This window comes from Hermetia illucens, chromosome 2, assembly GCF_905115235.1.
Source record: "Hermetia illucens chromosome 2, iHerIll2.2.curated.20191125, whole genome shotgun sequence".
Lineage (NCBI taxonomy): Eukaryota > Metazoa > Arthropoda > Insecta > Diptera > Stratiomyidae > Hermetia > Hermetia illucens.
In genome coordinates, this window is record NC_051850.1 from 13,184,743 (window position 1) to 13,289,229 (window position 104,487).

At 42.6% G+C, this 104,487-nt stretch overlaps 1 protein-coding gene and 1 non-coding gene across 5 annotated transcripts; one reads left to right on the forward strand and one right to left on the reverse strand.

Moving 5' to 3' along the window:
• Positions 1-541: 541 nt before the first annotated feature.
• LOC119650051 (homeobox protein Meis3-like) lies at positions 542-102,138 on the reverse strand. 4 transcript variants are annotated; one of them, XM_038052538.1, is made up of 13 exons: positions 100,797-102,137; positions 45,105-45,127; positions 14,403-14,621; positions 13,523-13,679; positions 13,368-13,436; positions 13,250-13,300; positions 8,448-8,597; positions 8,291-8,378; positions 7,964-8,221; positions 7,726-7,898; positions 1,924-1,989; positions 1,770-1,854; positions 542-1,672 (listed from the first exon to the last, which is right to left on the reverse strand). In XM_038052538.1, the coding sequence occupies exons 3-13, from the start codon at positions 14,486-14,488 to the stop codon at positions 1,449-1,451; spliced, it is 1,407 nt and encodes a 468-aa protein (XP_037908466.1). In that variant the 5' UTR covers positions 14,489-14,621; positions 45,105-45,127; positions 100,797-102,137; the 3' UTR covers positions 542-1,448. The 4 variants fall into 4 exon arrangements, with proteins under 4 accessions (XP_037908466.1, XP_037908464.1, XP_037908465.1 ...); XM_038052536.1 differs by having other exon boundaries at positions 7,964-8,224; XM_038052537.1 differs by lacking the exon at positions 100,797-102,137 and adding an exon at positions 100,422-100,781 and having other exon boundaries at positions 7,964-8,224.
• Trnam-cau lies at positions 40,726-40,797 on the forward strand. The gene has a single exon. It is a non-coding gene; the product is annotated as a tRNA-Met (tRNA).
• Positions 102,139-104,487: the final 2,349 nt, after the last annotated feature.

Genomic DNA, 104,487 nt, shown 5'->3' on the forward strand with positions numbered 1-104,487 from the left:
GAAAAGTGAATAACGTATGAAAATCTCAAGCGAAAAAGATCGTGGTTGAAGTGCGGCGAGCCGGTCCAAACCATCGCCAAGTCCGGATTGACGGCCAGGAAGGTTTTGCTGTGTGTTTGGTGGGATTGGAGGGGAGTCATCCACTATGAGCTGCTTCACTATAGTCAGACCCTCAATTCGGTCCTCTACTGTGAGCAAGTCGACCGTTTGAAGCAGGCGATTGACCAGAAGCGGCCAGGATTGGTCAATAGGAATGGTATTCTGTTCGACCAGGACAACACTCGGCCTCGCACATGTTTGATGACCCGCCAGAAGCTACGGGAGCTCGGATGGGATGTCCTATCGCACCCACCGTATAGTCCGGACCTGGCACCAAGTGATTACCATCTCTTCCGGTCCATGCAAAACGCTTTTGGTGCTACTAAGTTCGCCTCAAAAGAGGCTTATGAAAACTGGCTGTCTTAGTTTTTTGTAAAAAAGGGGGGAGGGGGGGGGGGGTTTTGGGGTTTATAAGAGGGGGATAATGGATAATGGTCTTCTAAATGGCAACAAGTTTGCGAACAAAACGCGCGCATATTTGACTTAAACCGGATAATTCTAAGTATGTTAAATAAAGCGTTAAAATTCGATCACAAATACGACATTGCTTTTTCCCCAAACCAATATAAGGTGTCTTATCTTTTTTACCTACCTGAAATCCGACTTTTTTTAATTACTGGATTTTTTATACGGGGAAACCCCAGGTAATTACTCAGGCGAATGCAATTACGTCTAGTTATCTAAGATGCATACACAGCTTCTTGAAATTGTTTTATTTTTTTTTAAGATTTCTTGAAAAACATGGGGTGTCTTATCATTTTTACCGCCACTGTACACTTTCGAAAAATACTTTATTGCGAGAAAGTTCATAACACGCACAAGATAAAATCTCTTGGGTACTCGTATATGTAATATATTGTGAATCTTAGCTTTGGGATATATTCTCTTGGAAAACATATTTACAAAGTGATCCATTTTCCAGATTTTTTAAGTAATTTGAATCATTGATTTCATAAAAAATCGCGAATAAAAATCATGATTAAATCATAAAAATCATAAAAAAATCATAAAAATCATCCTCATAATCCTTGAAAAACTGCTGAAAAAAACAATATGCAGCTGACAATGTTTTAGAAAAAAAGAAATGGCAACAAGGCTGACATTGGCCACAAAACAATAATATAAAATTGTAGATACAATATAAATGGCGCCCTTAAATTGCCAGGATTAACCAGGTCCGGTATTCGCCAAGTAAATATGTTTCCCCAAGAATCTTTTCCAAACTCAAAAGCTCCACTGACTGCTTCTTCCTTTTAAAACTATATTTATTCAATAGTTATTTATTGCACCATTTTCATATCTTATTTAAATTACAGGACAACGCTTATCTTTTAATCTTTTGCGATCATTCAACACTCCTGATCGATTACTAAACTGTCATTACTATCTTCCGAACTATAGAAGTTCTCATCCAATTTTTGTGATGGTAATCTTTCGATTTCTGCACGATTTATATTTCCACTCATATTTTCAATATTGGGATCAATCATGGCCGGATTGATATTTTGTGTTGAAAGATTTTCCGGCCAAAAACGTTTTGATGGGCTACTATTGGGCGGTGTTTTCTTGCGAGCTTGATTTCATATAGAAATTTCTAGTTAGTTGAAATTAGATGTTGCTCGGTGAAATTGGTTTGCAACAGATAATTTATTTGAATTGCTAATGCTTACCTTGTTGATTGGATCCGTTGTCACTAGCGTGTTCAAGCATTGGTTGGAGTATCCTTCGACGTGCATTTATGAACCAGTTATTGACCTGTAGAGAAAAATGGATTTTTAGGTAATTAGAGTCTTTCAAGCTGCTACAAAGAGGTTGAGTACTTACTTGTAGAAGTGTTAAATTTGTTTGTGCAGCTATTGCGCGTTTTTCATCTTCCGTTGGGTAAGGGTGCTGGAAATATATGAAAGACATTGTTAGATATAAAGACTTGCGTTTCGCGAGTTGGTAAATAGAACTAAGAATTTTTTGTGCTACTATTGTGTGATTTCCTCGCATTCTACACGAAGTGCCTCAATTAGATCGTTTCTACTGTAGATCATGTATATGAGCAGCGCACACTCAAGATGGTACCGTATATCATCAACGGCGCAACATGACGATGATGATAAACGGCGCAACAATCGGTATCCGGTCTAGGCCTGCCTTAATAAGGAACTCCACACATCCCGGTTTTGCGCCGAGGTCGACATTCCTAAAAGCTGTTTGCCGTCTTGACCTACGCCATCGTTCCATCCAGACAGGGTCTATCTCGTCTTCTTTTTCTACCAAAGATATTGCCCTTATAGACTTTCCGGGCTGGAACATCCTCATCCATACGGATTCAGTGATCCGCCCACCGTAACCTATTGAGCCGGGTTTTATTCACAACCTGACGGTCATGGTATCGCTCATAAATTTCGTCGTTATGTAAGCAACGAAATCGTCCATCCTCATGTAGGGGGTCGAAAATTCTTCGGAGGATCTTCTCTGGAACGCGGCCAAGGGTTCGCAATTTTTCTAGCTAAGAACCCAAGTCTCCGAGGAATACATGAGGACTGGCAAGATCATTGTCTTGTACAGTAAGAACTTTGCCCCTATTGTGAGACGTTTCGAGCGGAACAGTTTTTGGAAGCTGAAATAGACTCTGTTGGCTGCCAACAATCGTGCGCGGATTTCATCATCGTAGCTGTTATCGATTGTGATATCTTTATTCTTTCCGTTCGACCAGTGCGATTTGATGTTATTGGTTGGTTGGTTTTCGGTGCCGGCGTTGCCACCAAATATTTTGTCTTGCTTTCATTGATGTGCAGCCCAAGATCTCGCACCAATTGTCGCCTGGTCGATCTGGATGAAGGCAGTTTGTACGTCTCGGTCTCGGTTCTTCCCATGATGTCAATATCGTCAGCATAGACCAGTAGTTGGGTGGAATTAAAAAGGATCGTATCCCTCGCATTTACTTCAAGATCACGGATAACTTTCTCGAGGGCCAGGTTAAAGAGGACACATGTTAGGGCATCCCCTTGTCTTAGACCGTTGTTGATATCGAATGGTCTTGAGAGTGATCCTGCTGCTTTTATCCGGTCTCGCACATTGGTCAGGGTCACACTAGGCAGTCTTATCAATTTCGTTAGAATACCGAATTCTCTCATGGCCGTGTACAGTTTTACCTTGGCTATGCTATCATAGGCGGCTTTAAAGTCGATGAAGAGATGGTGTAACTAATGTCCATATTCCAACAGTTTTTCCATCGCTTGCCGTAGAAAGAAAATCTGATCTGTTGCTGATTTGCCTGGAGTGAAGCCTCTTTGGTACGGACCAATGATGTTCTGGGCGTATGGGACTATCCGGGCTAGCAAGATAGCGGAGAATATCTTATAGATGGTACTCAGCAACGTGATACCTCTATAATTGCTGCACTGTGTGATATCTATTTTTATGTATGACACAGATAATGCATCTTTGCCAATCGTCAGGCATTGATTCGCTGTCCCATACCTTGAGCACAAGTTGATGAACCACTTGGTGTAATTGGTCGCCTCCATATTTAACAAATTCGGCTGTAATTCCATCGGCTCCTGGCGACTTATGATTTTTAAGCCGATGAATTGCATGGACTGTTTCTCCTGTACTTGGTGGTGGCAGTATTTGTCCGTCGTCTTCAATTGGCGGGACCTCCAACTCGCCGATGTTCTGGTTGTTCAGTAGTTCATTAAAGTACTCAACCCATCGCTCCAATATGCCCATTCTGTCGGAAATCAGATTTCCCTCTTTGTCTCGGCAGCATGAGCATCGAGGTATATAAGGCCTCATCCTGCTGACTTGTTAGTAAAACTTTCGCGCTTGTTGCGGTTGCTCCCTGTACTTTTCGAGTTCACACACTTGCTGGTTCTCCCAGGCTTTCTTTTTTCATCTGTGAAGCCGTTTCTCCGCTCGATGGAGTTCGTGATAAGTTTCTGCGCATGCCGGCGTTCTTTGAGAATGCAACATTACTCAGTATGTAGCATTCTTTCGTTCCGTTGCTAGCTTATATTCATCGTCAAACCAGTCGTTCCGACTCTTTTTGCGGGTGGGGCCAAGTATGTTTGTGGCAGTATTTATGATAACGTTCTTCAGGTGATTTGCGAATATCATTTGTTGATGCTTTATCTCCAGGACTGTTGACTGCAGCTATTGCGGGATCCATTTCTCTCTTATAGGTGTTGTGGATGGTTTCAGTGTTAACTCTCACCTGATTGTCAGAGGGGATTCTGGGTCGTGTTGCTATTCGAGCTCGGAGCACCATGCCAACGAAATAGTGATCCGAGTCTACATTGCCCCCCCTATATGTTCTGACATTCATCAAGGCTGAGAGGTGGCGGCGTTCTATCAGCAAGTGGTCAATTTGGTGGAAAGTGGTCCCGTCTGGAGAGGCACACGTATGTTTGTGGACCGCTTTCCACGCAAACCAGGTACTCCCAACAACCATTTCGTGTGACCCTGCTAATTGCATAATCCGCAGTCCGTTATCATTTGTATTTTGATGTAACCTATGGGAGCCAACGTATCGCCTGAATACGGGCTCCGCCCCTATTTGACTGTTAAAATTCCCAAGTATAATTTTGATATCATATCTGGGACAGGCTTCGAGGGTTCGTTCTACTGCCCCGTAGAACTTACCCTTCTCCGCCTCTGTAGGGGTGTGAACGTTAATGAGGCTTATGTTTCTAAATTTGCCTCGCATGCACAGGGTGCATAGCCATTCGCCTATGTTTCCAAAGCCGATAACAACAGATTTCATTTTTTGGCTGACTAAGAAACCTACTCCGAGCACATGGTTTACTGGATGGCCGCTATAATAAATGGTGTAGCAACTCTTCTCCAGGAAACCGGTCCCTGTCCAACGTATCTCCTGCAATGCTGTTACATCAGCCCTATATTGGGACAGGGTATCGACTTGCTGCTTGGCAGCTCTATCTCTGTACAGGGAGCGCACGTTCCAGGAGAAAATGCGCAAATCGTTATTCTTTTTTCGTTGCCGGGTTTGTCGTTGTAAAATCCATCTAGTCCGAGGCTATTTTTGTGGCTTCGTAACGTTAGTTTTCCGTGTAGGGTTGTCAACCCTACCCAACCCCCAACCTGGAGGACCAGTTGATACAATTTGTCCCGTTTTTAGGCACGGGAGACTGGCTTCCATTCTTTTCCGTCTGCAGCTTTTCGTTAAGAAAGAGCTCTCAGCGGTTACCACGTGGAGGTGGAGATAGGGTTTGGTAGTAGAGCTGTTGATGTCGGTTCAGCAGGCGTTTCATAGGTTTTATGCTCCATCGTGGATACTAATCCCCGTTTCGCCTTGGACCTATACTACCCTTTGACTTGCTGGTATTATAAAGGCGAATTTCCTATTTGAAGGGATTCTGAAAAAACATAGGTTCTTCCTCTCACACCAACTCCAAAGATCGTGACTCCGGTTGAAAGAACAAGGGGAGCAGCATCTAGTTGGTTTCAAACTTCAGAACCTGTTCGTGATACCCATGAAGGATAGCAGCTCCCCCATCCTATAAACAGAGGACTCTTTGGTGGCCAGACAATTGTTTGTCTAGTGTTGGCAGTCTGGGAAACCTAAAGCGGAATCCTGTCCGCTATGATTTCTTATGATCGGGAATCCAGAGGAGGGTGACTTTGAGTGAGTTGTCGCACCGGCCTGAATAATATTGCCACTAACGCAAACTACGTCTGATATCTTTCTTGACCGAAATTTGATCTTTTCGCTTTTCACATTTGACGATTTGTTTTGAATTTTTGGTACTCATTAGAGAATCGTACCAGCCACAAATGCATTTTTGAAGGTGACCCTTTCTCCCCCAAAACGCAATTCCTAGGTTATTGATTTCAATTTGGACGATGTGATTCGATATCTGCTACTAGCAAATTCTTCCAGCGAGTGATATACTAGCCTGAGGCGAATAGTAAGCCTACAACCTACTTTGTACTATCCCCATTAAAACAAAAATAAAATGCTTAGATCAGAAAAAGGGAGAAATAAAATAAAGTTGCAGTTACTGCACTATGCTAAATTCTACCTCTCTCTTGGTGATAGGCCTTTGAATTCAAAGCCGGACCCCCGTCCTGCAGTAAAATTTTAACGCATAACGAACTCTGCCTCGAGCAGCCCTTTAACGGAGCAGAATGGCGAAAGCGCTCGAGACGAGCCGACCCCCCTTCCGAATGTGATCAAAGCTGAAAGGTTGACATGATTTCAATGAAAAAAGAAGACCGAATTTCGAAAGCTGCACCCTTCGGGTATGAAGGTTTTATGTTCATCCTGCGTTTTTCCATATATTTGTTACACAGCTAGAACTTCAAAATATTCCTTGATCTGTCTCCAAATTCCAACTAAGCCTTTCATATTAGTTTACTTTATATAATGACGTCATAAACGTCTCAGAGTGCAATATATTCATGTGAAATACAAAACTTTGACCCTTATAATTTTGTTAATTGGATTGTCTACAAACTTTCCAGAATTATATTTAATATTATCACTTATACTGGTGCCAAATTTTGTTCTTCTAGAATGAACTTAAGAGATGTTTCCGGGCAAACTTCCAAACTATAGGATTATGCTATTATTAACTTTATTTCAGCAGATATCGTAATGGAATGTATTTTGAGGAATAGATTTTGTACAGATTCATCACTGTGATTTTTTCCAAAATTTTCGGTTGGATAGTTTCTGAGAACGAGACACTGAAGCATAAATTTTGAATCACTACTTCTCTGTATTTCACCCAATATCAAAAAAGATCATTTTCGGAAATCGGGCCTTTTTATTTGAACCTATATAACCATATTCTGTGAAAAAAAAAAATTGTTCCTCCTTTTCACATATATGTGGAGCCTCCCTTAAACTCAATACAAAATGATTCTATTCGTTGCATGTGTAGTGGTTCACAGACCACACATTCTCATCAAATTTCGTGACGATAGTCTCAGCTCTTTCGGAGTAATTCTCGTGTGATAGACTGGCAGACAGACATTGAATCGATTTTAATAAGGTGGGCCCATTTTCCACGTTAATTCTTAATAGACAGAAATTTTCGCTGAAAAAGCCCATTTCAACTACCGAGCTCAGGATTGCCCTTAACGGTACAGGCATTCTATATACAGTATTTGTTTCGAAATAACAGTGCGTAATGCTGCTTGATTTCAGAAGTTATTTTTATTTATTTTAAAATTTTATCCTCAATGATACCTCACAAGAATGAAGCTAGGAAGCTACAAGCAATATGGTTGTTCCAACGAAAAGGATAATGCTTCAGATGAGAACGTAATTGTTCAAAATCAAAGCTAATTTCATCAGTTTTTAACTGCGAAATGCGGGTGGGTTGTTATGTTGAATGCAATTATTTTTTCCAAAAACGTGTAGTTTCACGGGGGAAGGGAATAACTAATTCCCGAAATATGGTATCTGTTTAAAGAAAATTGTAGTAAAAAAAAGAATGTCGTTTTTTTTTCTTTCCACTTAAAATTTTGATTTCAATATTTTTTTGTGCCCGTAAAAGATTCATATGGTTTATGCTATTTAAATGAGTGCAAAATTCTATGCTTTAAGGTTTTGGATGAGATAAAAGGAGACTTATCATGACAAAAATGATACCAAATTCAACTCACCACTAAATGCTGAAACAGCCACGCTCGCATCACACTTGTCGCTTGTTTTGGCAATATTCCTCGTTTCTGTCGTTTCGATCCCGAATTAGTTGATAGGTTCGAACTCAAGTCATCATTATTGGAGTCTAATTCGGAGTCCACTTCGTCAGAACTTCCACATGGTGATAGTTGTCCTGAATTCACAAAATAAAATTAACATCTATAAATACGAAAAAGAATGACAATTTTGATCATTTACCTGAAAATTGATCTAAGGACAATGGCGGACATCCGATTTGGCTAAGAGGAGTTGATCCCAGTATTTGAGAAGCATTTATGGGATTGACGGCCGCAGGCGTGACCGATGGCGATTGTTGATGCGGCAACGCAATATTGCTTTGCGTATGTTGTACAGGAAGACTGGCCATAGGAATTGTATTTCCATTGGAACTTAATTCATTGGAATTATTATTAAAACTATTGTCGGTTATGTGGTTTGTTGATGATAGATTATAGGCTGCTGGGATATTGGAAAATTAAGAATTAATTAAATTTCCTTAGATTATTTGAGGATAGCTTGTTTTACCTGGCATACTACTGAATTCACTGGTTTCTGTGCTAGGCATATAATCATTATTGGTATAAAAATTACTAGATTGACTCGTTACTTGCTCCTAGAATAATAAACATTTAAAATATACATGTCGGAAGCAGAACAATCATTTATTAATTCTCCAACTTACTTGTTCGGGGCTATTAATTGGACTGTTGGAATTTGATAGATTATTATTATTTTCAAGAGGATAATCAGACCTAAGTAAGTTTTCAGATTGCATCTTATTTCGAAGGCAAGCAATATAGCGTGTACAAAAGTCTCTGCATAATTCTTGCACCTATAAATGAAACAATATCAAAAAATATGAGATTCTAATTAATATGTATGCAATTTAGAAACTACATAAAATACCCAAAAAAGGATAATAATGGTTGCTTATGAAACGTTCAATTTTGAAGTATTTTGTTTGAGTCTTCTTGCATATTCCTTATTTTTTCGATTGGTATCTTTCTATCAAATGACACCAGCTCTAAACAACCCTCTAGAGAATATTGATGACCACTGGATCTCTATCAAAAGTGCCTATATTTCCAATGTGAATGAAGTTGCCGGCCAAGTACAAAAGCTGGGTGACTGTGAACAAGTGCAGGCGGATCGATGAACGTAAGGAACTGAGAGCTCTGTTGATGGTTATGAATGTGTCAGGTGGAGCTCCGGTTTCGCAAAAAATACGAAAAGTGAAGCACAGGAAAAATGATTCAACCATTGTATTGGTCAGGGAAGCAGAAAGGTTCTGCCACGGTATATCGTATTACGAAAGAGTTTATAAGTGATGGTAAGCCTCTCAATGCACCTTTGAGAAACGTATTCTTCTAATTCAGGTTGATGAGCAACTGAAGAGGTAGGACACGGACTTCACCATGACTTTAAACCGTATAATATCCGTTAAAGTTCCATCATGATATGGCGAGCCATCGTAACAAGCTATTATGGACTGATCCTCTAAACAGAAACGAAATTGCCTTTGCCATCCAGGCGCTCAAGCAGAAAGAGGGCGCAAGCCTTAGCGGTCGCCCTGCGAAACTTTTCCATGTTACTTCTGCAGTCTCTGCCGAGTTATCGCACTCCTCCTTCCTGTTTGCATTAAAGCATTCATGTCCAACCTGTTGAATTTTAATCTGGCATGGGAAGGCCTTAATAAATTGAATATTTTGGCTCACACAATAAGGTTTAAATATTCTGGGTTCCAAATTATATTAGGCCAGCTGGCTGGTAAAGGAGCAGGAAGGGGTTCATGACAATGACACTAAGAAATGAAGAACGGTTGAGAGAACTTATCAGAAACCAAGGTGTTCATGGGGAGTTACAAACCAAAGTGCTCGCATGATTGTTCCAACCCCACCAAGAAAAAGCTTAGGACCATAGTGGGAATACTCATGGGTCATATTGACGAAATTCTTCCTCAACTACATACTTTCCTGGAATGATTGCGTTTCTCGTTGTAGCTGCCCTGCTCCGCTTTGTCGCGCAGGATGGCGGCGGAGTCTCAAGTGGGAGGGAGAGAAGTATTTTCGGAAGTGGTGAGATGATGTACGTGGGATTGTCACTCGAGGAAGAAATCCAGATCTGATACACTTATCTTACGTTTTCGACGTTTATATTTCGTCGTTTCTCGAGTATAATTTTTGTTGAAGAGACGGAATGTCTTCACATCGTCTTTCGTGATTAGCGTGAGGAATCGTGCGAACGAAGAGAAAAACGTTTTTTTTTTTTGTTTTAATTTATGCTCGATTTGCCATGAGGTGTTTCTAGCCATGATCTCAACCAGTAAAATAAGTGCGGACTGAAATTAGGGAGAAATTGAATGTTGTTTGGTGTCGTGCTCACTGACGGAAATCGCAAATAATTTTGAGCTGTGGATGACGCAGCAGCGACAGTGAAAATTACCTAGTTGCAAGCATTTCGCCAATTTGCGAGGCTAATTGTTTTCATATTGCAGCTTGTGTTTGGTGAGGGGACCGCCTGGCGCCTGTCTCAGCACGCTAAAGTCCTTCTGACGGAATCTCAAAAGCGGCCAACTACCGGGCGTTTACTGATCGGAACAGGTCAAAGGAGGGAGTGCCTTGTTTATGATCTCGGCTAGTAAAAGTCGTAATGATTGAGGTTCGATTTACCTCATCCACAGCAAAATGGACCGTTTTCCGTATGCATATGTAGTGGAGAACTATCGTTGATCCCGACCAAGAAATTAGCTAAGGTCGTCTTTCTCGATAATAACATCAATTGTATGCTGTAACCTGCGCAGTTTCCAGAGGTGAGTCCTATTGAGACGATGTTGTGATAGCGAGAAAAACATTTATTGTGAGAGAACTAAATCGTGAGAGTGCTCCATGCCTGGAGAGACCAGCCTTTCCTCACCTCCCTCTCGGTGGGACGGTATATGCATTCTTCTTTAATAAATATTTTCGTCACAACCGACGGGGACTCCTGAACTATTGTTTGCCTGTACCTGGCAAATTTTCAAATTCCATTTATATTATCCTCAAGCTCTCTTGTAATCAATTGAAATATGCAGCACACAACGAGCAGTCAAAAATAGTTAAACCAAGAAGACTACACACAGAAGGTGAAACTTGTCAAAAAAAGCAGGACAAAAAATGAATAAAGATCGCAGTGCTTTCTGCGCAAATGTTAATGTATTGTGTATTGTGTTTCTATAGCACTTCTGTGGGTGAAAATTCATATAACTAAGCAATCAGCTATAAACAACCAATACCTACATACATAAATACAATAGGAAGTTGATAAAAAGTCGTTGCAATATTATTCGGATCACCGCCTTCTACGATTGGTTTTTGGCATCCAGCTGGAAAATTTCTATATCACACGTGGCCAGATGCACTTATCCTACCATACAAATGGGAACCAGTACCAATGATGATGGCGCGAAACGTAACTGCGATCCCGACTGAAAATCCCCGCCCACAGGACACTGTATTTTTTGTCCCGCAAAACTTCAAGGCTTACCTAGGCAGTTTCACCTCCTGTGTGTAGCCTTCTTCGGTTAAACTTACTCGCAAATATTTTGATTTCAGAATCTCTCATTCGGATTTATCTAAAGAATCTTAGAATTTAGGAAGTTCGTGATCCATAGGTTTTCAGTAGCGTTATTATGCTTGGCCTTGGAAAATATCCAGACTTAAAACCCAATTAGATACCTGTGACATGCCATCCAAGATTTGCTTGGCCAACTGATATTTCGTATCTAGAACTTCTTCTTTTTCTTCAGCCTTTGTCCCGTTCACAAGCGGGGTCGGCTTGTCGTGATCGGTTTCGACATTTGGTTCTATCGAATGCCTGATCTGGGTGCAATCTCGAGGCTTTTAAATCTCCATCTAGCGTATCAAGCCACCGTTGTTTCGGCCTGCCTTTTGGTCGTTTACCATCGACTTCGATGTTCAGATCAATCTTGGCAAGTGAATTCTCGTTAGTACGAATTGCGTGACCATACCATTGAAGACGCCTCTCTCGCAATTTTTACACGATCGATGCAACCCTATAACAATCGCGGATATTCTCATTTCAGATGTGATCAAAACGTGTCACACCACTAGTTCAACGCAACATCTTCGTCTCCATTATCGCAAGACGCCGTTCATTGACTTTTATAATCGGCTGACACTCAGAACCATAGAGAGCGAGTGGACGGACGACATTGCGGTAATTTTTCGATTTGACACGTTCGTTGATACGTCGATCACAAAGGACACCAGTTGTGGAACGCTACTTCATCCAGGTTGCGTTAATGCGTAAACCAATTTCATAACGCAGTTCTCCATGGGCTGATAGCGTTGACCCGAGGTATTTAAATCGCTCAGTTCTGGGCAGATCACTGCCGCTGGCTGTGCCTGTTTCATGGAAATCCTCAAAAATTCAGTTTTGTTTAGATTCAATCTGAGACCGTGTTGCATGAGGCGATCATTCCATTTTTGAAAAAGTTGCTCGAAATCATTTTTGCTGTCAAATGCTAGGAAAACATCATCTGCATAAAGCAGTGTGTAGGGCACAGGACGTTGGATATCTCGTGTGACGGTGTCCATAACAAGAACAAAGAGGAGTGGTGAGAAGGCGCTTCCTTGATGAAGGCCAAGAGAGACACGAAGCGGTTTTGATACAACCGCCATACTTTGAACTTTCCTTTTCGGATCGTGGTAAAGCAATTGAACCCAGCGCATGAGTTCTTCTGGCACTAAGTGTTGTTGTAAAGCATATCAGATGAGTTCGTGTGGGCCCGGCCAAATGCTTTCTCTAGGTCCAGAAATGCAATGTAAAAAGGGCGATTCTTCTCACGGGGTTTCTCCATGAGTAACCTTGCAGCGTATATTTCGTCAGTAATAATAATAATCGTTGGCGCAACAATCCATGTTGGATTAGGGCCTTGAAGTGTGTTAGAGCACTTCATTCAAGACCGTAGCGGTACACTAGGAGGCAATGTGGTCAGCATTGCGCCAGTAGTTCCGCAGTTTTTGACAAATCCAGCTTTATTCACGGTTATTTCAACGATTTCGCGAATACGGTTGTCAAAAATGCGTTGAAAAATCTTCATGGTATGGGAAAGTAACAGGATCGGACGATAATTCTGCTGGACTACCTTTCTTTTTCCATATTGGAACTATGGTACTTTCTTGCCAGCCAGATGGTATTCTTCCTTCTTGAATAACCCGATTAAAGAATTCACTGAGCCACAGTGTTGGGTCCCAGCTCTTCGCTCAGATGCGATGTCGTCAGGTCCTGTGGCTTTCTCCGATTTCATTTGTTTTATTGTCTCCTCGACTTCAGTTGCGCTAACAGTCACTCCTAGGGGTTTTACGTGAGCACCTGTCATGGAGACTTAATCCCACGGTCTCCTTAAAAGACGGATTGACCACAATCAATCGAAATAATTTTACGACAATACATAATTAACATGAAAAAACAAAAATATCTTACCTTTTCTAATTCTAATAAATGAATTCGTAGAACCTGCAATGCTTTAATCATCTGAAACCCAAGGAAGATAGGAAAATGAGACCAACACAGTCAGCAATATTAACAATATTAATCTTACCAATCCATCTAATTCAGCATTATTTGTTAACAAGGGACGCTTTTCTTTTTCTAATAACTGTACAAAGGCCTATAATTATGGAAATAAGTTGGTAAATTATCGCTTTTGAACCGCAGCCTTTAGATAAATCATACAAATATATGGAGATGACTTACTTGAATGTCTCTAGAAAAACTATCCCCATCTCCATTACCATTATTAGTTCCATTCGGACTGGATGTGGATGAATTTGACGACGATGAAGGCACATAGCCTTGCGTTGCCTGTTCGCACTTCTCCAACAATAGCGCCAATAGCGAGAACAAAGGATGTCTAAAACAGGAAATGATAATTAAAATACTTGACTCTATATGGAAATAACGCATTAAGAAGAATATTCCTATCACATTTTAATAAATTTATCCAATGGCTCCATATGAGAATATTTGTTATTATGAAAAACGGAAGAATTGGCGTCGGGAAGCTCTTGTGGCTACGGCGTTTGAGTTAGGCAGGGGTACATGATGGATGGATTGAGAATAATAAATTTTGAAATCCACTTGCTTTGCTTTTGGATACGATTGGAGCAATTCGATTGTTTACACGCTTGTTACAGGAAGCCAAATTATTTGTGTTTAAATTTCCATCCAATGTGAATTTGCTGCTCCGAATATCTCAAAATAAAAGAGTTTGTTTATATTTATTCCGTAGCAGGAGTCCCGAACGATGAATGAAAAGATTACAAGCCACTGAACTCTGAGGATGCATTGGGAAAACGAGGATATCTTTCATATAGACAACATTCACGTATAATTCGTTTCTGCTTTGTTTTCAATAGCATACGTTATTGCATCGTTTCATATCTTATAAAAATGCAGTGCATTATATGATATAATAGATGCGTGAAATAGGACGTCGTAAAGACGTAGAGGCTTCCGTTGGTAGCACAATATACCACCCACTCGCATGGAAGCATGAAAGGTTTATATTTGATTCGTGTGAAAGATCATAAAGGGTTATAATATGTAAATTTTCGTGGCATTTGCATTAACTTACTTGTAAACGGCACGTTTATCGGCCTCAAATTGTGCTTGGTCGATACCATTTGGGGCTGGAGGCGTTGATATATTGTTCTCTTGCATTTTGTAGTCCTAAGTGTAGTTTATTGAAGGTTTAATGAAAAGATTAATACTATCAGGATTCAATGGTCAGGAACAAAATTTCTCAGTCAACAATGAATAGTGTGTAGTATGTTTTCTGCATCACAACAGAACCCTGGAAAGATAAAAGAGAGAAATTTAGTTTGTTAATGATTGAAAACTCAAGATGAAATGAGAGAAAATAAAAAAAAATGTTGACCGTCATGAGCGCATATTGTCTTCCCTTCATGCAGATCATCATCATCATCAACGGCCCAACAACCAGTATCCGGTCTAGGCCTGCCTTAATAAGGAACTCCAAACACCCCGATTTTAAACCGAAGTCCACCAATTCGATATCTCTAAAAACTGTTCAGCGTCCTGACCTACGCCATCGCTCCATCTCAGGCAGGGTCTGCCTCGTCTTCTTTTTCTACCATAGATATTGTCCTTATAGACTTTCCGGCAGAATTATCCTCATCCATACGGATTAAGTGACCCGCCCACCGTAACCTATTGAGCCGGATTTTATCCGCAACCTCTCATAAATTTCGTCGTTATGTGGGCTACGGAATCGTCCATCCTCATGTAGGGGGCCAAAAATTATTTGGAGGATTCTTCCCTCAAACGCGGCCAACAGTTCACAAGAACCCAAATCTCCGAGGAATACATGAGAACTGGCAAAATCATTGTCTTGTTTAGTAAGAGCTTTGACCCTATGGTGAGACGTTTCTAGCGGAATAGTTTTTGGAAGCTGAAATAGGCTCTGTTGGCTGACAACAACCGTGCGCGGATTTCATCGTCGTAGCTGTTACCGGTTGTGATTTTCGGCCCTAGATAGGAGAAATTATCAACAGTCTCAAAGTTGCAATCTCGGGCCGTTCTTCTCATGATGTCGATATCTTCAGCATAGGCCAGTAGTTGGTTGGACTTAAAGAGGATCGTACCCCCCGCATTTACCTCAGCATCACGGATCACTTTCTCGAGGGCCAGGTTAAAGAGGACGCATGATAGCGCATCCCTTTGTCGTACACCGTTGTTGATGTCGAATGGTTTTGAGAGTGATCCTGCTGATTTTATCTGGCCTCGCATATTGGTCAGGGTCAGCCTAGTCAGTCTTATCAGTTTCGTCGGGATACCGAATTCTCTCATCGCCGTGTATAGTTTTACCCTGGCTATGCTATCATATGCGGCTTTAAAGCCGATGAATAGATGATGCAATGTTGCCCATATTCCAACAGTTTTTCCATCGCTTGCCACACAGAGAAAATCTCATCTGTTGCTGATTTGCCTGGAGTGAAGCCTCTTTGGTATGGGCCAATGATGTTCTGGGCGTATGGGGCTATCCGGCCTAGCAAGATAGAGGAGAATATCTTATAGATGGTACTCAGCAACGTGATACTTCTATAATTGCTGCATTGTATGATATCACCCTTTTTATGTATGAGACAGATAATGCCTCGTTGTCAATCGTCAAGGAAACAAGTGGTTCCCGAAATATCGGCATTTACATGAATAAATATCAACACCAACGAAAAAGAAACAACACGTTTTTTGTTATTTCAGATACTTAATCTAAGATTACAACTATAAAACTGAAGCTAACACAATATAATTTAATTAATGAAAAACTGCAGACGAAGAAGGGTGAAGACGGGTACTGGTTCTCCAGGTCGATATTTGGGTAGGGCAGACAAATCTAAATGGAAAACCGAAGTTAGGGAGCAACGAAAGAAGCCTCGGACTGGACTGATTTCACAACGACGGACGGAGGGGGCTACACAGTCGGAGAATGATACCTTCTACGAGGCAGAAGAGCGAACACCCGAAACCTGTCCTAGGTATATACCAAAATCATGAAAAGAGGGACGAAGACGACTGCGGTTTCTCATCAGGGCAGAGGAAAATCCTCAGACGCTGCCCCACTCTCCCCTGGGAGCAGCGTGACCGAAGCGGCTCGCAGGTGTTGTACGCTCCCTTTTATAATTCTTAAAATACAACAATGGTATATTCATGAATTATATTCAGCGTAAATCCGCCCATAGGTCGAACCAAAACTTGGCCAGAGCTAGACAATTTCTTTTTAGGGTTTGAGGAGTCCTAATTCCGCATGCATTTAATATCGGACCGGACCAAATAAAGAGTAACTTGTTTCCACTCTTTATGGTCCACGAACTCCCCTTTTTGGGTTAAGAGCCAAAGTTCAAAAATGAAAAGAGTGACGAAGATGACTACGGTTTCTTACCAGGGCAGAGGCAAATGTTGTATTTTACGAATTATAAAAGGGAGCGTACAACACCTGCGAGCCGCTTCGGTCACGCTGCTCCCAATGCAGAGATGAGGCAGCGTCTGATGGTTTGCATCTGCCCTGGTAAGAAACCGTAGCCGCCTTCGTCCCTCTTTTCACTTTTGGACTTTGGGTGTTAACCCAAAAAGAGGAGTCCGTGGATCATAAAGAGTGGGAGCAAGTTGCTCTCCATTTGGTCCGATCCGACATTAGATGGATGCGGACTTAGGACTTCTCAATCCCTAAAAAGAAATTGCTCAAAATCATGCCTGGAAATTTTAACAACCAAATAGCCCGTAGTTAGGCGATTCGTCGGCTGTACTTAGCCTACAGAAGAAAAACGAAAATTTTTGAAAAGTGGCGATTTGTTTTTCAACATTGTTTCCTTTTAGTTCGATACACTTGACCCAGTGATGCTCCAAGTTCTTTAACCCGTCTGAAAAATATGTTTTCTAGAGGTCTGGCAAATAGGACTCCATGGCGGTAAATACCTCTCCATACGACTCAAACTTCTGTCCGGCGAGTAACCTTTTAAAGTTTGGAACCAAAGAGAAATCGCACGAGGTCACATCTCGAAAATACGATGGATGGGGTAGCATTTCGTAGATACATTTCGATCAATTTGGACGTGGCGTCGAATCGGCTAAAGATTTCGGCCTAGTAAAGTTCTGTGACTCTTTTGCCCTTCTACAAGTTGCCGATTCAGATCAGATCTTGTGAATTCCAGAAAACGGTTGCCATCAGTCTTCCAGATAGCTGAGTGGTTAGAGCACTAGGCTACCGTACGGAAGATCGCGATATAAATCTTACTGGTGGCAGTGGGATTTGTATCGTGATTTTACGTCGGATTCCAGTCCACTCAGCTGTGAATGAGTACCTGAGTCAAATCACGGTAATAATTTCGAGCGAGCGCAATACTGACCACATTGTCTCCTACAGGGTACAGTAATCCTGCAGTGTTTCGTTACGGTCTTGAATGGAGTGCTCTAACACACTTCAAGGCCCTCATCCAATTGGATTGTTGCGCCAACGATTAATATTATTATCACTCTTCCTGCCGATAGGGCAGTCTTCGCTTTCTACTGAGTACATTCGTCAGGTAAAGTCCATTGTTTCCACTGTTCCTTGGCCTCTTGTGTACCAGTGGACCCATGTTTCGTTGACGGTCATGAAACGACGCAGAAACTCCTTCGGATTGCTGTTTGAGCGCGTCAAACGCTGCTCTGAAGTGGTTTCACGGTTGCGCTTATTGTCCGGAGTGAGGAAACGCGGCACACATTGCACTGACAGATTTCTCATGCACAAAATTTCATGTAGGGTATGACCCGTGCGGTCCTTTGAGATCGCTACTGTCTCAGCTATCTTGCGCATCTTCAATCGGCAGTGCCTCAATACGAGGTGCTGCACGTTATCCTCCGTGGTAACCGTTTTGGGGACACCTGGGCGTAGCTCATCAAAAGCCGACATGCAAACACGTTGTGACTCGTTAAACCATTTTTTACGGTCGGCATCAGCAGCAGAGTCACCGTACACATAATCCAAGCAATTTTAGCTAGAAACCCCTCTGACAGTCAGGTGAAAGTGAGTACTGAAGCTATCCACAACAGAGCATCCCCGTAACACCTACTGGAGAAAAATGGATGCAGCAATAACCGCAGCTAACAGAGGATCTGGAAATGTAGCAGCGCCAAATGATCTTCACAACAACCGAATACGACCACAAAAATGCTTGGTCCCAGTCGCAAAAAAAGTTGGAACGACTGGTTCGGCGATGAATGTGAGCAAGTATCTGAACGGAAGAATGCTACATACCGGACAATGCTACACCCTCAAAGAACGCGGGCACGCGCAGAGACCTATCAAGAGCTCTATCGAGTGGAAAAGCGACTGCAGAGGCAGAAAAAGGAAACCTGGGAAAACTGACAAGCGCGGAAGTTTTACTAACAAGCCAGCAGGGTAAAGCCTTACACATTTTGATGCCAGGTTGGTTTTCGCTCTGGGTTCTCCTATACAGAGCAGGTTAACCCTATTCTGACGGTTATTGGGCAATGTGTGGAATTTAGATTCACGCTTCATCAGCTTCTCGTCGATTTCGCAATTCAACAATTGATAGCTGTTATCAGAGGGGCGAATGACGGTGCAGAATGCCATCTACTGCAGTAATATAAAATTTTTAAGGAATTTGAAGTCCAACGCGAAGTCTGCCAGAATTGTATCTTGTGAGCGATATTATTTCTCCTTTCCATTGATGATGTGCTCTACGCCAGCTTTGCTAAAGGATGTAGAGAGATTCAATGGGCGATGCTATATTTTCTCAAACATTTTGACTACGGTGATGATATCCACTTGCTCTCTCACTGAGTTAGAGATTTTGGCCAAAAGGCTCTCTATTTCGAGAAAAAGGTAAACAGAGTCAGATAGAAGATGAATACCAACAAATCTAAGATTCTTAAGGCCGTCATCCACGTTCAGTTTGGCCTGCCACTTACGCCAGAAGGCCTTGAGTTGAAAATTTGAAATATTTTTGTGTGTATTTATAAAAAATGTTTACCAGGGGTGAAGATGCCCATAAAATTCTCGCTCACAGCATAAACAAACATGTCTGGCCGAATGGCCGAATCATTTTTCATTCGAGCACCGACCGCCTGAAGGCCTGCCGTATCCCAACTGCGGATTGTTCAGGCATAACCGACAGTCTTTAGTCCGAGACATTATTGCACTGAACACAATGGACAGCACAAGCCCGAATTACCGCTAGACTCGTATGCACTTTTTCTAGGGTGGAATTTCAGAATATCGAAGCATTTGCCACTTTGAACATTATCAGTTAAAATTTGAGCATCAGATCTTGGTCCTGGGTTCAATCATGCATGCTCGTGGCTATCTAAAGAGGGTCACAAAATAGGCTTACTAGGGATATGGGCTTTGAACAAATAAATAAAGGTTCTAAATTTGCGAAGTTTTAGCTCCACCCTCAAGTATGTATATTACAACTTTCTAGTCGAAAAAGATCCTTCTTGATCCTGTGTTCTTTTGAGTTGCCATTTTTGGGATTTTTTTGAAATTAAGTCGTATCCAAATTTTTGCACAAGGATTCCTTTGAAAAAATTTTGATTAAATTAATTAGGAAATAAAACTTACTTGAGATAAGATATGTAATGTAATACCGTTGCGTGGCGATGGTTAAAATCGCGATTCCGAAAAATTATGTATTATGAACTTATTTGCATGCCCTGTATTATTTTGAACAAAGAACAGGCAATAAAATTTATATCAATTAATTCGCCGAATTCATTCCATATTAGAAACTCTGCACTTGAAAGTCATAAACATACTTGCTACTAATCAACCGTTTTTCTTATCCCTCTAAATCCAAATAGCTACCTGTTTGCTAATAATAACAATAAAACAGGAATAAACGACGGAATAATCTAATCTACCAGTGGCTATAAATACCTTCTGCAATGAGGCACTATGGCATTATCACCCCCAAACTGAGCACTCTCACCGTCAGTGGGCTGGAGTCGATTACAGATACAGATAGTTGTTTTGGGTGTGTAAAATTTATGCTATTTGTTCGGACGTTCCGACCTATAACACTAACTCCTCCCCAATCCAAAGACGAGATATTACAGATGCGGCATCTGAAGATTCCTCCTACAGGATGTAGAATTCATCGTATCTCCGGTGATAGTATTTGAGATTTAAGAATGTTGGCCCGTTGTTAATAGACGTCGTTAACTCTTTCATTAAATAGAAGGTGATGACGGTGTCATTAAGTGATAATGATAGACGCATCTCTTTGTCTACTGACTTCAATCAGGTTGCTTATCAGTAAAGCTGTTAAGATTGCCGCCAAGTACAAGACTTGTTTAAAGCAAATACCCAAGAGGTACAGAGGCTGTTTGTTTTTCTAATCTTAGGTAAGTTCCCTGTTGATTTTAGTAGCAATCTTTTAATCTTTTGTGATTTTAACTGCAATTTCTCAATAAAAAATTTGATAGCAAGTACCGAAATGTATTTAAAGTTTATTATATCTATTTTTCCTGGCATTGAATCAATAAAGATATATCTGACTCATATTCATGCATCCATATTCCATAAAGATACACCATAAAAAAATGTTTCATTGTTGAAGAGTTTCCTTATTGCGAGCTGCCTTTCACTTTTGATAGAGTGAATAACGGAGATATATCATTAATCTGCAAAAGGTCACGTTCAATTGCTTCTAATCAATAAAACCATATTGTACGTGAATTGCTTCCTAACAAACGCTATATAATATTCCGAACTTATTACTGTCACATGGCATTATTCCTTGGATAACATCTTTTTTGATGCGCCAACATATATACCTGTTGGGAAGGCATGGGTCAACTTTAAAATGTAGTATTAGCCAATCAATGACCTTTTTGAAGCTTCTTTTTTTTTCAAAAAAGAAATAGCTACGAATGAGCTTAATCAATCAGTCAATTAGTTGTGCATGCGAAGATCTAAGCAATTCCAAAAGGATCACTTTAATCTTGAACAAAAGAAGGAGAAAGATTTAAAGGTAAAGGGAATGGATCTATAGAAATAGAAGAAAAGATACATTAGAGGATAATGGCAAACGTTTTGGTCAGTTTTTTTAGGGTGACCTTTTTCCAAAGTGTTTGCTTTCGATATATACTGTTATGGAGAACTGCTGGTCGCATTACCCAATAGGTCACGGGGACATTCCAAAAAGATAACTCAACTACTGGTGAAATTACGAAATATCAGCGTTGCGAGTGCGAAAACCTTGCAATGTGTACCTCAAAAAGGAAAAAAAAACTCAGAGCTGATAAGAAACCAGGAGAGCTACCATCATTTCACCATATTCGGCTGTTATACATAGTGGGGAAGATTATGGAGGAACTCATCAACCCGCTCTTATCTACCGTAAGATTCCGGACTGTCAATTTCAGTTGGTCTCTTCTGCTCAGTGGGCTACTAAAGTAGGTGTTGCTGAGGACTTGGCTAAAATTATCTTTCGGAGATGACTTTCTAGTAAAAGGCAGGTGATCGGTTCAGAGATTATTGAAAGGTTGGATACTAAGTGCTTTACTGTGGAATATAATATAGCGAGTTTCCCATGCTTTGCGTATAACGTATTGACACCGCAAAATATCCAGAGGATCCGCATGTTCATGCAATAGAAACAGGAAAAAGTTAAAGTCCTAGCTGGAAACAAAACGAATAAAAAAAAAATGCTGCTGAGGCAATATTAGTTAGCAGACGGAGAGATCGACAAAGAACGAAGCATGAACAGAGTCGTGCTACTGCTGGTATTGCAGATGAAACAGGTCTACGAAGGGCTGGTGGACACAAAAACTTATTTCTGATATTAAGGAATAGCTTAATCGAAGCCAGAGAAACGAACTACCGTATTATATTTAGAAAGATACTCAAATTAAAGGAGAAATAGCTAACAATTATTTCGAAAAGTTATCCCAGGAAAGTGAAATGAAATCTGTCATGAAGTACCCTATGCTCAAAAAAAATAGTTACTAAAGAAACATAGGGCGATTTGGTGGAAACGTTAAGACATCACTGCTCTTCCTCATACCACAGTTGCCTATTGGCGCGAAAAATTTAAATTAGATAGATTAGATAGCACAGAAAATGGACACCGTGGATGTCGTTCAACCACATCTTAACATATTCAAAGAACAATCCAAAAAATTGAAGATATGATCGTAGCTCATCGAAGAGTGGCAATGAGATATTTAGAAAGGAATTATCACTAACCAGCTTCACATAAAAAAGGTATCCGCACATTCGGCACTGTGAATACTAGTCAGAGGAGTATTTAACAGCGTTGCGCTGTTAACACATACCTCGCGGTTAAAGCGAGGTATGTGTCTGGTACTATAATTCTGAACTGGGAAATGTACTCAACACCTACGTTAAGAAAAGAAGCAGACGAGAGAGGAGATGAATGGTGAGTCCTCTGTGTCGCCAAACAAAGATGAGCTGAATGGCCCTCAAAGTTAGGGGCTGTGTAATAGGTTGGCAACCTGTTCACAGTATACTATTGGCGCAACAATCCAATTGGACTAGGGCCTTGAAGTGTGTTAGAGCACTTCATTTAAGACCGTAACGGGGCACTATAGGAATTACACTACCCTACAGGAGGCAATGTGTTCAACATTGCGCTCGCCCGAGATTATTACCCTAAGTTGACTGAGTCGTGAGCTCCTTCTTCAAAACTGACCTTCTTAGAGCATTCATTGAACAGATCGAAAAGTACAAAACAGATATTTTGGAAGACCAGGAAATGAAAATATTAGACAAGTGATCACGTCCTTGTTGAGAGAAGAGCTGCATTTATGATAGTATTCTTAAAATACGCGACAGCGACCATTATTTCGTCAGAGCAAAATATCGATCCCGGATAGCAAATAAGAAGTAGCAGGCTCACCCCAGCTATCAGGTTTGATTTTGACTCCACAAAAGAACATCGTTGTTATGTACATGTTATAAAGTGTTGTCAAAAATAATTGAAAGAAGGCTCTACCCTATTCAAAAATATTGTTGGTGAATAACGGGGAGGATTTCAGCGTGAAAAATCAACTATCATTGCTGGGAATATAACGCTGATGTCCACGAAATTTTCATTTAGTTCAAATAGGCATATGAGGATATCGATCGATCGGTACTGTACAAATTATTGTCTTAATTTGAAGTTCCAGCGAAACTGATTATACTAATCTAGTGATCAAGTGAAGATATGAAGAAACGAACTAACAAGATATTTCGACATATTCCGGATTAAAGGAAGGCGATCGGCTGGCCCAACATTGTTTAACATCGCTTTAGAATACAGTGGATTTAAATGATGCGAATTATATAAATATTCTGGTACGATCGAAAGAGAGCACGAAGGAAGTCCTGGTGAATCTCGACGAGGTTCGACGGAGAAAGTTAACCTAAAAATAGACGAGAAGAAGACCAAAATCATGACACAAAACAATCAGACAAAACACGATTAATTGATTACAACAAAGAAGTAGACAGGTTTATATACTTGGACACCACTCTCACAAAAGACGACAACGAAATAGACGAAATTAGCAGCCAGATCAAGCTTGCCAAGAAAACATTCAAAAAGTTCACAAAAGATAAAAGTTTGATTTACTCTGTCCTGTGTTACAAGAGCCAGATATGGACGATGAACCAAACAGAAAAAATCGAAGCTGGACGCTCCGAGTATAGACGTTTTGTCTATCTTGTCTGAGAAATTTCCTACGCCCGTTTTTCCATTCATACATATCAAAATATTCCTTGATATATCCAACTCCACCGTTTATATGAGTTCACTTTATATGCTGAGGTCATATACTTGTATTGCATTAAATTCATGTGAAATACAAGATTTCTGTCAAATTTTCCAAAATTGTGTATTATATTATTCGTTTCGAGAATGATGGGGTTCTAAGTCCGCATCAACTTAATGCTGGACCGGACCAAATGGGGAGCAACTTACTCCCTCTTTCCTGGTCCACGGAACCCTCGTTTAGGAAAGAGGGAGTAAGTTGCTCCCCATTTGGTCCGGTCCAGCATTAAATTGATGCGGACTTAGGACCCCATCATTGTCAAAACGAATATTTCAGCTCTGGCCAAGCTCTGGTCAATAAGGCGGATTTGCGCTCAATATAATTCGTAGGCATATCATGTTCTACTAATTATATAAACGAGCACTCAACATCTGCGAACCGCTACGGTCACGCTGCTCCCAGGGCAGAGGTGAGGCAACGTCTGACGATTTGCCTCTGCCCTGGCAAGAAACCGTAAAGCCGTCGTCGCTTGACTTTTTTGTGTATTATATTGTTACGAAAATCACTTTGGAAAATTATATGTGACGCCAAGGTGAATCGTAATTATGACAATTAACCAAGCCACCAAAATTGTATAACAGTAGGGCGAATATTTAGTTAAGATAATTGTTAACAGGTGACTCTAATGCCGGTAGAAAGATCCTGTCGCAAAGTAGTTTTCTAGTAAAGTGTTTACATGCCTTACTGGAATGTTCCTCGGCGTATAAAAGGGACAGAAATCCGCCCACAAAGGCAGTCAAGTTTCAGAAGCAGATCTAAACGCGTCGGTTATAAATACGCCCCGGATTGTACTAGTTAAAGGAAGTGTTCTATAATTAATTGTGCAGTACGTTGGTGTAATTTAGTGGTTAATAAACGGTTGTATTAAAGTTATAGAACGGGTTTTTGTTTAGTGCTACGCAATCCAGTGATACGAGCCTACGCAAAGCAAGTAACGTAACTAGTGACAGTATGAATAGCTAAGAACGTAACCATTGGTGACAGCGGTGGGATTGCGTAAGCCTGGATGGTCAAATTCAAGAGCTTGAAAGTGGAGGAGCTGAAAAGGGAGCTGTCAGCGTTAGAGCTCCCTTCGACGGGAACTAAAGCAGAACTGCAGAAAAGACTTCGCGAAGCTTTGGAGTCGCGAGGTATTAATGTCGAGGAGCATGAATTTTAGTGCGAGCCTACACCGTCTGTTGAGGGTCGTGAGGAAGCAGCTGGAACGACCGCGATGAACAACGACATAGTAGCTCTAATACAAGAAGAATTTAGAAAGCAACAAGAAAAGTCTAGAAAGCAACTAGAAGAATTTGTAGGACGGCAAGAGGAGAAGGAAGCACGACGAGAGGAGAAGGAAGCACGACAAGAGGAGAAGGAAGTACAACGGGATGAAAAACAAAGTAAATTTATAGAAGAGATGACAAGGCAACAGGAAGAATCTAGAAAGCAACTAGAAGAATTTACAAGACGGCAAGAGAAGAAGGAAACGTGACAAGACGAAAGGCAGACAAAATTTATGGAAAAGTTCAAGAACGGTATAGACATTAAATTCAAAGAAGTGATGGAAAAGTTCGATTCGAAAGATGAGGAATTGAACACTAGATTTCAAAATTTGGAAGTAAGTATGGAATGCGAATCAGGGCGAATAGAGAAACTGGAGCAAAGACTGCAAAAGATAGAGCAATCTGGACACCCCGTTTCAGTAATCAAGGAGAATATAGGACTTAAGTTCAAGGCCCCAACGTATGACGGAACTACCTCATTCTCTATTTTCAAACTACAGTTTGAAACTGCGGCCGGTCAAAATCACTGGAGTGACCCCGATTCTGCTGCTGCGTTAGTAGTGGCACTCAAAGGTGCCGCAGCGGAAGTATTACAGACGGTTCCAGAAGACGAGCGAAATAGCTATACAGCGATCATGGCAGCGCTTCAGCGGAAATACGGAAGCCAACATAGGAAACAAATTTTCCGAATGGAGTTGAAGAATAGGTCGCAAACAGTTGGTGAAGCACTGCAAGACTTTGCAGCAGAAGTCGAAAGATTGGCGCATATGGCTTATGCAGATTGTTCAGCAGACTATATCGAGCGATGCAAAATTGAAACATTTGTAGACGGCATTCGCGATCCTGAAACGAAGCGAATGGCTATCATTTCGCCAAAACAAACTTTCATGGAGACTGTTTCGAATGCATTAGCGTCGGAAGCTGCCTCTGCAGTGTGCCGACCAGCCTACAAGGTGCGGAATCTGAAGTGCGAAGATAGTGAGTTCGTAACAATTGGTGGTAGCGGTGGGATTACGTAAAGGAAATCGTAACAATTGGTGACAGCGGCAAGAGTACGTAAAAGCACATTCGTACATGGGCTCAAGGTGGACAGTTTGCAGGGGACATAGACTGTCCAATATTTGGATAAAATGAGAAACCTACGTCTCCATGATTCGATCAATTCAAATAAGTTGGGAAAAGTATTTTATTCTTCCCTTTGTGGGAGCTGGAGAAATATGATCACTTCCCATGAAAGAGCACTAGTATCTATTTGTGAGATAAATGAGGCAAAAAAGTAACTAATATCCAATATTAGGATACGCTGTTTAGCATATAGTGTGTGACTTCTGTGTAAGACGAAGCTCAGATGGTAAGATGACAAGTACTTTCTGGTTTAAAGAAATCACTGCTCTCATATTATGTCACGCCTCATATCGTTCCTATTCAGACGGTTCTATTATAATTTTTACATTTAAACGCGAATTTACATACACGGAAGTAAATCTGAAAATACTGACTTATTCCCCTCAATCGGAAGCAAAGCTTTTTTAGAAAGTAAGCCCGTACCCTGGCATACCATCCGTCACATTTCATTTCCTTGGGATGTTACCCCTAAGATGATTGTAGAATTTATTCGCCTGCCTTCTTGCATATACATATCAACATCGTAATATTTCCAACCTGATTTCCCTCCAACAACATTTATATTTCATATTCCTTAATATATGCTAAAGCGTTTCTGGCAAGTTCAAATATGTGTTACAATCGAGTAATTCGAATTCAAAAGACATTTTCCGTACAGTTAGTCACGAAATAACATTGAAATCGTCGGAAATAAAAATAAAATATATTTTGAGAGAAAACAAATATATGATGTCAGAATAAATAAAAGTATTAAATCATATTTTTGTGTAAAAATCGTATTAAAACCACATGGCACATGTCGTTGTGGTGTTTCATTGCTACCACACGCTATACGCTATCATCCACTTCTACTGGCTTTAGGCGGTAGATAGGAATTTCGAATCCTCATCGTCTTCGTCATCCTTGCAACCAACAAGAGCACAAAATACTAAAAAGCAACAAAAGCAGTTCCAAAAGAACTTGGAGAAAGGTGGGAGTGCCGCGTGGAATGAGTTAATACTGGAAGACGCGCTGCGACCGTACATGCATAGCGGGGGGAGAAGAGACGCGGGGTTCGCGGTCCTGATGCTACCATCGTTGTCTTCGGCATACCAACCAGCTCCAAGAGCAGCATGGCCATGGCAGAAGCAGTGAGAGAACTTTCACGAAAGATACTTTCATCCGACAGGAGGAAAAGCCAAGAGGAAGAAATTTGCGGTGAAATGAGATGGACGAGTCCCCGTTTCGTATTAGAGACGAGCAATACCCACACAGCATCCAACATCGTCGCGGTATGTAAAAGAAATTGCAATAAAACCCAAATGTTGCTTTAATATAGAGAAAATACGTAGAAGAACAGCTACGAGCATAGATACCTCGCTGTCTCCGAATGTGCCGAGTTGCTTTGTTCATATTACTCTTTGCCGCTTAGTCCTTAGAAACACTGACTCTTGTATTTACGGCCCTCCTGTACTAGTAATACACATATATCCCCGCCCAGTACAGATGAAGTACAGTGCATACATATTTATGATTAAATAAATATTAAATTTTTCGGTAATACGGGAATGCTTTGTAATAAGGTTACTACCAGGCCGGGTAAGACTGCTTCCCAGCCGTATGACACTGAAAAAATCAATTAGGAAACAACCGTAGTCAATGCGCTCTTTTCCTCCTGAATTTTTCATATTTTCCAGAGTTTATTAGAGGAAACACGTTGTCTTCTGTCACATAGATATTTTTCAATTAAATCTTTTTGTATGTAAGGAAAAGTAATTTCCTGTGATATTGGTAACAAGGATAACATAAGGGGTCGTCACTCAGTTCAGTCTGAGCGAATTACGTAAAGAATTTTCTAATGAGAATTATGAGATATTTTGTAAAATGTAAACTTTCAAAAAGTCCGTCTTACAGGAAACTTTTTCAGCTCCGTAATTGTTAGATGCCATGAATACTTGCCATGATGTTTTGGTTGATAATTTGCAAAGTTTTCTTTCGTTCAAAGATAAAGTATTGTAATATCTGCATCCGAGGTGATTCCGCTCGGCGGGGTCAGTAAGCGAATGGAAAAGTTTCTGATAAAGTCATGTACGGAAATAATGAAAATTTCTAAAATAAGTAATTTAAAAGAAGGAAAAAGATAAACTCGAAACATTCAACTATGGAATTCAAATTATGCAGTCGCAGATATGTCAATTTACGCATTTTACGCTTCACTTTTAATGAGAAACACTACCATCTTCGTCGAGACTCATTCCTTCAACCATCTCCATCCATCGATTGAATAGAATCTGATCAGCACTTTCGAGCTTTTACCACCGGTGTTCGTCCTTCTGACTGTTTTAGTTAATAATCCTAAATACACTGCTTCAACATAAACAGTTTGAAGCAATGCTGAGTCCTTGTGGTGTAGAAGTCCATTCTCCCCAAATTTCCCAACGCTGTGGATTCTCTACACCAGCACAACTAAGTCATGCGTCCGTCGCGCTTTCCGCGCTTGTTCCAGTTCCTGCAGCTTTTCCTGTATCGTAGCTACTGTCGCATTTATCGCTCTCCAGTTTGCTACGGACCTCAGCATCTCCTCCATGAAATTATGGGGCCCGATAACTGCGTTGAGGGCGTCATTTAACCTCGCTCTGTCATTCGCGAATCTCGAACAGTAGAACATAATGTGTTCTGGTTCCTCGGATGAAGCGGCGCATTCGAGACTTAGGGACTCATCCAATCCGAAGCGATACAAGTACTTCTTGTATCCACCGTGTTCCGTAAGGGCACGTCCCATGTTTGCGCTCGACTATTGTGTAGGTCCAGCGACCTTTTCCAGAATTACCCCACCGTTGCTGCCATCTCCCATACGGCTTCTCCTCCCTAGTGGCCTTTCGAAAGCCCGCAGTAACTTCAGCCGGATTCACCCTCCTTCTCTGGTAGAGACAGTATGCCTCATTTGCTTGAAGATCCAAGGGAATCATCCCCGCATGACACACATTGCCTCGCCTGATACTGTCCTATATGCACTGGACAACCTCAGCGTGATTGACCGATATGCCAAACTTACTCTACCCCGACTCACTGTGTTAGCCAATGTGCACGCCCAGACAGGAGCCGCGTACAGCAGGACAGATTTCACCACTCCTGCGATAAGCACCCGGTGACTAGATTTTGGCCCTCCAATATTTGGCATTATACTTGCTAGAGATGAGCTAGCTTTTGCTGCCTTTTCGCGCATGTGGTCCAGGTGCGTCTTGAAACTCAACTCGGCATCGATCATTACCCCCAAGTATCTAATGATCAATTTTGAAATGACTTCGTGATCACTAACCTGGATTTTAACAGTATTGCTTTTCCTGCGATTGGTAATAAGGAACCGCCATTTGGAGCCATGCTTTGATGACATGAATGGTTTCACTTCCATACAATTATATGTCCTGGGGGTATCTCGCTACTACTACCACCGACAAGTCGTCTGCAAAGCAAATCAATGTTGCCTCACTTGGCACCCGAAGCCGAGCACTCCGTCATACATTATGCTCCAAAGCAGGGGCCCCCCCTTGAGGAATACCTGCTGTAACAAGATATTCGGCCCATCGTCCTTTTCGTACCAAAGAAGTCTCTCCGAGAGATAACTCTTGAGCTAAGTAAGCAGAGACACTCGGTTTAGCTAGGGTGCTTTTAAACCAACCCCAGTTGGCTGAGTTAGAGACATTCCTGACATCAGGCCGATGCCTCCCGGACCAGATCTACGACCGTGTGAAACCCATACTGCCGCTCCGATAAACCACCCGCTAGCTCTACAAACGGAAGCAGCCTGTTGTATACCACCCCCTCCAACATCTTCCCCATAGTGTCTAAAAGACAGATAGGGCGGTATGAAGAAGGTGCGCCAGGTGGTTTTCGAGGCTTCGGTAGCAGAACCAACCCCTGCCTTTTCCAGTGAGTGGGAAATACTCCTTCGGCCATACAGGATTCAAATGTAGTTATGAACCATGCGGGCCTGATTTTAGCAGCTAATTCCAGGGCTTTTTTTCGGAATCCCGTCCAATCGCGAAGCTTTATTGTCCTCAAATTGTCCACAGATCTCTGGTAGTTCCTCCTCGGTCACCCTGGGGGTTGAAAAAACATCCTGTTGAATCATTGGATGAGTTCCACTTTCTTCCTGTTGTGAGGAAAGGATTGCGATTAGTTTGAGGTCGTGGGGTGATTTTTGCTCACGAATTTTGTTGATTACAATCTTGTAACCAGCGCCCCACGGGTTCGTATTTGCCTCAAGGCACAACTGCTTGTAGCAATTCCCCTTACTTTCCCGTATAGCCCTTTTAAGGTTACTTTGAAGATTGCGGTACTCCTTCTACGATTGCCGATGTTTTGGCTTCTCTCCTTTGGCAAAACCTCCTTGCACGAAGACACGATGCTTTCAAAAGCTAGATCTCTTGGTTCCACCAGTAGTTTGGTCTCATACTGTAATTGAACTTGCGTCGCGGTATTGTAGAGTCGCATGCCTCAGTTACTCGTTGACATAACTGGCTCACTTTTCCCAGTGTCATCCCCTTCGGGTCGTAACCTCCTTCTAAAGCCGCCGGGAATGTCTCTTCCTCGAGAGCGCCAGTGGACCACCCAGCTATCCTAGTTTTCTCCTGTTGTTGCTCATTCGACTATCGCCTTCCCCGTTCCTGATGTCCCCGTAGTTGTAGTGTTCACTCACCTGCCAGATCATCCCTCTCGCCAACAAGGTACTGAAGTAAGTCAGATCGACGATTGAGCCTAGCGCTCTGAATCGGAAGGGGAGCACGCATCCAACGTTGGCTGGCACGATGTCCAGCTCCGCGAAAATTTCAAGCGAGATTTGGCCCCTGGTGTTCGTTACTCGACATCCTCAGTCTAAAGCCCACGCATTGAAATCACCGGCAACGATTTTAGAGCTGTGGCCTCTAGCGTCCAACAGCAAGCTGTCTAGCATCTCCTAATATTGCGGTAATGTTCCACCAGGAGGAGGAGGCATAACAGCTCTAGATATGGACGCCGCTGACTTTCACCCGTAAGCCGGCTACTGGGAATGCCATTGTTTCTTGAATAGCTTGCCATTCCACATGCCCATAGCGCATATATCGTAGATCTTCCGCGCAGTCTTTGATAAGGTGGCCCTCTTCTCTACACTGCAACTTCTCGACCTGCCCTGCTCGCTAGTACATGCTGCTGCAAAGTGACTGAAATGGAGGCATCTGAAGCATCTCTTGAGAGATACTTGCCTTCCTGCACATGCCCGAACCTATTCGTACCCTGCCCGCAGTAATCAATTTAATCCCTGATTCCACCGACAGGCTAATAACAGCGGTCTGAGCACTTCCACATACTTTCTTCATTCTTTTGCTGGCACTTTCTTCTATTTCGCTAAGGTTGAATTGTTCGCTTAGCGCAACACAGACTTCATCTATGTCTTTGCACTCGATTACTATCTGTTGCTTTTGAGCTCCGACGTCTGGCGGAGGATATATCTCCTTTCTTGGAAAGATTGATTATTGGCGGAAGAATCTTCCTTTTCCCTTTCTGTCGGTTTTTTTATGCCCCCTTTGTCCATTGTTCGGGTTGACGAGCTGTAGGTAGGAGCCGTAATCGAAGAACTACCTGGAAATTTCGCTGACTGAGCTTTCTTCGGCGATGAGGTTTTTTCTTTCTGGCCGCTTGTTGGACACCCAGGGATTAAGTTATCCCATCCATAGTCCGTTTCCCCGCGTTCCCACCTACCTTATGTTAATGCTCAGAGGTGGCGGTGAGGAAGACGGGGTGGCAATCCTGTCGACCGAATTAAAACCAAGTGGCCGAAAAGAACCCCGATAGTGGTGGGATCGGGAGACGCTGTATTACATTGGTTTGCCGACCGTGATGCAGTAGGCGAATGCTCCAAAGGCCTAATTAGGACGATCAGACCCGAGTCTGCACGGGGACTCATCTGAAGTGGCAATAGTTCACGAAACCTTACCAGGGGTATACTGGTACCATGGGAACCGGGATAGCCCCTGAATTCATATACTTCAACAGAATTCCTGTTGTATGTGCGTTCAGCTAGATTGTTGCGATTGACCTCTAGTGGGAGCTTCATGGGGTTTGTTGGTTTCATTCAGGCGAACCGAGACCTTGGGGCTTCGACGTGGTGTTGCGTTTCAACACGGGAGCCGTATTCGGTAGAGATTTAGGTAGTTTTTGCATCCACCAGAATGAATATTGAGCCATGCACTCGGTATAGACTGGTACCCTTGTGGCTTGTTGCCAACCGATGAAATTTTAATAAGTCGTGCTGTGACCCATGTTTACCTATGCAGCTTGAGATGGCCAAACTCAGGGTATCTGAAAGCTTTAAAAAAATTCCCTATTCCAAGGACCTATTTGCCTGTGCATTATGAGACAGTTCTAGAAATGGGTAGTGATTTTATGTTGCCAAAGTTTTGCTGTGATTCCAAAGTTGAGAGCTCAATAATTAGGAAGGATAAGATTTCCTGAGGAAAAACTCGTCTGACGGATACTAGCCGTGTATCAGGTTGGATCTGTAACAGAAGATGGAAGTGAAGCAAACAGAGTGAATCTGAAGCAAGATATGTCGGAACCTCGAGATAAATATACTGCGGAAGATAAAAGTGTATGCGATAAACTTGTGCATCAGAGCGAATCTATGGAAAAAGTATATTAGGCTAAAATCCGCATTCTCCCTAGCAACCAGTCAGTCATCAGCAAAAACCAAGTATAAATATAAGGCAAACTCTCCAAAGATGATCGTTTAAATCCATAATAAATTCCTACCTTCAAATTGAACCTATGTGCCTGTTGTTGCCCTGCATAAATGCATATTTTCCATACTATCCTGTATATATCAAAAAGATGCCAAACGCACAAAATGCTACTTGAATGCGCCTTCCTGTTTACATTAGTAATTGATGGCCTACACCAGTAGCCATAAAACCAAATATCATTCATTAAGAAAATGTTTTGTAATGCATAACGACCCCATTCATTGCTGGGGCACCACCCGCAACAGAGAACCACAAAACGGTGTGAAGATTTGTATGAAACTTTAATTAACTCTCGGCAGCCAGTTAAATGCCTAAAACTTTGCTTTCTTCTCGGGGTGTGACTTAATCTTTTTGGTAAATTTAATTAACTACTAATTGCAATCTTGGCAAACTACCTCTAAACACTTTTCATACTTTATGCCTTATTTGGTTGTGCGATGGCATCTTTTAAATGAGCTCCAATGTCTCGTTCTTTACGGAATTTATGAGACTTTGTAGATTATGAAGTGCCACTGTTAATTTATTATTTAAAGGCAGTCAAGCCATTACACGGCGAATGATGTCTCCTCGAGGTATTCGCAAAAATCTTCAAGAATTCATGACAACAAATAAATTAATTAACTACATGAGAAGTGGCTGTCGTTCTGCCATTCTTTTATGAAGTGACAACTTGGCGCGTTGTTGTGTTTCTTATGTTTTGCCTACAATGCTAAACAATGGAGGTTTTCAACCGAGTAGCTAAGAAAATGGAAAATGGAGGAATTTCTTTGTTTAAAAATGGCATTATTTATGTATGATGTCGATCATACGGAATGAGGCTGGGGTGGAAAAAATGATTTCTCCTAGGAAATGGAATGTGGGGCTTAAGGAGGTTTATAAAAAGAGAAACAAAATTTGATTTCATGTGCTGTATCGAATTTTATTTGAATTTCCATGTAAAAAGTTTCTGTTCGTTGTGGAAGTTTTCGAGTCAGACGGGTTGTGAAATCTAGGAGACAATGACTTAAGATAATTTTTGCCGGAAGTTCTACAACCAAAGCATTATTTATTCCTTTTTGCCTGTATGTTTTCTCTTTTCTTAGAAACTAAATCGGAATTCAAATGGCTACCTGGTCCTAGAGTCCTAGGGGACTTATGTTTGCAGGAGCGAAACTAGACCAGACCTTATATTCATCCAAAGTGATTACTTGTCAAACCGGAGTTCAGAGTACTCAATGCATCTAAGTTCCGAGGCTAATCCTAAAAAAATAACTTCAATATTTTAATTTTCGACATGCACTCAGTTAAGATTCCTACAGTCTATGGAAAAGTCAGTTGAATTCCTCCGAAGGAATTTCCTTGAAAATCATCGTTCTTTCAATTTATATATTCAAAAGGCATGGATCCTTCCGAAAAGGTGTTCTGGGATAGTAACAACTCTGCGCTAAAAATTGATTTACTACGACTAAAAAATATAGATATTTCGGTATTGTCCTGTAGCAAGAATCATTTCGAAAATTGCCTATATCTGTGTTCGAATGTCAGGCGGAATTATCAAACTAAAAGTCCAATTTGCGTCTTGTCATCACTAGCGGGTTCAATATTTCGATATTCTACACAAGAAAGGGTCAATCCGAGGGGTTTATTTTATGTATTATTAGAGAAAGAGTCGCTGACGTAATGACCAACCTTTGTGTCTCTCGAAATCTTTCTGGATTCTCACAAAGAATTGATTTTCATAGTTTACTTAAAGTTTATGTCAATGCACGTATTTCGGCCAAGACAAAAAAGGAGGGAGGGGGGGGGGGGGGGCGTTCCATCATGCACTCAACGAAGATCCGCCGGTCAGTTAAAAAACGCGGAAACTTCCGCCAGCGCGTATCCATTTTTGAAAGCTGCTGTAATGTTATTATTCGGCTCCGTCGAGTTCAAAATAATGACATTTGGGCGATATAACGCAGCCAGACAGCTTTTAGGGATATCGAATTGGTGGACCTCGGCGCAAAACCGGGATATCTGGAATTCCTTATTAAGGCAGGCCTAGACCGGAGACCGATTGTTGTGCCGTTGATGATGATAACGCAGCATAGACTTTTCGATGCAGATCTAGATTTTTGCCCCCCAAAATTTTGACTGCTATAAAGCCCTCATAAGAGTGCCAAGAAACCATTAAAACCATTTTAGAGAGATTCTGAAAGTAAGGCTAGAACATCGCATTGCATGCCACTTCGGCAAGATTCAGACACTTTAATGGATGCCAGGCCCTAGGTACGAATCATGAATGCTTGGGGTGAGTGCTGGAGCTAAGGTTTTGCCTTTTACAAATACTTCTTTCTACAATAAGGTGTTGGAACGATTTAACAAGCTTTAAAGCTGCTTGTAAAGGAGTCAAATTTTCGGTGGATTTGATCATATGTGTAAAAAATGTCGAACATTTTCTTCATATCTACTTTTACGAGATGCGTTCTCATAGGCCGCCCACTTTCGGCATCCCTTCACTAGATTGATTGGTCTTTAATTAAACAATCATATCGAAAGCGTCTGTATTTATCACCGCACACTATTTTCATTTATTTTTTCTCAAATACGCCAATATTTACAGAGATATTTTTTATCAGAACGTTTCGAAAAATTCGAGTTGCAACAAATCCATAATGAAATTGCAAGAATTGTGGTAATCTGCGGAAGTCATTACGAATTAGCGTTTTTTTTTGCCGAATTCAGCATATTTACTGAGATATCTGCGCTCTGAATTGGCCATCGGAAAGTCTCAACATTTTCAAATTCTGGGGTCTTTCAGGAATAACCACGGATCAAATATCGTCTACATAAATTTAAGATATCTGCAGATTTCCATAGAAAAATTTTAGTGATTGTTAAGAATGATGGGAAGTAAGCTCTTTTTACTTTGCTCGAATTCGTGGTAATGAAGAACGCATTTTGTTCGGAGTTTTAATACTAAAAAACTTCAAAAATGTTGATCCCTGACTAGTTCATGGATTTCGAATTTTGACCGAATCTAGTCTCTTAGCTAAAGTAATTCTGATATTTTTGACAGGCGTCTTCTTTGAATGTTTCAAGTTTTGTTTAATGCCCAGCCCGAATAACAATGGACTCTGGTTATTCTAGGAGGGCTTTCAGAGATGATAATTAGTAAGCTTCTTTTGCGCAAACTCGATATTTCTGCGGGGACCATTGGTATTAGAAATTTGCTATCCGAATCCTTCTAAACTTGTGAGTTACTTCCAATTTACAGACGCCAACTCGAATTTTGATCATTCCTGAGGATCTAGAAGGGATCAGTGATCGAGTTCCCCTTACTGGAATTTCAGAGGTTTACATAGGAAATTTGTAAGAATGACCTTTTTTTGCCGATTTCAACCTCTATCGACGCTCCGCTGCAAATTATTATGGACGAAGCTTTTCTTTCCTCGAAACCGCCATTTTTACAGAGATAATTACTATTGAAGAACTTGACAAATGTCGTGTGATGTTCATCTTAACGATTTCAGACTTCAAGCATGTGGAGGTTATATCCTCGAGACTCTGGTACTTCCATGCACCCAGTAGCGCTTGGACAATCCAGAATAATGTAACAATAGCACAAGGCTACGCAGGAGTAGTTCACATTCAATTCCCGGATTTCATCATATCTGAATATGGACTCCGTCACACGGGATATCCAACGTCCAGCACCCTACACACTGCTTTATGCAGATGATGTTTTCCTAGCATCTGATAGCAAACATTATCTCGAGCAATTTGTCCAAATATGGAATGATTGCCTCATGCAACACGGTCTCAGATTGCATCTAAACAAAACTGAATTTTTAATGAGCGATCCCCATGAAACAGGCACAATCACTGTCAGCGGCAGTGATCTGCCCAGAACTGAGTGATTTAAATACTTCGTTTCAACGCTATCAGCATATGGAGAACTGCGTTATGAAATTGCTTCACGCATTAACGCAAGCTGGTGTCCTTTGTGCTCGACGTATCAACGAACGTCTCAAATCTAAAATTTACCGCAATGTTGTCCGTCCTGTCGCTCGCTATGGTTCTGAGTGTTGACCAACTATAAAAGACAATGAACGGCGTCTTGCGGTAATGGAGACAAAGATGTTACGTTGGACTAGGAGCGTGACACGTTTTGATCACATCCGAAAAGAGGATATCCGTGATCATTATGGGGTTGCACCGATCGTGGAAAAGTTGAGAGAGAGGCGTCTTCGATGGTATGGTCACGCAATTCGTGCTAACGAGAATTCACTTGCCAAAATTGGTCTAAACATCGAAGTCGATGATAAACGACCAAAAGGCAGGCCTAAACAACGGTGGCTTGATACGCTGGATGGGGATTTAAAAGCCTCGAGATTGCAGCAGTTCGATAATTCAAAGGGCTAGGTCATGAAGTGGGAGAGTTCTCATCAAAAAAACCAGCTGTGAGGCCGATATCAACTACCGATAAGTACGACGAATGATCAAAAGGAATTTAAAACCAAATCTTGCAAATTCCAAAACACTGCACACCATTCACTTTTTACCTTCGCATCTGATTAATTGTGGTTGGTTACGTTACAACTAAGTTATAGGAATATACACTTCGTCAAAAAAGGGCCGCCAACTGATAATTAAGACAAAAATAAATTGAGGTCTTTTAGAGCAAGATGCGTTTCAGACTCATGAGGCATGTTAAGTTCGTTTTTCGATCCCACTTTTGCTCGAGATTGTCAACAGACGTTCAGAATAAGGCAACTCATCGACAATAACTTGACCCTCCTTGAAGGTTATATACTATTCATATGAATCAGGACAGGCTTCAGCAAAATTTTCAACGGAATACGGAATTTTGTCCGCAATATAAAACTTCGAAAAAATTCTTTATGCAATATTTTTACTCATTGCCAAAATTGACACACCTATCCTCGACTGAATTAAGGGGGGACACCACATTTGAAGCTGTTTCCCTCCACGTATTTTTTTGAGATTTTTTAGGCCGAAGAATTATTCGGAATTCAATTAAACTTGAGCATTATATTAGTCATATTTGGAACAACTTTTGAGAATTTGACAGTATTCGGCTGGAGATCGTAACTGGACGTGTAGCGACTCCAATTTTTATCTGAAAACAAAAACCTTTTAACTTTACATCACTAATTTATTTTCTAAGAATATGAGGTTCAATGCAGCTGAAATTACATACATTATGGTCACGACAAATTATTTTCTGCTCTATTTTAATTATAAATTTACACAAAATTAGCTTTCGAACTGAAAATGTAGGCCAATTTTTGGGGATTAAATACGAAGGAATCGCTCTCGCCATCTTGGGACACCCTTGATTTAGTTACTCAGATACTCACAGATGACTTTTTAATGAGGGGTCGACTGTCTCCAATAAAACAAGTCGGGAAACCAGAAGCTGGGCGCTTCAGGTATGAAAGGTTTTGTTTGCTTCTTCTGTCAGTATATTTGAGTGTTCGTAGCCCGTTATGTATATGCATTTAACATATCCGACTACCCACTTTAGTGTGATAATGATATTTAGTTGCAGTAAATTTACATGGTAAAGTCAACTTTGAGCTGCTGTAACTTTGTAACTAATAGTATGATTTTGATCAAACTTGTGGATATATGCTTCATATTATATTTTATAGTACTACCAACTTTTATAACTCTCCGAAAAACTTAAGGGGGGTTTTACTCAATTTCCCCAAAAATATGGTAATCAACTCTTATTAACTTAATTTGAACAGATATGGATATGGAGAGTATTTTGAGGTCTGGGCACCATATAAAGGCAGCTTCATGATTTTTTTTTAGATTTTTCGGTTAGGTAGTTTCTGAGAATTGGTCCGATAAATTAATCATGATTTTCCATCCTTCCCACTCCCCGCCTTTCCAACAAATCTCAAAACTAAGACCGACTTCAAAAAGTGCTAATCGCGACCTTTCATTTGATAACCCACATGACTATATTCGGTGAAAAAAAATTTTACACCCCTCTTTTACATATATGGCGACCCCCCACCCTAAATCTCAACATAAAAGGATATAACTCACTGCATGTCTGGGCGTTTACACTTCCCAACTTTTCACCAAATTTTGTGTCAACCGGTATAGCCGTTTCTGAGAAAAGTGCGTGTGACAGACAGACAGACAGACATTGAACCGATTTTAAAAAGTTAAAATTTGTAATTTATTACAATTAAACCACTTCTCCTGTTTGGAATTTCATTAGACAAACACTAAATATCCATGAGAACATTAGATAAAAAATTAAAAAAATTCAAATCAAAATATGGGATACATTTGGACTTTTTTATATGAGCTATAAAATATGCAATTGATTGTCAGTAAATGCAAATGTCTCTTCCCAACGAACCGCAGTTCCGAAAAAGATGTTGTTTTCTTTTAATCATTTTTTCCGGAAATATTGTTTTGAAATCCACTTTCCTAATTCATAGTTGGGAATCCAGCCAAGAGAAAAATAATTCAATTATATCATCTAACTATCTTTACAAACTATTCAATTTTGATATTACTTTTCCCTAATCAGTTTCTGTTGATACCATTTAGCCAGAGAGAAAAGGAATTAGAAATTTATGCATCGTATTTGGGAAAATAGAATCAGTTTCATTCCACTCAGTGGAAATTCTCAAGTGGCATAACAAAACGTAATTGTTCTCTGAAACAATGCAATAAAGTAGTTATTTTATGTTCCAAATAAGTGTTACAACTGATGATGCCTTGAGAGCAATTATCAAATTTGTACCAAGGTGTGATGTTTTCACCTTACTAGAATCTGCTACTAACATATTAACTCTAGTCTAGTCAACACCTGTAGGCAAAATCGGAAAAATTTATATAGATAAATTAAAAAAAATAGATAAATTGAAATTGAAAAAAATACTGTTTTACTTAATTAAATATATATAAAAATCATAAATCATAAATACAATATAAATCTTCTTCTTGGACTCAAATCATGAGACAAGTCGTGTAAAACTTCGATAATGCGAACGTGTCTTTAGGCAGGAACTACCTCTGGCAAATCCGATACAGTATTTTCCCCAATTTCTAATTCTAAATGTTGTCGACGGAAAAGACATTACTATCAAAACTAGTTTAGCATAAATTTGCTAGACTGGGCGCGTGATGAAGCCTCTAAATCTTCTTGAGATTGATTATCTAAAGGCAGTCGTACTATTTCCACTAACAAGTGCATACCGACAATAGGTAACAAATCACCCCTATAATGAGTATGCGCTGCTTTAATATTCTCACTCATAATTCAGAGTCGCATCTAAATGTTTCGGAGAGCCAAATCTAAATATGTACTTGCTTGACTAACTTGAGATTTTCGTAGTGGCTTAGTCTTATCTCTAGCCTGGGCTATACTCAAGTACGTTGAACGTAAAAATGAAGTAGACCAACAGTAGGTAATTTGGTGGAGTTAACCCGCACAAGCAGAGTGGCGCAGTGGAAGCGTGCTGGGCCCATAACCCAGAGGTCCGTAGATCGAAACTACGCTCTGCTATGAGGATTTTTTTTGCAAAAAATTAAATGTATAGGCAGAAGGCGTTTCGGCCTCTTCATGCCAGAATGTTTCGGATAAACTGTTTAGAGTGCGATGAGGAGAGTTTATTCGACTGTCGTGGAATAGTAATTAGAATGTCTGTGGTTGTTTCAATGATATCAACTCAATTGATGCAGGCGATTTATAATTTTAAAGTCGGTCATATCAAACACATGACGTATAGATGCATCTTTTCAATACTGATTGAAAATAGAGAAAGAGAACGTTTTTGAATGCAAAACTATCTTTACTTTCAGGAATGTTTCTTATATTTATGACAATTTTTTGTCCATTTCAAATCGGTTCAATATCTTTTGGTTTATCTATCTGAATTATATTTTCGCAGTTTGAGATTAAACTATAGATATGACCCTAAGACTACAGAGATGCAAGATATTTTTGTTGAAGGGGCGGACCAAATCGAAATGATTAAGAAACTCCATAGTATGACCAATTTGAACATCGAAGTTAGCCCAAATTTACTGAAACTAGGGAATGAAGTAATGTGAAATGGTAAGTATCTCTCAAATTTCTTATTTGGTATTCATTTATTATTATTGTTCAGCTGTGCTGGGCCAGGAAAAGGTTTATAGAATTTGTAGCTTTCTTGTGAACAGGTGTGTCCGATTTTAGAATTAAAGAGTGTGTTTTTTAACCTGTTCAGTCCTAGAACTCTTCGAGAAGGAAAACAATTTTTTATGGTTTAACTCTACTTTGGTTATGACATGCCACTTATGAGTAATAAAGTGGGTTGTATACAACCCATTGAGACTGGAAGGGTAATGTTCAGGTAACAATTATGACATTTTTGTGGATATCAGAAATCAACACTTTGACTTTTATGATGCAATAAACTTCATAAAATTGAATTCATTGGCTGGTATCTCATTATAATAGAAAGCTAGCACCATTAATTAATTAACTTTATATTTTCAGGGAATATAGGTAAATAGAGTAATGTAAAAAAAAATAATATTATATTATTCCAAACTATTGATTATTCTCTAAAACAATTCCTATTTCTGTTTATACACAAGTGAGCATTACACTTTTTACAGTGGACATGTGATTTGTATGTATTATACATCCTTTTATCATACATCTGGTTGGTTAGCTCTTGATTATCGTGGTCCTCAAGAGACTTTATCCTGAACAATTTCGTTTATTGGTCTAACTTCATTTTTTTTTAAATTTTGAAAATGTTGTTTCCAACTGGCACATTAGCAGTTGGTCTGCAAGTCGCATCCTGAAGACTAGAAGATTTAGTTGATCTTTACGAGGGACTGAAACTTCAGCTGCATATTTCTTACATTCGTTCCAGGCGCATACAGTTGCCAAATCAATGTCATGAAATATCATCCGAAGTGTCAATTTTCTTGAACGATTGTTGATTCGATAAATCCACCCCACCCATTGCATGGTTATATGTTTTTAGTAATTTCTGGTCTTTCGATCTCGACGTATTCGTCCTCCTTTTTTAGGTTTTGTTTGCAAAACAAAATCTTATTAAAATCAGTTCAATGTCTATCTGTCTGTCACAGACACTTTTCTCAGAAACGGCTATACCGATTAGCACGAAATTTGGTGAAAAGGTGGGAACTGTGGACCCCGAATATAGTCATGTGGGGTATCAAATGAAAGGTCTCGATTAGTACTTTTTGAAGCCAGTCTTAGTTTTGAGATTTATTAGAAAGTTGGAGAGTGGAAGGGGTCGAAACTGATGATTTCTTTAACGAACCCATTCTCAAAAACTACCCAACCGAAAAATCTGAAATGATTCATGAAGCTGCCTCTATATGGTGCCCAGGCCTCAAAATACTCTCCATATCGATATCTGTTCAAATTAAGTTAATGATAGTATATTACCGTATTTTTGGGAAAATTTAGTAAAACCCTCCTTAAGTGTATCCCAGAGTTATTGGTTGGTATTATATTGGTAGTAGTATAAAATATAATATGAAGCATATTATCCCCAAGTTTGATCAAAATCACACTATTAGTAACAAAGTTACAGTAGCTCAAACTTGTCTTTACCGTGTAAATTTACTGCAACTGAATAAAGTGCGTAGTCAGACATGCTAGATGCATATAGATAACGGGCTACGTACAATAGGACGTAGGATAGTTCTACACTTAAATATACTCACAGAAGAAGCAAACAAAACCTTTCATACCTAAAGCGCCCAGCTTCCGGTTTCCCGACTTGTTATCCCATCTTTTCGTTTTATCTGGTTCACTGATCCCAATAAAATTGGATGGGAGAATCGCGGGTTTATAATCTTTCTGTCAGTGACACCCTCACTGAATCCCGTTTCCTTCGTGATAAACAACTTATCTTCGGCATCTTTCGATCCGAACGAAATTTGATGGATAGATGGGAACTATGAAACCCCATGCATACAGCGAGTGATATTAATTTAGCTGGAGTTTAAAGGGGGCTTCCCATACATGCGAAGAGGGGATGTAAAAAAAATTTTCACCGGATATAGTCGTGCAGGGTATCAAATGAAAGGCGTTGATTAGTACTTTCTAAAACTAACATTAGTTTTGGTATGAATTGCAAAGTGTGCGAGTAAGGAGTCAAAATGTACGCACTCAAAGTAAGACAGGACTCATTTTTGGAAACTACCCAACTCAAAAATCTGAAAAAACAAATCAGGGTGGTGCGCTTAGATGAAATCTAGGCTTCAAAATGTGTCCCATTCTGATATCTGCTCAAATAAACTTACTAATAGTGCATTACCAACTTTTAGAAATTGAATGAAAAACTCTCCTTGCATGCTGACGTCATAATTAACGAGAATAATTGACATTCGAGTGAGTGTGTCTGTCTGTCCGTCACACGCAGCGATTGACACCAAATTCGGTGGAAAGGTGAGAACTGTAAATGCTCACGCATACAGTGAGTTACATCCTTTTACGTAGAATTTAAGGGAAGGCCCTCATACATGCAAAAGGGGGGTGTTAATTTTTTTTCATCAAATATAGTCATGTCGAATATCAAATGAAAGGTCTCGATTACCACTTTCCAAAGCTGGCCTTAGTTTTGGCGTTTGTTGGAGAGGCAGGGAGTTCGGGGGGTCGAAAGTGATGATTTATTTAACGGGGCCATTCTCAGAAACCGCCCAATTGAAAAATTTTAAAAAAATCAAAAGGCTGTCATTATATGGTGGCAAGGCTCCGAAATACCTTCCATACCGATATACTTTCAAATAAAGTTGATAATAGTATATTACTATAATTTTCAGTAATTGGCTGCAAAGCCCCCTTTAAGTTCATTTTAGCACCACGAAATTTTGCAGCAGGCTATAATATAGAGCTTAATTCTACCAAGTTTGGTGGAAATCGCACTATTATTAACAAAGTTATAATAGGTTAAAGCTGTCACTTCCTTGGAAATTCAAGATTTTGAATGTCAATATCACCCGAAATTGAATATTCTCACATAATATATGCATCCATTCCAGGGAAAGGAACTTTTTGCTCGTCAATGCATAACTGACGTTCTAGTGCTAACCTCAGACATCCTTGCCTTATGGAATCATACAAAGATCTTACTTTATAGAACCTGTCATACTAAGCTGCCATTTCAAAAATGGACTTCTTTCAACAGCGTTTTCAGGTTTGAAACAAGGAGTTTCCTGTTGTACAGCATACAAATTTGTATAATAAGCTGCAGATTCAAAAAACTCAGCTGAAAAATATCGACTAAAATAGTTTAAGGAAGTTTCCAGTGATACATTTCTAAGATCAGCAGTCAGTTCATCTTCAGGTATGCCTTCAGATGCAGGACGGTTTTCTATGTCCTTATCTTTCCAATCTACATTTGTATCTTTTTCTCTCTACTTTCTCTTCCTCTTCGGACGGATTCCAAAATCAAATGTCCACCCTAGTTTTCCTTTTTCCACTGTAATCCATCATTTTATGGATAATCTATTGATCAGAATTGAAAGTATTTATGTCAATTCTAGTTGCATGAATTGTTGTGGTTGTTGGGGAAAGACATATGAACACATACTTCAAGAAATTTATGGACAGGGTCAAGTTCAATTTTGGTAGTCAGTGCTGAGAATGATTTGTACGATTTTGCCTAATTCAATTCGGGAACTTATAGGGGGTAATTGAAGTTGTTATCGATGTTCAGAATTGCAATTATTAAATTGAAATTCCAATAGAAATAGTGGCTTTACTTGAACTCAGAGATCTATACGAAAGTAATAAATTACAAAGTGATATACAATATTCCGAAAAAAATATTTAATACGTACCAGCATTCTTCGATCCATGAGTCCTGCAAGTAAAACAAAAGCATGACATTAATTAAAACTCTCTAAATTGAAACTATCTAGTTTGTTTGAGAAAATGTTAATTTTCACGTACTTAGTTGTGTATACCTATATTGTATTTGGTAGATATATTAGAGAATTCCGTTCATTATACGATATACGATTCCATTAGGTTCAGTTTCGGTCGCTGACGACAATTCAATTCGGTACTTAATTGAAACCATATAGCACGGAATGCTCCCACAACCCGAATATGTTTTATCAGGTTTCAATACGGTTCAAATTCGTGTGGTTCGGTTCGATTGTGACCGAAAACAAACTAAACCGAATGGAAGCATATATGGGAGAAACTAACCTCATGGTGTATTGTCCGCGGCTGGGCGATAAGAGCGCTATTCCTTTCGCCTTTTGCGGCGCCAATTTGATCAAATAATGCATTCAATAGTGTGTAATAGTCTCTTTGTTCTCACATTTTTTCTACTCGTTTAGTTTAACCAATTATCCTTTTTTATTTCACAATTCCCATCGCGTCCATCATTTAAATGCAATACTTAATACTTCAATCAATTAAATTTTCTTATACAGGGTGCTTACGGTATTTGAGGACATGCATATATGTCGGTATAATTTCCCGAATCCATTATTTTTCGTTTTGCTCTTTTTCAGATAAGATCACACCGATTTAGAAATCTCTAAGTGCCCCCGCTCATTCGTTCATAAGGTTCGCCGTGAATTGGAAGCATCAGGCGACGATACAGAATCTGGTACAAAACGCAAAAAAACGCGTGCGAAGCGCTGACACTGTCCGATCTGCAGAATTTATTCAAAAAGTGCAAATGATCATTGACGAGGACCCTTCAAAATAAATAAGGGCTCTTGCGAGGGAGCTTAATGTTTCTGACCGTCTCATCCATTGACTTGTCCAGGAAGATCTCCGGTATAAATCCTACGTTTCGCGCAGACGACAGTTTATGTCGAAGCAAACACGGGAACAGCGAGTTATCCGATAAAAACGCCTTCTAAACAAAATTAAACACTCTGAAGCGCCTGTGGTGTTATGGTTTTGTCTGATGAAAAAAATGTTGACCAAGACCAAAAGGCCAACCCCAGAAATGGCAGATGTACAGAGGTTCCTGTTGTCATGGACACGAAGTTTCCAGCTACTGTTATGGTTTTGGGTGTTGTGAGCAACAAAGAACAGTGAATTTTGCTGCATACATCGAGGTTTTAGAGACAGTAGTGAAACCCTGGATTGATAGTGTTTGCTATGACAGCCCACACAACTTTCAAAAAGACTCTGCTCCTTCAAACAAAGCGATGGCGACACAAGATTGGATGGCTGAAAATTTCTATGACCACATAACACCGAACTTATGGCCGCATAGCTCCCCAGACCTTAATGTTCTGGATTATTACGTATGGGGCGTAGTTAAGCGTGAAACCAAGAAACATCCTCCTAACACTATTTCTTCTCTGAAGGCTGCAATTAATACCGTTATGGTCAATATGAATAAGGAGCATTGTATTGTATTGTATTCTCTTTAAATCTGAATTTATTCTGAATTTTAGTTTCTTTCGCTCTTCTTTTTAAGGTCTTCTGTAAAACCTTACTAAAATCAGCTTACTATCTGTCTGTCTGCCACACGGATTTTTCGCGATTAACACCAAATTTGGTGGTCGAATTTGAGGGACAAACGGGGGTGAACATTTTTTTTCTACCAAATATAATCATGTTGGGTATCAAATCAAAGGTCCCGGGTAGTAAGTTCCGAAGCCGGTCTTAGTTTCGACATTTGTTGGAAAGGTGAGGAGTGCGGGGGGTTGAAAGTGATCATTTCTTTCATGGACCCATTCTCAGAAACTACTCAATCGAAAAATATGAAAAAAAAAATCAGGAGGCTGCCAGTGTATCGTGTCTAGGCTCGGAAATATCCTCCATATCGATATTTCAAACAAAGTTAATAATAGTTAACTTTTAGTAAAAATTCCATAAATATTATTTGCGCAGCAGCAACATCCTAGATGAAATACCTCGGGAAATCTGGGCATCCCCTACGGACTATGTCACACGCAAGCTGAACTTCACGAGAAACTTTGCTGTGGACCTTCCAACCAGGGCAAAGTGGAAGACCGGCGGCGTGTTGCAAGATTATGACACAGTATTCTTTACGCACGGATCAAAGATGCTCCGTGGAGTTGGCGCGGGGGTTTTCTCGAATACACACAGTGTATCCAAGTCGTATGGTCTCCCAAGTTTCGCCAGTGTATTCCAGGCGGAAGTACTGGCGATATTGGAAGTCTATCGATGGCTGGAGCGAGATTCGAGCCCCAAGCGTAACATAGCTATTCTGACCGACAGCCATCTTCCAGGATGGTGGGACAGTGCAGAGACGCGCTGAACCATCTGGCCGGCACGCTCAAGGTCACCCTCATCTGGATTCCCGGGCATAGGAATGAGCGAGCTGACGGATTGGCCAGACAAGGCTCTGCTCTTGGCAGTCCTTCGGCGAATACAGTCGGGGTTCCGCTGGCGGCTGTCGGGGGCCGAGTCTACTCGCACTACCTAGCAGCCGCGGGCATAAGATGGCGAAAGCTTACGAGCTGTGCCAAGTTAAGGAGAATTTGGCCCGCTTATAATATAGCCCGATCATGAGAGGTCCTGTGCCAGACTCGTGCAAATGCATTCAAGATTACGGCAGCCTGCACGGGACACTGGCCCATAGGGGACCATGCCGCTAGGCTCGGCATACTCTACAATTCGCATTGCCGAAGCTGCGGAGAAGGAAGGGAACCCTAATGAACTTTCTGTGCGATTGCCCAGCTCTGGCGAGAGTCAGGTTGCGGACACTGGATAAACCATTCTTTGGGGACCTCAGAGAGATTTCTAGCTGCAGGGTAGGAGAGCTGCTTTCTTTCGTGAATGCTACGGGCTGGCTCTCAAGATCCGAGCCGGCTGGACTCTGCCTCCCTGGTCCCATAACAACAGTCACGGTCTTAGGAGTTTGTAGCATCAAAACGGCGCACCAAAGCGCTAATTGGGCTCCTCGAAGCGGCCACTGACACCTACCTACGTACCATTACTTGCGGTTTTGACGGCTCCTACACTTGAAAGTAACAAAGCCGAATAACAAAATAGCTTTATCTTCATCTTCGTCTTCATCCTCTGCTGATTGATATCTAACAAACAAAGTTGATATTTAATAATGAGCAGAAATAAAGTCCTCAGTGTTTTACTAAATGTATTCAGTGTTGATAAATATAGGAATACTTTTCAATACAACGACAGAAGCAGGAAATTTCTTCCGCCATCAATCAATAAATTAAATAAAGGAAAGGTCGGAAAATGTTTAAAAAGACATGAGATTTGACGCTAAAGACAAAGAGCGGGGAAAATCAACTCAACTCCATACACTCCTCTAGTCAAAACTATCCAAAAAATGTTAAGTAGGAAAACTGCTTCCAATTACGTCTCTTTCAAAAATGTATACCCTTAAAACATGCTACGCATGAGAAGCGATTACCTTTGTTTGCCCAGCATCCCATCTGCAGTTTATACATACATTTAAAATCTTAATCAACCTTAAACCAACAGAAGTCAGTTCATAATGCTTTCCATGCACTTAATGTCAGTATTCATTTGATAGAACCACTCAAAAGTGTTGTACAAATACCCCGGAAAGTATCTTCCTAATAAGGTATAAAGTATCTCGTTAACAACAACATACGTTTAAGATGTTTTCTACAATATACGCTAGCTCGGATGCATTGAATTGCTTCTGTGAGTGGATGGTCACATTTTTAAATTTCAATAAACGCCAAATATAAACTCATCGAAGACTGCTTGCACTACTAATTATTGGGGTCTTATTAAACTATTTTGGATGAGAAGCAAGAAAAAAACATCTTTTTGTTGTCAGATACTCGACATATATTGGGTAAATAGACTGCTAAAAGCTTGGAAAAGTCGCTAACAGTCCATTATAAGGTGGACTTGGAGAAAAATACTAGCCATGATAGGCATTAGGCATATGTGCGACCTTTGATGAGAATAAATAAAGTGTAAACCTGGTCCATATTAGAAATTCAAAATAAGTGGTTCGTGACTTCGAACTGTGCTAAATAGTAACGACTGATGTTGAGGTTGACGAATGGTCATTTTTCTCATGGACTTAATATAGGAAGAAGGTTTGATTCTAGAATAGACAAGTACTGTACGTCAATTTGTTCTTAAAATGCGAAATTCGTCTGGATTTTTATTAACAAAGTAAGGAAATTTTCCATGGGAAGTTTTACAATTGTTTTACTTAATAAGCTTTTTAGGTCCACATAGAATAATTCTATACGATCCTTCACAGGCCAAAAAGTTACTCCTATTAGACCAAAGATATTACTGGACTTCGTGGTCAATAAAATCAAATGAACCATCATCAGTGACCAAAAAGAGTTATTGATCGCAACCATGTTTACACAACAATTCAGAAACAATCCAAAATAATGAGGAAGTTAAGGAAAGCATACAAACAAGAAAACATTTTTTGTTGAGGATGCTGGGAATTTTGAGTCCGCATCCACTTGATGACGGACCGGACCACTGGGGAAGCAACTTGCTTCCTCTCTTGTGGTCCACAGACTCCTCTTTTTTGGATTTAACACCCAAGTTTTCCAAAAAGTTGACTGACGGTTTCGTCCAGGGCTCCCGAGGCAGAGGTGAGGCAGCGTCTAATGAGTTGCCTCTGCCTTGGACGAAACCGTCAGTCAACTTTTTTAAGAAAAAAATATCTTAGAATTTGCAAGAAAAGCCAATGTTTTATATTAAAGAAGACAAAAGCATATTTAGGAAAGACTCCTCGCTAGATTAAAGTAAAATAGTGAAAAAATATTGAGGGAAATTTACCCAACCTGGTACTGCCAAAATTGAAGGATCTAACCAAGTTTCACCAACGTGACAATGAATGAATGAATTCCGAGAAATTATCGCATTCACAAACTTTCCGACGCAAAATATCGACAAGTAGCTGCTGGGTAGGTCCAACGAACAGGGTGGGCTGGACTCTAGAAGATTCATCATGAGTAGAGAAGACTTTTTCATAAAACTAAAGGATGTTGAGTTTACTTCACCTGATATGCTATTGATACTCCTTTACCTGGGGGAATGGCTACTAAGAAAAAAATTCCATATTCTTGTGTGAAATGGGAAACCGATACACTCATGAAACTTGTTGGGTTATCTCAATGCTTATGCATGACAGCAACTTATCTGACAATCAGTAGACAGTAGAATCCTTACAGAGGCACCCAGAGATGTGGTAGTGGGAAGCATCCCGTCAACCTTCTGGGGTGACCTATTTGATGAAAGAACCGGGAGTGATCTACAGTATAGAAGCTTACTTCCAAAAATTTGGATAAAATTCAACAACTGTGTCCAAAAAGTGAGGCCAATTTTTATTTATTTCAAAATGTGTTTATTTACTCTTCCAAACCTATTTCGTCTTCTTCAAAGTTATCCAATACACTTACGACAACATATTTTCCAATCCTCGAAACAAGAATTCAAATGGCCTCCCGGGGTGGCTTTCAGAGCGCACGATGGTAAATAAGGAAAATACGGTGCTGCAATGTAGCAAGGAACATTATCTTGACGGAAAACCCAAAAATTGTCTGCCCTCCATTCAGATCTGTTTTTGCAAATAGCTTCACGCTAACGACCCATGACACTAAAATAATAATCTTTGTTGACGTCTTTGTCGGATGGAAAGAATGGCGAATGGACAACATGACGATAACCGAAGAAAACTGATGCGTTTTTTCGGTTTTATTTCACCTTGTACACGATATTCACTGGATTGATCGTTGGTTTCCTGGTCGTAAGCAAAAACCCAAATTTCATCTCCAGTAATAATCCATTTCATAACCATGTGCTAGGTTTCTCAGTCAGCCAAAAAATGAAACCTGCTGTTATCGGCTTTGAAAATATAAGTGAACGGCTATGCACTCTACGCTTGTGGGGCAAATTTAGAAACATAAGCCTCATTAACGTTCACGCCCCTACAGAGGAGACTCCAGAGTCGGAGAAGGATACCTTCTACGAGGCAGTAGCACGCGCCCTCGAAACCTGTCCAGATATGATATCAAAATCATACAGCCAAGTAGGGACGGAGCCTGTAACAGCCAAGTAGATACGTCGGCTCCCATAGCTTACATAGGGAAACCGATGATAACGGACTCAATTCGCAGTGTCACACGAAACGGTTGTTGGAAGTACCTGGTTTGCGCGGAAAGCGGTCCACTAATAAACGTGAGCCTCTCCAGATGGGACCACTTTCAACCAAATTGACCACGTGCGGATTGAACGCCGCCACCTCACAGCCTTGATGAATGTCAGAACATATAGGGGGGCCAATATAGACTCGGATCACATAGCGGCATAGCGTTCTGGGCTCGAATTACAAAAACGACAACAATCCCCTGTAACAATTAAGTGAGAGTGCACAACATAGCCCTAAGTAACACCTACAAAGCGAAAATGAATGCCGCAATAACCACAGCTAACAGATGTCTTGGAGATGAAGCATTAACGAATGATTTTCACAACCACCTGAAGAACGTTATCACGAGTAATGGGGAAAAAGGCCATATTGCCAAAGCGTGCAATAGGAACCCCAAATGGTTATTGTGCGTAGGAAGTGAGGGACGGGATTCCCGGCACATTGCCGGAAGTGCTCAATGCCCCGAATTTAGGAAGACGCTGACTTCAATGAAAAAATGAGGTTTATTCAAATAAACCTCGATCATTGCAGGATCGTTCAAAATTTACTCGAGCAGACCACCTACGAATCAAAGATGGAAATTGCCATCATTAGCGAGCCCTATAAAAACCGTCATAGTGGCGTATGGGTTACAGATTCGACCGGTGGAGCGGCGATATGGGCATGCGGTTGACAAGCCATACAATGTACTGGGGGTCAGACATACAGGGGCTTTGTGTGGGCGAAACTAAACGGGGTATATGTTTACAGCTGTCACGCGCCACCAAGCCTGACACTGTCCGAATTCCAGGAAAAGCTTGACAGTCTTGTTCGCGACGCAAGGGGTTGTAGTCCAAGTGTGATTGCTGGTGACTTCAATGCTTGGACTCGTGAGTTGGGTAGCAGAGAGACAAATGCAAGGGACCGCAGTCAATTTGAAGGCTTTTGCACAGTTTTATATCATTCTGGCCAACGAAGCATATGAAAACACCTTTCAGAAAGGAAGGTCTGCCTCAATCGTAGACCTAACCATTGTCAGCCCTGCACTGATACGTGGAATGTCCTGGTGCGTCAGCAAGGACTACACCCACAGCGATCACCAGGCAATCTTCTTTGAGCTATGGGTGGAGCCACCGGGCAGAAGACCATCATGCCCGAAACCGAGACTGGACACTGTGGGCAAAATGCTAGAGCGAGTCATCTATAATAGATTACTCCCGGTTGTCGAGAGCCAGGGAGGTCTCTCAGATCGACAGTATGGGTTCCGTAAAGCCAGATCAACCACTGATGCCAAAGCGTAGTATTAGCAAATATTGCGTGGTAATGGATGTGAGAAATGCATTCAATTCGACCAGTTGGAACCTAATACGGGAATCTCTGGCGAAGATTGATATTCCTACTTATCTTGCAACTATTGTCAACAGCTTTGGTATGACTCTGATGACGGACCCCAGGAGTACGTTATTTCTGCGGATGTCCCACAGGGCTCCATACTGAGCCCACTGCTGTGACACATCATGTACAACGATGTACTTAATCTTCCCCTTCCGGAGTAAGCCACGGTCGTTGGTTACGCCGACGATATAGCGCTGGTTGTGGTCGCAAAGCACCTCAGAGATGCTGAGTTATACTAATGCGAAGCGATCAGTGCTGTTAAGGATTGGCTAGAGAGTTATGGTCTGACACGTGCGGAGGAAAAAACGGAAGCGGTCCTCATCACCAAGCACCGTAAAAGAAATTTTTCTCGTATCCAAATTGGGAATCATATTATCACTTCTAAGCCTGCCATCAAATACTTGGAGTGACGATAGCCGGGAAGCTTAGCGATAAGCAACACCTGGAGTATGCTTATGACAAAACATCCACTGCAAGTGTGGCCTTGGCAAGGATGATGCCGAACGTGGGAGGATCACGGCATGCTTTCAGGTTGTTTACAGCTAGGGTAGTGAGTTCGATCCTGCGTTATGTAGTTCCAGTTTGGGAAAAGGCATTGCAGGTTATATTTAACGCTAACAAACTTAGTTCAATCTACAGAAGAACAGCCCTGAGGTTGTGCTCGGCATTCAGGACTGTCTTAGAGGATGCAGCATTAGTCATTTCTGGAATGATACTCATTGACATCTTGGCAAATGAGGTGACGAATATATATAATGCGAAGTCTATCTCTCCTTTATCGCAGACGAAGAACGCCGAAAGCGAGAGATCTCTAAATAGATAGCAACAGCGCTGGGAAGGGTCGGTGGACACACAGGTTCATCCCTTCCATCAAGGAGTGGTTGGAGAGACGGCACGGTGAGATTATCGCGTGGAGGATATCGCCAGTACCTGTTCAGATTTAAACTAGATACCTCACCCGATTGTCCAAACTGCATTGGAGTCCCAGAGGACCCAGAGCATGTATTCTTCCACTGTCCAAGGTTTGTGGAGGAAAGGAAGAACCTAGAGGAGACTCCAGGAGAGGTGCTCGTACCAGAGAATCAAGTGCGAAGAATGTTAAAATAGCATGTTAGGAAGACTGGGATGCGATCAACTCCATGGCTGGACTTATCCAGAACAAATTGTGAAAGGCAGAGGAGACTAGAAAAGCGCGGTTACGTACGCCGCGTAGAGACGAAAAATGAGCTGACTCCGCCCCATGATGTAACACCGTATGGTCATTCCGCGCAGCTTGGGGGGGGGGGGGGGGGGGTCTGCACGTACCCAGTTTATACGAGCAGGGATCCCTCAAGGTAATACACTAGGCCCTGTGCTGTACCTTATTTTGACTTCAGCCCTGCCTGTAGACCGCAGCCTGACAATCTCGAAATTCACTGACCATACCACGAACCAGTGCAGGACTATTCCCTCTTTGGTCAAGTTTCATTTTCCTATGGTATTTACTCTATTCCAGGAACCATTTATTTTTTTCTTTAGTGAAAGCTATTCATATTATGATTGGAAAATAACATTTTTAAGAGGAACAATCCCAATCCCAATATTTCATCCAATCTTACCGGACTTTCTTTTATAACCAGCTCTTTGCATGTGTTGTAATCCACATGATTTAGAATACTTTTTTGTTAGGAAAGTTATTTGCATTTTGTGATTGGAACAAGATTTTTCATTCTAAAATTCATTTATATTAATAATCATGGTTGTTTTGGTGCTTAACAGAAATTTTCTAATGACTAAGGTGAGAATTTATGAGACTTTAATTCTTATTATCAAACTTGGATTCAGTAAATGAAGCGGTATTCTTTTCAAGTAGCCAATGGAGAACCTTCCAGACTTTTAACTCTTACGTTAAATTCTTTCCAAACTAATAATAGTTTCATATATGATAATATCTTGTGACGCTTTGAATTGATTTCGGTTATTTATGCAGTCTATCAAGTAAGGAGGGACATAATTAATAAGATTCAACTGATAATGTTTAGAAAAGATATTTTTGATTTGACTTATTTTTAACATTTCTATAGATAGTTCACGGAACCGTATTTTTATACATTTAGTATCAGATATGTATCTAAGATTCACGGGGAAAGAACAATGCTGAGTAGGGTCGAGGTGCTCTTCAGACATTCATCAGTGGCTTGACTGTAGCTTTCCATTCGTTTTATTAAATTCCAGTGGTCGGCCATTGAATTCCTTTGCACTTTTCCGCATATTAATAACTCACATTTGGCTCGTGTCAATCAACTTGCTAATGGGTAGCGATAATGATGTTTGGCATCGATTAGAACGAGATTGATGAGCACTACGAACTATCAAATGGAGAATAATAAACACAAGTATCAAATCTGGACCTCTCAGTTGTTACGTAAATGAATCTAAAAACACATGTGGAAAGCACTGCATCCATCGGGGAACATGGCTTTAATTTTCATTAAGGAAAATATTATGAAACCAATTTAATCGGACATTTAGCGGATCTTGGGAAAATGTCGGTAGCGGATATTAATTTCATGGCACATCTCCTAACTGCTTTCCACCAAAAACACTTTGTGCTAAGTGAATTCTGTTTGAAGTACATTTATTTTTAAGCCTCGCCGGCATCCTAACAAAATAAAATGATAATCTATGTTTTGAATTTAGCAATAATTTCCCCCATAACTGGCTGTGGATGAAATTTATTCACAGCTGGAATAGATAATAGATCGAATGGCCCCAGCATGATACGATTATAATGTGAAATGTTAATGTAAAGCAGCAAACACAAATATTTCTAGGTGGATGTTTTGACTAGTGGTCAAGTGTGAGAATGAGTGTTGTATGATTTCGATTTTCAATTAGGGAAGCGATAAAATATTGAGCGAAAAGGAAATTAAATGCTTTGTATTTGGGTTAGGAATAAAAAGCTTAAACGCCTCTTGACAATATTGGATACAGAAAATCCTCAATCGAGGAAACGTAGTTATCTATGATCGCAGGGAAACAGAGTGTCAACCATAAAGACGGGGTGGAAATAGGTTTTCTTTCAGCCCCACGCTGGTAGCAAGGTGTATGGAGTATAAATAGCGAAGGCTTCTCCCAAAATTTTGGAATTAACCTAATTGTGGTCAAGCTCCTACTCTCGAGAGGCCCGGTTTCGAGAAAACTGCGAAAACCCAGGAAGAACCAGCACCTTATCTTTCCTTCTTGGCAGGCCTCTTGATAGCCAAAGACAGTATATGGTAGGTATGAATTTTCCCTTTTCTTTGGTATTTTCAGCCCTTTCAGTCAGGTAGTAAGGTCCAGTGTGATGATAATGAAGCTGAAGCACCGTCTCAGTAAGCTCTGAGACTGTGAATGCCTTATAACAAAGAAGTGGGGAGGTGAACTATAAACTGGAGTGGGAACACCTTAATAGCATAGAGTCAATACGCTCACCTCGAACAATAAAGTCTAGATACTCTGGGATCCGGATTGGACAACGAGGCACTGAACTTTTTTGTTGAATCGGCACGGAATTCATGGTTATAACACTAAGGAACAAAGAGGAACGGCTGAGGGAACTGTACTGAACGAACTTGCAAGGAAGGGAGCAGCACCTAGAGAAATGGGCCGATGCGCTCAGAGAATTATTCAAACCTTTCCCGGAAGATCACAGTTGGAATACCCATGGGTCGTTGCAAACTAAAGGAATACCCATGGGTCGTTGCAAACTAAATTATCACTTGGGGGAAGTTAGAGATATCTGCGGACACCCTTTGCAGGTTGTGAGGCGGCTTGTGGTGCGACCGACTGAATTTTAAGGAATAGGCACCCAGGCGGTCCTCGCGTGCGTTACAGGCTCTAGCTGCCGCCGCTGACAAAGTGTACGAGGTGCACGCGCGTCCTACATTATGTCATAGAGCACCTCTTGGCCGCTCTTGTTGCGAGCATGGTCGAATTGAGAGCGACGTGGAACGCTAAGCTTTCGATTGGTAGGTCGCGAGCTTGCTCATGGTCCACCACCCGAAAAGGGCGATCGGGTAGCCGGTCGTCTGGACAACCCACGGACCCAGGCATATGTTGGTACCAACGTAGATTCGGGAATGAAGCTATAAGATGTACACTACCGTGTAACTTCGCGGGGGGTCCTGGCGACGGCCACCCAAAACGAAGCGCCACGTCGCCTCAGGATCCTCTCAGCAAGCGCAGCTACCTTGTGGATACCGGCGCGGAGGTTTCGATTCTTCCCGTGTCCCGACACCACTGATTAATACCACAAAATTTTAAACTCGCAGCAGCGAACTCCTCAAAAATAAATACCTACGGGTACAGGCAAGTGGACGTGAGTCTGGGCCTGTGTGGGACATTTTCGTTGTTGTTCATCCTAGCGGATATCGGCTTCCTCATTTTAGGCGCAGACTTCTTGTGTCAGTATGGGTTGCTAGTGAACCTGCAGAACAGGTCACTTATAGAACCCACAACCAGCCTTGGAGGAAGGTGCCTCCCCTACCACCCCAGAAGTTGGCTATAGCACGGAAAGAATTCGAGCAACTAATTCAACAGGGTATCTGCCGACCTTCAGACAACTGTTGGTCATCACCACTTCATATGGTCCCTAAGCCAAACGGCGAATGGCGCCCCTACGGGGACTACTGAAAACTAAACGCCAAGACCATTCCAGACCGATACCCCATACCACACATCCACGACTTTGCGCACCATTTCGCAAACTGCCGCATCTTTTCGACCTTGGCCAAGGCTTATCACTAAATCCCTGTAGCCCCCGAAGATATACCAAAGACGGCAATATGAACACCCTTTAGACTCTTCGAGTTCACGCGGATGACTTTTGGGCTGTGCAACGCGGCGCAAACCTTTCAAAGGTTTATCCATTCGGTCCTTGATTTCTGTTTCGTATACCTGAATGATGTTCTGGTCGCTTTTTCCTCAGAGTCTGAGCATTTGATCCATCTCGAATGCATTTTCCAACGTCTCCTTGAGGCCTAACTAGTCCTAAATTTGCAATGCAAGTTTCTCTGCCATTCCATTACCCCTGACGGAATCCAACCCAACCCAGGCAATGCGCAAGCAATTTCAAACTTCCCGCAACCTAAGACAGTGAAAGAGCTGCGGAGGTTCTTAGGCATGCTAAGCTTTTATCGTCGTTTCCTGCCCAACGCCGCCCAACACCAGCCTGTTTAAAACGCGTACTTGTCTGACTCCAAAACAAAGGACACACGAGTGATTGTGTGGTTTGAAGAGGTTGTCCAGGCGTTAAAAAACCCCGACAGCAACTAGTTGATGCTTCACTCTTGTCATTCCCTCAACAAGATGCAACCCTAGTCGTATTCGTTGATGCCTCTGATGTCGCAGTAGGCACTGCTCTTCACCAAAAGGTGAATCAAGTCTGGCAACCGTTGAGTTTTTTCTCTAAGCAGCTAAACTCCGCTCAACAGAACTACAGCACTTACTATCGAGAACTGCTTGCCGCGTACTTGAGCATCAAATACTACCGTTTCTCCCTAGAAGGCAGGCCGTTCACAGCGTTCACGGATCACAAGGCTCTAATGTATGCTTTAAAACAAAAGCCGGACAATTCATCCGCCTCGTCAGCTTCGATGCCTGAGCTTCATAAGCCAGTACACTTCTGACATACAGCATGTGTCCAGCAAGGACAACATAGTTGCTGACGCTTTGTCACGTATCTTCGAAGTAGGCATCTCCGCTTCAGTCGACTTCCCGGCTATTGTTAAGGTACAAGAAAATGACGCAGTACTTCACGGCTTCAAGTATAACCCCAAATACAAATTTCGAGAGTTGCCTATTTTCGGCTCAAACCTCACTATTTTCTGCGAAGACTCGGGGAAGGGACCTCGGCCATACATTTTGGCCACTATTCGCAAGGAAGTGTTCCATGCAGTTCACAATTTGGCGCACCCAAGCATCAGGAAAACGAATCGGTTAGTTGCCGGAAAATATATCAGCTCCTGGGCCAGAGAGTGCAACGCGTGCTAAAAGTATAAGGCATGTAAGAAAAGAAGTGAGCTCATTCCCTCGAACGACCAAGCAGTTCCACACGATCTATCTCGACCTCATAGGCCCTTTGCGAGATTCGCACGGCTTGAAGTATTGCCTCGCAATCATCGACAGGTTTGCGCGGTGGCCTGAAGCAATACCTTTGGCTGACATTACAGCACAATCTTGTGCTGAAGCCCTCTGTCGAGAGTGAATCCCGCGCTTTGACGTCCTGGCAGTGATAATCACAGAATCATGGCCCACGACGATCCCTCCTGGATGCAGGTCTTGCCTCTCGTCGTACTTGGCCTACTTTGCTGCCAGCCAAACGGAGCTGTGGTACGGGGAGAGTCTGAGGCTCTCGGGCGACCCGATCTTTGACAGAAGATTGAGTTTCACAGACTCAGTATTGCTGCGTTTGCTGAGAGAAAACTTGAAAAGAATCAAACCGACCCCCCCACCCGCGGTAGCCAGCGCACCCAACGAGCTCGACAAATGTACGCACGTCCTGGTCACGACGGATGCCGTCCGGAAGCCGCTACAGCCGCTCATATCGTGTGTCCGAGCGGGAAAGCATTTTTTCCAGCTATCTAGGCTAAAATCACTCTTTCCATCTGACACAACTCCTGACCAACGGCCTGTACGCTTTAACATTTGATTGAAGCCACATTCCGGGTTGAGTCGCTAAAAGCCCAGGTTTCAGATGGGTGCGGAGTGATGTAGCGCAACAGCCTGAATTTTAATTTTCTATGCGGAAGTGCAGCTACCGCACAACAGATGCCACCACTAGAATTCTTCACACCGCGTGGCCATGCCCGAAAACTGAGTCGACTGGAGAAAAACCCGGACTCGTCCAGTCTTTAGATAGCCACGAGTAAGCACGAAGCTCACACATCCTAAGAACTTAATTGTGTTGCAATAATTTTAAATAGAAATTGAATTGATTTTAAATAGAAAGTTTTTGGAGATTTAATTGATTTTTAAAAAGGAAAGTTAACGAAATTGGCTAATTAGAATAACAAAAAAGAGAATAAAATCACTCCAGCCGAGCTTTGACATCCATAAGGCCGACAAACTAACCGAAGGCGTAGACTTAAAAACACTACAGGTTTATGAAACGTCCCCGGGAAAATGCTCGAAAAGCTCATCAGGATTAGACTTGCTGAAATGATCCGCGCTGCCAGGGACTTACCTCCAATGCAGTCCGGGACCAGAACAGGGAGGATCTCGACGAATAGTGCTCCTTATAACGCTTAATGTCAGAAATACCTACAATTCCATAAGATAGAGAGATATGTTAGGTACATTAAAAAACTCATTTCATGTGCCAAAATATCTCTTGCGGATATTGAGGAATTATCTGAAAGATCGCTTCCAGCTCTATCAAACGCTAGAGGGCCAGAGCATCGAGATCACGTCGGAGGTAGCACAGGGATCCATCCTAGGGGGGACCTCTGGAATATTTCCCACGATAGTCTGCTAAGACTCGACATGCCAGAGGAGTCGCCCCTGGTCTGTTATGCAGACGACGTTGCGGCACTTTTTGTCGGACGCACTGTTGTTCGTGCAAAGTAGACTTGTGCTAGAAAAACCGGAGCAGTTACCTTGACCAGGAAGGAAATCCCGACTCTGGGTCCCATATCGATCAGCGAGTTGACTGTAGGGTTAAAACCAGTTGTTAAATACCTCGGTTGGATGCTCGACTCGAAGATGAGCTTCTTCGAGCAAATAAAAGCAGCATCGGACAGAGCCGCAGTTGGAGTCTCGGCCTTGAATCAGTTAATGGCGGGAGTGATCCCGATTGCCCTCCTTGCTAAGGAACGTAAAGCTATCTACAACCGCAAGGGCGAAGATTTAAGAGAGGTGATTTCATGTGAAGGACGTCGACGCACTTACGTCACTTACGGATTGGCAACTCTCTTGGCAAAATGAGCCATTGAGGTAGATTGGCTGCGCGGCTCATCGACAATTTAGATCCATGGCCATAGCTGGACCGAATGCATGGTGAGATCGATTACTTCCTTACCCAACTTCGAAGTGGGCATGGAGGTTTTCAGTTTTACCTGCACAGGATTGGGAGGATGCGATCTCCTGATTGTGTGTTCTGCAATGGAGTAGTGGACGACGCTGAACACACCTTTTTCTCTTGTGGAAGATGGGATGGTTTCGTCAGCAGCTTTATGCAGACACATGGGAGCTCTTTCCAGACAACATTGTCAGAGAGATGCCGAGGAGCGTTGGCAGATGGAGTTGTGTTGGACATTATGTTCGGGCTCTTTTTATTGCGAAGAAGACTGACTTCGACCGTAGACAGAGGGAGCGGATGGAAGGAGGTTTCCTGAATTAACAACTCCCTACCTTTCCTCTCCTCCCGTTGGTGAAACTAATTCCCTGACTTGAACGCTCCCAAAGCCGGGAGAGTGAACGGGGGGAACAGCCCGAAGTAATGTGTCAAACGGTTCCAGGCTAGTTCTCTGATGACAGGGAGGTGTTTAGTTGGTAGTCCGACGGCGTACTAGTGCGGGAGTTCAATACTCTGTGTGTAAACGCTTTAACTTATCCTACCCCCAGACCCTGCCTCAGATGGTGAAATGGTATTGACCAGAAAACTTTTAGATCCATCGAATTAATGGATCTCAGGACAAAAGCGGGATGGAGTTGGAGTTCCTTGCTAAAGCAGGCCTAAACAGGATACCGGTTGTTGCACCGTTGATGATGATGAGATTTTTTTTTGGTCATAGAGGCTCATTTTTTGCCACTTTGTTCTATTACAACTGTTGAGTTAATGTGCTGTTGCTCATTCAGTCTATTTATAATTAATTTGACTCACTGGAAACAATTTTTACTTATGCTTTTTTGAGTGCGGTGCGCCAAAATTGAGACCTTAAAAGCTTGACAATTGCAAAATCGCCAGTAGTCGAATATCACATCGTGGTTGAATGATGAGAACTGACTTGTCGGAAGTAGTAATTCGCGTTTTCATTATTCATTCTGACTGCATAAAGCATTCTATTTGCATATTTTAAAATGATTATACTCATGAGCATGCATGTAAATCTCAAAACTGCCGTCAGACTGGTCGATGCAAAAAATGAATACTACTCTACCATATAAGGTACAAATCATACCACGTTACTCCAGTAAGGGTTCCCAGTTAAAACTCATTTCAACTTGAGTCTTTACGACCACTTTCCCCTTGCAAGGCAAGAAAAAACCCATTAACTTTATTATCTTTGGTTGTATCTTGAATACTTATCTGGTTGTTTGTGCTGAAGGTTGACAGTGACACTTGCAAGATAACTTAAATCCACTGCAACGAACGTAGAATCCATATCGTAAATAAATCGCTGCTGAGAAGGAAAAAAAATCAATCAAACGTGGCGTTCGCTGAGAGATGTCTTGTTCCATTTATTGTAGCGCACCCACGAATGAAAACAACATCAATGCAAGGCGAATGTCTCGTTAAACAGCACGTCTGGACTGGGAGAATCCACTTTATTGTCATTAAGCACGTAAGAATGGTGTAAAAATGCAGTTACCATCGCACCCCTGCTGCAGAAACAACGACAGATTAGATAAATTTAGAAAAAATCACAATTTTGATTCGTTTTGGTTTTTGCTTCCCTTGTTGTTGTGTATTGATTATTTCAGGAGGGCGTAACGTAATTTGTCGCGTCTGGCTGAAATGTTTGTTTAAGTGATTTGTCGTGATTAATTTTGAACTTGAAGGGAAGTTGCACTATGCAGGGTGCAAAGTGCTTAGAAGTGCTCTCTCAAGTCGATATGGTATGACGAATAAAACCGAACATCCCCCAACCCTTCAACTGGGACCCACTGCTTCCCACTTTTTGGTACAATTATAAAAATCTGATGTGATTAGAAATGGAAATGTCAATATGTCCTTTAGTGCCTTTTGTTGAAGGAACAGTAGCTTTAGTGTACACAGTCCTTCCTCGGCTATCGGTTGCACATTGGCAAATTTATAGGAGGTTGTTATAGCGGAAGGGCTATAATCGAAGAAACAAAGAAGAACTGAATGAGGGGTTCCCACAATACTGTTTCCAGAAGGTACTTAATCCTTTAAGTTTCAATCTTTACATAAAATGCGGTTACATCGGTCAGACTTTGCTTTTTTGCTTACTCGTGTAAAGCACTACTGGTGGGAACCAGATAACCAGCAACAAAACGACAGAAAATAACGTTTCATAAAATAAACTCCTGAGGAAGTCCTAGCAAGACAAATTTCTTTTCCCTGCTGCCTATCTGTTTTCTGGCTGTCCGAAGGCCAGGTAGAATGAGTGGCAGGACCTGCGACCAAAAAGGGTCATCTTGGGCCACTATAGCGACCTTCAGCCTCCTGTGCCACCTTTCGAGCATTCCACTGGACTTCCAGTGATACCCGGTTGTCCGGCGACGTTTGAAGCCGAGGAGTTTGCCCAACTCTGAGAAAAGGGAAGACTCAAATTGCATTTCCTGGGGTTAATTATAATTAGCGGCACATCAAAACGTGCAATCCATTTTCGACAGAAGGCCTCTGCACAATGTTGTACAGTAATGTCTTTCAGAGGTATCGCTTCAGGCCACCGCGTGAACCTATCGATGATTGTGAGGCAACACCTGAAACCGTGCAAGTCTCGCAAAGGGCCAATGATGTCGAGGTGGATTGTGTGGAAACGTTTGGTAGATCGAGGGACCACTCCTACCTCTTTCCTCACATGCTTTGTTATCTTGCACTTCTTACTTGCGATCCACTGTCTGGCCCGAAAATTAATGTCCTTGTTCGTTGTCTGAATGTCTGGGTGCGCCAGATCGTGAGCGGCGTGAAAAACTTTCGGAAATCGGCCGGAATATATGGCCTTGTCTGAGATTTCGTAGTATATATTGGTTGTTGAGCCGAAGAAAGGAACCTCGCAAAATCTGTATTTGGAGTTGGTCCTCAAGCTCTGAAAGACTACGTTGTCCTCCTATGCCTCGGCGATTACCGGAAAATCGACGGTGACCTCTGCAACAAGTGACAAAGCGTCAGCAACCGCATTATTTTGCCAGACACGCGTTAAATTTCGGAAGTGAACTGGCTGATAAAGCTCAAGTGCCGAAGTTGGCGAGGGGAGGCTTTGTCGGACTTTTGTTTCAGAGCAAATATGAATGGCTTACGGTCCGTGAACAATGGGAATAGCCTGCCTTTAAGGGAATATCGGAAGTATTTAATTACTAAGTACGCTGCTAATAGCTCAGGATCATAGGTGCTGCAGTTCCGTCGAGCGGCATTTAGCTATTTGGAAAAGAAGCTCCACGCCTGGCAAATTTGACTCACTTTTTGTTGAAGAGCAGCATCTACGGCAACGTCTGAGACATCGACAGATACGGCTAGATGCATCTTGCTGAGGGAATGCCAGAAGTGTAGCATCCAAAATCTCAAATGCCTGGACAACCTCTGGGAACCACACAATCAGACGGGAGTGATTGGTTTTCGGCCCAGAAGAAACGACGATAGAAGTTTAACATGCCTAAGAACCTTTTCAGATCCTTAATAGTTTCCGGAAGCGGGAAGCTCGAAATCGCTTGCACCTTGACTGGGTCCTTTTAGGGTTAATCAAGTGGCCGAGAAATCCCACCTGCGACTGAAGGAAATTGCATTTTACAACGATGCGCGAATACGTGTATCGGCGATGTCTTCAAAACGGTGGAGAAAGTGCTGGATGAGCAAGATGAGATTTTTCCTGATGACCTAAGGGAAGATATAGGCTCGGTGAGGAATCTGCTATGTAGATCCAATAGCAATCCATAGTGGCACAGGAAATCTGCGCTTAAGATGGATATGCAGATGCCCGCGATAATGAAGCGCCAAAAAAACACTCGTCCAAGTCCTAAACTCAAATCTACCTGACTGTAGCCATAAGTGCCCATTGGCGAAGAATTTGCAGCTGTAAGTTCTTATTTATTTTTTTATTAAATTATGATGCTGGGATATCGGAAGAACCGAGACTTCAGCGCCTGTATCGACCAGGTAGTTGCGCCGGATCAAGGGGTCATAGATTATGAGGTGACGTGATACTGCATTTCGGGTAGCAGTCGCCAGAACTCCAGGCAAGTCTGTCAAGTTTGGTGAGAAATTGCTGGGGCTGGTAGGTTTCTTAGTTTTTTCAGCGAACCTACGATGGTACCAGCATGCCCCGGTACTTGCCGAAGGTCCCAACGACCTACTATCCGATCTCCACTTTCGGGAGGCGGATCTAGACGTTGATCTGTTCCTACTCTCGGAACGCAAAGCACCTACGACCTCTGCCAACTCAAAGTCGGTGGCTGTTAATGTTACCACCATCTGCTGCAGCTGAGCCACTTCGCCTGGGTTGTCGCGAGACACCTCACCAACTATGGGTTGCACGTGGACCTCAAGAATTTTGTACGTGATGTGGGCTAAAATGTCCAGAGATCCCGAACCCGCACGTTAGCACGTGTGGATGGTCTGTGTGCTCTCCGGGAACCTCTGTAGCAACAAAGACTGTAGCAGCTCGGTGTCGACTTTGTCACTACCCATCTGCTTCATTTTACACAGCACCGTTGACTCTGTCAGTAAGTGGTTCAGGTTAACCGTCTAACTTACTGACAGGCGTTCTATGAGCTGCTATTTTAGTTGAATATAAAAGCAGTGCACGAGGACGTCGGAGAGAAGCTCAACCGCCTCTTCGTACAGCTCGACCAGCGCGTAATTGAAACAAACGGCATTCGCTGTGACACCAGTCAAAGTGAATTGGGCCTCGAGCTGGGAAACCATGCTGTCGGGCTCCTACACCAAAACGGTGGCGCCCGTACGACCACAGTAGTTACCGAGGGACCTGACTCTATTCCGAAGGACTTCGTTAGCGGATGTGAACAATCCACAAGAGAAGAGTGGAATGAGTAGAGAAATGAGCACAAAGAGCAGAGAAGGAAAACAGGTTTGCACAATCTCTTGCAGAGCTCTTTTTATATAGTATTTGTTAAAGAAAAAGAAGAAGCGCCGACTCTTGCGGCCTGACGAGTTTTAGTTTAGTATTACCGGAAGGACATACGATGGATGGCACTTCTATGTTTACATGGCATATAAGGGTATCGCCATGATTTTTTGACTAGTTAGTTTCTGAGAATACTCTCTTAATTAGAGAAGAAGAAGTGAGTGAGGATAAAAGAGTCACATTTTCTGACGTTTAGCGTTACATCATTAGTCGAGCACCAACGAACCAGAGTGTCTAGGTTAGATTGAAGGGAAACATAGTTCATCGGCGATGATATAACGGAAAACCGCTTAAGGTCGCCGGCATAGAGCAAACAGGGATAAGTAAGGAGGGGGAAGGTCGTTGATAAAAAATAAAAATAACAAAGGGCTCAGAATAGATCCCTGTGGGACGCAGTGGAGGGGGAGAAGGAGCGAGAAGTGCAGCCATAGAAACAGACGCAGCAGGATCGGTTGGAAAGGTAAGAGGCAAGCCATAAAATGATTCTCTTCGAGGATTCTGTTGAAAATAAGAGATAGGGGAAAGGAGATAAACTTACCAGTTACCAGTTTTGAGTAAAAAAAAGAGTTGGAGGACCATGGTAGCTAGGTCCGACATTGGCATTAAGTTTGCCAATGAGGTACTCGACAAGGAGAGAGGTAGGCGATACGGAGCAGGCTACATCCACCATCCGGAAGGATTCGGAGGAAAGAGGGGGAATATAGACTGAGGAAAAGTAGGGGCAGAGTAAATCACAAGATAGTTGGTGGGAGTTCGCTGAGGAGCCAGAGAATTTAATGGACGGAGGGGATAGCTGGGCAGGTCAGTGAGAGTTGCGAATGTGGGACTAGAAAGGTTTAAGATTTCCGCGCTTTAGTGAGTCTTCAACGCTGGTCAAATATTCGTTTCTGGACTTACGTATTAAGGATTTGACCGATGAACGCAGAAATTTGAAAAAAACTAAGTCAGCGTAGGTTCTAGAAGACAGGAACTTCTTCCTCGCAGTGTATTTTTGATGTAGTTTTTTGTGGACTCCAGTGGTAAATCAGACAGTACAAAGTAAGAGCGTAACAACTTAGGAGAGGAGGGGACATAACAAGGAAGAAAAAGATCAGATAAAATGGTATAGGAGGCGTTGAGTGCTTGGTTACATGTTAATCGAGAGAGGAGGGGAGTTGATTGCCGCTAGGGCTGAGTTCAGACCTTCGAAGTTCGCCTTATGAAAATTGAACTTGGTAGGCTTGCGAGCGACAGGAGAGCAGGGTGACAGGAGAGCAGGGTGACGGGAGTTGGGGGATTGGGAAAGGCAAAACACAGGAAAGTTAGAGAGGACAAAGTCAAGAGTGCGATCTAAGTGGTTTCTAGAAAGGTTAAACTGGAGGGCGCCACAGGTGTACATGAAAGTGGATAGAGGAACGGAAGGGTGGGTGGAGTTATTAGGGAGGGAGGGAAAACCAGGAGAGCATGGGAGGATTAAAATCGCCACAGAGGATGAAAGGAAGCGAAGGAAACAAAACGATTAGGACCTCTGATAATCTGTCAAAGAAATCATCATACAGAGAAGGCGGACTGAGGCAGGGAAAATATACACACGATATGTTTGACAGAATGACTCGTATGGTGACAGAGTCTTAAGTGAAGGAGGAGGAGAAAAAGATGATTTCGTCACGAAGAGGAAACTGAACAGCGATTAGGGCACCTCCGCCGGTTGACTTATCAAGCGCAGCGCAATCTCTGTCACAACGAAAGATAGAGTAACCTTCGACGAGCTCAGAATATAAAATCCTGTCATCCAGCCAGGTTTCAGAAATGCAGATGACGTGATGTTCGAATGCTAAGGCAGACAGTTTGAAATCCGACAACTTGGGCCTTAGACCCCTTACATTTTGATAAAAGAGTGTAAAGTTGTCGGAATCATTTAAGTTCGGCAAGGCAGGTGGGCGGGCCAGAAATTTTCACGAAGCTTAGTCCTCTGATAAGGCTTGACGAAGACCCCCGTGGCCAAAAGGAAGATTGGACGATAGCATCGAAGACATGGGGATATATCACTTTGAAGGAAGCCATCACTCGGTCAGGAGAGCCATCCTTCGTCAGCTTCACACATAAGAGAGGTGACAAAGTTGAGTTGGCAGAAGCAAAGCTAATTCAACTTTGTCACCTCTCTCATATAGGCCAGAATTTCGTCGGACGTGGTGGAATACCCCAGCCTTGACATGAACAGTAGTTTCGGCGGCGAGGCGACGTTCAATTGGGGCCGGATGAGATCGGAAGGGCCTGCGTTTTGCACAGAAGGAAGTTGGGGGTGGTGTTAATGCAGCGACAGTAGTCGTCAGAAGTACGTAGCGCAGCCGATGCTGATTAGGGAAAATGTACCTCGGATGGAGGACGATTTTTCAGTTGGCTAGCGGACGTCGTCGGGCTGATACAATCTTTTATAGACGCAGTGGAACAGGGCGTGGCAGTTAGAGGCAGAGAATTAGTCGAACGGGGCGACTTAGGTATGGCACCAGTATTGTTGGCCGCAGTCGCCGGCAGGGTATAAGCTGAGTCAGTCAGCGGCGTCTCAGGAACTGAGGCTGCGCTGGTGCTCGATGAAGCAGCAGCTTAAGGGAGTATCGTAGCAGGCGTTACAACGATAGATTCAAGAATTCACTACCCGTTCACCGACAGCACCACCGAAGCGAAAGTCACATTTTTACCTCCTTCGTAGCCGTCCGCTTTTCTCTGGGGTGTGAGTAAGGCGTGTTCTATTCAACGGAATTACTCCTAATATTAATATTACGGTACATTTTTCATATATTAGACTATTTTAAACTCCCTTTAATAAGGACTGTATATTTATATTACCTTTCTTCGCCAAAGTTCCCAATTTGCTCTTTCATCTTTAAATGTTCGTTTTCAGGAAGTAGACATGCTAAGAACGATCCAAATCCAATGCTAAATGTATACATAGACCGTCCCCTCCCCTTCCTCTTTCTCAAAACACAATATCCCAGCTGATACCATTAATGAAACTTCTCCCAAAAGTACAATAACTACAAAGTTGCCGAAAATCGCTTCTTAAATTCGTCATGGCAATAAAGTAACCATTTCAACGGCAGTGACAAGCCGAAAACTCGATATTAAATTTGAAATTTTTCATCGTTCTTGATTACGATTTGAAGAGCTTGACGATGACAAGCAAATGGCTACACTAAGAAAATCGCCACAGACTCATGTACAAATCTTTTAACGAACTTGCCTATCTTGTGCACGTCAAAATCCGAATTTAACCCAATGTCGTCGTACGATTTGGCCACAAAAGCATCTTAACTACTCCATTAAGTCGAAGGAAAAAGCAAAAAACACAAATAAGCATTTAAAGGCAGAAATCAAAAGAGTACTATTACTGCCACTCGAGAAATCGAACCGAAAAGCTGATATATGGAGTAATGGGCCGGGTGGATCCGATACTATGGTGTTGTGGATGACAGGGTATCGATGTTTTTCCTTCTACAGAGAGAACTGTATCTTGAAGGATTTAACCAACTGATAATCCCAAACTTTAAGCAGTTTCAGATTGAACCAGAAAACAGCATTTAGTTAAAGTTAAGGAACTCCGTGAGAAGTTAGAACTACTACTGATTACCATAACAGAGCCTGAATATCCTTGAAGAAGGAAGCTGCAATTTGGTATACTTGGTCAGCAAGTTACTTCCTCAGAAAGCAACTACTTACTCTTATGATATAGTTCAGAATGTCACTGAAATATTACATCCCCAGAAGCCCAGAACACACTGGTCAAAGGGAAATTAGGGAGTTCATTATTGACCCATCCACCTCTATCTATGGTGATACCCACAGATTATCGGCTATCCACACTGAGTCTGCTAATAGAGATAAACGAAGGGTTTCAACTGCATCCATTAAAAGGCGATCAATACACTTTCACTGCTCCTCCAACTTGGCAACAATCGAACTTAGTATTCTCCATTCAACCCCAACCCTGCATAACACAAACAGAATATTTGCGGCAAAAGCAGATTGCCAACTGTAGATGGAATGAAGGAATGAATGGTTGGCATTGCGGGAGTTCCATCGGCCTCTATTTTCGGATCGGTCAATGGCAATAATGGTAATTTCTGTTTATTAAAATTAATTGCGCGACCATTGTAAAGAGGTCTAGTTCCCCCCTATCAATGGCGGGAAGCCATCTCAATTTCATTTCGAATACCAGGCGAGATTGTTAGCACCCTTTTTATGGGTTTCTCAGTTGAAAAGTTTGTCTTGTCTTACTGAATTCTGGATAGATGGACGGACGGAATGGCTAATGCAATTCACGAGTTGCGACGTCGACTTATTGTTACATTTAATTTCGAGCTCCTTGTGTTGTCTGCTTTCAATCTCATTTGAATATTTCGTTTTCGTCTCGAATGGAAACTTTAATTTCTAAAGTTCACTATGTGGAGGGATATTTGAGACGTTCCTCTTGCAGATTATATGATGTCAAAGGGAATTAGATTGATCGAAAGAAAAATGGTTTGAATTAATGCGAATATTTATGGACATCTCATGCAAAGTAAAAGAACCATTGAAATTCCAGTTTTTCGTCATGAGAAGCCATTCACCGCATTATTTTCATTCCAAGCTTTCCTTCTTTGGATGTAGGGATCAATGGGAAGTCTGCACAGCAAGTTTAATGTGACAGTCGGATTGCTTGAATTTTTTCATTCAGCGTTCCTACTGACTTACTATACCTTTTTAAAAAAATGGTTACGTGTGCAGTAACATGGTCATAGCAGGAAGCCGGTAGGCGCACAAGTCGCAAGGCTTATTGTTCTAGCTAAATGTATCACTCCAGGAAGAGCAGGTATCCGTAGGTTTCCTGTTGTCCTCTGAAATGTTTGCCTCCATTCATCCTGTTTAATGAGTCCGACCATTTCTTCATAGTTTTCCAGGTGGCGTTCCACTTTAGTTTTGGTTAGGGGTCTAGGAATTGTTCTGTCATTCATCCGCTCTACATGATTGCCCATTGGAACTTACCAATCTTGTTATAGGTGACGACTCCTGGTTCTTTGTATATATAGAGACACACTTCCTAGACAGTCTCTCACTGGACCCAAGATGCTTCTGACAACTCGAGCTTAAAGGCATTGATTGTCGGTTCTCTGTCCTGGTTCATTGTTTATGTCTCCTGGACGTAGCAGAGGGTCGACCAAACCAAAGTTCTGTATTATTAACTTCGTGTGCCTGTGTGAATTTTTTTTGTTTTACATTGGTAGCACTAGGTGGAACGTTTTCTTTGCAAATATGACCATTCTTTTTATTTTGTCCATTACACCGTTGACAGGTATTTGCACCCTCAGGGATAGCCAGGCTCAGGAATGTGGAGTGAAAGGATCCTTTTGGATACTTGATCCCTTCTCACGTCATTGAAAAAATTCACATTTCGCCTAATCTAGTGCGTTGGGAATGGACTCGAATCCAAAACATGTAATTGGGGAATCATGAAAAGCCACAAAAAAGCAGCTAAAATGAAAATCAAAGAAAATAGCAGTTCGATCGAAGAGGGAACATCCACGAGAGGTTATGTCCTTAATCAATCATCAGATTCAGGCGTGAATGAGGCAAGCCTTTTGGGGTCCCCGAGCTACTGGGCAATCTACCGACCATTCCGAAGCAAAACAACTAACGGTGGCGTCACTATCAATCTGTCCTGAGGCTGGCATCCGCATACGAATGGATATAGCGGCTCAACCGATTGGTGATAACATTGAAAAAGTAGGGGCGAAGGTTGCGTATTATTCCTCACCAATGTTGACGCAAGTGAAGTGTAGAGCGGTTTTTTTACTACCCCGATACTGTTGGAGTTTCACGAGCAACAACTTCAGCTTTCTTGAAATTATAGATAGTGGGACCAAATCTGTGTTTGCCATATATGAAGTGTCAAATTGATTAAAAGTGGTAACTTTCGAGGATGCGGTCGAAATATTCACGTAGCTATGTGAAGGAACACCGTGGTAACTGAAACTGAATTAGGTTTGAGTGTGTTCATCATCATCATCAACGGCGCAACAATCGGTATCCAGTCTAGGCCCGCCTTAATAAGGAACTCCAGATATCCCGGTTTTGTGCCGAGCTCCACCAATTCGATATCCCTAAAAGCTGTCTGGCATCCTGACTTACCTCATCGGTCCATCTCAGGCAAGGTCTGACTCGTCTTCTTTTTCTACCATAGATATTGCCTTTATAGACTTTCCGGGCTGGATCATCCTCATCCATACGGATTAAGTGATCCGCCCACCGTAACCTATTGAGCCGGATTTTATCCACAACCTGATTTTTTATGTATAAAACAGATAATGCCTCGTTGCCAATCGTTAGGCATTGATTCGCTGTCCCATACCTTGAGCACAAGTTGATAAACCACTTGGTGTAACTGGCCGCCTCCATATTTAACCAATTCGGCTGTAATTCCAATGGCTCCTGGCGGCTTATGATTTTTAAGCCGATGAATTGCACGGACTGTTTCTTTTATAGTTGGTGGTGGCATTATTTGTCTGTCATCTTCAGTTGGCGGGACCTCCAAATCACCGGTTGTTCAGTAGATCATCAAAGTACTCAACCCATCGCTCTAATATGCCCATTCTGTTGGAAATCAGATTTCCCTCTTTATCTCGGCAGGATGAGCATCGAGGTGTATAAGGTTTCATCCTGCTCACTTGTTGGCAAAACTTGAGCGCCTGGTGCCGTTGCTCCCTGTACTTTTCTAATTCACAGACTTGTTGGTTTTCCCAGGATTCCTTTTTCCGTGTGTGAGGTCGCTTCTCCGCTCGACGGAGTTCGTGATAAGTCTCTGCGCATGTCCGCGCTTTTTGAAAATGCAACATTGCTCAGTATGCAGCATGCTTCAGTTCCGTTGCTGGCTTACATTCATCGTCAAACCAGCCGTTCGACTCCTTTTGCGGCTGGGGCCAAGTATCTTTCTGGCCGTATCAATGTTAACGTTCTTCAAGTGGTTGTGAAGATCATTTATTGATGCTTCATTTCCAGGATCTCTGTTGACTGCGATTATTGCGGGATCCATTTCCCTCTTATAGGTTTCGCGGAGGGGTGTGTTGTGGATGGCTTCAGTATTCACTCTCACCTGATTGTCAGAGGGGATTTTAGGTGGTGTCGTAATTCGAAACCATGCCAACGAGATACGTGGACGTTTATGAGGCTTATATTTCTAAATTTGCCTCGTGAACGCAGAATGCATAGTCTTTCGCTTATATTTTCAAAGCAGCAGATTTCATTGTTTGGCTAACTAAGAAGCCTACTCCGAGCACATGGTTTACTGGATGGCCGCTATAGTACATGATGTAGTGGCTCTTCTCCAGAAAACCGGTCCCTGCCAATCGCATCTCTTGCAGCGCTGTTACATCAGGCTTATATTGGGACAGGGTATCGGCTAGCAGCATTCGGTCTGTACAGGGAGCGCACGTTCCATGAGAAAATGTGCAAATCCTTAATCCGTTGTCGTTGCCGGGTTCGTCACTGTATATACATATATATTTAGACGGAGCTCCCTGACATACCTAGTTCTCTCTTACTTGGCCCAAAGTGCTTCTAACAACTCGAGTTTGAAGGCGAGAGACAGAGTTTGTTCTCTGCCCTGGTTCATTGTTCATGTCTACCCGGCTTAGCACAGGATCGTCCAAACCAAACTTCTATATTATTTGTGTTACTGTATGTATTTTTGTTTTTTCATATTAGCAGTACGAGGTGCAACGTTGCACGCCTTGGTACTGGCTAATGTGGAGATCCTTTTGAACACTTCAACTCCTCTCACATCATTGATAAAAATTTCACGTGCCCTTTAATTTGATGCCTTGGGAACGCACTAGAATCCAAAATATGCAATTGGGAAATCACGAGAAGTCGCGCAAAGTAAGTAAAATGAAAACAAAAAAAACTGTTGACCCGGATGCCTGGATTGATGAGAGGAGATCCACCACGGATAATGTTCTCAACTAATCTCTCTTCAGGCTCACTTGTCAGTGAGGCATACCCTTTTCGGTCCTCCAACTGACTCCGAATCTATCGACCATTTCGACGCCAAACAGCTCCCGGTGGCTTCGGATGGTGAGAACAGCGGAATAATAGAGACAACGATTGCGTAATATTCACCAATATCGATGCAAGCGTACTACCCTTAAGATTCGAATTCTGGCTCCTTGATACTATTGCAATCCCAAGTGCAACCGTCTCAGGACCGAAAGTGACGGCTTTCTCAAAACGATAGGATAGTTACGTGACTCCGAAACAGGAACGTCTTGACGTCAGGAACTGGATTGTGTCTGGGTGTTATGTAGCCTACAACCATAGCAGAAGACTCGACATTCCTTCGAAGAGTCATCCGAAGTATTTCCAATTGCCGAAAATTTCGGAGAACCAAATCAGGTTTAACAACTTCATCCTCAAACTATTTCCTAGGATGCACTGCATGCTCATGCGATTCGTTAGAATGCCTACTTGAGAGAAGCTCATCTAATTCTTCGCGCCGCTATGCTAGCTAACATAGCTTGTGATGCACATATGTTTCCTGTTCGCTCCTTGGTGGAGTATAGGGCATCCACACAATGAGATTGTCTTTAAGTTCCCTATCATCCCATTCAACACTGTGCTTGTGAGCTTATCACTTGCACAGACAACAAGACAAACACAAGACGAACACAAACACCCATGACAATCGGGATTCGAACCCAGAGCAGCGAGATTAGGAGGCTGACGCTCTATCCCTTCAACCATCGCACCGTCACGTTTGAAGCGTACCGGCCGGGAAATGGGGAAGCTGTGTTTATCAGGCAGACCTCAGCCATGTTTCAAATATGCATGCAATTGCCGCCCTCGTCTTAATATGTGACCTATCCACTGCCACTTTTTCCTTCCCATAACATCGCCCACGGGTAAAGGACCTCCGACAATACGACGTAGAGAGATCTGTATGAAGGCTTGGAACTTTTCAGTAACAGTGGGGTTGATTTTCCATGTGCTTCTCCCGTATAGCAACTCAGAAAGAACACTATCACAGAACAGTCTCAACTTGATCTTGATGGTAACTACTTTCCAGATTTTAGACAAGGCAGCGAAAGCGGATCTAGCGTTGTTAATGCGTCAGGCAACATCTAATTCCCTGCCATTGTCGGCAGAAATCACGCTTGCTAAATATACAAAATGATCAATGCCTGCGATGCTTTGCCTATTAATGCAGGTAGAGAGAGTCCCGTCAGATTGAGAACCTTGATTTCGTTGGCGTTTATCTTTAGTCTAACTATACTTCCTTCTTTTCCCAAATTCAGAAATATTTGGACAAGGTCCATGCCTTGGTGAGAAGAACTTAATAAAATTTTGGCAATGATATGGGAACGACTGAAACCTCTGTAGGAAACTAACTTCCCCATGACCCATGACCATTGCATTTATAAATGACCATTTTATCCACAAATCGTCTTTATGAAAATTTTAAATCTTTCAAAAATGATCATTAACCCTTTTTGTTGTTGTTTTCATCATAGACCTGCTAATGACGTATATTATTAAATGCATTTTCCGCATTTGTTCCAGATTAAATGAAATGCTAGGATTTTGTCGTTGGAAAGTCCCCGATTCAAGGAAGGACGGCTCGATGCAAAATACAAAAAAAATCGAAGTAACTTTTGTGGTTGTTCTAGTCGACGATAAATTCTGGGTTCATTGTCGGGGCCGAAAAATTAACGGGACATTGGACAACTGAACGAGGATCAACCGGCAAATCAGTTGATTGGAGGAATTTGTTCGAGTCTGTTGCTGAAGTAACATGGTCTTTGCGATTTGCACGTTTGCAAAAAACTAAAGAAGAAATTTGGTTCGGGTTTGTTGCTGGAGTGGCAGGATTTTTGTGTTTTCTAGGCGTGGAGAATCGGAAATTAAAGTTGACATTGTCGTTAAAGGATATTTTTTGAAATTAGTGCGACTTTAACGATTTTGAGATTTGAATAGTTAGGTGCAATTCTGTGTAAGAAAGTCTGTTCGGCTCAGTTGCTGGTCTAGTCTTGTAATTTGTCAGTCTCAGTTCTCATCTAAAAATAAAGTAATTTCTGTCTGACATTTGCTCTCAACAGATATTGTGATAATCTGAAAATATCCTAGTAGCCTTTCCCGAGCATTTTAAAGAATTCTTTTGGTCTCTGCTAGTCTAGACTAAGGGAGGATGATCTGCTAACTCGTCGCCAAAGGCAATTTTTAGAAGTTAACGATGAATGCTGAATATTAAGCAGTACCTGGCGAGAGCGGGCTGATCTAATTAATCCAATATATCATTACAGTTACTCTCTTGTTATCTTTAACAATTTATTCAAATTTAATCAGAGATTTCATTCTTTCCATAGTATTTGTAATTGTGCGCCCTTCGGACGTTTTATACAGTGGCAAAAATCAAGTGTATGGACCCTATGTTAACGTATACCAATTTTAAGAACTCTAAAGGCAAGGGGCGATCAATTTCACCGACTTTTTAAGTTTTTGGGATAATCCTTTCCTCTAGGTCGCCTCCTAAGAACCAGGGTGATCTTTAGGCCATCGACCTGGATGATTAAAGGATCGAAAGGCAGACGGATCGCGATAGTCAACCTGCATTGAGGACGTTGAGCAATCAGTGTGGTGTAGGGGGAAATGAAATCTCGGATGCTTTAACCAAAGAGGATTGAATTTCCTCCATGTAGACAGCAGGGCCTTAAGTCCGCCATCCACATTCCGTTCAGCCTGCCAGTTACACCTGAAGAGTAAGCATTTAACCGGTGGCCGTAACGTGGATGGTCTAACCGACAGGCCGAACTGAACGTGGATGGCGGGGTGGGGTGTCAGAACTAAAGAAACATACTGCCAAGTTTATCCTTCATCAAGCAGGAAGATTTGAAGAAGACTTATGGGCATTTTAACTGGCCATCATTCGCTAGCTGGGCATCTGTTCATGATAGTAATTCTCCACGATGATACGTATCCATAAAATAACGAAGAAGTGGCATCAACGGACCCTTTTCTATGTAAGTGACCCGCCTAAGGGGGCGTCGGGTATCGGTTTTTTGGTAGTGATAAGCTTCAACTGCAGCGGATACCATCACATACGCAAACGAAAATCCTGAGATACATAAACGAATCCGGGTTATTCCGCTAGACGAGGAAATCGAGTACAATGGACAACTAGCGTCTGAGTGTTCAGGGGATTTGCCTCCTCCCCACTTCATGCCTCCGCCCAAACAGGTCATCGACCATTCCATTGAATCATTAGAAAAAATAATCCATTTTCGAGAAAATTGCCTATAATAGAGGAGGCTCCAAGAAGGACCCTCTTCCTATGAACGTCGCTACCCGGAAATTCCTCTGCCTACCCTTATAAAAATGACACTATATTCGAAGGGTCTTATGTAACTCGGTTTGTGCTGTTGACCGCTATACGATCACCAAAGGCAATGAACGCCGTCTTACCAATATGGAGACAAAGATGTATTAGATTAGCGGAGTACCTCACGGTGATCACGAGCAAAATGAAAACATCTGTGGCTAGTATGGCGTCACACCCTTTGGCAAGAAGCTTCAGATTTCAGATTATATCATCATTTTATCTGCATTGATAGCAACTCGCTGGTTCGAATTCGCTAAAAACATTATTGACTTCAAGGGAACGAAAGTGTGCGGTTCTGGTAACAGTCAGCGTTTACTTCCTAAACAGAAGAAAATGGTTACTACAAATACAAAAAACTAATTTAGAGAAAATAATAAGAAAAATGATATATATGACTTGCTGATCTCCAACGACTAAAATTGTCCTAGAGGGTTTCAGCGTGAAAATTGCAAAAGAGCTTGCACTTTGTCGGATTACAGGAGAATATAGTCTTCATGATGTGACAAATGATAATGGATAGAGGCCCATAGAAGCTCCTTGCTAGAGGAATTTGATAGTGGCATTGACATGTTTTCCGTATTGAAATATGAATGAAAGAAGGTGATCTTTTCCGGAGAGAGGCAAGCTCAAAATCAAATCGACCAAGTTCTCATCGAAAACATCCCTACTGAGGTGAAAATTGCCACCATCGTCGTAGTGAGATATAGGCGGAGAATTGCATTAAAGAGGTAGAATAGGTTTCCCCAAAGCCGATACCGAAAAGCTACGCGAAAGCATTGTCAAAAATTATGTTAGATTAATGCAGCAATAAACCTTCCAAATGGAAACATTTTAAAAATATAATAAGAACGAACGTCTCAAATCGAAAATTTACCGCAATGTCGTTCATTCTGTCGCTCTCTTTGGTTCTGAGTGTTGGTCGACTATAAAAAACAATGACCGGTGTCTTGCGTAATGGAGACGAAGATGTTGTGTTGCACTAGTGGCGTGACACGTTTTGATCACATCCGAAATGAGGATATCCGCGATCGTTATGGGGTTCCACCGATCGTAGAAAAATTGCGAGAGAAACGTCTTCGATGGTATGATCACGCAATTCGTGCTAACGAGAATTCACTTGCCAAGATTGGTCTGAACATCGAAGTCGATGGTAAACGACCAAAAGGCAGGCCTAAACAACGGTGGCTTGATACGCTGGATGGAGATTTAAAAGCCTCGAGATTGTATCCAGATCAGGCATTTGATAGATCATGGATCACATGATCCAGAATGGAATAATAGTATTGTGATGTTCTACATTTCAATCATTGAGAGGACCTCGGAGATAACAAAGAGTTTTCAGCTCATAAAAATCATATGTAACATAAGTGATGACCTACAAATGTGATGTTATCCCTACCACAAAGGGTAGTAAAACTGCCAAGAGAGGATGGATGATAAGGGAAACCTTAAGATACCCTGAAAGAGCTTGCAATGGCTTGTTGAGATTCATAGTTAAACTTTAAACTTTCAGTTGCCTCACCATCTACCAAAGTGTTCTATTTATAGCCGAGCAATTCGAAAATCATACATTGTGCTAAGCCAAAACATTCCTCCTCCTACTTTTTTTTTCTCACCAATATTTTCGTGCACCCGTGGTAGATAGGGAAAGTGATAAAGATCAGAACAACGCATATTGTGTAAATAATAGTAACATTTTGGAGCACCAACTGTTTTGTTCGTATGCCATAAAAAAAACTGTGTACAATGAATGGAGCTCATTTCCTCAACCACTTCGTGGTCGTTATCTTTACGTTCACTGGCTTCTGTACCATTTCCTTATCAATGTGTAAATGGTTTTCTTTACATGATTATTAAAAATCAAGCAATAAAGTAATAAAATTATTGCCATACGCTATGATATCATTCTTTCGATAAAATTTTAATAAGACATTACCTAGAATTGTATCACATCACTGATAAGGACACTTGGATGGGAATAATCAACTAGTTGATCTGGTTTGGGACGTTTTTATATGCGTAACATGTAAATGTTTATTGAGAACTGAATGAGACGTTCTTACGAAATCCATTTTGTGCTATTTTAAAAGGAAAAATATTTTGCAATATTCTGAAGAAAGTGGAAAAACACTGAAAGTAGGCTTTCTGACTCATTGCCCGTTTTGAGTTCATAGCTCACTAGTGGTAGTTGCCAAAGAATAGGAAGCAAAAAATGCACTTATTCTAACTTAAAAAGATGATTTTAGGGCGACCATAACGACTTTTCATAACTTATTATAAATGAACTTAAACCCGAACTTGGGGCGCCTAGGTGCCCCTGTGACAAACCAAGCAGGCAGATGGACAAACAGTTCCATTCGTATGTAGCTCATTAATAAGTAGCAGTAATTACCCCACCCATTATCTCAACTGCAATTTTATCTGTTCCTAAGTAACTAAATTCATTCTAAAATTAAATACGAAAACTGAGTTTGGATATGTAACCAATTGGTCACCCATCTAAGTGCTCGACCCTTCTAACAACACTTAACGTTGGTAGTCGCACTAGAACCGGATATTTCATTATTAGGCATGGATACCCGTTTTGGATGTAAATCAATGGATAAAGCTTGCTTTTTGGTCCCCTTTTTTAATGCAAGAAAATTTAATAGCTTGATCCGTATTATTTAAAAAAAAAAAATTTATGAATTTAATTACGAATGATCAAGCTGAAAATCGTGTGCATATCTATCTAGAACTATCAAAATTTTTGAGTGATCAGTGAAAGTTGATAAAACTCTATTCTCCACACCACTTCGCCTCGAATTCGTTTTAAACTCATATTTATATGCAACGAGGGATTAGATCATCCCTAGCAGGGATGTTGTGTGATGTTGGAGGACCCAAGTGCAGGCGCAGTTATCGTATTCATACTGCTATATGTGCGGCTCATATTTGGATGGAAACATTGACCAGCATTGTGAACCAGAGAAGAGCGAATCTGTAGTGTATTTAAATAAGGTCGGGTTGGGATGTGTCATCGCGACAATGATCGCATAGGTCTCCTACCATTTTAGGTGCGCTATCTTTACGAGAGCGAATCAAACAAATCCGTCCAAAGTGATCGCGGTCCATGGTTGTTTCTCTAAAATCCATTATTTGTTTTTAGTGGATTATTTTTTGGTGTAGGAAAGGCGGTTCTCCCTTTTTCTTGTTTCAATGGTGACGTGTAGTGTGTCACTATATGCGTGAGCGCTCACTTTTTACCAAATTTGGTGTCAACAACCGCTATAACCGTCTCAGAGAAAAATGCGTGTGATGGACAAACAGACAGAATCTCTAGAGGTAAAACTTACCACTTCAAGAGGTTACGCAAGGAAGCGGACTCCGACCCATGGGGAGTCATGGCATCAATAAAGGGTGAACGCTCGCCACCGATCACCAACCATGATTTCCTGCGGGATATCACTAGTACTCTCTTCCCACAAGTTTCAAGTGAATCGAACATGCCCACTGTCCAGATAGATCCAGATGAAATTCCTGAGGTGACCACTAAAAAGTCCTGGAAACCGCGAAGAAGATTACCAAAAATAAAGCTCCAGGTTTACATCGCATTCCGAATAAAGCACTGACAGTGGCCATCAAAACAGTTGCAAGGTCGTTCGGTGAAACATTTACGATGTGCCTCAAAGATGGCATTTTCACGCAAAAGCGGAGGAAACAGAAGCTTGTCCTGATCCCGAAGCCAAATAAACCTTTGGGTGATCCTTCGTCTTATAGGGTTATATGCCTGCTAAACTGTTCCAACGTGTCATCTTCAATAGGCTTGTACCAATCACAGGGTGGAGGGTGGTCTTTCAGACAGGCAGTTCGGATTCCCAAAGGCAAGATCTACTGTCAATGCCATCAGCACGATGACGGAAATTGCGGAAAAAGCAATGGAAGCCAATAAATCTTGCGCGGTAGTTACCCTCGACGTGAAGAATGCCTTCAACACGGCAAAATGGAGCAAAATAATTGCAGCTTTAGCCAAACTGGGCGCTCCTAAATACCTGGTGCACATAATCACGGAATTCCTCTGGGAGAGGATATTATATTACGATTCAGACGATGGACGTATAAAACAACCTGCGGGGTTCCACAAGGATCAGTGCTCGGTCTTCTCCTGTCGCAAAGGAGTAACAATCATTGGCTTCGCACAAGATATTGATGAGATCGAGGTACTCACAAACGAAGCAATTTTTGAAATAAGGTCTTGGCAAGAGGAAGCTAGTCTGACGCTCGCAGAGCATAAAACCGAGGTATTTACAGACGAGGCAATTTTTGAAATAAGGTCCTGGCAAGAGGAAGCTAGTCTGACTCTCACAGAGCATAAAACTGAGGTGGTTTTGATTACCAAGCGAAGGAAGCAAATGTTGATAAAGGTCAGGATTGTTGAACACATCATACAGTCACAGCCAACGCTTAAATACCAAGGAATCATGGTTTATGAAAGACTGAAATTCAAATCCCATTTTGAACCAACCAAAGCTCCCGGGGTGGCGACATTGCTGGCAAGAATATTACCAAATATAGGTGGACCTAGGCAAAGCCGTCGGCTCTTTATCGCGAGAGTTGTTAGCTCCATCTTGTTTTATGCATCTTCAGTTTGGGCACTGTCTTTGAAGTTGGAAGCAAATAAAAGGAAAATCGCAGCTCCATACCGATTGAGTGCATTGCGAACGTGCGCTTACCGACGAAGCAGTCTGTGTGCTAGCAAGCATGGTCCCCATCATCATTTTGTCGAACGATGGTCGATGCCTCTACGACCCATCATATGCAACCGGCGAGTCCTATACCTATTGTCGGCGATTAGCACGAAGTGAATCTATTTCAAAATGGCAAAAAAGATGGGATGATTCACCTAAAGGACGATGGAACACAGGATTATTCCAGATGCCTCAAAATAGATTAAATGAAGGCACGGTGAGGTTAGTTACCACCTAACTCAATTCCTAAGTGGACACGGAGGGTACCGTGCATACTTTTATCGCTTCGGGTGTGACGACTCCCCATATTGCCCGACATGTGCGACGATTCCGAAGGATGCGGAGCATGTTGTTTTTAACAGGCTGCGGTTCGCCGCATACAGAGCGGAGGCGGAAATTGGCACCGGGGCACGGTTAACACTTGAGAATATCGTGGACCACATGCTAGCCTCTGAAACATCTTGGAGAGCGGTGGAAAAATTATTGAACTCGATCAACAATTTGCGGAGGAAAGAGGAGCTTCGGAGGAAAGTTACAAATAACGACACGAGGCGCAGTTCGTAACTGATCCTGCCCCACGACGTAATATCGGGATGGCTGTCCCCCAGTTAAGTTAAGGAGAAGGAAGTGGTTTTTAGACAGACAGATAATAAACAGATTTTAATTACGTTTTGTTTTACACAAAAGGAGAGAGTTGTGATCCCTCTAACTGCCGACCAATAGCAATAACTTCAATTTTGCTTTTGACAGAGCATGGCACCCTGCCCTCCTAGTCAAACTTTGGTCTTGATGACAAGCTCGTCAAATGGATTGAAAGCTTCCTCAGTGGCTATTTCATTCGAGTTGTATTGGACGGTATTGAATCAGAACTTCATACCCAAAATGCCGAGGTACCTCAAGGTACTGGTCTGTCACCCACCCTCTTTCTCATATTCATTAATGATCTCTTAAATAGCATTTTCAATCCAATCCACAGCTTTCCTGATGACAGCATCATTGACTTCGTATATTCGCTTGATTCGCTGGCTGACTCTCGTCTTAGTACATTGCGTGTCAACCGGGGGCGCATGTTTGAGCCATTGAATGAGGACGTATCGTCTATTATTGGTCGGGGTAAAAGAAATCGTGTTCAGTTCAATGCTTCTAAAACCCAATGCTGTCTCATTTCGAATAAACTATGTGCTCCCCTCTCCTCACAATATATTCTTGTAAATGGTGGGAATATTCCCGGCTAACCCTTACTTAATATACTGGATATTAACATTTCTAGTAAGCTCAGCTGGATCGACCACATCTTCGGCATTGCGAAGAATGCGATGAGATGTTTGGGGTTTCTGAATCATTGCAAAAGATATTTTTCATCATTCCACTTACCGCAAATCTACAAGAATCACGTGTAGACCTAGACTCAAATACAGTTCTCACATTTGGGCGCAACTGCACTGTCTGCCCTTGATGAAGTTGAAGGAAGAGCTTTGAAACCCATCGGTGATATGAGTATTACATCAAAGATTGAGCCCCTTGAGCACACACGAAATTTTGGATGTCTTTCTCTCCTCTATCGTTATTGTAACTCCTCCTGCTCCCAGGAAATATCGGGTCTTCTTATATTTGTAGAGCCTCTCCCAAACGCAACACCTGGTTAAGTAGCCGCTCCCATTCACATACTCTAAGAGTTAGTGCTAGTCTCACCGTGAAATACCACGAATCCTTCTTATCTCAAACCCGAGCACTCAGGGATGTGTTGGTCAGAATGGAGGCAGTGGATAGGTCACATATTAAGAAAAGGTGACAACCCCACAAACACAGAGTTGAATTTAGATAATAGAAAAAATTTCTAAGTTTTTAGGGATTTTTCTGTTAATAAATTACAACGATCTTTAAAAAAAATCCTTTATCAGGATTTTTTTTTCGGGGGTTTATTGCATTTGTATCAATTACGATGGAAAAAACAGAAAATACCATTGAGAAAATGACAAGTAGCTAGAGGCCAACAATTCACTTACCCTTCAACCTTACATTGAGCTATCCTCCAACAATCCAACAGCCTCAATGATAAGCAAACAACGGAAAAAAACTCGGGAAAACTCTACTCAGATCCAAAGTACACAAATTTCCCATATAAAAGGCATATTTACATGCAACCACTGTCTGCCTCTAGTAAAACTCAGGGAAAACCTGTTTTCATTTCATTTCCTTTTGCTACTCTACCTCTGCAGGAATACCGGCAGAAGACCAGGGAAAATAAAACAGTTATAGACCTACTACTTCAGTCTTTATGTTTTTTATCCTCCTTTTGTATGTGATCCAAATAAATTTTTCATGCATAAAATAACTCATATGACCCTAATAATTCCGTATCCGTCGCTCCATTCGAGTGCCAATAAAACTCTCGACCATTTCGCTTTCAATTTTCCTTGGGGCTGAAATGAATTGACGCTTCGCCCTGAAAATTGGTGCCGGTATGGTGGCCACCATACGAATCTGCAGAATTATTCCAGAATGAAATTTGAAAAGCATATATCGATCCCAATGATTCCGCATCATCTTTTCTGCTTCACTTAGGATACATTCAAATATTTTTATTTGTGGGTCAATCTTTTGAAAAAAAAAGGGGGTGAGAATGCTTAAATCAATTGTCTGATGTTGAAGCACATATGAAGGACTAAGACATGTGGGCGAATGTGTACGGTTATAGTGGTGATGTGGGTTTAATGGAATAGCAGGATGTTGAATTGCAATTCAGGAATTCTGGAGGGAAAGAAATCCGCTGTCTAGACCATAATAAAAGGACAATTGCACGAGAAACCAGGGGTTGGCAGATACCAGATGACTCTGACAAACGCATCTCCGGGAGACGGGAACTGAGGTCAAGTTCCTCTCAGTGTCACGTTTCAGTACGAGGAGATCCGTTTTGGAAAAACGAATCCTGCCGCACTTCCTCGTGCAGATAAGCCCAGAGAGCCAGGAATACCATCTGATCGGCATCAGGCGTTTTGAGCGCCTGCTGAGAAGCGAAATAGGTCAGTGCCGAAGATGCCAGCGCTAGGGTCACTCGGCAGTGAACTGTCAAATAACCTTGCGATGTGTAAAGTGCGGGAAAGGCCATACCACAGCCGAATGTTCGCTGACTGAAGCAGAGGGCAAGGAAAAAACCTTCTGGGTCAACTGCAGAAACGGAAGGCATCCGGCTTCGTACCATGGATGTCCTGCATACCGCAATGTTAAGGTCACAAGGCAGCAGGCGTCAAGGTTGGCCCAAAAAACGAAGGTTTCAGCGACGTTGAGCGGTGCCGTCCCTTCGGCACCAATCATCTCGCGGATCCCGTTTGCAGAGGTAATGCGAAAAAGGGGAGCTAAGAAGCCGCAATTAATTCGAATTCCATCGTAGGAATCCACCGAAGAGCGGAGCTCCTTGATTTCGCTGCCAGGCAACAGCCTGACATTGTCTTGATTTCAGAAAGCCACCTCAGTCCGAGGCATTCGATAACATTCAAGGATTTTGAATTCGTGAGAAACGATAGACAAAATTGTGATGGGAAAGGTGGTGCTGGAATACTTGTGGGTCCTCAAAGGAAACTACAGACTCTTCCTTACGATAGCGACCATAATGCTATTCTCAGTGAAGTTCTGTTTGATTGACGAAGAGTTCGCCTTCTACCGATGAACAGTGGCGTCCACGGGCTGAACTTTAAACAAACAGATTGGAAGAAATTTCAAGAGAGGTTTATTCGGGGATATCGAGTGCTTTGAAGCTCGAACTTCTAGGGGAGCACTTTGAATCGCTGCATCGGCCCAGAACGGACTTAGAGCCAACGCGACTTTCGGAAATTGTAGAACGAGATGTCCACACATATATAGCTTGGATGGCACCACAGTTCTCCAGTTTAACTCTGCGTTGGAGTTAAGTTCCATATTTAGAAGGGTAAACATTAAGAGATCATCCGGTATGGATGGCATTCCCTAAGTGGTACTCAGGCATTTACCAGACATTTCCATTCGTAATTATTGCATTTTGTTCAATAATTTTCCAGGACAATGGAAGAAAGCCCGAATGTTCCCGATTTTAAAGAGAGGGAAGGAGTCATCCAGTCCTAAGAACTACCGCACAATCAGTTTGCTGCCTAACATCAGCAAGGTGTTTCGAGGTTTTGGTATTGAAAGCCTTGAACGGACATATCAAGAGGAAGGTATTATTGTCAAATGCGCAATTCGGGTGTCGATCTGGACATTCGACAATATATGCAATAACGAAGGTAACGTCTGATATTTGCTGGCGGATTAACAATCGTGAATGCGTAGGCGAGCGTCTCTAATTTAACGAGCACGTTAAAGTCGCGCTAGAAAGCGCTCGTAGGCATTCATGTCTCTTCGAAGACTCTTTTATGCTCCACATCTTAGCCAGAAGGTTAAGATTATTTGCTATCTTACTTTGATTAGACCGGTGCTCACCTACGGGGGTCCTATCTGGTTTAATTTGAATGCCAGCCAAATGGAGAAAATAAGGATCTTTGAAAGGAAGTTTAATAGGACTGCTTCGTCAAACTATGATCATTATGTAACTAATGAAGTGATGAATGCAGCTGCTGCTGTGCCGAGAAACGACATAGTTATCGTCAGATTGATTCGGAATCATATAGTGCGATTTGTTTCGCATGGCGAGAACCCTTGGGTTTCGCAGTCGTTCTACCCAAATGATGGGTATTTCGAGGAAACTCTCACGACAGGCTTCATTTCTCCCGAAGCGTTCTTGACAGTTATGTATCATATACATAATATGGAAAGTCTTCAGAAGGAAGGTGGATGGCAAGGGTAAAGTCCTCACGATCGGGGTAGATGACCGATCCCTGGAGGCAATCAAACGACGGAGTTGCCATATCAACTACCGATTTGGCAGCATACCCGTGCATGTGCACACGGAAAAGCCGAGGAAAGACATCTCGGAGGAGACACCGGGTGAAGAACATACCGAGGTCCCCGAAGAAGTCTCGAAAGCTTATGGCTTTAGGCGGAAAGGACTGGATCAAGTAGACCTGCCGCCCAGTGTAGAGCAGAAGCTGGGCGACCTAGACCTAGGACTCAGGGTGGATAACGATGCACAGGAAAGCGCCATCTCGGAGGAGGAGGGCGATACGCCGACAGTGGAGAAGAGCTCCAAACAATAACGGAGCCAATGATCAGCACTAAGATAGCTCAGATAAACTTCCACCATGCAAAAGCTGCATCTTCGGTAATTGCAAGGACAAGTTCCAAGGAGAACATTGGAATAGTGCTGGCTCAGGAGTCCTGGGTGTACCGGGGGCAGATTCGCGGTCTGCAAGGAGGAAGCATGCAGGTAATTTGGGACTCCTCTTGTGAAAAACCAAGAGCTTGCATAATTCTTAAACGTAATTTAAAATACATATGTCTTTCAGAGTTGTTAACCGAGGACCTTGTAGCTATCCAAGTCCCATTGGAAGCCGGGAGGAGCACTCGAAAGGCAGTCGTGGCATGGGGATATTTGCCACCAGACGAACTCCGGGCTCTACCGGAACAAGTCGCTAAACTGGTGAGGTATTGTGAGAAGAGGGCGTTACCACTACTCCTCGGTTGTGATGCCAACGACCATCACGAAGCCTGGGGAAGCAGCGACACTAAACGAGGAGATGGAAATATATAACACACGGGACATTCCAATATTTATGGCCAGCACTAGCCAAGAGGTACTAGACATAACTCTAGGAAATATAATAAAAAGAATAATAAGGAATCCCAGGAGAACGGATTGGGAACTAGGATTTGCATGGCTGTAGCCAAAGACGGGGGAATATCCACTGCCTGTTTGAAGAAGGAAGATGGGACATTTACCGAGAATGAGGACAGGGTATACCTGCTTCTCAGAAGTCATTTCCCGGGATCCTACCCCACGGTGGCAGGCGACAACATTTTGCTTGATACCCCAAAAACGAATAAAAGGGAAAGAAAAGAGAACTGGGAACTAGCAAAAGAGGTATGCTCAGAAGCTAGGCTAAGGTGGGCAGTGGGAACTTTTAAACCACTGAGATCTCCCAGAGTAGATGGCATTTTCCTAGCACTAACCCAGAGAGGCGTAGGAATTATCTTAGAGTTTCTTCTGAGGGTGGTGGAGGGATCATAGCACTGGGATACATACCAAGGGCATGGAGAAGGGCAAAAGTGGTCTTTACTCCAAAAGTGGGCAAAAGGGATCTTTTTCACTCTAAATCTTTCAGACCAATTTGCCTAACTTCGTTCGTACTTAAAACGGTGGAGAAGATCATAGACAACTATATTAGAACTAACGTTCTAAAATGCAATCCCCTACATCAGTGTCAACACGCCTGCCGGGCAGGACGGTTAACTGAAAATGCTCTGTATCAAGAAATAATAATGTGCGCGTTTTTGGATATTTTTGGAGCATTCGACAACACATCGCAGACAGAGATACAAGATGCCCTGAGACGCAAGGGAGTGGGAAACACCCCGGCATTCTGGTTGGGCAAATTGCTAGAAGCAGGGAAATAGAAATACCGACAAGTACAAATTCTATTGTCATGAACACTATTCAAGGCTGTCCACAGGGCGGAGTACTATTGCCGCCGATGTGAAGTATGGTAGTGGACGAACTCCTGGACGTGCTAACAAATACTGGAATACAAGTCCAGGGTCACGCGGACGACATTGTTTTAATCTGCAAGGACAAATATGAAGATACCCTATGTGATAGAATCCAAACTGGACTAAGGGTTACTAGTGCCTGGTGCAGGAAGGTGAGATTGCGGATCAACCCAGCCAAAACCCCCATAGTACCATTCGCTAAGAGGCGTAAGCTTGATCACCTGAGAGATAAGATTATATGATATGGAGGTGGAACAAGAAACAGAGGTCAAATATTTGGGAATTACGCTAGACCAAAAATTACTAGACACATGTCGGAAAGCCATGAGGGCTCTGATGATGATCCATAGCAGGAAAAAATGGGGTTGCAGCCCGAAGATACTACTTTGGATATATACTGCAATAGTAAGGCCAATGATTACCTATGGAGCGGTAATCTGGGCAGAAAGAACCGAACTCAGCACACAAGCCAGGGAATTACATAAGCTCCAAAGACTGACATGCCCAACGGCATCCCTGGAGGTCTTTCTGGGATTAACGCCTCTCCATCTGCACATACAAACGCAGGCAAGGAGGGCAATATTCAGGATGGCTGGGAGTATTAGTGAGGCGGGGAGTTGCCTAACCGAAAGAAGATAGATATATTTTCTAGGTGGTATCCCGAATTACTGATACCAAGGCATAACATGACAACAAACCTGATAAGAAGTTTGAAACACGTTGAAGTAGCAAGGCAAACTGGGAGAGCGTGGCTGCGACATATGGCTTAAACCAGCAACTGATTACTTGGTACACTGACGGATCCCTCACAGCAGAGGGAGCGGGTGCCGGTGTCATTGGTCCAAGGAAAATGTACTTTGAGCCAATTGGCAGGTACACTAGCATATTCCAAGCGAAAATATACGCCATAGACAAATGTACCTTCTTTAATCTCCAAAGAAACTACAGAGGGCAGAACATAGCTATTCTCACCGATAGCCAAGCAGCGATCAAGGCACTTAGGTCCAACCAGGTGAACTCTAAACTGGTGTGGGAATGCCTTGAGAGACTGAATACACTCGGCTCGTCCGATAAGGTCTGGATACTTTGGGTTCCATGCCATGCTGGGTTGGAAGGCAACGAGGCAGCGGACGAACTAGCCAAGAAGGGAGCAGGGACGCCTTTACACCGACCAGAACCCTTCTGTGGAATCGGAAACGGTTTCATGGCTATGACTCTTAGATGTGATCATCTTTAATGAAGAGGAACGGTTGAGGGAATTATACTGGGCCTACCAGGGATGGAGCAATCCACGGTGCTTATTGGGAGATACGAACCCATACGCACAAAGGATTGCTTAAACCTCACCAGAAAGAACCTCCGAATCATAGTGGGAATTCTCATTGCCGGCTGAACTGTCACCTAGGGAAGCTAGGGATATTTACGAACACTGCCTGCAGGTTTTGTGAGGAGTGTAACGAAACCTAAATACGCGTCCTGGGACAGTGTCCGGCACTTGTGCGAAATAGGTCGAGGCATCTGGGAGAACACTTAATACTGGATGCAAAGTTAAAAGATCTGGTAGTAGGGAACATACTAAAGTTCCTGACGATCATAGGCTTGCTTGAGATACTATGATCAATAGGTACACTATAACCAGTAAAAGGGCACAATAGTTCTTCAAGGACGCGGTGCGACTTTCCCTTAACAGAATAATAATAATCATATACATAGGCAGGCCACGGGCAAAAGGATAGAATATCCCCCGAACTTGACTGTGGGAGCTCCGAAATTCGACTGGAGATACTCCAGAGCAAGAGCAATTGATATTAAGCGGGATGAAAAAGAGAAATCCTGGTACTGGTGACTGCGGGATGTCGGTTAGTGGCGGCCATGCTCAGTTCTGTCATTTGTTTTTTGATGGGGCTTTGTAAATATGTACAATCCATCAAATTTACCTGATCCGTTCAAAATTTACACTATGTCGCTGCTAAATCCAAACTAGGTTGTCCTTCGTTTGCTGCTAGTAACCATTCAGGACCCTAAACCTCACACTATCAATCACCTTCCAACAGAACATTTTCATGAGATGATTTGCGAAAAACTCGAAGAGATAATTCTCACCCCAATCCCACTTTTGCAGCATCCTTTCCCTTGCATTATTCCCATGCGCTAAATCATAATAGTACAATAATTCCTCCCCCAATTTATTCTAAAAATCCACATCATGTTCAATATAAATTCGCACGAGCCTGGATGTCTCGAGTTATTTTAATATCACCCCAAGTAACAAGCGGTACGATGAGAGCAAATGGAAATAATTTCGTTTGGAGGTTCCTTATGTCATTGTCCATTCACCCTCGTTCGCCCTCGTCGTTCACTTCCCTCATCTTTATTAAATGTTTCAGTTGTTTTCCTCGTAGCTTATTCAACTGTTGTTCTTGAACAGTTTCGAGGAGCAACTTATTGAAAGTCGTGTTCTGTCTCGAAGCTCCACCGGCTCGGTTGGAGTCTGAGAATTTTTAAGTACTTTCACGCATACCCAGGCCAGGCACAAGTGCCTTATTAATAATTCAAGAATCGAGAAATTCTACCCAATTTAATCAAAAACACTATCTTGAGATATGCTTGGAGTAGGGTTGCCGAGTCTTCTAGGAGACGAGGTCCTGGGTTTTTTCCGGGTTTCACTTTACTTTTCGACCCCAGTTTGAAACGGCTGAACGCATAGTAATAGTTTGATTAGAAAATCGTTGAGTTTTCCGATGTAATATGAATAAGGGAGAATAAGTGGTAAGCGCCCACTCAATCAAGTAAAAGCCCAAAATGGAGAGAAGGTTTTTTCTGCATTTTCAAACGAATATTTTCAAATCGAAACTTTGCCCAGTTATCCTGAGACATCTCTGTTCACCATCCAAAATCCGATAGTCCACTACAGAAGACAATCGACAACACTAAATCCAAACAGGAACGATATGGACGTTGGTAGAAAACCATTTGAAATGCGGTACACGGTTTCGTTCATAAGTTTACGTTTTGTTTTTTTTTGCTTTTCCTCTGACTATATCTACCTACGTATGTACGTCAAGTTCAAGAGTCTTTTTTCCCAATTTCTTTAAATTTTATCATAACCTGTCTCGGAAGACCTTCGCGCTCCACAGACATGAGGCGTATTGTCTACGTAAATCCCGAGACAGGTGTTGGTTTGTAACCCGAGGCTGGGATCTCGGTGCCTTTTCGTTTGTCCCTGATTAACATAAGTTTCTAATCGGAATATTTTAATTAATCAGAAGGCTTTCCGACGCTATTGTTGTTTGCATAATCCGGATTAGGAATTTCATTTTACCGGCACTCACCGGCAATGCTGGGCGTGTTGGCTAATAGCCTCGTTTCAAAATGAGTCCTGCGTAATGAGTGAATTTCATAAAATATCAGTTTTGCCTTTCAAGTGACACTAACTGCTGCTCTTGCACATAAGCAGTAATTTAAAGGTGTTTAATACCAGTACTGATGAAATACTACTCCATGGGCTCAAAGGCTTCGAAAAAAGAGGAAGCTTGACCGGTGAAATGGATATTGATGGAGCATAAATAAATGCGAAATAAGGAATCAATCACTTTGTATATTAAAGGTTCAGTATTTCATAGCATAGTAGCCAATTTATGCTCATATACATTGACTATCGATTTATCATTCCATATTTTAGTAAATAAATGGCATTCCACAACTGGCAAACGTTTCAAATCTAAAATCTACCGCAGAGTGGACTACTAAATCGCCCTCTATGATTCTGAGTTCTGGAGCACTATCAAAGACAATGAACGACGCCTCGCCATAATTGAGACAAAGATTATGCATTGGGTCAACGGCGTAGCACGCCATGATCACATCTGAAATTAGATGCTCTGAAGTAGACGGGGCATCAACCATGTCAACTGAATCAACTCCAAATGACTAAGGAGAACATCTAGGTGGCGGCACCGGGAAACGCTATATTTACATAGACTTGCTGGTCGTAATACAGTAGGTGAATGCCTTGAGACCTAACAGTAGCGTGATCAGACCCAAGTTTGCGAGGGACTTATATGTAATGGCTTTTGCCAGAAAGCCTCACCGGAGGCTATATGATAATATGGGAACCGGGATGGTACTCTGAGATCCTATACTCCAGCAGACTTCCTAAGGCATGTGTTTCAGGCCGCATCGCGGATAAAGTCCTTCGGGACTCAAGCGTGGAGTTACGCTGTACAACTCGGGTGCCGTACTCCTTAGTTCGGTAGAGACTTTGGGTAAGTCTTGCATCCTGGGAGGATTTGCCATCTCCTATAAGATGCGATCCTGGTCGGCAAATTGAGGCAAACCTATTGATGTGTAAATATGTGTTCATGTACTTTTCTTTTTTGACTGTATTTGCTAGTATTTGCTCATCTCTGGTATGTGGACAAAAATGATTACGGAAAGGATACCCAGAAAATAAAACCAATATGGAAGAAAAGAGAAGGAGGAAACTTACGGTGCAGGGCTCGGAACCCCAGTACCGGCGGCTCTTGAGAATGAGCGAGCGGACTCCTTGTTGTCGATATCCCCCGACCGCAGTGCCTCGGTGGTGGACAACTTGGCTACCGTGGCATCTAATGCAACAAGTGATTTGGAGAAGGAGGTATGAAAGTATCAATCATCAAGCAAAGCAAGACCTTGTCAAGAATACCAAAGGCAAAAATAATGGCCTGGCCGACTAAGGCGATTTCGACACCCATCGCATTTGTCCAACAGGAACAATCATAGGAGGTACTCCGAGATCAGGAAATTGACCCATTCAGGAGAAGATCCTCAATTTTTCGTTCTCCACCAATGCCAAAGATGGCAAAATATAAAACGCTATGCTATGGGTGATGGTGGGTTTAGAAGGAGTAATCCGGCCAAGACTCATAGAGAACAGAGGCCTGACCCGGAAGAACTATCTTACAAGCAGCTTGGAGCAAAAATAATTGAACTATCTGAGTTCATCAAAAACAAGCACAACGTGCACCAAACTATTAAAAATATGGTGAGAGTCATTAGGTTCCTCTACAATAGGTCACAGAAGGAGGAAAATGGTCCCAAGGAAAAGTCAAAACCTGCTATTCCAATAGTGTCATAGGCGACCTAAGTGACAACGAACCGTAGTTTTAACGATCTGCCAGCAAAGAAAAGAGTCCAGGAGAAAGACGGCGATCTTCTAAGGAATCAGCAGACGCCTAAGAGGAAAACAAATCGGGAAACCTGGAAGCTTCAGATGTTTTTGTGTTGGGTAATTTCTAAAAACGGGTGTGTTAAAGAAATGATCACTTTTGACCCCCCGCACTCCTTACATTTCCAACAAATGTAAAAATTAAGACCAACTTCGGAAAGTACTAACCAAGACCTTTCATTTGATACCCCACATGGGTGACAAAAAATTTACGTTTAATTGTTATCTCCAGTAAGGACAATTTGCCTTACGCGGAGATTCTAAGAAAGGTGAAAGCTGACCCCGACCATAGAAAACCAGCTCAGACAAAGGATCTTGACGAAGTGACATCCAGAGAAGGAATATGCACTGCGTTAAAAGAACACTTTAAATTGGAGGAACTGTGAGGCGAAAGGACATATTGCCAAGGAGTGCAATGCAGATGCCAAACGCATATTGCGCGAAGGAAAGAAGGAAGGGATAACCGGCATATTGCCGGAAGTGGTAAATGCCCGGAAATCAGGAAGACGTTGACTGCAATGAAAAGATGAGGTTTATTCAAATAAGCCTCAATCATTGTGGGGTCGCTCAGGACTTACTAGAGCAGACCACTTATGAAACTCAGATGGAAATTGCTATCATAAGTAAACCTTACAGAAACCATGGCGGTGGTGTATGGGTCACAGATTCGACTGGTGGTGCGGCGATATGGGCGTGCGGTCACCAAACTAGACAGTGCTCCATGTGCCAGTCGGCCAGTGGTTTTGTCTGGGCGAAAATAAGCGATATGTACGTGTATAGCTGCTAAGCCTCATCCTGTCTCACATTGTCTGAATTTGAACGCATGTTAAACAGCCGTTTTCTCGATGTAAGGAGAGGAAGTCCAAAGATGATTTCCGGTGACTTCAACGCTTGCGTCCTCAAGTGGGGAGGCAGGGAGAGTATCGCAGGCAGAAGTCTATTAGAGGCTTTTGCTCAGATTTAGATTTAGTTTTGGCCAATGAAGGCAATGCAAGGGGCCTTCCTTACTTCCTAAGTTACGTGATCCCCAAAAGAACTCTCTCATTGTATTCAAATCGGAATCGAGTCTAGAGATGCCAGGGGAGTAATCGGCCGCCCGATCAGTCAACTGGACAAGTCTCCCCTCGTCCAGGGAGTGAAAAGCGGCCCCCAGTGGTGCGGTGGTCCTCGGAAATTCAAAGTCTTGGGACGAGGGTCGACTCAATCCCAAGTGCTTGAAAGGCAACGGGCGGAGACAATTTGCAAAAAATTTCACGGACTAGGAATTTTAGGAGCAAATTTTTTATCGTTAAGCCAAAGCCAGGAAAAGGACACAAAATATATGCCCCTGCACTTTTTCAAAAAGGTAGACTTACTGGGAGCTCTGGCGACGACTACTCGAAATGCAGGACTAACATGCCTGACAATTTATGATTTAGGCGCCGAAATTTCGGATCTTCTCGCATCCCGGAACCATAGATTAAAACCGTAAATTCCTCGTTGTCCCGTACGTATAGCTACAAGTTGGTAGACTTCAGTCTAGTACTTCGACGGGGGCTTTCGTGGCGCTTCATAAGCAACCCCATCTTAGGCCCAAACTTCCTGTGATGCAGTCAAAATGCAAGCGATCTCGAACTTCTGAAAGCAGTTATGGATCACGGAAGGTTCTGAGCATGTTAAACTTTTATCGTTGTTTCTTGACCATGAATCAGGTTATTGATTTTTCGGTCAGACAGTGTATTGCATGACAGAAGTGCAAAACTACAAAATCGACGAAAGAGGTAGGCACATTCCCTCGGTCGACCAATTGCTTTCACCCAATTCATCTCGATTTAATTGGCTCTTTGCGAGACTTGCACGGTATCAGGTATAGCCTCATACTAATCAGGTTCAGACGATGCCTCTAAGACATATTTCTTTACAATCTTGTGCTGAGGCCCTGCCGAGAATTACTTCGGTCTGCGAGCAGCAGTAGTTCTATTCATCGATCAGGGAATGCTAGTTCCCTTTTCTCGGATAGGCAAGTCCTGTCATTCGTTCTACTTGGCCTTTGGACAGCCAATCGCGAAGAAGTTGCTGCAAGTGATACGAAATTAGTATGCAGGGAAAACCTAAGACTTTTCAGCAACTTTGTACTCGACATTAGATCGAAAGCTGAAACTACCACCAGCCGATAACCCCGCAAAAAAACGTGGCCTACATGTCCAGGGATCTCGACTACTGTACGTATGCCTTAATGAAGACAGCCACCTTACAAGGGCCCCTTTGAGGTCGTCGCGCAAGGTGTAAATCATTTTAGTCTCGACGTCGGAGACATACGACTAAATTCTTCCATTTTGACTTGCGGCAGCCAAGCTGAGGAAGTCATGCGTCTGATTCCTCCGTGAGACTCCTTTGATTTCAGCCGGGGATAGATAGTTATGGCGGAGTGAGCAATTTGTGCGACGAACATACTCAATTTGCACGCTTGGAAGGAGTCGGTGGCCATGATTTATAATAGCTTTGACAGTTAGAGAAGGAAAATATTCCGACCAGAGCTCCCTGCGCTCTGCACATTAGAATAATTCAAGGAATAGTGGCCAGATTCTACTCCACACCAGCGGCCCTTACCGAGGGCTGTCAAGAGCGAAGCTCCGCCTGGCGAATCCGTCGGTCTGCTATCTTCTTATTACCGGAAAACCAAGGGAGGATGGCTTTGAGCGTGTCCCCCATACCAGTATGGAGGATATCGCCACTGAATACAAAACCTTAATGTCCGCTTGGCTGCCAGTCAAAATGTCTATATTACGCTTGGGGCTTGGAATATGGGTCAGCCACTGATATGCCTCCAATATCGGTAATTCATCCACTTGGATCTGGAAGACTATAAAACTCGGTTATTCTGAGAAAATTTCCGCATCGATTCCGCAGACCATCTTTGACCCCCCAGTTAAGAATAATGTGAATCTGGAGCGATGTTCGGCTCCGTGTTCTTGCCTAAAGCCGAGGTAATGGGTTTCTCTGGATTCCGTGTTTAGGGATAACATTTTTTTAGCGTTTACCTGACGCCGGATGAGACGATGCCTGACTTTCAGCGCCGGCTTGATGCTCTGGAGGACGCCGTTTTGGGCGCGGAGAATCGAATCCTGGTAGGCAGTGGTTTTAACCCACGAATGGGGCAGCCGGACTCCAGAGGGAAACTGATCCTGGAAATGGCGGCGAGAACCGGTCTCGTAGTTTTTAACACCGGATCCACGCCAACGTTTCGGCGCCTAGGCTACAAAAGGAGCATCGCTGACATCACTTTTGCGTCGGAATCTCTGGCACCATCGGTGGACACGTGGCGAGTCCTAAAAGACTTCTCGGCAAATGATCACCAGTGCATCGCATTCGAAGTTCACGCTACTTGCCGGCGTGCACCAACTCGGCGCTCCCCTTGCGTGTGGAATGTCGCGAGGAAGGGCATCTTGAGGGGGGATTCGTAACCTCAATAAGGATAGCTTGTGAGGCTTCCATGCTTCGGAGGGGCCCCAGTCGTGACAACCCTTTTATGTACTGGTGAACGGCAGAAATTGTCGACCTATGGCGGGAGGGTCATAAACTTCGCTGTTTGACACAACGTTTACAACGCCAGGAGGCATGAGCCATAAATGCAGAGTATAGATCAGCAATGTCCGGATAGCTGAGTGGTTAGAGCACAAGGCTTATCGTACAGAAGGTCGCGGACACACTTCAAGGCCTTGATCCAATATGGATTGTTGCTCCAACGATTATTATAGATCAGCAAAATCTGGTCAACGAGGTGAATGTGGACCCGTGGGGACTTGACTATAAGCTTGTCACCCGGAAAATCGGCGCTCTGCGGAAGTAATGCATACTAAGTACCGACCAGATGGACCGCATTGTACGGGCATTATTGGACTGCCCCTTTTCACAATGAGAGAGTTCAAAGAAGCGGTTCTCACCATGAAAAACAAGAAGGTGTCAGGTCCTGATGGCATCCCGGCGGAAGTTTACACACTGGTGTTCCATCAAAGGCCAGACTCGCTGCTCGGGTTGTTTAACGCTTGCTTGAAGGAGAACATTTCTCATTGTCGTTGGAAGGTGGTGCTCTGAGGTGGCGGGGAGGAAGACGGGATAGCAACCCTGTCGGCTGAACCAAAACCAAGTGGCCGAGGAAAACGTCCACGTGGTGGCACCGGGAACCGCTGTATCTCATTGGCTTGCCGGCCGTGATGCAATAGGCGAATGCTCCAAGGCCTAATTAGGGCGATCAAACCCGAGTCTGCACGGGGACTCATCTGAAGTGGCTTTGGTCACGAAACCTTACCAGGGGTAAACTGGTACCATGGGAACCGAGGTAGCCCCTGGACTCATATACTTCGGGAGAATTCCTGTCGTATATGAGTACAGCTCGGTTGTTTGCGGTTGGCCCCCTAGTGGGAGCCTCATGGGGGCTATTGGTGGTGGCGTGGTGCTGCGTTTCAACACGAGTGCCGTACTCCTTAGTTCGGTAGAGATTTAAGTAGGTCTTGCATCCACCAGTATGAATGTTAAGCCATGTACTTGCATAGACTGGTACCGTTGTTGCTTGTCACAGCGGGGCTCTGATTGTGGTTCCAAAATCAATCCGTGTCTTAAGAACTTTGGTTTAATGCTCAACTCGAAGATGAGCTTCTTCGAGCAAATCGAAGCAGCAGCGGACGGGGATGCAGGTGGAGCCTCGGCTTTGAGTCGACTAATGGCGACTGTTGGGGGTCCAATATCTACTACGAGACGTCTTCTTATCGGAGCAACGCAGTCCGTTCTGCTCTATGGCGCTGAGGTATGGGATGATGCCCTTGACAAGGAGGTGCATCGTAAGTGCTTTGCTCAAGTGTAGAGACGGGAAGCTTTGCAAGTGTGGTCTGCTTATCGAGTTGTTTCAGAACCGGCTTTGAGGGTGATAGCAGGAGTGATCCCCGTTCCTCTCCTTTCCACGGAGCGTAAGGCTATCTACAGTCGCAAGGGCAAAAACTTAAGATAGCTCTTACCGAGTGGCAACTCTCTTGGCAAAATGAGCCAAGAGGAAGATGGACTGCGTGGCTGATCGGCAATTTAGATCCGTGGCTGAACCGAAACCACGTAGAGATTGATACTTCCTTACCCAACTTCTAAGTGGGCATGAAGGTTTTCAGTCTTACCTGGATAAGATTGGGAAGGTGTGATCTCCTGATTGTGTGTTCTGCAATAGAGTGGTGGACGACGCTGAACACATTTTTTTCTTGTGAAAAGTGGGATGGCCTTCGCCAGAAACTTTATGGGGGCTCCCTCCAGACAATGTTGTCAGAAAGATGCTGAGGAGCGCTGGCAGCTGGAGTCGTATTGTGCATTATGTTCGGACTCTTCTTATTGCAGGGAAGATAGAGCTCGACCGGCGGAGAGACCGGATTGCAAGGGGTTCCCTGAATTAACAACTCTCTTCCTTCCCTCCCGTTGGTGAAAGGGATTCCCTGAATTGAAGGCTCCCAAAGCCGGGATTGTATTTCTTGCTCAGCGCTGGTCATCGCACAATAGAGTCGCAAGTTAGGGGGGAGATCTCATATCCGGAGATTCCATTTCCTTATGGAGGTTTTCTTGCAGGACTCCTTAACCCTCAGCTTTATGTTTAGTCTTATTAGGGTCCAGGATCACAACCAGAACTTTAAATTGGAGAAAAGTTCCAATCTTTGCCACATGAAATGAAAACAAGCAGATCAACCACAACAGGGACTCTCCCTTGGGGGTTGGACACATTTTGAGACATGGAAACAAAGCATATTAACAAGCAACCCTTTGCAAAATGGGAATAGGAGCTATTGAGTTGGCTCTAATCCGAAAATTGAGGAGGAAGGATGGCAGCAATTAAAGCAAAGATTAAGCTCCACATCTATCTCTCATTTTCTCTACAAATCCTGACCCTGAAACAAATTATTGAAGGACAATCCCCGAAATCCCGGAATTTCAGTTTCTTCCAACCTCTTCGGAGGAAATTCAATTCTAAACTTTACTAATTCATGGCAAATGCACGAAGGATTAAACAACTGGCTCCGTTCCTTCCACATCCCAAGGAAGTGCAGCTCGTCCACATTTGGCTCATATTTCGTTAAAGCATGGATTTGTCGCTGGAATTGTTGATGCCATGCTGAACCCGCTAAGGATTTACATGAATCCTTGGAGCCAACGTTCAACTGCATTAAAGCAAATATGCGTGCAAGCAACCCGAGCAAATCTGCAGAAAATCACAAGTTTTACGAGTGCTCGCCGCTCGAATCTCTGAATGGCGGTGTTTACGCTTCCCATTTCGTCCCATAGCGAACATGTGCTTAGAATTCCTCACGTACGAGTTAATTTATTCCTCTTTCGGAAGCTCAAGTCGACGGTCTGCAGCCCTCCGACTCCAGAGCGCTTCACCCAGAGCCAAGGAGCGCACGGGGCCGATAAAAAAGTCGCATTTTCCGAATCAACTACGGAACTGAAAAATTTATCACCGAACAGGTTACCGACTTATAAATAAATAAATAAATTAGTGAGGACTCGAAGGAAGGCTCCCTGTCGAATCGAACGGCGGAAAACGTCGGAGTCGTGGACCGGGACTGGAATCAAAGATTACACGGGAGGACAGGGACTCGCCAGGCCAAGGAGGGAGCAGCGGCATCGCAGGCATGCCAACAACAAATACACGCCGCCAGCATCCTTGCGAAAACGGCAAAAATGACAAAAATCACTCAAAAATTCAACTCACAATTTTGCGCAGAGATCTCCTGAACGACTGCCGGGAGACGGACGGGTGGATGCCAATGAGAAGCGGAACAGCGTGGGGGTGGCTCGGGGCCGGGGAGACAGGCTCTAGTTCTTCCGGAGACGAGATTTTCTAGCGAAAACGACTTTCTGTGCAGAAATCCTGTTAAATCCTTTCCGAGTAATCCGTGTCGCGCGTTCTTCCGCCGCGCGGGGTGGCGGACGCAAGACAGCAAGGACGAGTCGACCGAGTTCCAGGGGACGACAAGGAAACTCACATCCGTTTCTATTTTTGTCGTGATGTCTTTTGCTTTTGTTGGATATCTCTTAAGTATGGATTTCGGAGCAGAGTCCTTGTTGCCAAAACGTGAACACCTACCTCCAGAGCAGCGCCCGGGTGCTTAGGGATGCCTCCGACGTCGTCGTCGCGTATCGAGGATTCAGTGGATGAGCGCTATTGTTGCTTGCTTAAAGGATGCTGGCCCCGTCCGGTGGGCTGGGGTTCCGTGGTCCGCAGGGTGGGTTCCTGCCAGCGTACTCGAAGCGGCGAGGGCGACGGGAGCGCGACAACACACCCCAGAACCAAGTTGCCCGAGGAGTCACTTTTCGCGGAGGCGACACAACACTCAACGGCACGTTTCACACACAAAACTCAGAATCTTCTTCACGCTAAGCGGATTTCGATAACTGGGAGTTTCCGAGGATTTGCCCCGAGGTTCGCTCGCCGGGAGGACGAAATGTGCACTGTTCGCACGGGGCCCGTTTATGTAATGCACAAAGAACCAAGACGGCTCGCGCTGGACGGGCAGAGGATGACAATGGCAGTGACAGTGCCAATGGATCTCTGCCGTGCGGAAAGTTGTCTCGTCCTTGGAAGACGGCCCGCTCGGACGGCGCGAGCAGCACGCGACAAACTAGCAGAAATCGATGCAACACTGCAAGTGGCAGCCAATTCGCTGGCCAGCGAAAACGCAACGGCTACCCAGTCATATGGCGGAATCCCAATCCGGACACTGATAAGGAGCAGGAGCTGCGGCTCCTTCGCGGACTCACTTCAAGGCACCCGTCCAGAGTCGCGGCCCGTCCGCATCGCCGTCTGACCGCCCTCCGCCAGTAGCACACAAAACACCAACTCGGCCTGCACTGTCTGTTTATTTACCTTCTGCCCGGAACACGCTCGAGGTTTTTGATTAATTGCACAACAAACACCAACCGCCCCGCTCGCTGCCTATTTGTCGCGAGTGTGCCCCAGTCGAAGGAAAGGCGAAAACAAACCAAACGACGACAGGGAAAATCGCCACTTGAGACCTCTTCCTGTTACTCCCCTCGCGAGGACGGCACGGAACTCCGACGAGGACAAAAGCGCGGATCAAACGAAAAAAAATGGACCAGAAGCCGTCGAGGACTGTCGACTGTCTGCGGCGCGGCCGTTCCACTTTGCGGCGGTTGTCGAGAAAAAGTTCTTGAGGATGCTCCACCGCCGCCGACACGAGAATCGCACTCGCGAGAAGTTCAAGTCGCACAAGCGCCTGGTCTCGTTCTGGCGGATGAGCGAAGAGCGCGAGGGCAAATACGAGTGGGAGGAGGATGCCGATACACGAGTCGTTAATGACAGTTGATAAGGCGTAGGTGTGCGCTCCGATTTGTTTGGAAATGTGTCCGGCTATCATGCAATGTGAAGGAAAGAGATGGATAGGGAGAGTAGATTTCTGAAGCGCATATGTCAGATCTTTGTCAAATGTGTTTGACAATTCTCTTATCGGCGTTTCATTGCGGCGGTTATACATTTAAAGAATTGCCAGCTTCGAAATAAAGTGTTTGAACATAGTTGAATTTTAAATTTAAATCATTTTTGAATTTATACAATAAAGAATTTCAGTGCTGCTCCATTGATTTCCGAAATACACTTCGTATCAAATTAAATTAGAAATTTGAACTCATTTGTAAGAAAATATTTTTAGTAGAAATTGTATATTCTTTATCAATGCTACAGTTGAATAATTGATAAAAATTTCCGAAAACATTTTTCTCCCGCTCATCTTTTTGCTTTCTTTTTGATATACTTGCGAGTCGACGTTAAAGTCTGCGGTTTTTTTTTTTTATTTTCAGAATCAACTGTATTGTAGCGATTTTGAACGGAAAAAATTCGGGCTTCACTTCGCGCGAGTTACACCCAATATTAATACTGACCTTATTAAAATCATAAAATAGTAGAATCACATCGGAACATAATACCAGTGTAAACATCCTCCATATTAATGTAAACATCCCCCAACTAGACAGCTAAAATCATAGCATAATTCACCTTATTTCAAACTCAGTATGAATCAGCAATTCGAATCAATCAGAACAATAAACAAAACTGCATCGTCAGCAGAATTAAACATAGACTTCTTCCACCTCGATTGCAGTACTGTTCGAAAAACTCAATCCCAGGTGGACTTTAAAAACGAAATTCTTTCACGGATAGTAAATTAGAAGCCAGGGTAATGCCTGATATATACCAGGGGTCGAAGTTTTAAACATCACATCAACTCATATACAGAACACTATGGTTTTCCCCAGGGCGCTTATATGTATTTATCCGTAGACGCGTCATGGGTGCGAATTATATCGCCAGGCCAGCCACTTAGAATTTTTGGACTAAGCCGGTCGAAACTGAAATAATTTTTGTTTGGAATTGACGGAGCCCTGAGTTCAATATCCATTTGATGTGCGGACCTAACCAATTGGTGAGTAACTTTCTCCGACTTTTCATTCCCATGGGCTTCTCTTTTAGGACTAACACCCCAAGTTCCGACCACGGTTTCGTCCAGCGCAGCAGCAACTCATGAGATGCTGCCTCGCCTCTGTAATTAGAGCAGCGTGACGTCACGCGAAACATTAGCCTTCTGTATATTTCTTGAACTTTGAATGTAAGTCCATAAAGAGGAGCCCATGGACCAGAAAATTGGAAGAAACATTCTTTTCAATTGGTCCGGTCTGCCATCAAGCGGATGGAGAACTAGGGGCTGCTCCAATTCCAAACAAAGCTCCCACGTCCGGTTTGCGAAGGAAGTTCTTCCGACGGTACTTTCGCTTCGGAATCAGTGCTGTCGTCGGTGGACGGATGATGAACTCTGGGAAACTTCCCGGCGAGCTTCCAACAATAGCGCATCAAGTCCGAAATGGTTAACACTATCTCTTGACGTGCACCAACTCGGCGCTCTCCCTGCGTGTGGAATGTCGCAAAGGTGAAGATCGGGAGATTTGTCGAAGATCAAGCCACGCTGGAGGACATTTCAAGGTGTGGTGATGTTGCAGCTGCCACTGTTGTAAACCTAATCATTAACCTGTTAACGACAGCCTGTGGAGCTACTATGCCTCTGTGGGGGAGGGTACCACCCAAGCGTGGCAAGCCTTCTATGTATTGATGGACGACTGAAACTGCCCACCTGCGGGGGGAGTGTCATAAGCTATTTGATGAAAAGCACCAACACAACCGACAAGAGGCATGTAGCACAACGACAGAGTACAAATCAGCTAAAAGGAGAGATCGTGTTAAGCAAAGGTGAAGGCTTGCTACTCAACGAGGTGAGTGAAGATACATAGGCCCACATAGACCGAATTGTGTGAATATTATTTTTAACAGTAGAAGGCGCCGTGTATTACCAACTTTTCACCAAAACAAGTTAGGAAACCGGAAGCTGGACGCTTCAGGTATGAAAGGTTTTGTGTATATTAGAACCTAGCACGTAATACGTTCATATATTATGTGAGATTGCCCACTTTCGTGTGATACTCACATTCAAAGTCTTGAATTTGCACAGAAACTACGACTTTGACCTATTATAACTTTGTTAGTAAGAGTGCAATTTCGACCAAATTTGCCAAGATTATGCTCTATACTATACCCTGTATTACTGCAGGTTAGCTAGGATGAACTTAAGGGAATTTTTGCAGCCAATTGCTAAAAATTATAGTAAAATACTATTTGAACAGATATCGATATGAAGAGTATTTCGGAGCCTAAGCACCATATAGTGGCAGCCTCTTGGTTTTGTTTAGATTTTTCGGTTGGGTACTTTCTG

Coding starts and splice junctions, on each gene's coding strand:
- LOC119650051 (XM_038052536.1), bottom strand. CDS start 14,488: ATGCAAGAGAACAATATATCAACGCCTCCAGCCCCAAATGGTATCGAC. Junction 13,680..14,402: donor GATAAACGTGCCGTTTACAA/GTAAGTTAATGC, acceptor TTCCTGTTTTAG/ACATCCTTTGTTCTCGCTAT. Junction 1,673..1,769: donor CAACGGATCCAATCAACAAG/GTAAGCATTAGC, acceptor TATGAAATCAAG/CTCGCAAGAAAACACCGCCC.